The sequence below is a fragment of the Sarcophilus harrisii genome, chromosome 2, assembly GCF_902635505.1.
Source record: "Sarcophilus harrisii chromosome 2, mSarHar1.11, whole genome shotgun sequence".
Classification (NCBI taxonomy): Eukaryota; Metazoa; Chordata; class Mammalia; order Dasyuromorphia; family Dasyuridae; genus Sarcophilus; species Sarcophilus harrisii.
Genome location: NC_045427.1, coordinates 618,511,413 through 618,655,591, shown reverse-complemented (window position 1 = coordinate 618,655,591; position 144,179 = coordinate 618,511,413). Strand labels below are relative to the sequence as shown.

General features: G+C 40.0%; 1 protein-coding gene and 1 long non-coding RNA gene across 2 annotated transcripts; one reads left to right on the top strand and one right to left on the bottom strand.

The window, feature by feature from the left end:
• Positions 1-39,944: 39,944 nt before the first annotated feature.
• Positions 39,945-77,450, bottom strand: LOC116421957. The gene is made up of 3 exons (XR_004232551.1): positions 77,346-77,450; positions 68,157-68,256; positions 39,945-40,193 (listed from the first exon to the last, which is right to left on the bottom strand). It is a non-coding gene; the product is annotated as an uncharacterized LOC116421957 (long non-coding RNA).
• An 89-nt stretch (positions 77,451-77,539) lies between these two features.
• TBC1D21 (TBC1 domain family member 21) lies at positions 77,540-97,086 on the top strand. Its single transcript, XM_003754970.3, has 11 exons — positions 77,540-77,828; positions 80,348-80,455; positions 80,731-80,834; positions 81,907-82,001; positions 83,080-83,190; positions 83,374-83,474; positions 92,278-92,374; positions 92,814-92,914; positions 94,607-94,723; positions 95,887-95,970; positions 96,948-97,086. The coding sequence occupies exons 1-11, from the start codon at positions 77,769-77,771 to the stop codon at positions 96,978-96,980; spliced, it is 1,011 nt and encodes a 336-aa protein (XP_003755018.1). The 5' UTR covers positions 77,540-77,768; the 3' UTR covers positions 96,981-97,086.
• Positions 97,087-144,179: the final 47,093 nt, after the last annotated feature.

The following is a 144,179-nucleotide window of genomic DNA, read 5'->3' as shown; positions in this document are numbered from 1 at the left end:
AACTGGTAATCACGAAGAGTGATCATGGGTTTAGCAAGTACAAGTCATGGAAGAGGGACTTAAATTCCTTTTCCGACAAGGACACTACTAGGCTGACCAGGAAAATGCTATGGCTGTTACAGCCTGAATTTTTATATCATCTTTCAGATGAAATGGAGAGATCTGGGACTGGATGATAGCACAGTTAGGTGGTTTTGGAACTATCGAGTCAACAGAGCCGGAGAATTGTAATTAATATCAACCTGGGCAGGTGTCTGGTGGAGTGCAACAAGCACTGTCCTTGGTCCTGCTTTTTTTTATTAGAGACTTAGATGAAGGCATAAAAGGCATGCTTATCACAATTACAGATGACATGAAACTGGGAAGAAAAATTAATGCAAGAAATAGTGGAATTAAGTTGCAAAAAAGGTCTTAGACTAGGATGATGGTTTGAAATTAAGAAGATGAAATGTATTCGTTTTATCCCTCTCTTTCTTTCTTCTGCCTATTCTACTCCTTTCCCCATCATTGTTGTTATTTGTGAGGCCAGGAGAGAAGGTAAAATATTCAAGCTGTGGAAAACTGAGATTCAGAAAAGTTATTCAGAGTCAGTTAGCTGAGGGTCAGAATCCATATTCCCCTGCTCATGACTTCCTTGGCAGAAAGGATTTTTTTAAAAAGTGGATGGTTCATCGTCTGCAGGATATTCTTGTATCTCCAGACCAATGATACCAGGGGAAATTCACTTTATATCTCTGGGTCTTTTTCACCTCTCAAATGAGAGGCTTGGATTAGATATCTCTGAAATACTTCATAGCAAAACAGTCTATAGATTTATGTACCCTACTCAGTCAGAAGTTGAGTTGTACATGTGGAGGACTTTGCTAACTCTTGCCTTCAGGCACACCCAAAATCTTATGTGAGATAAATTTATGAGGGATTTACAGTTGGTTCTCATGCTTTTCCCCTACTTTTTCCCATCCTTCATAGCATAGATAACAACAGCCCATTTGATTTGTTCCTCCTCTGAGCTCATTATCACCTCTGTCACTCATTCAATAATGGTTCTTAACTGGAGGTCCCCAAATCCCCAGAGGATCCATAGACAGATTCTAGAAGGTTTGTAAACCCTAGATGGGAAAACTATGTATTTTATTTTTTAATAACCTTTAACAAATATTGACCATTATATGAATATTATGGAATATTACTGTTCTGTAAGAAATGACCAACAGGATGATTTCAGAAAGGCCTGGAGAGACTTACACGAACTGATGCTGAATGAAATGAGCAGGACCAGGAGATCATTATATACTTCAACAATACTATATGATGATCAATTCTGATAGCCCTGGCCATCCTCAGCAATGAGATCAACCAAATCATTTCCAATGGAGCAGTAATGAACTGAACCAGCTATGCCCAGAAAAAGAACTCTGGGAGATGACTAAAAACCATTACATTGAATTCCCAATCCCTATGTTTTATGCCCACCTGCATTTTTGATTTCCTTCACAAGCTAATTGTACAATATTTCAGAGTCTGATTCTTTTTGTACAGCAAAATAACGTTTTGGTCATGTATACTTATTGTGTATCTAATTTATATTTTAATATATTTAACATCTACTGGTCATCCTGCCATCTAGGGGAGGGGGTGGGGGGTGGGGGTAAGAGGTGAAAAATTGGAACAAGAGGTTTGGCAATTGTTAATGCTGTAAAGTTACCCATGCATATATCCTGTAAATAAAAGGCTATTAAATTTTAAAAAAAAGACAGGGAATCCTAACAAACCTATTTCAGAGTCTGAAATATACTCTTAAAATCTGAGGTACATTTCAATCAGATATTAAATAAAATCTTGCCTTATAAAAAAAAACAAATATTGACCATTTCCTTCAAGTATTTAATAGCCTGATTCTGGGAAGGTGTCTTTGGGTTTCCTTCACCAGGCTAATGGTTCAAGGAGCCCAAGACTCAAATAAAAGTTAAGAACCCCTGGTTTAACAGCTTATAGACTACCTTGCCTTACTTTTAGAAACAAGCATTTATTAAGCATTCACAATGTGCCAGACATGATGAGAGGTGCTTTACAAACATTATCTCATTTGATCCTCGCAACAACTTGTAAGGGTGGAGAAAAGGAGTTATCTGGGGGAGATGGGAAAAAGGTAAAAACTATGAGTTAAATATTCAGCTGAATGGGGAAAGAAAAGGTTTCTCTCAAAGTTTCTTTTGCAACATGGCTGAGGTTTAGAATGATAAGGCCTTCAATCTTCAGCTTCCTTTCAGGATCACCCAAAAGTATCCATCAAAGCAGAATACAAGATCTCCACTTCTAAGCAGAATCCCCACTAAATAAAAGGAAAGAGAAGAGAGCAAACTGTGTGCTAGACACTTGCTAAGTGCTTTGTAAAAATCTCATTTCCTTGCAACAGTCCTGTTAGGTAGGTGCTCTGATTATCTCCCATCTTACGGTTGAAGAAGTCATGGCAAAGAGAAGTCAAATGGCTTGTTCACAGTCACACAGTTAGGAAATATCTAAGACTAGATGTAAATTCAGGTCTCATATGACTCCATTGTTATTGATTTTATTCATTCAGGTTGGTGCTATATTCATTATACTCCCCAAAATTATGTCTGAGATTTAAACCTAGATTTTATTCTGGTTTTTTTTTTTATTTAATAGCCTTTTATTTACAGGATATATACATGGGTAACTTTACAGCATTAACAATTGCCAAACCTCTTGTTCCAATTTTTCACCTCTTACCCCCCCCCCCCCTCCCCTAGATGGCAGGATGACCAGTAGATGTTAAATATATTAAAATATAAATTAGATACACAATAAGTATACATGACCAAAACGTTATTTTGCTGTACAAAAAGAATCAGACTCTGAAATATTGTACAATTAGCTTGTGAAGGAAATCAAAAATGCAGGTGTGCATAAATATAGGGATTGGGAATTCAATGTAATGGTTTTTAGTCATCTCCCAGAGTTCTTTTTCTGGGCATAGCTAGTTCAGTTCATTACTGCTCCATTAGAAATGATTTGGTTGATCTCGTTGCTGAGGATGGCCTGATCCATCAGAACTGGTCATCATCTAGTATTGTTGTTGAAGTATATAATGATCTCCTGGTCCTGCTCATTTCACTCAGCATCAGTTCGTGTAAGTCTCTCCAGGCCTTTCTGAAATCATCCTGTTGGTCATTTCTTACAGAACAGTAATATTCCATAATATTCATATACCACAATTTATTCAGCCATTCTCCAACTGATGGACATCCATTCAGTTTCCAGTTTTTAGCCACTACAAAAAGGGCTGCCACAAACATTCGTGCACATACAGGTCCCTTTCCCTTCTTTATAATCTCTTTGGGATATAATCCCAGTAGTAACACTGCTGGATCAAAGGGTATGCACAGTTTGATAACTTTTTGAGCATAGTTCCAAACTACTCTCCAAAATGGTTGGATTCGTTCACAACTCCACCAACAATGCATCAATGTCCCAGTTTTCCGCATCCCTCCAACAATCATCATTATTTTTCCTGTCATCTTAGCCAATCTGACAGGTGTGTAGTGGTATCTTAGAGTTGTCTTAATTTGCATTTCTCTGATTAATAATGACTTGGAGCATCTTTTCATATGACTAGAAATAGTTTCAATTCCTTCATCTGAGAATTGTCTGTTCATATCCTTTGACCATTTTTCAATTGGAGAATGGCTTGATTTTTTATAAATTAGAGTTAATTCTCTATATATTTTGGAAATGAGGCCTTTATCAGAACCTTTGACTGTAAAAATATTTTCCCAGTTTATTGCTTCCCTTCTAATCTTGTCTGCATTAGTTTTGTTTGTACAAAAACTTTTCAGTTTGGTATAATCGAAATTTTCTATTTTGTGATCAGTAATGATCTCTAGTTCTGCTTTGGTCATAAAGACCTTCCCCTTCCACAGGTCTGAGAGGTAAACTATCCTGTGTTCCTCTAATTTATTAATAATTTCATTCTTTATGCCTAGGTCATGAACCCATTTTGACCTTATCTTGGTGTACGGCGTTAAGTATGGATCAATGCCTAGTTTCTGCCATATTAGTTTCCAATTTTCCCAGCAATTTTTATCAAACAGTAAGTTCTTATCCCAAAAGCTGGGGTCTTTGGGTTTGTCAAAGACTAGGTTGCTATATTTGTTGACTGTTTTATCCCTTGAACCTAATCTATTCCACTGATCAACTAATCTATTCCTTAGCCAATACCAAATAGTTTTGGTAACTGCTGCTCTATAATATAATTTTAGATCTGGTACAGCTAAGCCACCTTCATTTGATTTTTTTTCATTAATTCCCTTGAAATTCTTGACCTTTTGTTTTTCCATATGAACTTTGTTGTTATTTTTTCTAGGTCATTAAAATAGTTTTTTGGGAGTCTGATTGGTATAGCGCTAAATAAATAGATTAGTTTAGGTAATATTGTCATCTTTATTATATTTGCTCGCCCTATCCAAGAGCATTTAATATTTTTCCAGTTGGTTAGATCAGACTTAATTTGTGTGAAAAGTGGTCTGTAATTTTGCTCATAAAGTTTCTGATTTTCCCTTGGCAGATAGATTCCTAAATATTTTATATTATCAGTAGTTACTTTAAATGGAATTTCTCTTTGTAACTCTGACTGTTGGATTTTGTTAGTGATATATAAGAATGCTGATGACTTATGTGGGTTTATTTTATAACCAGCAACTTTGCTAAAGTTGTGGATTATTTCTAATAATTTTTTAGCAGAATCTCTGGGGTTCTCTAAGTATACCATCATGTCATCAGCAAAGAGTGATAATTTGGTTTCCTCATTGCCTATTCTTATTCCTTTAATCTCTTTCTCAGCTCTTATTGCTATAGCTAGCGTTTCTAATACAATATTAAATAGTAACGGTGATAGTGGGCAACCTTGTTTCACTCCAGATCTTATTGGGAATGGTTGCAGTTTGTCTCCATTACATATGATGCTTACTGATGGTTTTAAATAGATGCTGCTGATTATTTTAAGGAAAAGTCCATTTATTCCTAAACTCTCAAGTGTTTTTAATAGGAATGGATGTTGGATTTTATCAAATGCTTTTTCTGCATCTATTGAGATGATCATATGGTTTTTGTTAATTTGGTTATTAACATGGCCAATTATATTGATAGTTTTCCTAATATTGAACCAGCCCTTCATTCCTGGTATAAACTATTCCTGGTTTTAAACTAGCTTTTGAGTGGCTTATTCATAATCTGTCACCCTTGCCTTTATCTTGTTTCCTTATATCTCTATAGTTTTATCTTCAAGGCATCTAGTTCAGCTCCCTTACTTTACAGATGAGGAAACTGAGGCTCAGGGAGGGAGAAGAAGTGATTTATCCAAAGTTGTAGCTTTGGACCTTACAGTGAGTTAGTGACAGAACTGATATCCAATGTCAAGTTCTTTGATGCTTTATAGTGTTATTTCTGTTACCCCTTGGGGGCAAATATAGGGAAAGGATCTTCTCCCATCTCATCTATTCCATAGCCAACCAAAGGTTTAGGCACATAGAAGAAAATCAATATGTATTTATTGCATGGATTTAATGAACAAAGATGTAGGATGTCGAGAACAAATAAATTATCTTCTCTCTGGTACGTGGTATAGTAGAAATATCTTGAACCAGAAATCAGGAGATCAAGCACTGACTTCCTGATCTTCATTTATTAACTATGAAAGTTGCTTCCTTTTTTGGGGCCTCTATTTCTCCTCAGTGGGAAATTGGTAATGGTAGGGGAAAGTGAATCCAATAACCCCAGAGATTATTGCATGGATTTAATGAGTGAAAATGTACAATATAGAGAACAAATAAATTATCTTTTCTCTGTGGTAGAGTAGAAATATCATTGAATCAGGAGACCAAGAGCTGACTTCCTGATCTTCATTTATTAACTATAAAAGTTGTTTTTTTTCTGGGCCTCTATTTCCCCTAAGTGGGAAACTGGTGTCAAATTTTTAACCAACAACCGCAGAAATGCCGTTTGGGCAGGTCTGACAATGCATGTCCTTCTTTCTCACATTTTGTGGTTCAGGGCGTACTTGGACCAGACATCAAAGCATTCTGTGAGCTGTTCCCACTTGTATTAGTTTTCACTGTCCTACCTCTCCAATTACAAAGGCCAGCAAGAGCGTCCCCTTGGACTCCTTGCAACTGGGGCCACTGTGAAGAGAGAAACAGAGGGAGCAGCTGTGAGGATCCTGCTGACCCCCAGCACTTCTTAAAGTTGCGGGAGAGTTTTTTTTTTCCACGAGACCAGCGGCTACGAGTGTCTGACCCAGGTGGCCATCCAGCAGAGTGCATGACCTTGGAGCAAGCGAAGAGGAGCTATCAAAGGGAGAATAGGAGAGCTGAAGGCCCGAAGGCCCCTGGGAGGGGAGAGGAGAGGAAAGAAGTGCCCTTGCTCTTGTTTGCAGTCTAGCTGACATGGAATGAAGGCAACAAAAGGTTCCTCAGCCACCAGACAAAGAATGGAGTTTCCAGGGCTGGGAGCGAGAGACAGATGCTGTGATTGGGGTCTCCTTTGAAGCACTGTCACAGAGGAAAGTGCTAGTTGGGCCGCTCTGCAGAATGAAAGCTCACACCATGTCTGAAGTCATACTTTGGAGCTGGGGCGGAAGGCTGAAAACCACAGAGAAAAAGTCTGAGGGAATGTGCTTTCATTCTGGCTTTCTTCAAACATCCCTTTTAAGATTCCCCCCAGGCTCCAGGGTTCTTTCTGGTAGGTTTTCATCTCCAATGGGCAAGGTAGAAGTGGCTCCGAGCCAGGAAGGGGAAAGGAAGGGAGAGGGAGGTGGGGAAGCAAGACAAAGAGAGAACACAGGGGCAGACAAGAGCCCGCCAGGCTCTGCCCCTGCCTCCGCTGAATCCCAGGATAAGGGATGTCTGTGTAGGGGGTGCGTGGGTTAGGGGAGCAGTGTGCAGGGCTGGGCTGGGAGTCAGGAAGGGTTTGCTAGTATTTACTTAACCCCAGTGTGACTTTGTTTGTGTAATCGTTGAACCTATAATTTATTGCAAAAAGGGAATCACACAGCCACAGGATTTTAGAATTGAAAAAGACTTCATCATTCACCTGAGTACAATACACATCTAAAAAGGAACCCCCACAACTTACCTGACAGGTGACCTTCCAGCATCTCCTGAAAGCCCCCTGAGGAGGGATAATGACATTTATACTGTGTTGGGATGAGAATCAAATTTTTAAAAGTCTATAAAACATTTTGTAAACCTTTTTGCTTTTGCTGATGGTGTAATAACTGATCCATGACTTCCTTCCTCAGGGCCCACATCTCTCCGAGGAGACGAGTGGGCCAGATGACCTTTCAGGGTCACCCTAGCTCTAAGTCTATGCTCCTATGTCATAGAATCATGTCTAAGGGAGAGAGCTTAGACATCTTCTCTCTAACAAGTTGTATCGCACCTGAAGGTTTGCCAAGTACCTGACAAATATCATCTCATTTGTCCTTCACAACCACCTGGGAGGTAGGGCTTATGCTTATGCTTATTTTATAGATAAGGAAACTGAGGCAGATAGAAGTTAAGTGGCTGGTGTAGAACAACACAGTTGGTAAGAGTCTGAGGTGAATTTGAAATCAGTTTTCCTGTTCTCTATTCATTGTACCACCAGAATTGTACATTCTGCCATCAAATGTAGCCAGTATCATGATTTTGGGAAGGGGGAGGTACATCTAGTGAGAGACTTGCTGCAGGTTTACCACTATCTTCAGAGAACTACTGTCCCGGTCTTGGATTTCCCCTACAGAAAAATGGGGATATTCTTCTTCTTCTTTCCCCCATTCTAGGACTAGACTACCTCTGCTTCATTCTTTGGTTCAAACCTATGTTAAGCCCTCTTTCCCAAATCCTCATCATGTCTCTTCTTATGGAAGGAAAGGGAGACAAGAAAAGGAGAAAACATGGTTCCTGCCTTTCAAGAACTTATAGTTCACTTGTTGAAGACACATATGCATTTGAAACAAAGATGCCTGATAACATGTTGCAAGCTTAAGGAGTAGCAGAGAAAATAATCCAGTGTTTGACATTCAGTCAGCAAGCATGGTATACATTAAGCACTGAATAAATGCTACGTAAATTTGTCAGAGCTAATAAATATGACTCATCCCTCCAAACAGGAACAATCTTCCTCCCCGGGTACTTTGTTCTGTATGTCTCTTATGTATTTATCATTGTTAGAGTTAAATATTTGTGTCTTATCTTACACCTAGACTGTAAGTACCATGAAGGCAAAGACAAATTCTTATTTTAAATTCCTATTTCACCAGCACCTAATACTCACATACATGTGCATGCAGCACTCATACAGGAGTTACCTAAATGAAGGCATCCATAGATTATTAGAGAAGAGGGGGAGAGCAGGCAGAGAAAGCTTGTTTTTTGTAAAAGTTTTCTTGGCAAAGATACTGGAGTGGTTTGCCTTTTCCTTCTCCAGCTTATTTTACAGATGAAGAAACTTAGGTAAACAGGGTTAAATGACTGCTTAGGGTCATTCAGCTAGCAAGTGTCTAGGGCTAGATTTGAACTCATGAAGATGAGACTCCCTGATTCTGGGCTCAGCACTCCATTCACTGTGTCACCAGTGCATTAGGCAATGTCAGGAAAGCGGATGGGGAAGGAATATGAAGTGAGTAAACACAGATCCCTTATGTAAAGAGCTTAAAATAAAGTAGTAGGAAAATCTTGGAGGCACTTGACTAGGATTCAAATCTTGACTCTATCGTTTACTACCTGTGTGATCTTAATTAAATCACAGTTATAAAAAGTTCTGTATTCATAGTGTCATGAAAACATGGCAAATACAGAGATTCAAGGTAAAGAGTGTGATCAAAAGTGTCAAAGGATCGGGCGGAGCCAAGATGGCGGAGAAGACACACGCGACTTTCTAAGCTCTTCTCTTACCCTCTTTATCAATATTATATCGAGCCTCAAAAATAGTCTTGACTGCTACAATTCATAAAGATAAGAAGTAGAACAACTCACCGGCCAAAGAAAATCTGCAGTCTCGCCAAAAGGTTGGCGGGCCGGGAGATCGCAGCGGGAGGAAGAGTAGGTTCCGAGGAGAGTCTCAAACTGAAAGAGAAAGCACAGATCCAGCACAAGCGCACAGCCCCAACCTGCAGTACAGGACGCTTCTCTTGGGCAGATGTGATCCCTGCACGGCAGGAGGACGCAGCCAGGTTAGCCTCCAATCTGCTCAGTGGGAGCTCGGCTAGGGCCATAGAGCTTTTCCAGGGCCGATTTGCATTGGGCAGAGACACTGGGGCAGAGTTTGGGGCGGTCTGCAGTCTGTGGTCTGCGGTCAGCTGTTAATACTCACAGTCCCACAAGAGACTCTGGCCTGGGGCAGTGACACTTTCACCCTTAGTTCTCAGCCGAGGGCAATCGCTAACCCACTCAGCCCTACTACAGTTTGATAGCTGGCCAGTGCTGAATCCACTTCCTGTTGGGGAAGGGAAAACTCTCACTCAGAGCATTCCCATACCTCGGAGCCGGAAATCGGTTTACATCTTTCCCTGCTCTGCAGAGGAAGCTGTAACCCCTTGCCTAGGAGACCTACACTAAAGGCTTTAAAACATGAATAAAAAGATGAAAAGAACGATCGACAGCTTCTATGCAGAAAAAGAGCAGATCAAGCAAACCTGAAGAGACCTCAAACAGCAAAATGCATCAGACTGTCCTCCTTTACATGATGCTCTCATAGAAGAGACCATTAAAAGTCTCAAAGAGAGTTAGAAGATAAATGGGGAAAGGAAAGAGAAGCCTTACAAGAGAGCAACAACTTCCTGAAATACAGAATTGGAAAAAGTAAAAAATCTCAGGAAAGTAAAAATGTGAATTGGAAAAATAAAGAATTCACTAGAAAGTAGGATCTGTGAATTGGAAAAAAAATTCATTAAAAAAAAATTAGTGAAATGGAAAAAATTCCACAGACCAAAACAATACATTTAAAAACTCAATTGGACATATACAGAAAGAAGTAAAAAAAGCTAATGAAGAAAAATAATTCTTTAAAAATTAGAACTGAACAAATAGAAACTAATGATTCATTGAGACAGCAAGAATCAGTCAACAAAACCAAAAATTGACAAACTGGAAAAAACCATGAATTATCTACTTGCAAAAACGACAGACTTGGAAAATAGATCTAGGAGAGATAATCTGAGGATTATTGGACTTTCCGATAACTATGATGAAAAAAAGAGCCTAGATACTATTTTACAAGAAATCATCAAAGAGAACTGCCCAGATGTAATAGAATCAGAAGGTAAAATAGGCATTGAAAGAATTCATCGAACACCTTCTGAAAGAAACCCTAAAATAAAAACCCCAAGGAATATTGTGCAAAATTTCAGAACTATCAGATTAAGGAAAAAATTTTACAAGCAGCAAAAAAAAAAAAAAACATTTAAATACTGAGGTGCCACAATAAGGATCACACAAGATCTGGCTGCCTCTACATTAAAGGAAAGAAGGGCCTGGAATATGATATTCCGAAAGGCACAAGAACTTGGGATGCACTAAGAATAAACTACCCAGCTAAGCTGAGCATTTTCTTCCAGGGAAGAAGATGGACATTTAATGAAACAAATGAATTCCATTTGTTTCTGAAGAAAAAACCAGAACTAAACAAAAAATTTGATCTCCAACCATAGAACTCAAGAGATGCAGAAAAGTAAAAAATAACTCTTGAGAATTGTATTTCTGTTGTGGATATACAAAAAGAATACATGTATAATTTGATTGTACTGATATAACATAAAAAAGGGAAGTAGATATGGAAAAGGGATGATGGCAGAATAAGGTGGGAAGGAGGGATAAAAAGAGGGAAACCACATCCCACAAAGAGGCAAAGGAAACATCATATCTGAGGGAATTTAGAGAGGGGGGAGGACATTGTGTGAATCTTACTCTCATCAGAGTTGGCTCAAAGAAAAAAATAATTGACATTTGTTTTAGAGAAAATTCTCTCTCGCCTCATTAAAAACGGGAGAGGAAAAGGGAAAAGAAAAAGAGTAATAAGGGAAGGAAGGGGAAAAGACTCAAAGGGGGAGGGAGGGATTATAAAGAGGGTAAGCATCGTGTTACAAGAGGGTACATAAGTTTAAAAGGGGAAAGAGGGTTGGGGAGGCAAGAATAAGTAAAGCACAATCTGGGGTTATTAGGATGGTAGGAAATACAGATTTAGTAATTCTAACCTGTAAATGTGAATGGGATGAATTCCACCAAAGAGGAGGCAGATAGCAGACTGGATCAAAAGTCAGAACCTACAATATGTTGTTTACAAGAAACACATTTAAAGCAGGAGATACATATAGAGTAAAGGTAAAAGGCTGGAGCAACAAAAAGTTATCAAACTGTGCATACCCTTTGATCCAGCAGTGTTACTACTGGGATTATATCCCAAAGAGATTATAAAGAAGGGAAAGGGACCTGTATGTGCACGAATGTTTGTGGCAGCCCTTTTTGTAGTGGCTAGAAACTGGAAACTGAATGGATGTCCATCAGTTGGAGAATGGCTGAATAAATTGTGGTATATGAAAATTATGGAATATTACTGTTCTGTAAGAAATGACCAACAGGATGATTTCAGAAAGGCCTGAGAGACTTACACGAACTGATGCTGAGTGAAATGAGCAGGACCAGGAGATCATTATATACTTCAACAACAATACTAGATGATGACCAGTTCTGATGGATCAGGCCATCCTCAGCAACAAGATCAACCAAATCATTTCTAATGGAGCAGTAATGAACTGAACTAGCTATGCCCAGAAAAAGAACTCTGGGAGATGACTAAAAACCATTACATTGAATTCCCAATCCCTATATTTATGCACACCTGCATTTTGATTTCCTTCACAAGCTAATTGTACAATAATTCAGAGTCTGATTCTTTTTGTACAGCAAAATAATGTTTTGGTCATGTATACTTATTGTGTATCTAAGTTATATTTTAATATATTTAACATCTACTGGTCATCCTACCATTTAGGGAGGGGTGGGGGTAAGAGGTGAAAAATTGGAACAAGAGGTTTGGCAATTGTTAATGCTGTAAAGTTACCCATGTATATATCCTGTAAATAAAAGGCTATTAAATAAAAAAAAAAAAAAAAAGGCTGGAGCAAAATCTATTATGCTTCAGGTGAAGTCAAAAAAGCAGGGGTAACCATCCTTATCTCAGATCAAGCAAAAGTAAAAATTGATCTAATTAAAAGAGATAAGGAAGGAAACTGCTAAAGGGTAGCATAAACAACGAAGCAATATCAATATTAAACGTATATGCACCAAGTGGTATGGCATCCAACTTCCTAAAGGAGAAGTTAAGAGAGTTGCAAGAAGAAATAGACAACAAAACTGTAATAGTAGGAGATCTCAACCTTGCACTCTCAGAATTAGACAAATCAAACCACAAAACAAATAAGAAAGAAATTAAAGAAGTAAATAGAATATTAGAAAATTAGGTATGTTGGATCTTTGGAGAAAATTGAATGGAGATAGAAAGGAATATACTTTCTTCTCAGCAGTTCATGGAACCTATTCAAAAATTGACCATATATTAGGACATAAAGACCTCAAAATTAAATGCAAGAAAGCAGAAATAGTAAATGCTTTCTTTTCATATCATGATGCAATAAAACTACATTCAACAAAAATTGGGGAAATAGACCAAAAAGTAATTGGAAACTAAACAATCTCATCTTAAAGAATGATTGGGTGAAGCAGCAAATTATAGATACAATTAATAATTTCACTCAAGATAATGACAATGATGAGACATCATACCAAAATTTGTGGGATGCAGCCAAAGCGGTAATAGGAATTTTATGTCCTTAGAGGCTACTTGAATAAAACAGAGAAAGAAAAGATTAAATGAATTGGGCTTCAATTAAAAAACTAAAAAGACCAAGTAAAACCCCAATCAAATACTAAATTGGAAATTCTAAAATTAAAAGGAAAAATTAAAATATTCAAAGTAAAAAAACTATTGAATTAATTAATAAAACTAAGAGTTGGTTCTATGAAAAAGCCAATAAAATAGATAAGCCTTTGGTAAATCTGATTAGAAAAAGGAGGGAGGAAAATGAAATTAGTACTCTTAAAATGAAAAGGAGAACTTTCCACCAATGAAGAGAATTAGAGAAATAATAAGGAGTTATTTTGCTCAACTTTATGCCAATAAATTTGATAACCTAAGTGAAATGGATGACTACCTCAAAAATATAGACTTCCAGACTAACAGAGGAGGAAGTAAATTGCTTGAATAGTCCCATTTCAGAAAAAGAAATAGAACGAGCAATTAAACAACTCCCTAAGAAAAAAATCACCAGGACCAGATGGATTTACATGTGAATTTTACCAAACATTTAAAGAACAATTGGCTCCAATGATATATAAATTATTTGATAAAATAGGGAATGAAGGAGTCCTCACCAAATTCCTTCTATGACACAGACATGGCACTGATACCTAAACCAGGTAGGCTGAAAACAGAAAGAAAATTATAGACCAATCTCCTAATGAATATTGATGCTAAAATCTTAAATAAGATATTAGCAAAAGACTACGAAAATCATCTCCAAGATAATACACTATGATCAATTAGGATTTATACCAGGAATGCAGGGCTGGTTCAAATTAGGAAAACTATCAATATAATTGGCCATGTTAATAACAAATTAACAAAACCATATGATCATCTCAATAGATGCAGAAAAAGCATTTGATAAAATCAACATCCATTCCTATTAAAACACTTGAAGTATAGGAATAAATGGACTTTTCCTTAAAATAATCAGCAGCATCTATTTAAAACCATCAGTAAGCATCTATATGTAATGGAGACAAACTGCAACCATTCCCAATAAGATCTGGAGTGAAACAAGGTTGCCCACTATCACCGTTACTATTTAATATTGTATTAGAAACGCTAGCTATAGCAATAAGAGCTGAGAAAGAGATTAAAGGAATAAGAATAGCAATGAGAAACCAAATTATCATCTTTGCCAATGACATGATGGTATACTTAGAGAACCCCAGAGATTCTGCTAAAAATTATTAGAAATAATCCACAACTTTAGCAAAGTTGCTGGTTATAAAATAAACCACATAAGTCATCAGCATTCTATATATCACTAACAAAATCCAACAGTCAAGGTTACAAAGAGAAATTCCATTTAAAGTAACTACTGATAATATAAAATATTTAGGAATCTATCTGCCAAGGGAAAATCAGAAACTTTATGAGCAAAATTACAGACCACGTTTCACACAAATTAAGTCTGATCTAACCAACTGGAAAATATTAAATGCTCTTGGATAGGGCGAGAAATATAATAAAGATGACAATATTACCTAAACTAATCTATTTATTTAGTGCTATACCAATCAGACTCCCAAAAACTATTTTAATGACCTAGAAAAAATAACAACAAAGTTCATATGGAAAACAAAAGGTCAAGAATTTCACGGGAATTAATGAAAAAAAAATCAAATGAAGGTGGCTTAGCTGTAACAGATCTAAAATTATATTATAGAGCAGCAGTTACCAAAACTATTTGGTATAGCTAAGGAATAGATTAGTTGATCAGTGGAATAGATTAGAGTTCAAGGGATAAAACAGTCAACAAATATAGCAACCTAGTCTTTGACAAACCAAAGACCCACTTTTGGGATAAGAACTTACTGTTTGATAAAAATTGCTGGAAAATTGGAAACTAAATATGGCAGAAACTGAGGCATTGATCCATACTTAACATGCCAGTACACCAAGATAAGGTCAAAATGGGTTCATGACCTAGGCATAAAGAATGAAATTATTAATAAATTAGAGGAACATAGGATAGTTTACCTCTCAGACCTGTGGAAGGGAAGGTCTTTATGACCAAAGCAGAACTAGAGATCATTACTGATCACAAAATAGAAAATTTCGATTATACCAAACTGAAAAGTTTTGTACAAACAAAACTAATGCAGACAAGATTAGAAGGGAAGCAATAAATTGGGAAAATATTTTTACAGTCAAAGGTTCTGATAAAGAGCTTCATTTCCAAAATATATGAGAATTAACTCTAATTTATAAAAATCAAGCCATTCTCCAATTGAAAAATGGTCAAGGATATGAACTAGACAATTCTCAGATGAAGGAATTGAAACTATTTCTAGTCATATGAAAAGATGTCCAAGTCATTATTAATCAGAAATGCAAATTAAAGACAACTCTAAGATACACTACACACCTGTCAGATTGGCTAAGATGACAGGAAAAATAATGATGATTGTTGGAGGGATGCGGAAAACTGGGACATTGATGCATTGTTGGTGGAGTTGTGAACGAATCAACCATTTTGAGAAGTAGTTTGGAACTATGCTCAAAAGTTATCAAACTGTGCATACCCTTTGATCCAAGAGTGTTACTACTGGGATTATATCCCAAAGATATTATAAAGAGGAAAGGACCTGTATGTGCATGAATGTTTTGTGGCAGCCCTTTTGTAGTGGCTAAAACTGGAAACTGAATGGATGTCCATCAGTTGGAGAATGGCTGAATAAATTGTGTATATGAATATTATGGAATATTACTGTTCTGTAAGAATGACCAACAGGATGATTTCAGAAAGGCCTGGAGAGACTTACACGAACTGATGCTGAGTGAAATGAGCAGGACCAGGAGATCATTATATACTTCAACAACAATACTATATGATGACCAGTTCTGATGGACCAGGCCATTCTCAGCAACGAGATCAACCAAATCATTTCTAATGGAGCAGTAATGAACTGAACTAGCTATGCCCAGAAAAAGAACTCTGGGAGATGACTAAAAACCATTACATTGAATTCCCAATCCCTATATTTATGCACACCTGCATTTATGATTTCCTTCACAAGCTAATTGTACAATATTTCAGAGTCTGATTCTTTTTGTACAGCAAAATAACATTTTGGTCATGTATACTTATTGTGTATCTAATTTATATTTTAATATATTTAACATCTACTGGTCATCATGCCATCTAGGAGGGGTGGGGGTAGAGGTGAAAAATTGGAACAAGAGGTTTGGCAATTGTTAATGCTGTAAAGTTACCCATGTATATACCCTGTAAATAAAAGGCTATTAAATTTTAAAAAAAAGTGTCAAAGGATGCAGAGAGATTAAGAAGGATAAGGAATAAGAAGGGGCCATTTAGAGTTTAAGTAATTAAGGCAATTAAAGACCTTAGAGAGGGCAGTTGTAGTTGAATCGTGATGTTGGGAGCTAAACTACATAAGAGAATGAGAAGAAAAGTGAAGGGTCACATTTTCCAAGAGCTTAGCCAGAAATGAGGAGAGATGTGAGACATAGTTGACAAGGATGGATGGATGGATGGATGGGTGGATGGATGGAAGGATAGGTAGATGGATGGATAACCAGATAGATTGGTGAATAGATGGATAAGTGGATGGAAAGGGAGAAGGAACTATTGAAGAATGGTCTCAATATTTTCAGTTAAATCTGTGGCTGGTTCTTAGCTGTGACGGAGGGAATTGAAAGAATCATGGGAAGTTTGAGGAGTGATGAAAAGGTTTGGAGATGAGTGAAAATGAATTACTTAGGAAGTGTAGAAGGATTACCTAGCAGCAGTAAGAACCCATTTAAGATTGTATAATTCAAATTTATAGTGAATCTTGTCACTATCTTTGTTCAGCAAAGGTTATGGATGGTGAGAATGATCCACAACTAAAGATTGTCCCATGACCAACTAGATTAGTTGATTTCTAAGTGTTTTTTGGATCAGCTCAAATCTAGATCCTATAACATCAGAAAGATGCTCTGGAGAAAATACTCCAGAGGAGGGAGAGCTCAGTTTGGTTAAGGGATATCATGAAGGACTCAGAGATGAAGTGACAGTCCCTAGACCTTAAAGAGGATGGGAACTCAAGAGAAGAGGACAATGTAGAGATGAACCCCAAAGAAGGGTCAATATGGGGAAAGGTGGAGAATGTACTATTGCAAGGGTGATGACCTGGCAGAGAATTTGAGGGATTAGAGGATGAACAGCCTCATAATAGTTTTCATGAACTATTAAAAGAACCAAAGGAAGACCTCCATTGCTTTGAGTATGTCAATACTCATTTGGACAATTTTACAGATGCTATCAATTAAAACTACATAGGATAAGAATGAGATGCTAGAAGGTATTTTACTAGAAGATAAATTATACTTCAATCCCCAATCCCATTCATAGCATATTTTCTATGCGTCCTGGGCCATCACCAGTCAGTTCAACCTTTGCATTGACACTAGACTTTAATGACCTTGGAGTCTGTCCCACTCATATCCAGTTCATGCACAAGTCAAGACATCACCCTCATAATGTCATCTGATCGTCTGAATGAAGGGTAAATAGCAACAACAACAGAAAGAGGGGCAAGGAGATCAGACGAGGTGATTTCTAAGTTGTTCTTTCGATTGAAATCTATAATACTATCATTCTATAATATCAGAAAAAATGTTATTAGGTACTCTGGAGAGTACGCTCCAGAAGAAGGAGAGCTCAATCTATTTGTGGGAGATCTGAAGGACTTCAGAGATGAGATTTTATTTGATCTTGGCTTAAAGAACAAGGCAGTTTTTGATTGATAGGGATGGACTAGAGGAGGGTCCCTTAAGCCAAGAGAGCATCATATGATGAGGGATGAAAGGAGAAATCTGTCCCCCTAAATGACAGGAGCTCATTTCAGTGCTCCATGAAGGTTTCAGAGTCAGGGATTTTTAATTTTATCCTTTTTATTGTTTTCTTTTTTCTGGCTATACATGCACATTAATTTTTAAGAAATACATTTCTTTATGAATCATGTTGGGAGAGAAAAATCAGGATAAAAGGGGAAAATCGCAAGAGAAAAAAAACAGAATAAATTGGAAAAAAGTGAACATAGCATGTGTTGATTAACCTTCAGTCACCATAGTTTTCTCTCTGGATGCAGATGGCACTTTCCATACAAAGTTTTTGGGATTGCCTTGGATCATTGAACTGTTGAGAAGAACCAAGTCTTTCATAGTTGATTATTGCACAATTTTGCTGTTGCTGTGTACAATATATTCCTGATTCTATTTGTTTTACTTAATTGATGTAAATCTTTCCAGGCCTTTCTAAGATCAGTTTTTGATTACTTTTCATAGAACAATAATATTTCATCACTTTCATATACCCAACTTAATCAGCCATTCCCAAATGGACGGTCATTTTCTAATTCTTTGCCATCACAAAAAGAGCCGCTACAAACATTTTTGTACATGTGGGTCCCTTTCTAAGGGATTCTTTAGTCCAGTCTGTACCTAAAGTAGCAGAGAGAGCCTGAGTGAGAATAGGAAATCAGGAGACCTCTAGGCTTGTTTGCTACCTACACGGATGACGTTGGGGAGTCACTGCATCCCTCAATTTTCTTCTCTTTTTAAGCGAGTGATTCGGACTAGGTCATCACTAAGGTCCTTTCCCATACAAACTTTCTAGTGAGTTTTGCCCAGACCTTCCATTCTTTGGCCGACAAGTCTGGCCCCGTCCAGTCCCTCTTCCTCCCTTTCCATGGAGCCACCAAGTTTTGTGCCAATGATTTTTTAGGGTAAAGGGCCGAGCTGTCCCATTAGATAATGGGTACTTAATGAATTGGCCTGTTTTCATTTCTGTGTCGATGTTCTCCACTTCCTGAGATGCCTGGACCTGAACAGCAACCAATGCGATTGATTGGGACATGTATTGAGCAGGGATGCTGTGAATCATCTCTTTGTGAGAACCCTGCGAGGTTGGACACATCCTTGACAGAAACACGGCCAAAGCTCTGGGAGCCTCACTTGTGATTACGAAGAGCCCAAGAAGGAAGCTGCAGATTTGTTCCTATGGCTCAAACCAAGGGCAGGATGAAGACAAATGGGTGGGATTTAGGGAGACAGATTGATGTCTGTTGACTCCTGACTGATTCTTAAATCAAACAAAGGAGGAAAAAAATCTCATAATTAAGTTGGCTTCACCAGATCACAATTCATGAACAAACCAAGACATCACCCTCCTCATGTCATTGAATGAAGGGAGAATAACAACAAAAAGAGGTGCAAGGAGATCAGACTAGTGATTTCCAAGTTATATGTTCTAAGTTGGGCTAACAGAGAAGATGGGGAACGTGTCATCACAAGCATTCTCTCAAGAATGTTATGGAAAGAGCATTTGTCTTGCAAATGGGGGTTTGGTCTAGAATTCAGGGGTCCTCAAACTTTTAAAATAGGGGGTCAGTTCACTGTCCTTCAGACTGTTGGAGGGCCAGGCTATAGTAAAAACAAAAACTTTGTTTTGTGAGCCTTTAAATAAAGAAACTTCATAGCCCTGAGTGAGGGGGATAATCGTCTTCAGCTGCTGCATCTGGCCCGCGGGCCGTAGTTTGAGGACCCCTGGAGATGATAGATATCTTTCCAAGTCTTTTTTAAAGGCCTTTTTTAAAGGTCCTTAAAATCTAAAATCCATGAAAACAATAATTTATGGGATCTCATAACCTGACTGCAAAACCAATGACCTTTTCAATGGACCTATTCCCCGACCTCGTGACAGAAGTTCAGTATTTCAATGTCTTTGTCCCCAATGCCTCAGGCAGCTCACAGTACCATCCAGCACATTAGATTTCTCTGCCATGTATGGAGTGCAAAGGGACATAAACACAGGCAGGAAACCTATCTAGAAACACTAGATCCCCTTCAAGCCGTACCTGTTTGGCTCTTAAAAGGTCTCCTCTGGCTTTCTCACTCTCCTTCTACCAACTTGCACAACTTTGTAGCAAGAGCACATAGAATGAGTCAACCCAAACCCGGTTCCGAAGCTCTGGCTGTCCTTTCTTTTATACGCCACCTTTGGGCAGCCTCACAGTGATCAGAGACACTCGTACTTCTATTAAAACCACTGGCAGCAGCTGATACATTGACATAAAACAACTGCTCTGTCTTTGTGACTGCAATAACATCTGTGAGTTAGATAAAAATTCAATCCATCAACAGACATTAACTGAGCACCAATGAGGTTCAAGTTCATAGGGGCCACATCTCATCTAGAAACAAGAATGATTGAATGAGAGAAAAAGAAACCTTTATTAAGCACTTACTATGGGCCTAGCTCCTTGCTTGCTAGGAATACAGATATGACAAACAAGTTGCCCTCAAGGAACTTACATTCTAATAAATGAAGCAATGTATATATGAGAGGCAGACAGGTGGGAAGAGCAGTGAGCTGCTGCTGTGGATAAAGACCTGATTCCAAATGTGGTTTCAGACACTAACTGTGTGACCCTAAACAAGTCAATTAATCCTGTTGCCTCAGTTTCCTCACCTGTAAAAAATGAGCTGGAAAAGAAAATGATAAATCCCCCCAGCATTTTTACCAATAAAACTCTGAATGGGGTCGTAAAGATTCATACACAACTGAATGACTGACCAACAGTGTATATAGGGGAATGGTGACCAGGAAGGGATATTTTGGCTGGCAATTCACTGGGACAATGAGGGATAGTGAGTTAATTGTTGTGGGACTAGAAATAGTGAATTGATGTCAGTCAAAAGCTCAGGACTCCAGGTTGGAGAAGAGAATGTGTGAATGATACATAGTCCCTCTTGACTTTGACAAGCCACTCTGACATAAAGGAAAGGATGTGGAGCCAGGAGGACCTGGATTTCTAGCCTACTCTCAATAGTTACTAGCTTTGTGTTAATGAACAAGTCACTTCGACTTTTTTTTTGAGGAGACAATTGGGATTAAGTGACTTGCCCAGGGTCACAAAGCCAGGAAGTGTTAAATGTCTGAGGCTGGATTTAAATTCAGGTCCTCCTGACTTCAGGCTCTATCCACTGCACCACCTAGATGCCTCACTTAAACTCTTAAAACATCAATTTCTTTATTCTTAAAAAGGACACTATTACACCTACCTCACAGGACCCCCATGGATATCAAATGAGATTAAAAATGAAGAGCAATGTTTAAAAAAAACTGGAAAAAACTTGTGTGGACTTAAGCGAAGTAAACTGAACTGAACCAAGAGAATAATTTAACAATAACAACAACATTGTAAAGACCAACAACTTGAAAGACCCTCCACGATTCCAGAGGAGCAATGAGGAAGCAGATTATTCATCTTTTTATGGAAGCTTGTTGGAATCAAGATGCAGAACGAGACATAGATTTTTAGACATGGACAAGAAAGGAATTTGTTTTGTTTATTTTTCGAGATTACACATCTTGATTATAACATGTATAATTGTTTTTCTTTTTTCTTTATCATTTGTGGGGAAGTTGGAAAATAAAGACTTACTAATTCAAAAAAAAAATCAAATGACATAATATAGATGAAACTGCATGCAATATATGTATAAATTGTATAATACTATAATTATATGCTATATATGATATAATTATGTGTAATCATACTTATATAACATAATACAATAAAATATTTAATATATAGCATACTTTATATAATTATAAATGTTGGCTCTTATTATCCTAATGTAGTTGGGGAGAAAAGACTCATACGTAGAAAGACAGTCAATGGAAGGCAGTATATAACAAATATATAATAAGAGAAAGGAACAACTATCTGTACCTAAAGCATTGCCTGATGTTAGCATTTGCATCCAAAGTGCTGTAGTCTGCAATGGCCAAGGAAGTCTTGGAGGCTTCCTGGCCATAATGGCCATTCATGAAGGATACCAGATTCCCAGACTTATGTTGCTCAACCATAAAGATGCTTCTCTTGTTCCTGTGAGGGGATGGAAATGGTGCTTGGACTCCAAAGATCCTCCCAAATGACCTGTCAGAGCCAAAGTTTCTGGCTGGGGGACTACGGTATGAGCAAAGGTAAGCAGCTGGGAATGGACACAATACATGCCAGGGACAGAAATGAGACTGGCCAATTTGGAGGAAGGTTTCTGAATTGGACAGCAATAGAAATGTGGTTGGAAAGGTGTCTGGGGTGTCCAGATTGTGAAGGGTCTAGAATGCCAGTTAAGGAGCTTAGATAATATCTTGTAGGCAATGATGAGAACTCTTGATGATTTTGAGTGAGACTACAGTGGCAATGTGGTCACAGGAGGAGGTATGTTTTAGGAAAGTCAGTCTAGTGGCAATGTCCAGCATGCATTGGAATATGAGGCCATAGAATCCATCCCCTGGTTTTGAGCTTTGAAATTCTGAATATTTTGAAATTACCCTTCATTCAATCAATCATCCAGCAAATATTTACTGGGTCTCATTGTAGCTAGCCCTCTGACATATCCTGTGGTGGGGATGGGGAGAAAGAAGACATAATCTCTGCCCTCAAACAATTTATATTCACAACAAAATAATTAAGTTCCACAAACTTTTATTAAATGTCTAATATGTCTAAGGCACTGAGGACACAATGATTAAAAAAAGACAAAATCCTAATTTCAAGAAATTTATATTCTTCTAGGATCCAGGCCATTAGATTGGATTTCACCCTAACTTCTTCTTTATCCCATGTCCTATCCTTTGCACTCCAGTCTGTTTCAATTTAAAATAGGAAGAGCCATTGGTCTCCTCGGGAATCAAAAATAACTGGTAAATGAGCTCCTTTATCAACTTCTAAGCCCTCAGAAATCTCCCGATGGAGTAACCAAAGAAAGCCGGCTGTGGCAAAATCTTAGACACTAACTTATTTAGGAAAAAACCTGATAGGGACAGAAGAGCATCACCAGGAGAAAGCTGTCTTCAGGACTGAAATAAAAGAATCCTAGCCATCTTGGCTCTCTTCAACCTGGTCAGCCTCAGAGCAAAGGAAAAGGAGATTGTCTCTCCTTTGCTGGGACGATGCTTTAGGTGCAAACAAAATGTGAAGCTCTCCTTGTCAGTCATTAGGAATATTGATTCCTGTTGGTCCCTGAGATTCCCAGCAGCAGGCTGGTTTTGGTGTTGAGGCAGAATGATTGAAGAACAAAAATGGTGAGTATTTATTGAGTATCTCCTTTGTTCAGAATCCTATAGTAGGCACCCGGAGGGTGGGAGAAAGAGGAAGGATTAGACATAATCTTTTCCTTAAAAAAAATTTTATTGATGTTCTTAAAAAAAAATCACTGTCAGTTTCCAGTGACTTCCCTTACCCAAGGATAACTCTTGTTATAACAAATAATAGCTAAATAAGTCAACACACTGTTAAGTCTAAAAACACATGAGATAGCAGAGAAATGTCTTCCCCTTATCCTCCTCTGATGGGGAATATGTCCTTATTGTCAAGGAACCCTTCATAATATGAGGGAAGATACAATAACTGTCTTCTGGAAACCCCCAGTGTTTTCCTGAACTGCTAAGGGAGATGTGGTTCTTGCCTGTGTAAAATTTGCACGTAATCACTGATCTTCTCTTTTCTCCCACTTTTCCTCTCCTAACAATTACTGCTGGAGATGTGAGGATTGCTGACAGTTCATTTTATTCCCTAGAAGAGGCACGGGGGATGGGCTGCCACAAAATTAGCTCTACAGACAAATCCCTTTCCCTTCCTTCTCCTTCGCTAGGATGAGCCCCAGGAGTCCATTTTCCTGGTCTGTGTCCCTGAGGGCCAGCCTCTGTAAGCCCGTTGAGGATGGCACTGCTGGTGTTCACATTAAAGCGGGGCATCTCTGCCCAGGGAGGGAGAGGCATTGAAGCTATATTGGAATGTTGTCTATTCCTTTTCCCCATTACTCTTTCTGGCAGGGCTTGGATGCCAATAGAGACGCCATATGTCAAGAAATACCGTTGAACTGATCAGAAGGACAAAGGTGTAGGATCATAGACTCGGAGGCCACTAGATTCAAATGCCTCATTTTACAGATGAGGAAACTGAGTCTGACTGAGGGTAAGATGATGTAAGGAAAGGGAGGTCTCCATCCTTCTGAATGGATATTCACTATTTGATATTCCTTTCTCTGGCTATGTAATTGGGACCAGGGGCACAGAGAGATAGCTTTAAGTCAAAGTCTCTGCCAATTTAGTACAAAATCCAAACCCTTCTATCTCCATGTCCAAGAAAATTGATCCAAAGGGCATTATATGCTTGAGTTTTGAGAGGCCTCTCACTTACACAAGGAAACTGGCTTTGGTTGCTGGCAGGAAATGCTCCAAAAAGCATCAAAAGACAGACTTCAAGATGCTTCTCTCTGTCGTTCTCCCAGTTACAAGGAGAATTGTGTCTCAAAAGAGCTAGCGATGGTCCCTGGGGCGGGGGGGCTAGAGAGCCGTCAGACCCTCCTCTCTCCTATATCAGTTGGGAAATAACAATGGAAGGTGGCAGAGAGAAGTAAAAGCTACACCTGCTTTTCAAGTGCCCAGAAGATCATAGTAAACCAAGGAGAAGAGCAGCAGTAGAAGATCCCAACTTGGGAGAGAGCAACTCACTGGATAACATCACCAGAGAACATCAGTAACTCTGCAGCTTCTAAGGCACCATTTGTGCTGTGTCCCTATGCCTGATCAATAGATACATCAATACCGATTGATCCTTATCAATAATTGGAAATATATGGCTATACATATTCATATATTTGTCTATATATACATATATAGTGCACATATCTGAGTATATCAGATATCTATGTCTACATATACATATCTATATGTTTTATATACATCTGTGCCTCACATGTGTGTATATATATTTAGATACTGACATAAATGTGTGTATACACACTAATACTGTCCATGAGATTTTCTTGGCAAAGATATTGAATGATTTGCCATTTCCTTCTCAGACTGAGGCAAACTGATGTTATGTATGTATAAAATATAAAATTCAAAATGAGAGGTATGTGTATTCATATATTTACATATGATTATATATGTATAATATATATCCAGATATATACATATGCATATATGTGTATATATATGCTTCCCATATCCATACCTTCTTATATGTATCCATACAGATATATGTAGGTAGGTACATATATGCATATATACATATATATACTGTACATGTTCCTTATGTAATATGCAAATATCTATATATCTGGATATGTATACAGAATATATATTAGTAATAATAATAATAGCTAATCTTTATATTGTTCTTATTCTGTGCTAGACATGGTGCCGATTGCTTTATAAATATCATCTCATTTGATCTTCACAACAATTCTTGGATTTAGGTGCAGGGCAGAAATCTTCCTTTTAATTTTTCTTACCATGCTGTTTAATTAAGTGTCTTTCCTTTGAATCAATGTGTCCTCCAGTTAATTGGCAAAAGCATCCTGAACAGACCTCATGGGCTGTGGCTCTGGGCCTCCGCTGCCCCTCTCCACAAGGTGCCCCCATTTGGGATACTACCCAGGGACATCTCGATGGGAGAGAGCAGCCCAACTGCGGGACCTGTCTTTCGTGGCCTGCTGGGAGGCAGCCTGGCTCAGGGGAAAGAACACTGGAGTCTGATAATCCCAGTTCCACATCCTGTCATGTAGCAGCTGTGTGAACTGAACAGATTCTCCAAACCTTGTTTTCTTAGACAGAAAATAAGAATGACAATACTTGCATTACCTCCATCCCAAGGCTCTTATACATCTCCACCAAGTGTAATAATGCTAGTTATTATAGGCTGTGTTTGTGGGAGTTTGAAGCAAAGAACTGTTCATTTGCCACCTGAATTCCCAAACAGTCAATCACTCACTGGCTCCTCCGGTCTATACCTCCCGCCCACCAGAAGCCCAGGCAGGGTCTGGATGGCCCTTGAAACCCCCTCCAATGCTCAGATTCTGTCATTAGCAGCTAGTCCCTGTGGGAGGGAGGCAAAGAAGAAGTCCCTGGTCTTGGGAAACTCAGACTCTGTCAGGGAAATGCCTCACACGTGAGCAAGAGAGAGCAGAAAGGGAGAGGATGTAATCAGAGCTGGATTATATGGTTTAGACTCAGGTCGAAGCTCGGGGAGATCTGTGTGGGCCGGGCTTATCAGAGGAGGCTTCAGGGAGGAAGCTGAGGTGAACCTTGGACGGTCTGTAATTGCTCCTGCTTTGGTCCAAGACTGACATCGGGAAGTGCCTGAATCAGTCTGATTTGCTTGATGGAAATTTCTGAACTCCACCGAGAAATCTAATGGGATGAAGTCGCCTCCCTGGATTTTCATCAGCTCCCTTTTGAGCTGTGCTCTGGGCATGGGGGAGGCCACAGAAAATGCTCAGAGTCTGGAGATGGAGTTCTGTGTGAGGGATATGAAGGGGACCACAGGGTGTCTGGAGGGGAGTCGTCTGAGAAGACTGGCAAGGTCGGAAGGGTGTTCAGAGCCAAGTAGATAATTTTATATTTGGTCCAGGAAGTAATAGAGAAACCCTGGAGTTTATTAGTATAATAGGGTCAGATTTGTGAGTCTGTGAGTATCACCATGATCTGGGGCTACAGGGCTTTCCAAATAGGAGTTATGTACAGTAGTCGGAAGTGGAACCTCAGGGGGAGGGGGAACCTTTTTTCCCCCAATTCTTTTCCATTCTCACCTGAAGTGCCTTTCTGCTCACTATGTGTAAAGTTGGGAGTGTTTTCTAGGCCCTATGATGTCCCCCAGTTGTTGGCTGATCCTCGGACACTCACAGCTGGGCTCTGATCTGAAATGCTATTTTTTGGCAAGTCTGTCAGGGACTTCAGAGCTGCCAACTCTAAATGCTCCAACTTGTCCCCAGGGGTGATGGGAAGGAAAATGCTGATGTCCTTGCCTAAGTCGGCTATCTGAGAAACAGGACATTTAGTCCCAGGCCCCAGGATCTCAAGCAAATGGGAAGGATAGGGAGGGCAGCCTTCTTCTGGGCTGGGAGTTACCAGAAGGAGGGAGGTCATACATCTCAGGTGATCTGGGGATTGGAAAGCGGGTTAATGAAGAAGGAATCAGAACTAGAGATTCAGTAGAAAAGAACTAAAGAACTTGATTTGTGGGGAGAGTAAACCTCTTCTGGCAGCATTTGCTCTCAATTGGGGCAGATCATCTGAACTTTTTGAAGCTCAGTTTTCTCAGCTGCTAAATGGCACAACAATACAGCTCTCATAGGAGTATATATAGCAGGGTTCAAATGATATTTTGTGTATGAAAGATCTTTGGAAGGAGAAATGCATTATGGTTATGATTTAACCCAGAGTTGAAAAAGTTGATTCCAGTTATTCATTCATTTAATAAAAATTATCATCTTGGCTACAGATCAAAGAATCACATCATTTCTCAGAACTTTGGTTTCCTCCTTGTAAAAAGGTAATGATAATTCTAGCACTATTTCAGAGTGTTGTAAGGAGAAAAGGTATTGGGTAAATTTTAAAGGCTGTTATCATGAGGTATTATTAAGTATATAGGCAAGGTGAGAAGAAGCTTTGAGTTTGGGAAGGTTAGCCTTGGTGTCGATAAAATTTGGGATTTACCTTTTTTACATACTAGTTGTGGGACCACAGCCACGCTACTTAATTTTTAATTGCCCCCAGAACCCCCCCCCCCGACTGTCTTACAGGGGAGTTGCCTGATGAAGGCATGACTCTGGGCCAAAAAAGGGTCAAGAGGAGTACCATTGTGTGAGCTATGGGGAGGGAGGATGAGGAGATAAAACGCTCACCCTTAAGACTTAGAAACATTGCCAGAGGAAGAACGGTCATTGAACACCAAGGGAGGAGGGAAGGCGAGGGGCAAACTCACAAAGGAAATAACTGGGATTCGGGTTAACCACAGGAAAGAATTTCCCGTCTGAGACAGGAGATACTGGAATGGTTGACTTGGAGGGGCTATGGCATTCCATTCCCTAAGGAACCTGAAGCGGGATTACCATGTATTTAGGAGTTTATTTCAATCTGCTCTTGCTTAGAATGGAATGATGGTGGTGGGTTTGATTATTTGGGGGGGGGGGGGCGAGGTCTGTTCCAATTCTGTTCTTGATTTCTTTGATTTCTCCAAGGATTCTTATGCAGGAGTCCCATATTCCTAGAATTCTAGGAATTCAGGAACATGGATTACCCATTGCACTAAAGTATAAGCTATTTAGAAGCTCAAAGCTTATAAATTTCCATCCTGGCTCTGCCAAGGAGACAGGAAGTCTCTTTCCTTCGGTTTACCACCCCATCTGGGAAGGGTCCTGGCCAAAGCAGATGGACAAATATCAACCCTCAGAAACCAAAGAAGTTTGACCCTCAGTCAAAAGAGAAAATATGAAGCAGAATCTTAAAGTGTTCAATTGGTTCCATCTGTCTGGTGTCTGAAACTTTTTCTGTATTTAATCTCATCTCATTCTCATTACAGTCCTGTTAGATGGGAAGAAAATGGATGAGGAGTTACAAATGGGTAAATTGAGGCACATAGTCATTAAGGGACTTGCCCAAAGAAGTAAATAGGTGGTATTCCTGTGGCTGGAACATCTCTTGACTTCTAGTCTGACCAATATAGATAAACTACCTAGATAATGTTCCTCCAAATAATTCACTTTGTAATTTCTATTATTTCGAACATTCAGGCCTTGGTTTATGAGGCTGGTTCAGGAAGGGAGTTTAAAGGCACAACCAATTTTAATTTGTCTAATTTGTTAACGATCTGTTAACAAATAACAAATTGTAATAATATACATATTTAATTATGTTAAATATTGTAAGTAAAATAAATTATTAAAATAAAATTTTAAAATTAATTAAATTTAAATTTAATTTAATTAAAATTAATTAAATTTAAATTTAATTTAATTAAAATTAAATTAAATTTAAAAAACATAATTAAATGTAAAATATAGGGCTGGTTCAGGAAGGGAGTTTAAAGGCACAACCAAAATGCCTTTTTAAGACTTAATCTTGGTAAGATAGGTAGGATTCAAGTGAAAGAAGTGCTACCACTCTCATTTCAGTTTGACTTGACTATAGTCCTTTCCAAAGAGCTTGACACCACCTTAGGTCTATTGTTGGTAGAGAAATGTAGGGCATGACCCATAGGCCACCCAAATGACCCCTTTTGATATGGAGGGGCTCATCCAGGCAGCTGGAGGGACTCCTGGGAAAAATGATGAGAGATGTGACATCCAAGTGTCCAGGCCACATTGGGGAGCCCCTAAGCCTTTATTCACAAGGAAATACTTTGGGCTGGCCCCAAGTTTATCTCAATACATTTTTCAGACCATTTCAGTGCATGAAAGATGATCTCATCACTTTGCACATAAATCATAAACTAATGGAATTGTAGATTTGAAACTGGAAGGGTCTTGAGAGGTCATTGAGTCCAACTCTCTCATTTCCCAAACCAGGGTGAGTGATTTGCTTAGGGTTATACAGCTAGTAAATGTCTGAAGTTCAATTTGAACTCAGGTTTTCCTGAATCCAGGTCCAACATTATATTCATTATTTTATGCTACTTTTTCATCCTCCAGTGACTCTATATAGACACATATACTCGTCACATAAACAGAAAAATACACAAACATGCATATACACAGATGCATCCATACTCATATTAAATATATGTAGACATACAGATATACAAATATTACATGCATAACTAAATATATGGATATATATATATAAACAGGGATACATATATATATTTATATCAACGTAGACATATATGCACTCCCACGTGCAGTTGCACACACATATTGGCTGTACCACATTAAAATGTAATTGAGGAATATTTAACAAGATGAAAATACAATAGAATATAGAGAATGCTAATATATGGTTTTCTAAGTCAAAATGAGAGTAGAGACCCTTGTGAATGGTTTAACAACCTTATTTCTATTTAAGCTGGACATTGATAGTGTAGACAACTCAAGCCATTAATCAATCAGCATTGTTCTGTGGACCTAGATGTGCTCTGACCAGGATACGGAGAGGCCTAGAGACCATAGAGTTGTAATCAATTATGACTGGATAGCCTAGGAACCTTCACTCTGATCAGGTCTTTTGGCCACAAAGCCTGGCCAAAAACCAACCAAAACATAACAAACTGACCCTAACCTTGGCTACAGACTATACAATATACAACCTGACCTTTAACTCTATCTATAGCGTGTACTCCAGCTTTCGGCATAGACTGACCCTTAACCCCAGCCCCAGACTGACCCTCCAAGAACATCACCTATATCACCAGAATGTCCAATTGGTACCAAAATGGAGCCCTGATTGATAGAGTTGACTTGGATCAATGTAGGTCATTTCCTCTGCCGGCAATAACTCAGAAATTATGTCTTACTGGTGGAAAGTTCTGAGTGGAAAAAGGCAGATTGTAGAAGGAACACTTTCTCTAAGTATGGTCTTTGAGAGAAAGGGTGATTATTCTGCTCTAGGCCAAGAAATGTGGAAATGTTGTGACTGGTGAAATGAATCCTTCCATCATCAGCTGAAAGGACATGAGGAAATATTAGTATATTTAGCAGTAGCCTATTATATCTATTTCTACATCTATCTATATCTACTCATATCTAAATCTATTTATTTCTATGTCTAACTATCCCTATTATATCTATAGATATTTCTTTATCTTATTTATATATTATTATATTATACATATTTATATATCTTAGAGAAGGGAGAAATCGATATCAATCTATAAATAGTATATATGTGTATGCATATAGTTTCACCATACACATGTATAATTTGTATTCATGTGTATATCTGTATATTTATATGTGCATAGAATGTAAATATATATATAGCAGTACATTTACAAATGTCTCCTCCCCATGTGTATACTACATATGTGTGTGCTGTATATTTTTCTGTTCCTCAATGATCTTTGAAGACAGAGACTTTTTCATTTTGGAGGATGCTTCCCCAATACCCAGGACAGTGCCTAGCACATAGTAGGTGCTCAATACCTGCTTGTGGATTTAATTATTAGGATCACAGGATTGCAGATTTAGAGCTGGAGTGGATCTTGTGATTGCTTTCAGAGGCAGGATTTGGACAAAGGAAAGAGGACACAGCTGAAGCAGCCTTAAAGTACCGTAATGGGGCAATGTTGGTTCCTTGAGGGGTTTTGTAGCTGTACTGAAAACTGTTTTCCAGCATGGTCTTGAGCCAAGTTGATATTAAGGGAAAGCTTGGAAAGGTTTTTTAGTATCCACATGTCTTTATGGCTCCATCCCAAAGCTAAAAGGACCTGGCCCTCATAGATATTCATGGGAAATGAAGAGTGGGGAGAGAGGGAGAGGAAGGGAAAGGAGGGAGAGAGGAGAGAGGGAAAGAGAGAAAGGGAGGGAGAAGGAGAGGAAAAAAGAGAGAAAGAGGGAAGGCGGGAGAGGGAAAGGGAGGGAAAGAGGAAGAGAAAGAATGAGGGAGGGAGGGAGAGAAAAAGGTTGGGAGAGAGAAGGGGAGGGCAGGAGGAAGAGAAAGAATGAGGGAGGGAGGGCGGGAGAGAGAAAGGGAGGGAAGGAAGAAGAGAAAGAATGAGGGAGGGAGGGAGAGAGGAGGGGAAAGGAGGGGGAGAGAAGGAGGTGGAAGACAGACAGACAGAGACAGAGAGAGGAGAGAGACACAGAGACAGAGACACAGAGACAGAAACAGAAAGACAGACCGAGAGCAGGAAGGATGTTTTAAAAACCATCTTGATTTAACACCTTTATTTGTCAGATGAGGAAACTGAGGCTCAGAAAGGGAAAAGGGAATGCCAAGGAAATGGAATCCAGGTCTTCCATCCTATACACTTCCCACTTGAACACCAGCTTTCCCTAATCCCCACTACAGCTTGGGATGCATTACAACAGGGATGACACTGGTCCTCCTAGCATCACAAAAAGAAAAAAAAAAGCCACAAAAAACTGAATTTGATTTCCAACTCTGAAACTTGACTCTGGGACTGGCCAATTGACTCCTTGAGTCGCCCTTTTCACATGTGTAAAATGAAGCCAATAAGCAGAATACTTGGTAAGACCTAGAATCCCAGAGCTGGGGAGTCAGGGGCCTTAGAGGCCATCTAGCCCAGACATCCCTGAACAGAGAAGTCCCTTTTCTTCTTTAACAGGTGATCTATCACCCAGGGTGATTATTCTTTTTATTACTCTGCCCCATGCTTTCTCTGCAGTTCCAGAAACTCAAGACTCATTGCTATTTGTTCCATGTTTCTCAATTCTTAAGGAGGATGAGGAACAAAGGGAAGAGATATCAAAGAGATGGCTTTATCCTTTCAATTGAAAATTTTCCTCATATTCCCAGAATTTTTGCTGGTTAGTAAAGAATAACCAGCAACTTTCCATGTAAATGGAGATAGACAAAAGTTTGTTTTTTAGATGTGGTAGCAGAAGGGGAAAAACAGAAGACGAATTCCCTAGACCCTTCCTAACCAGAGCTGTGTTTATAAAGATTTATTAGCTTTGAAGGAACAAAATAGGGATTAATGATGTTTTTGGCTCTGTGGGTCTCTTACATGTGCCGGAGGAACTTATTAATATGTCAGAGTCATAATCTTATTGCTTGTTTGGCTTTTAGTTTGTGGTTAAGACTTGTAAGATAATCTCTGTAGAGAGTTCCTAGTGTAGTAATTCGCAGTGGCTAAAACACCAATGCAGACTAGCAAGTCATCGATTGGGAGATTATCATTTTGGAGATTTCCTGGAGGCCTGAGAAGTTAGGTGACTTGGACACAAGTCTTCCTGATTCCAAGGCTGCCTGTCTAGACACTTTACCACATTGTCTTAATCCTAATTGACATAGTTATAATATCTAGTTTCTGTCAAGACTTAGTACAAATACTGCCTTTGGCTTGAAGTCTTTCTGGATCTCCCTCTTGACAGGGGCCCCTCTCCCAGTTACCTGGATGGATGGATGCATAAATATATGCAGGCATGAATGCAAGTATCTATTCATGAATGTATTTATCTATTTATTCATTCACTCAATCCTTTTATCTAATTATTTGTTCATTCATTTATCTTTAAATGCATTTATTAATTCTACATATATATATAGTATATACAATACTTATATCTCCCAACAAGCATAATTTCATTTTTGTCTTTTTATTCCCAGCCCCAGTACAGTGCCTGACATATAGTAAGTTCTTAATCAATATAGGTTGATTGATTGATAATATTATCTGGTTAATATAATATAGTATTTTTTCTCTTCTTAAATTTCTCCTAACATAGTATCTTGCATTTATATAGCATATTGCTTTAAAGTATTAAAAAAGCTTTGCATAAGTTATCTCATTTGATCTTTGCAAAAACCCTATGAGATGGATTCTATTATTATCTCCATTTTATAGATAATGAAACTGAGGCTGAAAGCAGGGAAGAGACTTACTTAGACTCATATAGTAAGTATCTGAGACAGGATTCAAACAAAGTCTTAATGGCTTTAAGGCCAATGTTCTATGACACCAGAAAGGTTCTGGGGCATTCTAGCTGCCAAACATGTCGCTATATTTCTCTCTTCTTTACTTTCCTCACTATCTTTTGGGTTATGGATATTGATATACTGTCCTTCTTTCTCATTAGGGTATAAAGTCCTTGAGGACAGTCTACTTTTATAATTCCAAAATCTGGAGTGGGCTTAATATATATTTGGCACATAATAGATATTCAATAAATTGAATAACAATCTGAAAGGAAACCTAGAAAAGGGAGCTTCCATCCTTTGTAAAAATCCTTTCCATATTCACCTTAAGTGAAGTCTACAAAGGTGACCTCCACAGAGAAGAACCAAGAATGAAGACCAGGCTTTTCCCATCAGATGGGGATCTTCATAAATCTTCTTCTTGAGTCTTCTTACTCATCCCCACTCTTCTTCACGGCTAGAGAACTGGGCCAGAAATAATTCTGGTAAATGGGCAACTTTGTGTTTGAGAATTGGGAAATGATGAAGAAAATGGTTCCCCAAAGGCTCCTTGTTCTAGGACCCCCGTTACATTCCCTTCCAGGTCTGCTTCCTGTTTTTCCATGAGTAAGTTGACAACTCTTCTATTAATGGGTAGAGACCTTTAATGGCTACTGGCAGAGGTTTCTTCCCCACTGCTGAAAGGCAAAGTCAATGTGTGGGTATTGTGAGGTGGAAATATATCCACAAATCATCCTGGGATGGGGCTTGGGATGAGATGGGAGGAGCACTCACAAAGCTGGGAGGAAAAGGAGATGCTGGCGTATGGGAGACCAACCAGAAGTTACTGCTATTTAAGACAAGGAAAAAAGAAAATCTCTAAGTAAGGAGTATTTGGCAGAGCCTGAAACATGGGAAAAGTGGGTAAATGGTAGCTCTTGGGGAGAATTGGAGAAATCAGCAGGGCTCAAAGGGTTGCAACCAGGAAAAATTAAGATTCATACCATAATAATAATTATAGGAATAAGAAGAATAAGTATAAGAATTATAATAAGAATTATAAGAAAGGTAAAACCCTCAAGTTTATGTACCACTCTGGGTTTTCAAAGCCATCATCTCATTTGGCTTTAATAAACCCTGATAGAGTCATGGGTCTTGAATTTGGGGGCTGGGATGAGGACCTCACTCTTTTGACTTAGCTCATGTTCTTCTGGCTATGCAGTACCATAGGATCAGGGAGACTCTTGAATTCACACACTTCATATTACAGACCAAAAAGCTGGAGGCTTAGAGGGGCTAAGTGATTTGCCCAGAGCCACATAGCTGGTAAGGGTCTGAGGCAGGATCTTCCCTATTCCTACCAATTATTCTATGATGAGACACTTACATCTGAGCATCCCAATCCCCTCCCACTAGAGCTAGGAGGGGCATTCTGGACATCCCAGTTCAGGGCCCAGTTTCCATGGCTCTAAAAAGAACAAGGCTGCTTTAGGCAAGGTTTGACTTGGCCCTCAAGACAAGGATGGAGAAGGAAGGGGAGAAAAAACAAACATTTATTAAGCACCTACTATATGCCAAATTATCTGCAACATACTTTTCAAATATTGTACTATTAAGTCCTTACAACCCCTCTGGGAGGTAGGTGCCTTTATTATTCATATTTTACAGATGAGAAGAATGAGGCAGGCAGAAGTAGAGTGATTTACTCGGGGTCACATTTTTGAGAAAATATCTGAGTCTGGATTTGAATTCAGGTCTTCTAACATCAGACCCAGTTTTCTATTCAATGCACTAGTTGGACGGAGAATGCTGAAAAGGCAGGTGATGTTTAAAAGAAACCAGTCAATAGCAAGTTACCTAGTAGTTTTAAATCAAATGGGCTCTTGAGAAAGGTGTGCTCAATGAATACATGCACGCGTGCGTAGGCTAGGGAAATGATCAGAGACGTTACGAGGGATCTTTGTACCTGGAGAAAGATGTGAAGAACAGTTCTGGGCAGGGGCGAGCAGAGACTCACCTGGGATGCGGTTGCCAAGGGGAAGAAGTGATTGATGAGACATCATTAGATTTTCTTCCCTGCTAAAGGGCTGGCTGCTGCTGGGGAAACAAGGAGATGGGTAGGGGCCACTTATGGCTTGTTAGAGACAGGGAAGCAAACCTTGAGATGCTATTGCTTATCTCTAAATTTAGAGGTCTGGAGAAAAGCCCTTAGACCAGACCATAATTAAAACTCCAGAAATAATTTTTCATGATTACTTGGGGGGGGGAATATTTCCTTGTCTCAATTCCTGCTTTCTCATAAGTAAGGATGAGGGCAGAGGCATCCAGCAGACCTTTATGTGTGCCATTTGCATTCAACAAAGCTCCCACCTTCCTGCCTCCCACTCTCCCCTCCATGGCCAATTTTTCTTTTGTGGACTATAATCTCACACCACCACTGGGAACATCCAGTTAAATTAATCCATAAAATTGGTAAATAGATATGGAATATTTCCTGTTGACTGGGTAAGACATGAAAAAAAAAATCATGCATTTCTATAGCACCTCAAAATCTGGAACTGCTTTTAATCTTTAAATGTTTTTAAGTCTTTAATTTATTAAATAATTATTATATTCCAGACATTGCATTAAGCATCAGGGGTACAAAGATAATAGCAAAACAGTCCCTGCCCACAAGAAACTTCCATTCTAAAGAAGAAAACACATACAAATGTACGCATGCTCAAAGCACACAAAAAGTTCACTGCCCCTGGAATCAGGAGAACCTGAGTTCAAAGTCACCCTCAGACACTTACTACCATGAGACTCTGGGCAAGTCACTTAATTCTGATTGCCTGCAAAACATATAAAACAGAAATAAGATTACTTTGGAAGGAAAGGAACATGTATCTGGGGGGATGAGGATGAAGAATGGCCTCCTGCAGAAGTTGGCTCTTGAAATGATTCTTGAAAGAAACCAGGAGGTAAAGGGGAAGAGGGAAAAGAGGCCGTAAAAAAGCAGAGAGATGGAAGATGGAGTGCTGTGCATGAAGAATGTCCCAAAGTCACAAGCTTGGCTGTAAGCAACAGGTGGTGCAGTCAAGCTGGGCCTGAAGTCAGGAAGGGCAAATCTAGCCTCAGGTATGTACTCTGGGAAAATCACTTAACCTATCTACCTCAGTTTCCCCAACTGAAAAATGGGGATAATAATATCTCCTATCTCCCTGGATTGTTGTGAGATCAAAAGAGACATTTACAAAGTGCTTAGGCACTATCTAAATGCTAATTATAATTATTATTATTATTGCATATGGTTGAATTATAGAATGGTTAAAGGTAGATCCATGTATAAGAATACTAGAAAGTATAAAGAGAAAGGTTGTAAAGAGTTTTAAATGTGAAGCAGAGAAGATTATACTTGATCCTGTACATATGTTATATATGATCCTACATTTAGTAGAGAACCACTGGAGTTTATTGATTGGGGTTGAGGGAAGGTGTTGTGTTCAGATGTACTTTGGGAAAATCCTTTTGTGGCTAAATGGAGGACATATAGGAGAGAAAGAGGTGACTTGAAGCAAAGAGATCAATTAGAAAGGTGTTGCTATGAGCCAGGTGATTAAGGCTGGACCTGGGCTGGTGGTTATGTGCACAGAAATAAGGAAGAGTACACCAGAGATCACCGTGGTATTGGATTGGAGAGATGGGATACATGAGAGAGGAGTCAAGAAAGACATCAAGATAGCAAACCTAAACAACTGGAAAAAGGTTCTTTCCCTCAACAGGAGAGTGTCTTGAGACCAGCCCTGTGATGGAAGTAAAATATCTATGATAAAATACATATGATAATCCCCATGTCACAGGAAAGGAATCAAAGCCCAGGGCCATAACTAGAAAGAAAAAGAACCAGGGCTCAAACTTGCCACAACTGACAGTTCAAGCTGTCTTACTAATACTACTAGAAGGGAAAACAGGTCCTCCTCTCAGGGAGCTTCCAGTCTAATTCACAACTAAAGAGAGGAAAAAAAATGAGAAAATTATAATTACTTTTTCTGTTTCTTTTTTTATTAGTAATTTTAAATTTTTTGAGCTTTTTTCTTTTTATAAAGCTTTTAATTTCAAAAGCATATGTATAGATTTCAAAATTGCAAATTCTTTTGTTCCAAATTTTCCTTCCTTTCCTCCATCCCCTCCCTTAATAATCCAATGTATGTTAAATATGTGCAATTTTTCTATACATATTTCCACAATGATCATGCTGCACAAGAAAAATCAGATCAAAAAGGAAAAAAAAATTGAAAGAAAAAAAAAGCAAAAAAACAGCAATAAAAAGTTTAAATTCGATGTTGAGATTCACTGTCAGTCCCCACAGCCCTCTCTGGGTTCTCTCCATCACAAGTCTATCGAAACTGGCCTGAATCACCCTGCTGTTGAAAAGAACCACGTCCATCAGAAATGATCATCATATAATCTTGTTGTTGTGTGCAATGTTCTCCTGGTTCTGCTCACTTCACATAGTTAACTATTAACACAAACAATATAGCACCTTTCAAAAAACGTGCCATTGGCGGTGCCCTCAGTGGCCGAGAAGGCTTCCTGAAGGTTGGATAGTTTTCAGAACCGAAGGGCGAAGGAGAGCCACGCTGCACTGAGAATGTGGAGACACAAGATTGTGGTTGTCAAGGAGAGTACAAGGCTTGTTCTGGGAGGAGAGAGAAGTCCGGTCAGAAGGAGAAATTTGTCCATCTCTATTGGGGAGGGTTTTCTGAGGCCTTCTTGTCCATTTTGTACATGGAGAAATGGAAGCCCAGAGAGTTTGAATGGTTTGCCTAATGGTACCTAACCTCAGACTGCTTCCACCATACCACTAATTGGAAGGAACCTAAGGCATCATTGAATCTCACCCCTTTATTTTCCAGGTGAGGAAACCGAACCCCCAAAGAGGCAATATTTGCCCAAGGTGACTCAGGTACAGAGGCAGCCAGGATTCCATGGCAGCCCCTCTGATTCTAAACCCAGCCCTCTCTCCGCAGCAGAGAACTCTGGAAAACAGGGGAGGCTGGGAAGGTAGGTCAGAATGAAACAGCGGCGCCTTGAATCCTGGGCAGAGGCGTGGGGACCTGCAGCGGCTGGCAGTGGGGGGATAACTGCCAGATGTCCACCGTGCCAGAAAGCTCGGAGACAGTAATGGTTCCATGAGGGGGGGACCACGAGGCCTCTGGAGCTCAGTCAAGAGCCAGATTGGCCTTGGCACTCGGTTCCCCAACCCCCAACAAGGGGACAAGATAAATAGAGAGATGGGGCTGGAATTCTGCCCAGCTAGTCTTCCCTGGGAGCCAGCAGGATTTATCTCCAGTGGATAAACAAGCTGCCTCAATAACAGCTTTCCTCCTGAGTCCGCTCTCCTCTCCTTGATCCTCTCTTCTTTGCCTCTGCCTGCCTGGTACCCTTGCTGTCCCTCCCCATCGGTATCTCTGGCTTTCCCCCTCCCTTTCCATCCCTTTCCTGCCTTGTGCCAGGCTCCGGTTGCTAGGTCCCACTCTGCTTCTTTCTGCTTCTTGTTTCCTCATCTGTTTCCTGCTCTCTCCAGCCTCCTTCCCTCTCTCTTGCCCGCTTTGAGTCTATTGTCCACTGCAGTGTCCTGGCCCGGATTTTGCCATCACCTCCCGACACCTCCAATCTCCTTACTTGCCCTTCCCTTTGCCTGCCCCTCCCAATCTCTTTGCCATAAACTTTCCTTCTCCTTCCAGTCTCCTCACTTTCTTGCCTCTTTGCTCATCTCCTTCCCCCAAAACCCTACTTGCCTCCCTGGATCCTTCCCTCAATCTCTTCCTTGTTTGTCTCCTGCTCCCTCCAGTTCTTCACCTGTCTGCTTACCCCCACTTTCATTCCTTATAATCCCCCACCCATAATCCCATTTCTTGCCAATTTCCAGCCCAATCTAGGAGAAATGTGGGAAATAGCCCCAGAAAGGGAGTAAACCTTTGTGGAGTCAGAGCCACGTATCTCGGCTGTGTTTTGCTGCCCATATGTGGGCCTGGAGAGTGAAGAAAGGCTTCGTATTAGAGAATGAAATCACTGTATTTGAGGAGTGGGGGGAGTGGAGAGAGGTGTATGACTGAATCTCGACTTCTAGCCCCTTCCCTGGGGAAGGGAGCAAAAAAGGGATTGGGAAGAAAAAGGAATAAAGTGGTAAAATGCCTCAGGCAAGCCCATCCATGGCTAGACTTGGATTGCATTAGGATAAGAAACTGCCTTTAAAAACTCCATTTCCAGACTTTTAAAAGTCTTTTTAAAAGTTTTGTTTTCCCTTGTTACCCAGAAAAAAATCCTTTGGAAAATATTCGAACTTTGTCTCTACTGAACCAAAGGAAAAAGGGATTTTCTAGACTTTGGTCGGGATTGAGAGACTGGCCATATCATTTTGTAGCCTGCCCATCTATGCATTTTCCTTTCCCCCGCTTAGATCATAGGACTGACAGCCAAAAGGAGAATTAGAGCTTATTTGGTCCAAGTATAAAATGGTGCTAATAATAGCACCTCTGCCCCAGAGCTATTGTGAGAATCAGAGAAGAGAAGATAATGTGCTTAAGGGGTCTCTCGCATGTAATAGGTGCGGTATAATGATGGCTACTATTAACTACTAGAGACACATCTGCTATCTGTTTATATGTTCCCCAGTGCCTTGCACACAGCAGGTGCTTAATAGAAGGAAAGGGCATCAATGGACACAAAAGCAGCTTAATTGTGGAAGTCCTTCATTAGCAGTTTGCTGGCATATTTATAAAGCTGCTTTCCCCTCAAGGCAGGCACAGAAAACACGGGGTGAAGAGTGATGAAAATACCAGATAAAGAGAGTTAAGGGCAGCTGTAGTCCTCTCCCTCGCCTGTTGAGCTGGCAAAATTAAACCTGAAAATTAAAAAAAAAATCCACTGATCACAAGATGACACATCAATAAGGAGCTTCCCCACCTCTAACCCCAACAGCACCTGGTGCTCCCTCATCAATACCCAAGGGACTGTAAGTTCCTTGAGGATAGAGATTGTCTAGTAACTTTTTAGCACAGCACCTGGCGCACAGTCAGCACTTCATAAATGGGACTGATTTTCAGATTAATGATGTAATCTCTCCCTAGGATTCCTTGAAAGAGCCCTCTACATACTTGGAGAGTGATGTCACACCTACTGACTGAGACGTCTGTGAAAGAGAAGCAGACGGTAGCTAAGTGGTCCAGTGGTTAGGGCACCAGACCTGAGTTCAAATCTGACCTCAGACACTTACTTCCTGGCTGTGTGACCCTGGACAAGTCACTTAACCCCAATTGCCTCAGCAAGAGAGAGAGAGACAGAGACAGAGAGATAGAGAGACAGAGAGAGACCAAGAGAGAGAGACAGACAGAGAGAGAGAGACAGACAGAGAGAGAGACAGACGGACAGAGAGAGAGAGACAGAGAGACAGAGAGACAAAGAGACAGAGAGAGAGAGACAGAGAGAGAGACAAAGAGAGAGAGAGACAGAGAGAGAGAGAGAGAGAGAGAGAGAGAGACAGAGAGAGACAGAGAGAGAGACAGAGAGAGACAGAGAGAGAGAGAGAGAGAGAGAGAGAGGAGAGAGAGAGAGAGAGACAGAGAGAGAGAGAGAGAGAGAGAGAGAGAGAGAGAGAGGGTGGATAAAAGGAGCAAGGCGTGGCCTTGGAATGGCAAATGGGAATTGTCTTCCTTCCTGGAGTGACAGGAACATATGGAAAAGTCGATGCCATAACTTGTTCTTTGATCCCTTTGATCTCCAAAGACCGTTAAGAATGAATTTGCTGGGTACTACCATTCTTTCCTGGCTGAGCTGAAATTTCATTTCCTCACTGCATCACGGGATCTGCTCACTCTTGAGTGTTCTATCTTTTAAAGAGATCTCTATGCCTTCTCTGATTGCTTCTTACTTACTTACTCTGATAAATGCTTGTTCACTATCAGTGATTGTCTTTGGTGTAATAATGTATGGGGAAGAGGGGAAGTTGAGTCAGTTGAGATTAGCTGTTACCATTTAAGTGTGAGGAAGAATTACTTCCCTTCAGAGTGACCAGGGAAGATGGATTTTATCCTGAATTCCAAAAAAAATTGTATTCCTAGATTTCAATATAAAATGGTGTGAAATAAATATGTCAACCAATATACTTGTTGAAGATGGGAGAATAAAGGAGTGATTCCCACATGTGTGATTATCCTCCTATTTCCCCCCAAAGGGTAACTCCAGCCTTCCCAGAGATATTGAGTCATTTCCACAGCTAGATATCTCTTGACCTCTTGTTGTTTATTAAATGGTAAAAACCCTAAATTATTTAATTTTAATCTGGTCACTCCTTCGATACATGGCCTTCCCAAAATTACATAATGAATAAATGACAAAACTGGGATTTGAAGCCAGATCATCTGATTCCAGACCCAGTGTTTAGGAGAGGGTTCTTTCCCAATAACTGGGATAAGATACTGGCCAGTGGTGTAAATCATCATCTAATGAATTATCCTAGATTCTTCTTCCACAATAGGCAGGTCCAGAATTCCTGAAAGGAAGGGCAGGTGGCCTCTCGACATTGTCAAAGATTTATCAGAGAACACAATGGATTGTTCCATCCTGTAGGTCAGGGACTGTGTATTCTTTGCTTGCTTCCTATGTAGCAAAATGGAAACTCCTTGAAATCAGGGGCTGTTTCTTTTTCACATTTGAATTCTCAGAATCTACCACAGTGCCTTGAAAGAAAGGTGCTTAATCAATATTTTTTAAAAATAAAGTGAGTCCAGAGTAGGACTGGCCATGTGAGGGGTTGAGGGCATTTGTCTTGGACTAGAATTTTCTCTGCTGCCCCATAGAAGTATGCTTTTCCCTTTTCTGGAGGGAATGAGGACAATAGAGAGCACCAAGGACCGAGTCTTCCAACCCCAATTTTGCCATTTATTAGTTACGTGATCTTGGAGTGCTCATGTTGAGAGTGTGAGATAACAGATGGACAGCCCAAATATTCCCATAGCACCCATGTAGTGGGTGCACATAATAGACAATACAAATAGACTAGAGATTGGGTGGACCCCCTAGGGAGAATTTGTGGAAAGAAATAGACAAAAGGAGACAGCTTTAAAGAGAACCTGAGCTCTCCATTCAGAAGACTTGGATTCAAGTGTCCGTTCTATCACTTCTAATTTGTGGAATTTGGGACAGATCACTTACTATTCAGGGCCTCCGTTAGTCATCTGTAACATGAGGCTACTGGATGATCTCAAAGTTCTTTTCTGGATTTGAATATGGGATCATCCTGACTGCCCAGGATGAGGAGACTTGGGAAGGATGGCATAAAACATTGCACCAATCAGGATTGAAGTGACCCTTGCAAGTAGCTAAAACTCTTTGGGTCTCAATTTCCTCATTTGTAAAATGATGGAAATAATAGTTGTACTGAATGATAAATGTGTAAATATGTTTAAAAGAATTGCACATGCTTAACCTAAAAGAGTTACTGTCTAAGGGAAGAGGGAGGGAGAAAAATTTAGAGCAAGGTTTTGCAAAGGTAAATGTGGAAAACTATCTTTGCATATATTTTGAAAAATGCAAAGCTATTATTATAAAAAAAAGTTGTGCTGAGAGGCAGTTTGGCTTAAAAGTTAGAGAGAACCAGTCTCTGAATAGAGGAGATCTAGGTTCAAACCCTATTTCTACCATGTACTGACTGTGGGTCACTTAATTTCTCTACGCCCCAAGCATTTCTCTAAGACTATACTTTGCAGAGCATATGCCAGTCTGCATGGTTGGAGAGAATTCTCTAATCAAGAATTCCCACAGATATGGTCAAAAATGAAAAAAAAAAAGTTAGCCTCTGCTTTGGAGGGCTATTGTAGGGTTCAAATTTCATTGAAGGAGGGAAAGTGCCCTCCCATAAGTGAAAGACTTTATAAATGTCAGCTCTTATAATCCCCATCTTCCCAAATAAATAACTCAAGTTTCTTGAATCAAACAAGTGGGACCTTGATTAAAACTTCCCATCTTGTCTTCAGGATATACCCTCCACCCCCTTGTTCTGCCCCTCCTGTCTTGCTGCCTCCCTTCTCTTCCTTCCCCTCTCTTTTTTCAAAAAAAGTTGTGTTTTCTTCTCCCTTTTTCCTGCCCAATGAGAGAATTTTGTTGAGGGAGAACTGAAAGAGAAGTTCCATTTTTTTCTTGATCATGATTTTTTTCTCAGGTCTGCCCCTGGTGGTGAATATCACCTTTCACCAACCCTGGTCACAGATCTATCAATCCACAGGTTTCTTTATTCTACCAAACATTTCTCTTCTTCTCCTCCCTTCTCCCTTCTTTGAAATTTTGGTTATTTTATTACAATCACACTCAAATATTTATCCCCAATACATGTAGTTGTGGCTTACTTTTCCCCATGAGTCATCACTACAAACCAACATTATGGTCAATCAATCATGATAATAGCTCTCTCTCTCTCTCTCTCTCTCTCTCTCTCTCTCTCTCTCTCTCTTTCTCTCTTTCTCTCTGTTTCTCTGTCTCTCTCTCTCTTTCGCTATCTCTCTTTCTCTCTCTCTCTTTCTCTGTTTCTCTGTCTCTCTCTCTCTCTTTCTCTCTGTCTCTCTGTCTGTCTCTGTCTTTGTGTCTCTCTGTGTCTCTCTCTCTCTCTCTTTCTCTCTCTGTCTCTGTTTCTTTCTCTCTATTCCTTCCCCTTCTCTCCCCCTCTTCTTCTCCCTCTTCCTCCTTCTCTCCCTCCCTTTCTCCCTCCTTCTCTGTCTCTCTCTCCCTCTTTGTGTCTCTGTTTCTCTCTCCCTTTCTCCTCTCCTCCCTCCCTCCCGCTCCCCCCATCTCTCTCTGTCTCTCGCTCTCTTCCTCCCTTCCATCCTCTTTGTCTCTCTCTATGTATATGTATATATACATATATATATACACAAAGAGATACAGATATACACATGTGTCTATGCATACATATATACACTTACAGATATACAAATAGTATATGCACACATTTACATGCACATATAAATATACACATACACCTACACACTTAGATATATAAATACACACACACATATGGCACTTGTAAGTTTGCAAAGAGCTTCATACAGAGCATCTCATTTTATCTTCACAACAAAGTGGGTACTGCCCAGTTGAGAGGATGCTGGGATTGCTTTACAGAGATGTCCTCATACAAGCCTTGCAGCACCCCTGTGAGGTAGTTATGAATGTAATTATCCCCATTTTATGGATGTAGAAATTGGGGCTCAGAGGTGATTAGGTGATTCATAATCATTTAGGGAGTAAGAACAGAGTCAGGACTAGAACCCAAGTTATCCTGTCTCCGAGGCTGGCCTTCTAGCCATCATACCACAGGTAGGGCACAAAGAATTCTGGGCTGGCAATTGGAGAGCCTGAGTCTCAACTCATTGTGTGACCTCTGGCAAATTATTTTACAGGCCCAAGATCTGGGACATCACCAGGGCTTGGGCTCCTCCCCATTTTAGTCTCACAGTTCCTTGAACTGCTTTGGCCCCAACGTTCCTGCCCTGGTGGCCACCTTCTGGTGAGAAGTACCTCATCACTTAGCCGGGCTGGTGCCTGGAATGGAGACAGGATTCCCCGCCAAGCCTGCATTCAAGGCTTGCCAACCTGGTAGTACTTGCCAGAGTTTCCAATTTACTGGCTTAGTCTTTGAGAACCCCAGGTCCTCTGCATGCCTCAATGGAGCATCAGAGTAATATGTTAGTGGAGGCCATCTGTCAAATGGGGAGAATATTCCAGGCTCCAGCTCCCTGGGCTGTTGTAGGATCTAATGATATAATGGATGGGGAAAGTGTTCTGAAAGGAATGAAGAGCTGGGCAGATGTTCAAGGGTATGATTATTATTGAAAAGGGAACTAGTGCTGGTGTAGAGAAGTCAGGCTGTTTCAGTGACCTTGGCCAAGGATGGAAGGGGAGTACTGGGCCTGGACAGACAATTCACCTCCATCTCAGTGACCACCCCCTCAAAGGAAGAATACATGAATGACTAACTAAAAGAAAAGCATTTATTCAGCACTTACTTTGTACCAGGCACTATGCTGGGCATTGACATATATACAAATATAAAAGTAACACATGATTCCTGACCTCAAGGAGCTTACATTCTAATAGAGGGCAGGTAAAAGAGCTTATATTCCTATAGGGAACTGGTAAACAAGGGAGCAGGTTTTGATCGGGAAAGTCATTAAGTTGGAGAGTGGAAGGCTATACAGGTATGTTGACATATCCTTTTCAGAAGGAATGGTAATATTGACTTGATTTGGATGAGACAGTTTTGGGGCACAGCTGCAGACTTTCCTTCAAGTCCTTCAAATCCCAGCTAAAAATCTCACCTTCTATAGGAAGCCTTTTTAAATTCCTTTAATCTGAACATCTTCCTCTGTTGATTATTTTCAATTTATCCTGTATAAAATTTATCAATGATTGCCTGCGTGTTATCTCCTCATTAGATTATAAGCTCCTTGAGAACAAACACCATCTTTGTCCTTCTTTGTATCTGTAGTGCTTAGTATAATGCTTAGCACACAGTAAGCGCTTAATAAATGTATATTGAGTGTCTGGAATGAATTCAACACGTTGTGAGGAATTTATACTCTCTGACCAGTTCTTCAGTACAAATGGAGATCAGGGGTCACCTGGAGCAGAGTATGGGATACAGGTTTTGCCCTATTCCCTGTGATCTCCACCAAAGTCCGTCCCCCATCCCTAACTAAGGATTCCCAGTGCTAGGATCCTAATGTAAAGTAGAGAATCATTTGAGCTGAGCTGAAATCCCCAGAATTGGCCGTGTTGATCACTATAAGGTCAAGTAAAGAGATAAGTGTCTAAGGACTCAGAGTACTTCTATCTACTCTCTCTCCTGGCAAAGAGTCAATAATACAGATTCTTTCTTAAATTCTTTCCACTTGTAGGATAACGAATTAAGAACTGGAAGGGCCCCCCAGGATCATTTAGTCAAATCCTAATTTTACAGAGAAAGGAAATACGGCCCAGTAAATTAGCAGCTTTTGCCAAGGTCACCCAGGCCCTCGGGGAGATTTCCCTGACCCTGAGGCTCACCAGATACCAGGAGATCTGATCAGGCCTAAATAAAACTTAGAGTGATTCTGAGCCACTAGCCTGGCTCTGTTAAATAGCTGCTGTGCAACTCAGGACACGTCCGATCATTTTTCTGGGTCTCTTTGGTTTGAAGGGAAGGAAAGAGGATGCCCAAGAGCCCCAAGGCAGGCCTCAGATCAATAAGGATTGGTCCTATTTCAACAAGGTGGTGGGGAGAGGAAAGGTTCTCTCAGAAAATTCTCTGGACGCTGCTGTCCCTGGAAACGCCGAGACTATTGATTGACAGGGCTAGCTCTTGTTCTCTTTGAGAGCTGAAAGATCAATCTTCCTACTTATCTAAGCCTTTCCCACACTGGGCTCACTGACAGACACGTTCATTAAAGAGAGACAAAGGCAGAGAGAGAAGGAGGGCTGGTCCTGGAGCTGGAGAAATCTTGCCATGGTGATGGGGATGCGGAGGAATCATACAGGAGGAAGACAGACACCTGCATGGGGAGGAGAGTCACCTGGTCTTATGGCTCCCATTATTACCCTGATCGGGGTAGTCAATCGATTAACATTTATTAAGGACATACTAGACACCGTGATGAATGCTGGGACACAAACAACAACCCCTTCCCTCCTGATGTTTATATTCTAACAGTACAGAAATGTATCAGCGACAGGTGATGGTTATTATAATAATGATGTTAACTATAGGACCTTTTAGTTGTAGCAGGGGTATCATTAAAATTCATTTTACAGATTTGGAAACAGACTCAGGGGATTCATCTAGGATCATGCAGTTAGGGAATCTCTGCTGACTCTTTAGTGCAACATTGTTTCTAGAGTCCTTCTTGTGAGAGTTAGAACTGTTGCAGCTGCAGAGAGGGCTCCAGTCTTGTGCTGAGACCCTCGCCAACTTTGATCACGGGCAAGTGACTTAATCTCTTAGTGATTCCCTAAGACTAGAGGATGCAGAGGGATGCTACAGCGAGCATCGCAGGGACTGGTGACCTCACAAGCCCAGGACAATTATATGTACACAGACACGTATATTTATATAGGGAGGGTGTTCCCAAAGTGTGTATGTGTGTATATATCCCATATATACATCTACACACAAACTAGACATTATGTACAAATACATGCACGGAGGATCTACAGATATACATGTATGATACAGTTGCAAAAGTGTGTATATATTCAAAAGTATACACAAAAGTATATCTAAATACACACATTATAGTATAGTGTTCCAAAAACATATGTATATAGTGATATAAAGCAGCTAAAACTGAAAATTGTTCAAGACTTGGAACACAATATCTCTAGTTTGTATATACATACACTATGTATAAAATATATATTTTACATAATTTTGTAGATAGATAATGTATGTGCATTTTTTGGTATTTTTGCTTCTTCTCTCATTCTACATTCAGAGTTTTTAATCTGGAGTCTGTAAATTAAAAAAAAAATTGGATAATTGTTTGTCAGTTGGCTTCTTTGGTAATCCCATGTATTTTTACTTTATACATTGGGAAACTAAATGTAAATAAAAAATTATTTTTTTGAGAATTCTCCTAAATACTTCACTAGACTGATAAAGAGGTTTGTGATATGAAATAAGCTAAGAGCCTGCCCTAGGGACTGTTGGAGGAAGGGATTGTGTCTCTCCCCATACTTTCGGCACTGCAGAGAGTCAGGATTTTTTCTCTCTCATAATACTCATAATCTGCCCCCAACTCCAGTCAGAGTTTGTCTCTTCACAATCAGACCAGAGGTTTTCTGAGGGCAAAAATCTGTCCCTTCTTCACCAGACTAAGTGCCTCAAGGCCAGGGTCTCCAGAATGTAGATGTTATAGCTCTCTCCCTTTACTTCCCCTAATCTTCCCCTGGCATCAGCACTGGCTGGACACACCAAGTTTCTCAATTCATGCATTATTGGTTTAAATCTTCTAGAGCAGCAGGGTCCACACCTGGGGTCTCAGAAAAGCTCAGGACACTTCCTCCACTTGAATCAAGCCTGGCCAAGGAGATAAGTGAAAGTTATAACCTTAAGAGCTGTGAGAAAACTTTCCTACTATCTGATGTTCCCAAGAGATAGAAATTGGCACCAAGCATATCCCTCTAGATGTCTCACAAGGGTAATGATGAAGGCTCCTATTTTTAAAAAAATAATTTTAAATTCCTTGCACCAAATAAAGTTCTTTGCCTCACTATGTTGTGGAGGTGACCTCTGGGCCTTAGAAATTGAAGCCAGGGAATACAGGCTCCATCATATTATAGTTGGAAAAGGCTTCCAGTATAGTCTAGGGTTAAAGTGAGAATGGGGCATCTGGGTAGGGCATCAGGACTGGAGTCAGGAGGGCATCCAGACTGGAGTCAGGAAGACCTCAGTTCAAACCTTAGACATTTGCTGTGTTCGTCTGGGCAAGTCACTTACTCCTGTTTAACTCAGTTTCCTCATCGGTAAAATGAACTAGAGAAATAACAAACCACTCCAGTGTCTGCCAAGAAAACCCTAAAAGGAATCATGAAAAATTGGACATGGCTGAAATGACTGAACAACAAAGGTTTGAAATTAGAAATGAAAATATGATTAGCATCAGGATTAGAAACAAGGACAAGACTTTTGAGTTGAAGAGGCTATTGTCAGAGAGCAGTGAGATTTCTGGCCATGGCAATCCTCAAAGAGTGTTGCATCAAGGGAGCAACACTCTGCTCACTGAGGGACTGCCTACACTGATGAAGTCATGAATATCTGAAGAATTAAAAAGCAATTTCTGACTTGGATGCAGCTGAGCTCTGCCGGACTTCCTTTCTGTTAGAGGTAGCAGGAGGTGCTGGGCTAAGAGGAATTCTTCCAGCTTGTTATTTATGCCCGCAAACATTTCAAATGTCTCGATTTGATTTTCTCTGTCAATAGTAGCATCACCTGTTCCAGAAGAATCAGTAACTTGCCTATTTCCTCTAGAATAAAATATATGGTATTTAAAGGACTTCAAAGTAGGCTGGAATCAGCAGATTTTTTTCAGACTGATTTACTCATTACAGCTCTTTCATATAATTTGCATTTCAGCCACACTGCCTATTTCCAAATCCCAGGGAAGTGCATCCCTACTTGCCTAGAGTCCTCTTGATCCTTACACATCTTCTGGAATCTCTACCTTGATAAAAGCTCAGTTAAGGTCCTACTCCACAAGACCTTTCCTGATCAAATGAAGTAATATTTGCAAAGGACTTAGTACAACAATCAGGACATAAATAGGTTCTTAATAAATGCTTATTGCCTCCCTTTCCCCCCGATTTTCTCCAGTTATTACCTATCACTCCATAACTTTTTGTTTCTCTTTTTTATATTGTGAATTTAATTATATGTGAAAATGATGAGCTGTCTGAGTGCAGGTCCTGTTTTCTCTTTTGTCTGTAGATTTAGCAGCAAGCATCCTGCCTGGAACATAGTGGATGCTTTAATAAAACTTTGGTGAAATGAAATCTTATTGTGTAACACATGGAGAAAATATATTCCTGGAGTGAAGCCAAATGATTTTCTAGACAAAGACTGGCAGGAATCTTTGCTTTTATCTGACTTCACATTTGACATATAAATTCTATCCCTGAGGGACAAACTAGTGGCCAAGAGACCCCAGCTGAAAATCTTGGAACTCTGTGTTCTTCCACTCTTCTTCACTGATACATTGGCATAGAGACCACATGTACCAAGTTGCTTTTGGAGCCATTGGCAGATCAGCCAATTTCCATTAGGAAATAGGTCCAGGGGATGTGGCCAGTGCATTTCCTCTGGTATAATTGTGTATCCTGGCAGCCAAAGCGTGAGGCCACCTATGTGCTGATTGGCTACTGTGGTTGCTTTCACAGGTTAGGTGCTTAGCCTATTGGATGAGCTTCAAAGACTCAGACTTTGCCCAGCTCAAAATGCTTTGTCTCTGGTTTTAGTCTCTGGGCTTACGTCCTGAGCTTCGCTTATTGTTTCCTCTGACCCAGCTCCTACCTGCTGCTAGTTATTAGGGCATAATCACTTCCTTTGGGGATGAGGAATAGCTCAAGGACCTGGTGGATGCTTGTAGTTGGTCTCCTTTCATCAACATAGCAACTTTATTTAAAAGCACTTATGAAACAACTACTATAAACCAGGCGCTGTTCATGGTACTGAAGATATAAAGATGAAATCCCCATCCTCAAGAAGCAAATATCTATCCTACCTGAACATTTTTTCATTAGCTAATTCTTTCATTTCTAAACTAAGTTTATTTATGTTTATATCCTAGGAATTTTTTTTAACAGAGAGGGCTAAAATGGTTTCTGTGGTCTCCTGGATGGCATAACCCATTTCTCGCTAACACTGGACCTTTTTAGAGGACATCACCAGTAAGTCATGATAAGTAATTTGTTGTGACAACTCCAGCAACAAGTTGACAGATTCTTGGTAACAATATGGCATGGAGACTGGCTCTGGCATTTTACAAGCCAGAGCTAGATTCAACAAGGCCTCAGTTCAAATCCTGCCTCAGACACTAGCTTGTGATTTTACAAAAGATGCATCTTCCCTGGGCTTGCCATTTCTTAATCTGCAAAATGAGAGGCTGTCTTAAGTCTAAGTCTTAGCTCCAGGTCAATGGTTTTATCAATCTCTCCTGGAAACATCCATTCTAGTTCTTAAAGGAACTGGTCATTGAAAGTTGAGATGCCCTGGCTGGCACCTAAATAACAGATGTTTTTCCTGCATTTATGTAGCAGTGCTCTTAGATTGAAGTCCAGCTCATTCCATAACCTGTCCTATTTTCTCTTATAAAAACCTGTGCCCCCACAACAACTCAGCTACCCTGAACACAAGATAACTCACCCAAAGTTGGGAGAGCATAGCCATATCTTACTATAAGTTATTCAGACTTATAAATAGAGCAATGTCTGGTGTGTAAAAATTCTCACTGATTGGTTAATACTGTGCCCTTTTCCAAAAGAAACATATTTCTCTAAGCTAATGAGTCCCATTGTGGCTCCTCCAACCTACCACTCCCTGTCCTTGGAACAGTCTTTACTGTTCTTTACATTCTTAATGTAGCAATAGAAATTTACTGAGACCTCATATCCCCCACTGGGGGAGTGGGGGTGACATTGTACATCCACTGCCTCCTAAGCAGCCCATTCCTCTAAAGATTTCCCTGACATTTTCCCTGACAATCAGCTTAATATCACCTCTTTATAACTTTCACCCATTACTCCAAGTTCTATCCTTAGGGGATCAGAAGAACAAACCCAATTCCTCTTCTATATTTTGTATGCTTGGAAACACCCATCACCTATGCTCCTCCCCCAACTAGTTTTCTTCAGGTTAAACACCCTTCATTTAAATCATGGGGTAGAAAAATCATGGAGTAAAAGAGAAAGGAAAGAAGATGTTCCCATTTTGTTCCAGTTCTTCACAAACCAGATTTTCTGAGGCAGTGGATTTTGCAGTCACCTGGATGACATCTTTTGTTGCCTCCATTTCTTTCATTAACTTTTCAACTCTTTACAAAAGTCTCAAATCCTTACCTCAATTGAAACTACCCTCTGCAAAATCACCGATGATCTCTTAATTGTCAAATCTAATGGTCTTTTCTTAATTTTCTTTCTTCTTGACTTTCCTGGAGCTTTTGATACTACTAAACACTCTCTCCTTTATACACTTTCTTATTCTCTTATGATCTATAAACCTATGATCCCATCTTCATGGGATGAACTGGACTTCAATCTAAGAGCACCATGTCCATGGTTACATGGACAACAGTAGTGAAAATATTGGATCTCAATGTTTCATTGCTTCTTATCACGGGCCATGGGAGCTTCCTCACTTCATAAGCTTATCCCCCATCCCCCTCTCTTAGATAGATAGATAGATAGATAGATAGATAGATAGATATAGATATGGAGGAATCTTTGAGATTCCTTTGAGATTATCTAGCCCAACTTCTTCATTTGATAAATGAGGAAATAAATGAAGAAATATGCCCAAGATTATTACACGTATCTAAAAGGAGGGGTTAGATGATGGCAAAATTCCTTCCTGTTCTAAAACTGTAATCCTATGAACTGAGGACTACAGTCAAAGTGAGATGGAATAATAGATTGCAATGGCTTAATATTGCATGGATGAATGGATAAATGGCCTTATTGGCAGGCTGATAGTCAGTGGAAGAAAAAGGACCATCTCCTTCTTATTCTCCAGTGCCCAGAAGGAAAAAAATCATCTTTTCACCTTATATTTTTCTGTCTACTGAAGTGACTTAGAAGTTACATACTCATCTGTCACCAAGAGTTTTCACCCATAGCAGAGTGTACAAAAACAATTCTCTTCATTTCTTCTTCTATCATACACAAATCATTTGAAGTCTATATTTAAATATTCTTTTTGTAGGCAGTCATTTCCCATGTGACCATCCCATGAGGAACTCCTGTTTTGGGGAACTGAAGATCAGCTAGTAATCCAGCTTCCAGGATTCTTCATATCTATAGTTTAGGGACTTCAAAGAAAAAAAGGAAATCAACTTAATCTGGCATGAATTATCTTGATGAAGATATGATAGGTCTTTGGCTTGCTGTTTCCTTTTCTGGATACTGGTATTCAATCCCTTTGATAATGTTCTCAAATTTTGCCAATAATCAAAGGCAAACTCATAAGAGTTATGTTTGTAAGGTTCGTAAGGTTTATTTTCATTCTTTCTTGGAAAAATCAAAAAGACATATTCCTTTCTCCAATCCTGTAGCCTGTCTCCCATTCTCCTTGTTCTTTCAAAGATCTCTGCTAGAGAGGGGCACAATCATACTGATAGTTTTCTCAATATGGGACTGCTGGGTTGAAGTTCAGCTCAGCAAAATGACTTGAATTAATCAAGAGCAGGTGGTGATATCTTATTATCTTCTTAATTACATTAGGCATCAACTCCTTATAACCTATATTTTTTTTCTCTCCTACTTAGTATTTCTATTTCCTGCAGTAACGTTAAAAATTCATTTTAAATGAATTCTTTTTTCAGTTTGATGAACATAAGATGCTACCTAAGAGTTATTTTAATTTGCATTTCTTTAATTATTAGAGAAACTGAACAAGTTTTCAAGTGATTATTCACAATTTGCACTTCTTCTTTTGTAAATTATCTGTTCATAGCCTTTGGCCATTTATCCACTGGGGGAATTAAGCATCATCCTAGTCAAGTTGTATTACTTCTTTTCAGAGTCTAAGGTCAGAAAATTTTATAGAAATAGTATCCAAATTTTTACTTTTCTTTTCATTCTTCGGTGATATAGAAAATTTTACTTTGTATAATTAACCCATCCAATTTATCCCCATTTATTTCTTCCATTTGATAGAGACAAATATATCCTCTTTTTAGAAGGGAGAGGGATATTCTTCTTATAACATTTTATATTTTGAAAATGTTTAACACATTGATCCAACTGGAAATTAACATTACAGGATATGGTATGAAATATCGATTTAAATTCATTTTTACCATACTGCTGTGCAATTTCCCAACTACTTTTATGGAAGAATGATTTATTTCCCTTGAACTTATCAAACACTAATCTTTTGGATGCGTTTGGTTCTATTTCTGGATTCCCCATTCTGTTCTGTTTATCTATTTTTCTTTTTTTTTCTTTTTTGCCTCATATGAGATCGTTTTTGACAATTACAAATTTATATTATTTTTAAAGTCTCTCAGGGCAAGCTCCTCTTCATCATTTTCCCCACAATTCTCCTTGAGTTTTAATATAAATTTTGTATTGTTTCCTGATGTTCTAGAAAATAACTCACTGGTATTTTAACTGATATGGTGTTAACTAAATTATTTGGGGAAATACTGAGACTTTATTTTGTTGTTGTTTATTTGTTTTTTAATCAAAATAGGGCTATTCACCTACGTGCAAGGAATATCTCTTCAGTTGTTCAGTTTTTGCTTTATTTTTGTCTATGCAGATTTTAAATCTTCTTTGAAATTATATAACACTACAATTTTAGAGATAAATTCAGTAAGCCTTATTTATCTCAAGTGAAGCATGAAATAGGGAACATACGTTTATCCAATATGTTTACCACTATCATGGAAAGTATCCAAGTGAAAGAAATGGTAAAGTGTTCCAGAAGATGCTGCTTGCCAATGAAATTGCATTGAGAGTATAAAGCCCTGGCATATTGAAGACCCTCCTAAAGAAGATCCATAATCATTCAAAAGAGTTTGGCCTAATTATCCACTTGAGAAAATCAAGTGGATGAAAAATACCTATAAAGTAGAATATGATATAAAGTTGTATTGTCAGCTGGTCTATCAGTACATATATGTATATGTTGGAAAACATTGTGTGTGAACAGTAAATACTGTCTAGAACTGAATAGGAGGAAAGGTAGAGGCCAGATTGCATTTGGGAAAAGCACAGAACTTCCAATGATCTTGAGTTTCTGAAACAAAAATGAGTTTGGTTTTTTTGTGGACTTTATTATTTTTTATTTTTATTTTTGGCAACACTTTTTTGATGCTTCTCTATTTTTTCAGTGTGCTAAAGAAGAAATTAGCTGGAACCTAAATTAACTAAGAAATTAGCCAAAATCTAAATTAATTATCTCATAAAAAGTCACTCAGATCAAATGGATTCACCAGTGACTTTTTTCAAAACCTTTGTAAAATTAATAATCGTTATATTATTTTTGTTCAGTAGTATCTGATTCTTCATGATCCCATTTGAGATTTTTTTGGAAAAGATAATGGAGTAATTTACCATTTCCTTTACCAGCTCATTTTAGAGATGAGAAAGTCACTAAGCCCACTTTTTTTTAATAAGGAAATTGAGCCTCAGAGAACCAAAGTCATTTGCCCAAGGTCACACAGGCAGTAAAATGAGTCTTCCTGACTCAAGGCCCAGGCAGTCTATCCATTGAGCCACCTAGCTAGCCTTAATCACTGTTATATGGAGCATATCTAAATGTCAGTAAATTTGACAGGCTACCAATTTATTTTCATGGGACAAATAGGGTTTTAATCCCCAAACTTGGTAAAGACAAAAAAAAAAAGAAAATTCTTGGTAAATTTCATTGTTTGCTAAAAGTAATAAATAAAATATTAGAAAATAGAAAAGAGCCATACATCACAAAATATTCATTCAGATCTATATAAGGCTTTTTATCAGCTACATATGGATATTTCAAAATCAGGAAAATGATATAATAGATATTAATAATAAATTATTGTTTTATTAATAGATGCAGAAAAATGCTTCTAGATTTGAGAATTTGTGAGACTTCTTCCTTTACATGCCAGATACATTTCCTGAAAAAATAGGGGCCTTTTCCATTGTTTATGCATCTTTGTGTATGCTTTTTATAGAAGAGGTCACTCTCCTTTTTTTTTTTTCATCTATCACTTATATTTTGGATTGAAAGAATACTAGTTTCTTCTTACCTTGTGACACGCTCTCATGGTGAGAAATAAACCCATACAGTTGCTAGCATTTTTGAAGGCTAAAACATCCAAATCTTTGGAAGTTGGGAATAAACTTCAAGGATCAAGTCAAGGGTTAAGCTGATGTCGAACTATAGGACCAAGGAAGCCTGAGGGGAAAGATTCAGGTGGAAACAACTTTCCTGATTTCCTAAGACTCCCAGGTCTGCTATTTGTAGGAACAATTTGTTGAATAATACCTGCCTTATCTGCCTCCCTAGCATTATCTTGCTATTATGTTCTAGGTCTTTGCAGGGAGGGCTGATAGGGGGTGCCCCCAATCTGCATAGACACTTCAAGGTCAAGAACAGAGCAAATGGTAGATGTGTGTGGAGAATGCTGATGAACAGTAGTGGTCCAGAGGAAAAGCAGAAGTACAGCTCAGCTGTGTGTTCCCAAGTACATTCTGCCAGACTCTGGAAGGAGAAGGGAGATTTCATTAGCACTCATGGCTCTGAGGCAGCCATTCTAGTAGCTAAAAGAGCTTATCAGAAGGTTCTCTTCTGGGACTTCATGGAGATAATCAGGGTCAGAGGACCTGGGTTTGAATCTCAGTTCAGCTATTTGCTCACTGTGATTTGGGGTGAGGTATTTAGCTTATCTCAGATTCCTCCTTGTCAAGTGATTCAGGAGTGTGCTGGTAATACTTAACAACCAGCTTTCTGAACTGGGCACACTCTTAAACTTTATCTGCATTATTAATATTTTCTTCAATTTAGACAATCCACAAAATGATTCATCAAGCTTGTATTTGTTAAGTTTGCTGATTTCCAAAACATTGGAAATTTAATAATAGGCTATCTTGAGCCTGTTTGAGCTGGCTCTGACATATGCCCATTGATCTCTAGGGTTCCTTTCAGCTACTAATCCTATGAATTTACATGAACTACTTCAATATTGTTTAAAAAGTGTCCATCTATGTGAACAGGCAAGAAACTTACCCTGATCATATGACTTAAAACTAAATGGACTTTAGAGACTGAATAGGACAAGCCCTGAAGAAAAAGGTCAGGTCACACAGATAAAAAACAATAATAGAGCAATAATAATAATAAAAATAATAATAAAAAGAAGGAACTAACATTTACAAAAACACCTACTATGAGTTATATATATGTATATTTATATCTATATCTATCTATATATATATAGATAGATAGATATAGATATACATATATATAAAACCTTATTTGAGCTTCACAACAGTACGGGACGTAGGTCCAGCACTCTAACCACTGCACCACTGAGTTGGCCCTTTTTAGTTAAAGCTCTGGGTGATACAACTGGGATTTGACCTGCATTCTCTGGGTCCAATTCTCATCCTCCAAGCCGTGCTGCTACCCGGGATTTGCCAACAAGAAAGCTTGTGTTGTTTTCTCTGCCCACTCTGCACATTAACCTGGGAGCCTCGCTGCATTTCTTCTTACGGGCAGAGAGCCTGATGCCATCTGCTTCCAGAGCCAATCCTTTGTATCTGACGGGGCTCAGTAGCTTCCCCAGGGAGTGGGCAGTTAATCCCACAGATCCACAAGCCTCCTGCTGGAACTCATGCAGCTCAGCAAAGGGTCCTCCCCACTGCCAGGGCAAAAGGTGAGTGTCCGGGTATTCGGGGAGAAGAGGGAAGGCGGGCAGGTAGCAAAGTCTGCCGTCCAACTGCCAGGCCTGGGGGAGCTTATCAGCAGGTAATCCAGTGATTAAGCAGCTTGTGCCTCAGCTGGGGTGTAAATGAGTCAGCCGGCCTGCAGTGAGGAGGGCAGCTACCACAAAGCCAAAGTCAGGGACCTGGTGACCAAAGGAGAAAATATATAACAAAGCCATAACACTAACAGATGCCCAGGGCTACAGCCTAGGCTGGAAGGCCAAGACCGGAGGAAGAGTCAAGCATCCCTACCCAGGTACCCACCAAAGGGGTCTCCTTGGAGAACTTCCTCCTTTTCTTCTGACAGGCTGAGGATACAGAGATGCTTGTAGGCTGTCCATCCATCCTTCCCAAACTTGCTTCTGTGACAGATCCAGCTTCTCTTCCTGTCACACATCTTTCCTTCCTGCTCTGACGTTCTTCATTGCTTGGATGCTGTAGCCTGTCCTCTCCTACCAAGTGCTCATGCATAGTCCTCCGGTGATGTTCATGGCATTCTGAGTCCCAATCATATAATAATAATAATAGAATAATTGCTTTTTAAAAGATTGGAAGAAGCTTCAGTGTAGGAAGGGGAATTTGCAATTTTCTAAAGAAGTAAAGGCCGTCCTTCTGCTCTGTTGCTTCATTCTTGGCCCATTTTGTTCATCTGCACCATCTATCCCAGATGGACACACTAATCAGAGTCATCAATGGTTGAAGTTAATTAGCTCTCCAAAAAGTAAATGTACACATGACATACATTTGAATGCAATCTGCATCATTGACATTTTCTCCATCACTTTCTTAAATCAAGACAATCAACAAAACAATCCGTCAAGCCCTATTTTGAAGCATTTGCCAATATCTGAGGTATAAATACTCAGACTGAAAATTTAACAATCAGTTGTCTCCTCTACACATCTGATATTAATGGAAAGGGTTATGGGTCATCCAGCCAGCTGCATGTTCATTGAACTAAATTAAAGAATAATCAACTACAACAGGTGGCAGTGAGGATGCCATAGTGCAGAGAGTGCTGGACCTGAAGTCCAGAAGACTCCTCTTCCTGACTTCAAATCCGACTCAAACACTTTACCAGTTGAGTGAGCCTAGTCAGGTCACTTCACCCTGCTTGCCTTAGTTTCCTCATCTGTACAATTGGCTAGAAAAGGAAATGTCAAGCTATTCCAGTATACTTGCCAAAACCAAAAACAAATAAGGTCACAAAGAGTCAGATCCATCTGAAATGACTCAAAAATAACAACTATAACAGATTTTCAAGAGGTGTATAATTTAAGTGGCAGTCTTACCTAGCAGTGACAATTACCTATCTATACAACTTAAAGTGGATCTTTTTAGAGGTGTTAGATGGACCTAGATGTACAATTGCTACATATGAGTTAGATTTTTTTCAATATGTTGGTTGGTTTTCTGAACTTTTGTTGATTCTTTTAAATAAAGAATGTAAAATTCTTTATTATAAGAGATGACCCTTTGAGAGGGAATAGAAGGGACATTTTGAGAATGTAAGTGACGTCAAAACAAAAGGTCCCAAAGACAGTTTCAGAAATTAGCTTGGAACACCCTTTGTCTCCACTCAAACTCCTTTCCATCCATTGCTGTTGAACCAACTCGTAGTAATGTGCTCTGATTATTCGAGAGAGCAATTGGGAGATTTCTGGAAAGTCTCCAGTTAATTTAAATATGATCTGGAAAGTACACTTGCCACTTTGGTGGAGAAATTGGAAGGCATCCTGTTTTCATGGGGCTCTGAATGGTTGCCACCTAGAAATGGCTTCTATATATCAAAATCTGAAGTGTAGACCAGGGTATTCAAAAGTTAATGGAGTGGGGAAATTTAGACAGACACTGTCCAAGAGCCCACTTTACCCCGTTCCTTCATTTGCACTTGCCCTGCCTCCAGAAACAGCCTTGACCTGGGGTGTGCTTCCTCTCCCCAGGGCCTGAGACATACAGTAACATCTCCAGTTCCTTGTTCCGACTTTCTTCCCTCACTACCCCAGTACCAAGAAGGGATATAACTTAAATAGTAGCCATACATTGGTTCGTCCCTCTTTCCCTAGCTATGATCAGTCTTTCAGCAACATAAAAATCTTGCAATTTTTTTCTCCAAGTTCTCCCTTTTCTCCAAGTTCACAAAACAATTCATTCTAATTGGGGAACAGATGATGAAAGTTAGAGGCTGTAGCAGATTACTGAAGCAGTCATAGGATGGGAGGGTTGGGGAGTCTGAATAGTCACTTGGATTTAGAAATGCTTAGAAGGCTGGGCTGAGACTGGGTAATAAATGATATTCCCAGAATAAACAATGGTCAGAACAGCTGCCATCTCTGAGTGTCAAAAGGCAAGAAAAAGAATAGGGAACCAGATCAAGGAAAACAAATATCAATAGATAGTTGCTTCACTCAGTGTCGTGATAATGGCTGTGTCTCTTCCCTCTCCCACCATGGACGTGTCATGCTATCTTGTGTGTTTTATCATCTGAACCCGGCACCCTTAAGTTAGGAGATCCTCTGATATTTTAAGTAGAAAAATCAGCAATTGAAGCAGCTTCCTGGTCTACCACTTGCAGCCCTTGCTGGTCTCTCCATTCTTCCTCCACCTCCCAGCCCCAGCCTCTGTCTATCCCTCCCAGTGTTTGTGTCAGAGATGGAAGAGGTGGAAAGGAACATCATGTTTCATTAAGCTGGGAACATTAAACTTTGATGGAGCCTGTTTGTACTGAGGCCCCAGGGAAGCCCTCTAGTCTGCCTCTTCTTTCCAGCACCCATTAATAAGCTTTCCCGACTCCTCCCTTGGACCCCACCTATAAATGAATGGTTTGTCAACCAAGACTGGAGACTCTCATAGATCTAAGCAATGGAACTGTTTCAGGAAAAGAAAACAAAACAGAGTAAACCAGCCAGCTCCTGAAAAATGACCCAGTTTTCCAATACCAGCTTTAGAGATTGGAATCAATGACCTCTAGGGACAGTCTAACAGCACTGGAAAGCAAGAAAAGCTTGTGTATTGTGCTTTCAGCTCCCATTTTCTGGGACTTTCTTTCCTATTCTTGTAGGAACCAAAGTCCTGCTTTCTGATCCCTTTTCCATTAAATTTACCCCCTAGGACAGACTCGGAGGTTAGCTTCCCATCTCTTAGAGTTAATCCCTGATCTCCCTCCCCCCAAATCATGTCAGTTCTAAATCTGAGAACCCAATTCTCCCTTGGAGACTGAAAGGCTTTTTCCCTAGGAGAGAGAGCTCAGGCCTTAGTCAGACGATGAGGCAGATTTGAGCCAAGTTTAAGAGTGGGAGATGTCTCAGAAGTCCTGGAATCAAATGTAACCTGGAATAAGGCATTGGTATAAGACTTAACTCATTGGTAGAAACCATGATTATTTGACTTTCTCTACCTGCATTAAGGGACTGAGTTGGCAAGAGTTGGAAATATAGACATGTTAAAGGTGTCAGCTCCTTTCTCTCCCTCCTAGGATCTCTCCACGAGAACCTGAAACTGCCTGTCCCCTCTCAAAGCCAGAAGCCTGAAGAATCCCACTCTCCCAAATTCTCAATGATTATGCCCTTCATGCAGGTATAGATGATCATCAAGTAATCATTCTGACCATCAATGGAAAAGAGGGTTGTTCAAAAAACCTAGAATTGAACCCTGGATTATGCACATATTCTAGGGTTGGTAGCCCAGCATTTTAATTATCCTGGCTCAGTGAAAGTCTAATTCTATTTTAAAGGCCTCTATGAGATTAATGACCTGCTTCAAGGAGGTAGTCCAATGTGAGAGCTCCATCATTGCTGAAAAAGGTTTTATTTTCCCCTCACGAAGAAGCTAAAAGCATCCTTTATTTGCCTGGGGATACCCCTAGACAAAGTACTCCAAAACCATAACATTCTGTGGGGCCACATTGTCTCAAAATCACAGATCACAACCCTCCACTAATATGTTTCTTTTTAATAGCAATAGAATAGCTGAAGAATGCAATTAATTCAAAGCAAATCCATTTAATTAAATAGTATATAGTAAAAAAAAATCACAGTAGAACCTAGTCTCTATAAACAAGGGCACATTCCCCCACAAAAACACATGCAGTCTAAAGAAAATGTAGACCCATTTTGAAAATACATATAGTAAATGTGTGGCTAGGAGACATGTGGAGAAAGGTCACATCTTTGATACTGCAAAGTGACTGCTGCTTTCTGGTGCTGTCATTGCAATGGCACTAACTTCTACTGGTCTACTGGTCTTTTGCTGGTCTATAGTCACTACCAGGTGTAAAGCCTCTCCTGAGTTTGTTCTCTGGTCTCACATAGTTGCTGATGAAGAATCCCATGGTTGTTGCCAGGATTAATAGTGTTGGGCAGTTTTTGTTGGTTTCTTCTATTTTTCATTGGAATTCTCAGATAAAAGACAATCTTTTCGAGATAAGAGGAAAATTGGGCTATTAGTAAGTCATATAAGAGAGAGAGAGAAGAAAGACAAGAGGAAAATAGAGAAGGAAAAGAAATAGGGAAGAAGTATAGAAGGAGGAGACCTAATTTTTTTGTCTTTGGTCTCCTCCCCCAGAATCTAGCACATAGTAGGTGTTTATTCAATGTTTGTTAAATTAAATAAAATTGAAAAAAATTTAGAGAAAAATATAAAGGGAAAAGCTAAAGAAGGGAAATTATGGGAAAACAAAACAGTGAAACAAAGAGAGTGAGAAGGAAGACAGGGAAGAGAGAAACAAGAAAGAGTAAGGGTTCTTTCCCTTAGGGGAAAAAAGACAAGAAAGGAGTAGGAGGAGAAATAGGAAAGAAAAAAGATGAGAGCCTGATAAGGAATAGAAACAAAAAAGGAACAGGAAAAGGGTGTGAAGAGATTGAGAGGGAAGAATGGAAAAGAATGAGCAGCTTGGCAATATGTTCATTTCCCTTCCTTCTCTAATGAACAAAGAGTCCAGGGAGTATTCTCTCTTAACAATTTCTCTTTATTCCCCTGCCCAAGGGAAAGACTATGTACCTACTTTTTGAACATGTTATCAGTAAGGTTTTCAATAATTTATGGATTCTGAATAAATAGCAAGGCTGCTTCCTGTCTCCTTCCCTCCAGGATTGACTGCCTGAACCAGTCTGATGCTGGTAGAATTAGGAAAATTAAGAACTGCTCCCTTACAACACAATTTACACATTATTTTTGTTGTTGAATCATTTCACTCAAAGTCTTCATGAGCCCATTTGGGGTTTTCTCAACAAGGAATAGTCTGTCTTTTCCTTCTCCAGTTAATTCTTACAGGTAAGGAAACTGACTGAGTGGATGCCCACCAATTGGAGAATGACTGAATAAGTTATGGTCTATGAATGTTATGGGATATTATTGTTCTGTAAGAAATGACCAACAGGAGGATTTCAGAGAGGCCTGGAGAGACTTACAGGAACTGATGCTGAGTGAAATGAGCAGAACCAGGAGATCATTATACATGGCAACAGCAAGACTATATGATGATCAGTTGTGATGGACGTAGCCCTCTTCATCAATAAGTTGTGTTATGTAAAATATATGTATTATACAAATATACAGAGAGACAGAAAGGGGGGAGAGACTCAGAGACAAACAGAGAGATGGACAGAAAGAGGGTGAGAGAATAAGCTTCAAACTTAGTTCCAACTAAGTTGATTCAAACTAGTTCCAATCCAAACTAGGTGCCATCTACACCCACAGAGAGGAACATGGGAAGAGTGTGGACCACAATTGCATTTTCACTCTTCTTGTTGTTTGCTTCCATTTTATTTTCCTTCTCTTTTTTTTTTTCTTGTGCAGCATGATAATTGTATAAATATGTATACATATATTGGATTTAACATATATTTCTGCCATCTTTAACAAATGTTCACCAGTTGAGGCTCATCCAAAGAATTGCTGTGAATATAAAAGGAGTAGCTGTCTTCTGGGGACCCAATATTCATGAGTACTGAGTTGGAGAGCTCTCAGATTACATGTGTTTTTTTGAAAGAGTACATTTGAACATGTCAGAGTATATCTTTTTGGATGATGGGGACAGAAAATGAATACAGAATAACCCACATTTGAACTGGATTCAACTATCCAGAAGATAGTTGACTACTTAGCCCCTAAGGGTTAGAGGAGGTAACCTTTGAGGGGGTTGAAAGTAATTTTCCAGCACCATTGTTCATGGCTCCAGTCTGATATGCTCCCCAATACTGATTAACTAATTGAAATCTTCTCAATATCAATTAGTCTCCCATAATTATCTTTCAGTTAGGGGTACTTAACAAACAGATATTGAACAATTGGTAGAAAAGCAAACAGCATATATAGCAGAGGAATAACTCCAGGTCCCTATTATTAAACTTTTTCTCCATGGAGTTCTCATGAAATTCCCTTTGATATATGTAGCTCTCTGCTGGTCTCCAAGGGTCAGTACCCTTATGGAATTCAGAAGCCACCTTTCTTCTAGTATTTCTTGTTCATTTTTCAGCTGTTGCTGCTCCTGGGAAACTGTGACTGGCTCCAATGTGAAGTCTATTACCTTTTAAATGCTCACAAGGTCATTCTTTGGGCAAGGACACAGAGCCTCTCCCTCCCCTCACTGCTGCAGCCAAGAGAGTCCTTCTCAGGGGCTGGGCTGGACAGTCTCCACCATTTTTTCTGGCCTGCTGTTAGGATGCTAGATTCCAAACTGACTTGCTGTTTTATCCCAGCCCCACAGAGCATGACTGATTCTCCTCAAACAACCACAAGGCATGTCCTATGTGATATAATCTGTTTTCATTCAATTCATACCTGCTTCACACATTTGATTGATTGATTCAATACAGGTGCCTAGGAATTGTTCACACTTCATTTAGACATTCACACCTTTGACTGATTGATTCTGAAATTCAATCAAAAAGACATTCTCACCTGATAAAAGTATTAGGGCTCCAAGCAAAGCTTATTTTCTCACCCTCTTTCTGTCTGTCTGTCTGTCTCTGAGTCTCTCCTGCCTTTCTTTCTCTCTGTATATTTGTATAATACATATATTTTACATAACACAAATGTTACATGTGTGTTGAATGTGTACACACATATATGTGTGTGTATATGGTTATATATATGTGTGTATGTGTATGTATGTTTGTGTATACAAGCATACACATACACTATTATATTTACTAATCTATATACCTGTTGCTCTCACTAGTAGAATGTTAGCACCTCAAAGGCCTTGGATGTTCATTTTTGTCTGTGAATCTATCTCCAGTGTAGCCTTAAATAGGTGACTTAGTGGAGAGAGCACCAAGTCTGGAGTTCAAATCCAGCCTGAGACTTTTATTAGCGGTGTGACCCTGGAGAAGTCACCTAAGCCTGTTTGCATTAGTTTCCTCAGCTATAAAATGGCAAACTATCCTAGTATCTTTTCCAAGAAAATCCCAAATGAGGTCACAAAGAGTTAAGATACAACTGAAACAACTATATAACAGCAATCTCCAGTGTTAGGCAGAGTTCCTGTCACATAGGATCATAACTTTATAACTGGAAGGGATTTTTAGAGAACATTTAATCTAGCATCAAAATTTTACAGGTAAGGACGTTGAAAGCCAGGAAGTTTATCTGATATGCCTAAAGTCACATGAGTAAAAAAGTCAGGATTTGAACCAGGTCTTCTGGCTCCAAATCCAGAGTTCAATCATAGAAAGCACTTAAAAATTTCTTCTGAATTAAATTGAATTATGGCACATTTATGCTTATAGAGCTAGAATATATGATTGGCACTGGTGGTGCTGGTGGGTGCTATGACCTAAGGCCATAGATACTTCTGTTGGAATCGGGCCCAGGAAGGGAGTTTGGCTCATCTGATGAACAGTTTCATGCAAGGGGCATCAGAGCCAGCTTAAATTTGCCAAATTTAATAGATCTCACCTTAATTTATTACACTGATTGTCTAGATGTAACCAACTACTGGAGAAAATTATACTTATACATCCAACTCTGCATTTGCTGCTCTGCCTGGTTTTAACTCCACAGGACAACATGTCCCCGGTACCCCCTGGTTTCCCCTCTGCCCCTTTTCCTGACTTCTTTTTGTATGTTGTCCCTCCCCTATTAGTTTAGGGCAGTGACTATATTTTATTTTTTAAATTAATTGTATCAATTTCTGGCACATAGTAGGTGTTTAATAAGTGTTGGATTTGAATAGAGATTAAAGTTGCTTTCTTTTCTGAAAACTGGTTATTAAACATTTATCACCATATCCCCAACTATGAACTTGCCACATAAGAATGGGGGAAAAAAAGGCTTCCATGAGTCAGAAAACATCTGGGCCTTCCTTGTCTATTCTCTTGCAGTTCATATGTCAGTGGGTCAAATGCCAGACTGGAAATCAAGACCTTGACTTTCTAAATCTCTGAGTTGAAAACCTGATCAATTAGGCACTGATATTATAAGCATTCTTCAATTCAATGATTCCTTTACATAAAAATTTTACATTGCAGTTCTCCTAGTTTATTAGAATGTATATTTATAGATCTACTACTCTCTGGTAGGATGGAGTCCAAAAACCTGAAGCTAAAGTGTTAAGCACCCTATGAGGCCCCCATGAAGGTCTATTTTAAATGGAGAGAAAGCATCTAATTATTGATAATAGAAAATAATTAAGACATTTTCAATTCAAAATTCAAAATCCACCTATACATTTTTTTAAATCCCACTTTCACTTATGCATCATTTAGAAAGATTTCTAAAATTCAGGAGAGCAGAGTTCTGGCTTTTACCATGGTGTTAATTACATCGGTGGATCTTTTTGACCCTTGGTTTTATCTGTCAAACAAGAGGATTAGGTCCTATGAAATCTGAAGGCTCATTATAGCCTTGATATTCTAGAATTCTAGTCTCCCCAGCCTTTATGGAGTCATGGCCATCGCAAGACCCCCTCTTTTCCATAACATGACTTATTCCAAAGATCTAAATGATTTTGGGGAAAGTGAGAGTGGGTTTCAGGGCTTAGGAACAGAAACTTTAGGTGAGACATGCTGACACATGTCCAGGCAGGTGCAGAGGGATTATTTCAGCAGGCCTCACTGGCTTCCTTCCCTCCTTGATTTAAGTGGCAAGGAAAATGCATTATTTTTTCATTAAAAAATCATTTTGGAACAGATAGCTTTCAGAGATGTAATTAGCCACGTTATGTTTCTCCATTAGCAGTCCCCAGAGTTTTCTGGGATCTCTTTCTCCTTTCCTCCTCATTTCATTCTTTTCAACCTTTTTAAAAAACATTTCATGCTCTCTTCCTGCCTCCCCTCCTCTCCTACTTTTGAACTGAATAATTAATTTGAAATCCGGATACTGGCCAACACAACAAACTTAGCAGTAACTTTTCCTGTAAGTTAATTAGATTCTTTTTCTATTTGATCAAAAAAAGTTATTTAAGGTTATCATGGGAATCTAAAAAGTCATTTTTTGTGATTTAGGAAAAAAGTAATGTATCTAAAATTTGTTCAGTCATATTAATGGGTCCCAATCTTAGTCATAGTCACTGATTCTTTAGTTAAGACTTACACTTACTGCTAAATAACTATTTTGTGGATGATCTCTTGAACCTGTTGAAAGGGGAAGTAGCCTGTGTGGAGAAGCCAGAGACCCCCTTAGTCTTCATCTCATAATCTGGGCAATTTTAACATCATTGTCACTCATATTTGAGGGTGTGTTGGAGCTGACTTAAATTTTCAGTGTGATCCTTTATATTTCAGAATTTGGCAATCACTCCAAATCAGGGTGGCCATTTACCAGTACATGGTTGCTCCATAAACATGGTTTGAGTTTAGCAATGACTAAGTCATCCCCACACTGGAAGCTTGGAAACTATAGATCAGGGGTCCTCAAACTATGGCTGCGGGCCAGGTGCAGCAGCTGAGGACAATTATCCCCCTCACCCAGGGCTATGAAGTTCCTTTATTTAAAGGCCCATAAAACAAACTTTTTGTTTTTACTACAGTCTGGCCCTCCAACAGCGTGAGGGACAGTGAACTGGCCCCCTATTTAAAAAGTTTGAGGACCTCTGCTATAAATGAACAACAATAACAATAATAATGAGCATTTTTATAGCACTTAAGGTTTGCAAAGAGTTTTGCATCCATCATCTTATTGGATAATTACGACCCTAGAGCTCACAAGACTGATCCCAACACCCTCAATTGATGTATCCACTGAATTGTCACCATACGTATCCAATGTACTCTAGCTCATCGAGCCACATGTCTTACAGCAGCTCTCCTGAGTTGAATTCATTTGGTAGGATTAGTTAAGAGACATCAAAGTGGTGTTTGAAGTTCGGTCTCCCCACTAGAGGGGACCTTCATCCCCACTGTGATCACAAGAAACTGAAATACCTGTAATGCATTTGGAAATTAAACAGGAGTCTGATAAATTGGTCAATTTTGAAATTATCTAATTGTTTCATAATACACAGATCTAGATGCCAGATCAGTGAGCTAATGCTTTTGTCCTAGATGCCGAGGTATTACCTGTCCATCACCTAGCTGCCTCTCCAGGTGATACTTTAATTGGAGAAATCCATAGCAACCTAATTCTCCCTAGACCTTATAGCTATGATCTTTCGACAATGTTTGAGGTATATCGCATAGGTGTAGCTGACAGTGATCCAACAAAAGGACCCCACCTGTTAGATGGGCTGCCTCACAGATGGACAAATTGGAGTCCTCCCGCTAGGTCCATTGTCAGCTGGGCTGCCCCATCTCAGATCCAGATTGCGTACCTCTCTGTGGAGAAGTGAGATGAATATGTGATGGGAAAGGGATGGAAATGGGTTAAGGCTTAGTCAAAACATATGGGCTTATCAAAAAATATGCAACTTGTTTAATTGCATAGAAATTTTAGTAGCTGTGTTTGTAGTTGTTGTTCAATCATTTTCAGTAATGTCCAGCTCTCTGTGGTGCCATTTTGGGTTTTCTTGGCAAAGATACTGGAGTGTTTGGCCATTTCCTTCTCTACCTCATTTTTACAGGTGAGAGAACTGAGGCAAACAGGTTTAAGTGACTTGCCCAGGATCACACAAGCTAGTACACATCTGAAGCCTATTTTGAATTCAGGAAGACCAATTGTCCTGTTCTAAGGAGGTCTATCAGTTGGGAAATGCCTGAACAAACTTTGGTATAGTAATATGAGGAAATATTGAGTTGTAAGAAATGACAAGAGAAGGATTTCAGAGCATTTGATATAAAAGCAGAATGAGCAGAAGAGGGAAACAACTTATTATTGGGACAACAACACTATTAAGGCAAATAACTCTGGAAGACTTAAAAACTCTTCTTCTCCCATACTCTAATTATGGAAAATAATAAATTCCTCTCCCTTTTTCATTTCCTCACTAGTGTATTCCTTTTGCTCTCCCTTCTTTTTCTTCCCCCTTTTAAGATCCTCAGAACACAATCAATCCATTCTAAGAAATAAGACTTTGTCTTATTTCACTCCCTTTGTACCCTTTGAAAATAGTAAAGTCATACAGAGCCTCAGTTTTTTTTTAAATTAGAATGTTAGCACTACATCATCATATTGTCAACTGTACAAGTAAATTTGTCTGTTTCTAATAGGTCCTACTCACCTCTAGTCTTTTCATTGGAAATGCTTGAAAGTTTTCTATTCCATTAAAGATCTAATTTTCCCTTTGTAGGATAATAGTCACTTTTTTTTTAGAAAAGCTAACCGTTTATTTTATTTAATATTTATTTGTTTATTTAACACTAAAAACAAAATAGAGAAAGAAAACAAGAAGAGGAAACTAAAACCAAACCAAACCCAACCAAAACACTGTCATATGTTCAGAACATCAGGGAGGATTTAAAATATGTAACAATAAATTTCCATTTCAAGAAAACATATAATAATAGAATAGATTTTATTCATGACTGCCCATATTTTCTTTGCTTCTTTGTAGGTTATTTTTTGTTCTCTGCTGTGCACTTTTTACTTTATTTTCCTCCTTTCATCTCCACACTTCCCCAAAGCAGGCTACAGTTAAGCATGGATATATATATATATATATATATATATATATATATATACATATACACACATGCATATGCGTATATATTCACACCCACATAATACATATATCTATATACACATAAATACACTTACATGCATATATATGCATTTATGCAAATTGTATACATGCATCTAAAACTATTAATATGAGTGCTCAGTTTTTTAAGGATAAAATATCTTTATTTGTAAGCATATGCCTTTTGCCTTTTGAAACATTGTATTCTAGTATCTCTTAGCATTTATGTAGAAGATACTAGGTCTCAAGTAATCCTAATTATATTTCCTTAGTCCTTGAACTGCTTCTTTCTGTATGCTTATTATACATACATACATATATACATACATATCATTACACATTTGATATACATTTTATGGATTTTAACTATTATATTCCTGGGACTTTTTCTTTCCATTTTACTTTACCTTTTGGTTCTAAGAAATCATTTATGTTTATTCAAATACAATGTTCAGACTTTTAAACAAAATTCAAGCTGGACAGTCCTGTGCCAGTGTCTTTCATGTCATACAATCAATTCTAAAGGTCTTGAGATCTTGAGAGTGTTCTTTTTTTGTCTATCTTGGGAGCGCTTGCTTTGTGTGAGTTCTCCATAAAATCATCTTTTTGGCAACCGTGTATTTGGCATTCCGACAATGTGGCCAGCCCATCAGAGTTGTGCTCTCTGCAGTAGGGTCTGAATTCTTGGCATTTAGTTCAAGAAAGGACTTCAGTGTCTGGTATATTTTCCTGCCAGGTGATCTTCAGAATCTTCCTAAGAGAATTCAAAAGGAAACAATTCTGTTTCCTGGCATGGAACATGTATACTATCCATGTTTCACAGGCATACAACAGTGAGGTCAGCCCATTGGCTCTGTGGACTTTCCATTTGATAGTCTAATTCCTCTCCTCTTCCACATTTTCCTTCAGACCTTCCCAAACACTGAGCTAACTCTGGTAATATGTGGGTCAATCTCATTATCAATGTGGACATCCCTGGAAAATATACTGCCAAAGTAAGTGAACTTATCCACAACATTCAAATCTAAGATTCAGAACAAAAGGGGAAAAACCATGAGAAAAAAAGCCAAAAAACATTTTAAAAAGTGAAAATAGTATGCTTCAATCTTGCGTTCAGACTCCATAGTTCTTTGTCTGGATGTGGCCAGCATCTTCCATCACGAGTCCCTTGGAATAGATTTGGATTTTTGGATTGCTAAGAAGATCTAAGTCTATTTTGGTCATCTGTTACTATGTACAATGTTTTTTTTCCAGTTCTGCTCACTTCATTCAGGATCAGTTTATAATGTCTTTCCTTATTATTGGGACAACAACACTATAAAGGCAAATTACTCTGGGAGGCTTTTCTGAAATCTATCTGTTCATTATTTCTTAGAGCACAATAGTATTCCATTTCTTTCATATACCATAACTTGTTTAGCCATCCCTGACTGACGGGTATCCCCTCGATTTCTAATTCTTTGCCATATCAAAAAAATCTGCTATAAAATGTGGGTCCCTTTCCCTTTTTGTGATATCTTTGGGTACAGAGTTAGTAGTGATGTTGCTGGATCACAGGGTATGCAGAGTTTTATAGCCCTTTGGGCAGGTTCCAAACTGCTCTCCAGCATGGTTGACTCATTCACAACTCCATCAACAATACATTAATGTTTCCATTTTCCCTTATCTTCTCTAACATTTATCATATTCCTTTTCTGTCATATTAGTCTGGTAGGTGTAAGAGTTATTTTAATTTGCTCACTAGTGCTTTAGAGCATTTTTCCATATGACTAAGTAGCTTTAATTTTTTCATCTAAAAACTGCCTCTTCATATCCTTTACATTTTTCCATTAACATTCATCTCTTTTGCTTTTGTTTTTTTTATGGTGTAATTCTTTCCTTTTGGAGATATGATCATTCTTATGCTGCATGGAGTTTTTATAAGATTTGTTTATCTTTCCAGCTTTAGTTCCTGAATTGGAATTTTGTGCCAGGACTGGTTTCTGATCCCTGCTGAACTTTGTTTGGGGCAGGAAGCTCTTTTTGGTCATCTTGGGTGTCCTGAGTTTTTGCAGTGATTTCCCAATCTTGGGATTAAACCTGCTGGATTTTTAGGGCCATCTATGATATCTTAAAACAAGAGTTCTAGTGATCTTGTGTCCTCTAAACACCTAAGCTATCTAAGTGCTGCTTGCATAGTCTGCTTCTCCTTGGACATTTCAAGACAGCCACCAGGCTCAAGATTTTCTGATCTCTTTGGGAATTTCTCAGGAGATAAGCACTCACCTGTTATTGCCTCTGGATTCAGAGCCCTGTGGGAGTCACATAAATAGGGCTAATTTCTGGTCCCACTTGAAGACTGTTGGCTTGTCTGCCTGTACTGGTTCTTACTTTGTTGGTGATCCCCTTTTCTATTTTAGGATAGAAATCTCTGTATTTTATCATTGCATTTCTTGATTATTATTTGGTCTGATGTGAATTTAAAGTTTTGGAAAGAAGGAAGGAAAGAAGGAAAGAAAGGAGGAGGCAGTATGGAAATATGGGAGAAGGAGAAATAAAGGAAGGAAAAATACATTCATTAAGCAACTACTCTGATGAGGAAATGGAGGCAAATAGAGATAAGATTCATATCTCACAGGTTCACCTAATGAGGTGAACAGATTTAAAATCAGCTTATTCTGCATCCAAAGTGCTCTCTCCATTGTATTACTTAGCTAGAGTATGTGCTTGGGAGTTATGTGCTCTGGCTACTTTAAGGATTTCATCTTGACAGGAAGAGGAGGCTTTTCAGTGTCTGATGCCATGCAAACTCAGCTGTTTCCACTGTGAGGAATACCAACAATCTCAGAAAGCTACTTAGATTTGGATTTATGAATCATAGCTTAAAATCAGGGACTCTTGACCTGAGATGGAATATCTTGTAACAGCCACTAATAGTCTGTGTGTACCGACACATACACAAAATAGTGAAAGCAAATATAGCATGCTATGTGTTTGTGTTTGCTTACAGCCTTGTCATCTCATCAAAAGCTTTAAAATGAAAAGAGAATTGGAGAAGAACTTCCTATATATTTGATACCTTGGAGAGTAGCAGTTTCAACAAAGGGATAAAAATAGTCTTTGAGATGCCCACTAATTTGTAAGAGACAAAAATTAAAAGGAGCCAGCAATAAAACCAATAGCCTCAGATTTGCACAAAGTATAGGTTATCAGCAAAGTGAATTGGGCAAAAATAGACAAATTTAACCTTGCGTTTATCACTAGCCTGAAGGAATGGCTGAAACATGGATATGGAAGAGTTATACCTTATTTGAAAGAAATAGAATAAATGAGGGGTGATGGAAGAATATATTTGGAGGATAGAGATTCAGATAATAATTAATAGTAATTAATCCCCAATGCATTTTCTTGTGTTTTTATGATTTTTTTTTTTGCTATTCACATTTGAATCTAATATTTAGTAAAGATGCTCATGCAAAGAAATGGAGGAACCAGAGAAATGAAGCATGGTAGAAAGCACTTCATCAAGGATCAACAGAGAAAGAAACAAAGAATACTGTTGCTTGAATTGGCTACAAACCACCTAGACAGAAAGAAAACATAGATTTGGAAAATAGACAAACAGGCTTGGAAGCATCAGAAGTCTAGCAATGAAGTCATGATATAATGGTGATGGAAGATCAGTTAGCTGGAGCTCTCTCTGTCTGCCAAAAGCAGAACATCTAATTCATTCTGAAATGGCCTTAATGATTATTTCATCCTTCAAAATATATAAAAATGATGAAGGGAACTGACTCTCTAGACATTATTCTTATCAATAAAGAAGGCTTGGTTTCTGAAGTGGAAATGATGCTAACCTTAGAGAAAAGTGACTACACCTTGTTAGAATTTGTCATAGAGAGGAGGAAAACTGGGAATAGTTGGTATGCTCCCTAAATTTTGACAAAACAAATTTCAAAGTATTTAAACAAAGGGTAGATAGGATCCCATGATATAAAATTATCTGGGGAAAATAAACCCCAAAATAATGGGAAGTTTTGAGGGATGGCAAACAGAAACAATTCCAGTGAGGAGAAAAATATGGACGCTGTCTGAAGAAACTGATGTGGAAATGCAGAGAACTTATTAACCAATTTAGATAAACAAAAGACGGTGTGCACAGAAGGTGGTAAACAAGAGCAGGTAATGGAGGTTGAATGCAACTGGATGGCTCACTCCTACAAAAGAGTTGAATGTCAAAGCTCAAAATGAGCTGAAGCTGGTGATGGATGTTAATGATTCAAAGGACTTTGTTAATTATGTTGGGAAAAGAGAAGGGTAAAAAGAAAAAAACAGAACTCTTGCTTAGGGTGGATAGAATAAAGATAACGCACAACATTGCTTGTTTTATCTCCCCATGATAGCCACATTCAGATTGGAGAAGAAAAAAATGAAACCTAAGATAAAAGGGTATAGATAGGGAGTGAATAGTTATCTTTGTTGAGTTCAAGTTACCAGGCCCCAGATGAATGATGTTCCAAAATACTGAAAAGACTAGCAGATGTGCTTGGTGAGTCATGATAAATGGTCTTTGAGAGATATGGAAAGTGGGAAAGAAGTGCTTTAAGATTGGAGAAGGGCAAATATCCCGTTTCTAAAAACAAAAGAAAACACAGCAATCTGAAAACTATAAGCCAGTGACTCAATTTCTGGCAAAATTCTTGAACATTTTAAAGGCATTCATAGTGAACATTTAGAAAAAAGGAAGTAGTGATCGCAAAGGGCCAGTATGATGTCATTTAGACAATGGCAGATTAGTCCAATTTTCTTTTCTAATAAGAGTTACTTAGAGGAGTAGTTGTTCAAATCAATGCTGTAGATATAATTTAGAAAAGAATTTGACAGTCTTTCAACACTTTTCTTTGGGCAATATGAAGAAAAGTGGATGAGATCAATGGTGTCAAATAAAAATAGATCCCTGATATCTGCATATTGACTTTAAAAAACCACAAGTTAATATAATCCATGTTGTTTTCATTTTTTTATTAAAGCTTTTTATTTTTCAAAACATATGCATAGATAATTCGACATCAATCCTTGCAAAACCTTGTGTTCCAATTTTTTCCCCTTCCTCCACCCTCTCCCCTAGATGGCAAGTCATCCAATATTTGTTAGTTTTTTATTTATTTTATGAAACATTTCCCAATTACATTTTAATCTGGTTCTGGCAGATATGGTGAGTTTGATATCTTTGAGCTAGCCAATGCTATAAGTAGGGGAATTTAGACTGATAGAATGAATACAGCAAAGAGTAGTTCTAAATGACTAGATGGAAGTGTGAAAAGAATACCTACAAGAAGAGGGTCTCGTGGAATGCTCCAAGTACTACTCGACCCTGTGTTAAGTTAACATTTTTATATTGAGTTGGATGAAGGTTGCACTGGTATCCAAGAAGTATTAGGAGACTCAGAAGAAGTTAGCTTGTTGGCAAATACTCCCTGGAGTATTTGGGGAGTGATGTTCCTTTGGTGGAATGGAAGCTCCCTGAGGACTAGGATGGTTTTATCTTGTCAGGTTAATGCCACCTAGCTCCCTCCCCCCAACTTGTGATTCTATATGTAGAGGGAACCCCTGGTGAGGAGCTTCTTCTCCTGATGCAGATCAGTCCCTACTCTGCAACTTAAGAGACTTTACTGGGGCATTAAGTGATTGATTTGTCATACAGCCAGTTGAGTTGATCAATGACCAGTTGGTCATACAACTGGTGTAGGGCAGAAGCAGAACTCAATTGCAGGTCTTCCAGCCCCAAAGACAGTTTTGTATCTACTCTCCCATGATGCTTTTTATGGCCCCTCATAGATATTTAACAAATGTCTATTTAATTGAGTTGAATTCAACTAGCAAATTCAGGTTGTAAGTTTCTTTTAAGTCTCTTCCATATATCTTTTACTCCATTTACTGCATCCAAGTCTTTGTTGATAAGCTGACGTTAATTTAGACTCATGGATCACTCCATTGTCTTTCCAATAACCTACTTTGAAATCATCTGAGATCTTTATTTTACTTTGTTCCAAGGGCCCCCCCAAATCCTGCAGCAATATCCTGAGAAGGCTGAACAGATGAATATACGGATACCTATAAATGAAAGACTGAGAGGCAAGGTTCTAAAACAGGTATGTCACTGAATCTCAGAGCTGAAAGACATTTCAGAGCTGTCTTGTCTCATCAAGACTCTACCTGATAGCCCCCACTAGAGAGAGGGAACACTGTCTCTAGGATGTTAAAAAGTCTTATGGTATTAAAGCCTGGTTGGGGTAGAAAGTGTTTCGATGTACTCCTTCCTTCTGATTGGCTATAATGGAATGGACACTTCTGTGACTCCATCAGTCTTCTGTCAGCAGATAATTAGAGTAAGGTACTTTCTCATTGGTAAACTCACAGAAGCCATTTGATTTCATGCAATATTTTGTTTCTGATTGGAAACTTGATCCAATAACATCTTAATGTAGATGGGAAATTGTCCCTCCGAGTTGTTTCAAGAGTAAACCTAGAAAATTACATTTTCTTATTGTGAATTTAATTTTCCTCTTATATGGTGGGTGACAGAGTAGAAAGGACCCTGTGTCAGTCAGAAGACCTGACTTTGAATCTGAGCTCTGACACTCACCATTTGCTGACTTTGGTCATCATAATATCTCTGGGTCCAGTGTTCCTTATCTTCAAAATGAATGTGTGACTTTGAAGTGACTCTTAAAGTCCCTTTCATCTCACTATATAGGAAACTCTGATTATATCCCTATGATCCTTAGGCATAAAGAAGAAGGATACAGAGAATAATGGCTTTGGAAGTCTTGTCTCAAATAAAATGCAATTTCCCTGATTTAGGATGGGTTGCCCAGTTCCCTCAGTGACCCTTGACCCAAATTCTCTGCTCCAAGAAGGCTGCCTCTAGACAAAGTTCCTGAAGGTATCATCTCTAAGACTGAGCTGACACACCAGCCTAAGCTGAACTGAATAAGTTCTGCCCAAGGTTGGGACTGCAGGGATGGGGAAGAGGTAACGTGTTTTGATTTAAAGGGGCTCGGCTGCTTGCAGCTGAAGAGATAATGAATAGTGTTATTAGGGACTCTGCTTAATTATGTTAATAAGAAATTGAAAGCAAGAGGCGGGGAGCTGTATTTTATGTTGTTGTTTCATGGTTAAAGAAATCTTGGCTCAGAGAAGAAAGCACCATCCCAATGGAGAGGTTGTTTAAACTTTTGCTTTCAAATCACCTTTTCTTATACTTGTCTAATGGTTAAAGATGCTTGGGAGCCAGATGGCATTTACAATATAAACCCACATTTAGAAACTTGTTTAGGGGTGATGAGCAGGAGGACTGGATGCTAGTCATATTTCCCATGACAGCTACCCTCACTGAAAGGTTTAGAAGTGAGCAGTCTAGTCTCACTTCAGCCTAGCATAGTGAAAAAAGCACCAGACCTAGGTTCAAGCCATTTATTGGCTATGTGATCTTTGGTGAGCCATTTAATCTCTCCGTTTTTCAGTTTTCCTCATCTGCAAAATGGGTATGATTATATGTACACTATTTCTCAAGATTACTGGGAAGGAAAAACTCAGTAAATCGCAAATTGCAATATTTGTGTGAGTTTATTATGGTAGGGAGGAGGATGAACCTTGAACAGTTCCATCTCTTATTAATGGGCAAAGAAGAGAGAAATGCTTTTTTTCCAGGGTTTGGCCAGAAGAGAAACCTTCTGAAGAAGGGAAAAGGTGAGATAAGGACCAGAATGCCTTCTCCTTCATTCTTACTACTCATGAGCATCTTACCTGTTCTTCAAGACTAGACTAATACACCACCTGCTCCAGGAAGCCTTCCTGGGTAAATGCCCCCGCCTCTGCTCTATAGCAGCTCCTACCTGTGCACTAACCACATGCCAGTTATCACTTACCTTTGAGGGTGTTCACATCTTGTATTAGAAGGTCCCGAGGCTTCACAAAATTCTTACGTCATTGTGATGACTCTCCTAGAGTGTTTGTGATGTCATCATATCCTGTTCAGTCTCGTGGAAGAGACCAGGGAGAGGGACATCTCCCCTTCATAGTTTATCTTGTTAGTAAGTAAGCAACCCAGAGTCTTTTCATCAAAGAATCACAGTGGAGGCCCTAGACTTTCTTCACTGATTTGGAAACCTCAAGACTCTGGGAAATTTCTAACTAAAAGGTTGCTTTGAAGATAGCTAACAGGAGACTATGACCACCCTCTCTCCAGAAAACAGCTTCTCTGCCATGAAGTCAGCTTCTTTTATCCTGGTGAGTGGTTGCTAAGGGTCTGGACTGGCTTCTCCAATCTCCATCTCTCCCCTTCCCTCAGAGAAGCCTTCTGCCTCCTGCAAACGTATTTTACTTGGAGATTTTTGCTTCATTCACCATGGTGATCATAAAGTCTTAGTTGGCTCAGAAAGTCACTAATTCTTATTCCTGCAAAAGTCTCTAAGTACTGCACAGGAGGACTCTTCCACCTTCTCACTTACTTGTGATTCTTCCTTGATTGTATTTTCTGATCCTTGAGTCTCAACTATTCTTGGTGTGTGATACCGTTCACTCCATTTCAGACAAGAGTCAAGTCTGTGGTGAGGTGGAGGATGGGAAGGCAAAGGTGCAACATCAGGGCTGAGGGCAGGACAGATCCAGGTGGGAAAGAGAGTTTCTTTCTCATCAGTGAAACCATCTTCCTCTATCCCATCCAGAAGCCATCTCTGAATGGAGATGGAGCAGACAGTTACCAGCTTGATGCAATAGGAGAGCCCCTCCACTGATCTGCCAAGTTGACTGAAGTGAAACCCCATGTTCCCTGGGGTTTTGACATGATCTCTTCTTAAAATACAAGTCTCCTGGAGGGAAGACAATCAAAAGTCATCAACCTCAATGTGAATTAGCTAGATTGTCTGCAAGGAGATACTTGCATGGAAATAATAATAAACATTACTATAGTGTAGTAAAATTTGCAAAGCATTTTACATGCCTTTTACTTGATCCTAACAACAATCTTATGAGGTAAATCTCACAGATATCATCATTAGGCAACTAAGGGGCATGCAGTGGATAAAGTGTTAAATATAACTTAAATAACTTAAACCCATTTCTTGATTTCAAGTCCAAAATGACATCCAATATACTACATGAAATGAGAAAGGAGAAATATGACTTAGAACATAGTATGCTGCTGGGAGCGTAGGTTTGGATGGGATCAGCAGAAGAACACTATACACCTGGAGGTGAGGCTTAGAGAGGGGTACATCAATGAAAGCTTTCAAAGAAAAATATCTGTTCACAAGATGGAGATGATTTAATCCTACAAGAATTGGTTATATTGGTAAGACATTTGGGGTTATGTGACTTGCCCAGGGTCACACAGCTAGGAAGTGTTAAGTGTCTGAGGGCAGATTTGAACTCGGGTTCTCCTAACTTCAGGACTGATGCTCTACCCACTGTGCCACCTAGCTGCCCCCAGGAATTGGTTATTTTTGTTTTCATCATCATCATCATCATTATCAACAGCATTATCATGAGTATTCTCTTCATTATCATCATCACCAGTCCCATCCCCATTCCCAACATCATCATCATCATCACCACCACTATAATTATCATCATTTTTATTACTAGCCTCCAACTTAATTTTAAGCTGGACCCGTTTTTTCCTCTTGAAAATAAGCTAAATGAAGCTGGAGGGTAGGTAGATCCCTCCCCCTTCTTTCTTACCTTCTAAGATCCACCAAGAAGACTTTCCCTTTTCACCCTAGTCTCTTATCTCTCGTGAATCTTTTTTCCTAGAAGTATTTTAGAGATCATTTTCTAGGGTTAGGATTTTAAAGATTCAAACTCTTTTTCCCCTTTAGGGACTGTACTGTATTGAAGTATGTGACAGTGTTATCTCTTATGTTGTACCTGGTCTGAACAAGGGCTATCCTCTGATTAGCAATGCAGAACAATCATAAGAATAAGAAAAAGTTAGATGTCATAAAACTAGCAAAAGAGCACAGGAGCAATAGTCAGGAGACAGTAAGATTCCAATAACAGAAAATTCAATTTTACCTAAAGTTCTTACTCCACATGCTTTAAATAAACCTTTAAGAGTATGGTAAATGCCCATCATTACACTTGTTGGTAAGCCAGGTACATTATCATTCCTTTTCTCCTGAGCTTTAGCCACTGAGGTTTATTCCAATCTTAGGCGTAGCCCAGACTTCACTTATAGAAATTTCTTTCCTTAGCTCATTCTACTGTCAAAGGTTCTTAGTATATTGTGGTTCTGTTGCTTTAGAACTTCAAGTCAACTTCCCATCAAAAGCCCGCTCGGAACACTTTTTATATCTAACAACAGTTCTTGCAATGAACATACTACATCTTCTAATTATAAAAAATTTGCTTTTCTATCATTCCTATTTTTGCTTCCTTTTTTCCTATAGCAGAAAAAGAAGTTACAGAATCATGTAGTACATCCCCAAACAAGTAGTAAGAAAACTTAAGACTCTTTTTCCCCCAATCAAACCAGTCAGATTAGTATTCCCTTCTCAGGTAAGAAGGAACCATTACTTTCTCTAACAGCCTATTTGCTACCTGTGGTGTTCACTAGCAATATTCATCCAACCACCATTTTACAATTTGCCAGTGCTACAGTTTAGATTTACAAAAATATCTCAGCTCTCTCAGAAACTATTTTCTAAAATGACCAGTGTCTGTTCTAGGACACATCATTTTAAGACAATATTTGAACAGAAAATTGAACGAGATTTTAAAACACTGCTAAATTGGTTTGCCCACACCAGGTAAAGAGAAAACCACCAATTGACAAGACAGAATGGGATAGCTACTTTGATGAGAATGGTCACTTAGCCAAATCCCGAGACTTTATTTGCCTCAATATCCTGGAGAGGGTAAGTTCTCTCACTTATTTGGGGAAAGGGAAAAAAGTGGTTACCGCCAGGGTCCCATTAATACCCTTGGAGAGTTGGGGGAAGGAAAAAAATGATTACAACCATGATCTCACCTGTATCCCTAGAGACTTGGGGAACCGGGAGGGCTGAGGAGGAGAGGGCAGGAGAGGGGGAGGAGGGAATGGGGAAGAAAAACTCAGCGAGACTCAGAATTCTCTTGTTGCTCTGCTTTCATGTAACCCTGGGCTTTGGCCCCTTGCCCACTCTTCTCACAGGGTCTGCACCCCTTTGTAAGGACGGAGGCATGGAAGTTCCTCACAGGCTACTACTCATGGAGGAGCTCCAAGGATGAGCGCCTGATGGTGGACAGCACCCGGAAGTATGTTGGGTCAATAGAACAAAGATAATGTTAATATGTGGTTTTCAGAGTCTAAACCCTTCACAACCTTTCCCTTCAATTCCACTATTTTATTTTAATTTTTTATTTTATTTTCTATTCCTTCCTATGTCCTCAACCATACATTCAGTTCAGCTCTAGAGGGAGAGGAATAGAAATGTTTATTGTTTGGGGCAAGTTCCCAGGTGGGAAGACACAACTCCCCTATGTGAGACAATTAGTATAAAATCTGGTTTTAAAAGGAATGATTTTGATTCAAAGGGCTCTGGGGGTGAGAGCAGAGAGTTCAGTGTGGGCTAGAGTGGCCAGGATAGACTTCACTGCATCCTCTCCCTGCTTCTTGCTCCCAGGTATTGGGATAGTAAGACCACAGCCATGTATCTATGGCCTAAGCTGGACTTGCTGGGGGACAAGTCACGCCTTCTCTCAGAATAACTGAATGTCTGGTGTCACTGAGCTGAGAAACCCTTTTTGTATCTTTTATAGAAGATGAAGCAGGAGATAGAGGCAAATGGGGCCAATAGGATCCTGAGATTTTCTCACACATCCAGGGAGCTTTTCCCGCTCAGCCCTGTCTTCTTCCTTCTCCCAGTTGCCTCCCAAGCAATGGTATCATCCAATTGATTCTCACCCAGGCTTCTTAGAAATCCCGTTTTCCTTTCATGGGGGTGGGGGGGCATTTTCCCCCTCACAGGATCTTGTGTCCTGACATAGATGAGACCCTTCTTCATGCCTTGTTATAATTCTAGGGGCATAGGAGAAAGAAGGTTAGAAAGCAAAGAATCCCCAAAGATCTGCTGTGAATCCCTCTCTGCCTCGGGAATATATCTGGAAGAGATCTGAAGTCCATTGTTCTTCCTGTTAAGTTTGTCTAAGGTTGGTGTGAAAATAGACCGGTATTAGCTCTTACCCACCAGCCAGAGACAGTGTGTTTCATTTATGCTTGATAGCCCCAGGCAGATCAGGGATTTCTTGTTTTCACTGGCCCTTAGCTCTGAGTCACAGAAGTTTTCATCGCTGGGCCCTTAAAGACATCCCCTCTGTGTCCTTGCAGGAAAAACTATGAAGCTTTATGTGAAATGTATGAAAAAATCCAACCACTCCTGGAAAATCTGCACCGGAATTTCATCGAGACACGAAACAACATCTGTGAGCAATTCGCCCCTTCCTCAAACGTTTCCAAGGAAGGGAACCCCCTAGGCTTTGTACAATTGGCTTTGGATGCCTTCAGGCTTTTTGTAGCCACTTGCTGGCCAATGAATCAACAATTAAGTTTTTGCTGAGCCTCTCGGGCTAGATGCTGGGAAATACGGTACCTACTCTGTGCACACTGTGATAGGGTTGAAAGTACAAGGTAATTAATCCAGGCCATAGACTGGGACCTGTCGGTGTTGACTGGAACAGACACAGGAAATTTCCTGAAAGAAGTAGGATGGAGATAGGCCTCGAACGGGACAAAGTTGGTTGTGCTGGTGGGAGGGAGAAGGGAGAGAAAATAGGGGTGGACAGAAAGCAGGGGGATGCCTTGATCAAGAAGGGTTGAATAGATCTGTGGGCAAACCTGAGATCAGCTTGATTAGCCTGGAAGGGACCTGTTGAGGATTAGAAAATTCTCAAGTCCCAATCCCGTTTACCCCTGCTGCTCCATCTTGGGGCAGGGATGAACTGTCTTCCTCCCTGATGCTACGAGAGTCTGGACGCTGACCTATGCTAAAAAAAAATTGGGGTGTTAGATCAGAAGGTTCTATCAAGGACACAGCTCTTCCTTCCATATTATGTATTCCCTTTTATGTTCTCCAAGCCCAAATTCTAAAGCAAGTTGTCCCAGACTCTGCAAAAATGTCCCTGAGAAAAAAGCCCAACCCAAGGGAAATGTGCTCCCAGACCCCCAAGGGGCACGACTCAGGGCCCTGAATATCCAGCCATGGGCATTCATGTCTGAAGGGTTCTCTCCATCTTCTCTCCCCTCACTCTGAGGCAACGAGACCTGCAGAAGTCAGCCCCAAACCCTGTCGGCAAAGATGGCTCCTCCTGGCTTTGAGGTGTGAGCTTCAGGCCGCCCCAGAGAGAGAGGATTCCTGGGAAAGGTGCTGCCGGGTTCTGCTCTCCCAGCCACCTTTGCTGGGCAGATAAGGGCCCCCCACAGCTTTGTCTGCCGACTCAGGGGGTTGGGGAGGTTCTCACAGGCCCTGGGGGGTTCTGTGCTTGTCTCCCCAATCTCCTGAAGCCTATGACATCCAGAGGCTCTATGACAAGGACCCAATGGGCAACGTGGTCATAGACAAGAAACGCCTGGAGAAGATCTTGCTGCTGAGTTACGTGTGCAACACAGAGACAGGTGAGCTGCCCAGGGGAATCCACTTAGTGCCCGGCCAAGCTGCCTCCCGAGCCCCGGCTCTCCCCTCCTCCAGCCCCTGGCCTTCGACTCCCCTCAGCCCCTCACCTCCTCCTGCTTTCTCCCCCACCCCAAGGAGGGTGGCCCTCCACCCTCCCCGCCCCAGCTCTGCTATATCTCTGCCAGAATACCAGCAGGGCTTCCATGAGATGGTGATGCTCTTCCAGCTGATGGTGGAAAATGACTATGAGACCTTCTGGCTTTTCCAGTTCTTTCTGCAAAAGATCGTGAGTGGCCCAAACAAACCCACCACCCCGACCCAAAGGGGTCTACCCTCCCCAGCCTCCTACCTCCATGTGCCGGACAGAGGGCCAGGGTCTGCCCCACTCAGCTCCCAGCCCCAGCCTCACCAAAGAATGAGCGTTCTCCTTGTATTGTGTGAGGGAATGAGGGAGAGAGTGCACCCCCATGGATTCAATAGGTCCCAGGAACAGGGGGGCTGGGTCAGAGATGGTACACATTTTAAATGGATTCCATTGTTTGTGGTCAGATCAGAGAGACCAGGAGCAGTTTGCCCCTTTCTTCTCCAGGCAGACAGGGTTAAGTGACACCCAAGGTCATGCAGATATTATGGATCTGAGGTTGGATTCAAACTCAGGTCTTCCTGACTACAGACCCAGCGCTCTACCCACTGAGCCACCAGCTGCCCTGTGTCAGAGAAAGTTACAGTGGGATCTTAAATATTACTATGACTGCTGCCCCTGCTCCTGCTGCTACAACTACTATACCACTAGTACTACCATCACTACTAATATTACTAACACCACTACTACTACTATTATTATTATTATTACTACCATTGTCACTACTATTATTACTATGTAACTATTACTGTTACTACTACAACCATCACCACTACCACTACTACCACTATCATTCTACTATTACCGCTACTACCATGATCACTACTACACCACCATCACTACTAGTACCACTACAACTGCTACTACTACCACCATGATCACTATACCACCACTACTACTAGTACTATTACTACAACAACATTATTACTACCACCACCACTACTAATATTACTACTAGTACAACATTACTACCTCTACTATCATTACAACAATGACAACTACTACCATTACTATTACACCACCATCACTACCACCACCACCACTACTACTACTACATTGTCACCACCATTATTACTACTACTACTACTATTACCATTACTACAACATTATCACTACCTACTACTACTACTACAAAATCACGACCATTACTACTACTACTACTACTACTACTACTACTACTACTATGTTATCATAACCATTACTATTACTACTACTACTATTACTATTACTACAACATTATCACTACTACTACTATTACTTCTACTCCTACTAATACTACAATATCATAACCATTACTACTACTACTACTACATTATCACTACCATTACTACTACTACTACAATATCACTACTATTACTACTGCTACTACTACTACATTATCACTACCATTACTACTACTACTACATTATCACTACCATTACTACTACTACTACTATTACCATTACTACAAAATTATCACTACCTACTACTACTACTACTACTACTACTACAATATCACGACCATTACTACTACTACATTATCATAACCATTACTATTACTACTACTACTATTACTATTACTACAACATTCTCACTACTACTACTATTATTACTACTATAACTACTACAATATCACAACCATTACTACTACTACTACTACTACTACATTATTACTACCATTACTACTCTGCTACTAGTACTACTATTACTATTACTACAACATTATCACTACTACTACACTACTACTACTACTACTACTACTACAACTACTACAATATCACAACCATTACTACTACTACTACCACATTATCACTACCATTACTACTACTACTACAATATCACTACCATTACTACGACTACTACTACATTACTACTATTACTACTACTGCTACTAGTACTACTATTACTTATTACTACATTATTACTACTACTACACTACTACTACTACTACTACTACTACTACTACTACTACTTCAATATCATGACCATTACTACTACTACTACATTATTACTACCATTACTACTACTGCTACTAGTACTACTATTACTATTACTACAACATTATTACTACGACTACACTACTACTACTACTACTACAATATCATGACCATTACTACTACGACGGCTACCATGATCGTTTACTTTTACCATGATCACTTTCTTTATATTTTTATATATATATATTTGTACTTCTTGGTAAATAGTAGCACTTAACATAAATGTTTGTTGACTGTGTGAATAATAATTGGCCCTAGTCTAAATGAAATCTCAAAAAAAAAAAAGACATGAGAATGAGGTATTATACCAATAATAATAATAACAATAACAATAACTGGTTCTTAGAAAATTCTGGAGGGTTTACATATGTATCTCATTTGTCTTAAAATAATTTTAAGGTGAGAATAAGTTTAAGCAAGTGTTGTCTCCATTTTAAAGACATAAACTGAAGTTGGATGCCATGCACAGTCATTTAAATAACAGAACAATGTTTGAACCCATTTTCCCAACTCCAACATTAGTATTTTAACGACTGGGCCATGTTGCCTCTCTTAATGAAGAGTATCAAGATTTGGAGTCAGGAGACATGGGTTCTCATTCTAGCTGAATGATGCTGGTCAAAGAATTCTAGTCCAATTTGTAAAAGGGGAGCCCTACACAACTTTTCCCAAAAAGTTGTTGTGATATTATTTTGTAAGTGGTAATGAACAATATAAATGTGAGTTATTAGAGGTATTATTATTAAATTATGTTCGCCTAGGTTAGATTGGGCTGTCTTTCCATTTGCATTTTTATGCTTATTTGAGAGATATTGACCTTGTATCTTGAAGCAAACTTTCTTCACAATATTGATGTGAAAACTCCCTTCCTTGATGAGATTCAACAGCTGCCTTATAATTTATATAATCCTAGAGAGTTGTCTAGGGTTATCTACTTAGATGTAGATGTCTAGATAGATATCTAGGATATCTGCAATATCATTCTCTGAATGAGAAGCAGAAGTGGAAAACTGAAAAAAATCTCACCCCCTACCCAAAGAACAACTCCCACCTCCAAGCGGCCATGCAGCATGCCCCTAAAAACTTGAGTGACAGGAAAGAAGCCCACTGCACCTTTTAATATCCCCTGTTTTTCTTAAGTTGGGATGACATCTGTCATCTACCCCTTGGATAGTCCACCTCTGGGGTCAAATAGAACTAGCTCCCCATGACAACCTTTTAAGCATATCAAGACCACTTTCATGTTTTCTCTGTCTGTAGGCTAAATGCCCTGAGTTTATCTTGTCTTGCAGAATAGCTTTTAATTCCTTCAGCATCCTGTTTCTTCTTCAGAACACACTCCAACTGGTGAATATTTTTTCTAAAACATGTCTCTCAGAATTGGACCCTATAACCCAGTTGTGATCTAATCAGGACAGAATATAGCAGGATCACTATTCCCTTCTTTCTGGACCACATAGTATCACTAATGATTAAAATCACATTAGAGATCATGAGAGAGAAAGTGTTTTGTCCAAATTGATGGAGAAGTGACTTTAGAGACAGGGAGAGACCTGGTTTCAAATCTTACCTCTGACTGGCACTCCCTGACTGGGCAAATCAATTCAGTCCTCATTCTGACAAATCTTATAGCTATTCTTGCTAGAAAAACAAAGGTCCCATTAACTTTTTTTATGAACTTCATTCTATATCCTATACATGTGCAAGGAATCCAACTATAACACTTGGCTTACATCACCAATGAGTTTATGATGTTAGTTTCAGGTACTTTTTCGCCCTTTAAAGTCTTTTTGAATCCCATTTCTCACTGTGCTGGGTACCCCTCCCAGCTGTCATGTGAAAATTTGACACATTTACTATCTGTGCCTTTATTCATATCATTCATGAAAATTTTGAAGAGAATGAGACAAAAGATGGGGCTCCTACTAGAGATTTCCTGACAGATTGACATCTAACTCTTACTGGATTTGGTTTGAGTTAGTCACCCCATTCATATCTCTTGGTTTTTTCACAAGAGACATTGTCAAATACCTTGCCAGAATCCAATTATCTTATGTTCTAATATTCACTTGACTTACTATTCAAATACCCTCAACAAGGAAATGAAGTTAGTCTGATGTGTCCTTTATGAATCAATGTTGGTTCTCAGTGCTTACAGATCTCCCCATTAATATTCCTCCTCAAATTGATAGTAACTCACTCTTAGATAGTTCAAAGACTCTATCCTTCCTTTTGAAAAATTAGGAAAACATCTACCTATTGCCACTCCTGACCCTTTTTATAATTCTTATAATCAACAATAAAAGCTTAACAGTGACATCCAAAAGCTATTTCCATTCTCTGGGGCAGATTCATCTAGAAACACCTCTCAAGGGCAGCTAAAGGCTCTTTCATCTTCTCATTTCTCTTGAGTTCCAATTCCCTCTTAATCATTTTTATTCTATCCTTCTCAAGCCAAAAGTCCTTCTCCATGGCAGAAAACATAAGAGCAAAATGGCAGTTGAGTTGGTCCACCTTGCCATCCACCCACAGCAGGGTGAACTTCCTCCTCCCATATAGCTAAAAGTGTTTTGTTTTGTTTTTCTTTTTTTTTATTATCCTTAGTTTTTGAGCTTTCACTCTTCTGACACTGGATATGCAGGAATGTGTAATTCTTTTGTATTCATCCTTAGTTATCTGTGATCTATTCCATCTCTTATCTGAACCCTTTAAAAAGCTTTTTGTGTTCCTTGTGGACTCTTTAGATACTCCTGCCCTTCCTACTTCATTTTCACAGTTGTGAATGCCTTGAACAAGAATATATACATAATTACCCATCCTTTCCTTGAAGGCCTGTAGCAAAGGCTGCTATGGTCTAAACCGCCTATTCCACTTTAGGATAGCTCTGATTGTTAGAAAGATTTCTCTTTTTATACTTCACTCCATTTGCTTCCACGGTGGCAAGTTGGAGTTTCCCCAGAAGAAAGATGACTTCCACCATTTACTACTCTTGTGGCTCTAGGGGTGATGCTTGTGAATGACTCTTTCTACTAACACTGGAGCTCATGAGTACTCACCTATCCTAGAAAAGTCTATTTGGAAGTCAGTCACTCAATTAACCTTGGCCAAAAGCATTTAATGAAAATGTAAATCAAATACGTAACATTTTCAGAATATGAGACCTGTAAATTTGAATTGCACTCTCCCACTAATTCACATAGCGTCTATACAAAGAAGGGATTTACAGGATAGTCCAGGATACTAAGGCATAGTTGGCGAATATATATGGCTGGAGCAACTCATAACACTAGAACTGCAGACTTGGGTGTCTACTCTATCTCAGGAATTGCCCATAAATATTCCTCGATGACTCTAGTTTCTGTGTTGAACAAATACTTCCACTGCTAAGCTGTGCTGATCCACACTGGTGGATGACACTTCATTGGGCATGGTGTCTCAGCTGGATGACTTAGTTTATTTGTACTCCTTCTCTTGTGGTGTGTTCCTAAGCTGCTTTTCTCCTCAAGTGAGCTTGCTCCCTGACAGCAACTGTAGTATCTGTCACTTCCAGTTTCAGGCTTAGCTGATGCTTTCAACTGAATTAATGTTGTGTTCTCTTAGGAAAAGGCAGTAACCCTTAGCCTAAATTTGGCAAAAGTCTCTACAATTCAGGATCTTTGAAGGATTCTTCTTCTCCACCTCCCAACAAAAAACAGATGATGATACAAATAAATTTCTTATTCTTTTTCTCCTTGTCCTTAATTCTCCTCTTTTTTTCCTCCTCCTTCTTTTCCTCTTCCTCCGTGGCAGTGGATAATATCAAAGAACAAAAATAGCTTCTCTATTTCAGCCACAGGTAGCAGTAGTAGAAAGAAAACCTAAATCTTTCTTTAGTTAAATAAATTTTCCTGGCAAAATAAGTGACAGTTCAGAGGGGCAGTCATGGCTTCTCTGACCAACTCTGAAATCTATTATTTTGCCTCAATATTTTCTTACCTCTACCTATATACAATTATCAACTGAATCCTCTCTGAGAGATAGCTTACTTAGTTTTATGATTAGTAATCAAATTTTCATCATCTATCACTAAATTATTACCAAATAAAGCATGTTTATTCCATAATCATAAAATAATTCTAGCCCAGAAAACTTAAGTGACTTGCTCAAGATCATGGAAGTAGTAAGTAATTATATTAACTTTCAAAATTCAGGTCCTCTGGAGATCCAATGTATTGGCTGAAGAATTTTCTGGGATGTTTTGGTCTCCTTGTTACAGTGATTGTTTTACATTAGTAAAATAGTAGAAGTTGGTGATCAAAGAGTAGTTGTCTTTTCTCTTATTCATATTTATTTTTCCAACATCAACAATTTATTTTAAAAGTTTAGATTACAATGGTTAGAGTTTCACAAAATATCTTCTCTTCTTTTTCTTCTCTTCTAATTTGCTTTTAACTGTGACCATTATTCTAACTAATTAATTTTCTTACTGAACATAGATAACTAATTCTGAATTGATTCACACAATCTGAACCTACTCACTTCCTAAGTGTTAGGATATAATTGATTTCATTTTGGAGAATGATATTTGGTTTTTACCTTGTCCAGACACTCTTCTGAAAGGAGATATTTATGTTTTACAAACATGGATCTTCTGAGTAGTACAACAGCCATTGACTTCTTTCTTAATCCTTAAGCATATTTTGCCAACATATTTTTATACTCACCTGTGACAACCTTTGCAACAATCAAAAGATTAAGATCTATGTTGATTTTGGAGGATCTTGTCAAGTTCTTTGTAGAATTGCTCTAACATTACAAAGAGGTGTAGATACATAAGATGTAATTCAAATCACAGTGTCCTTGGGTTTTTGTTTGGTTTTTTTTGTTTAGAGCTTTCTTTTCGTTTTGCCCATTGAGCACTGAAAAGTGAAAAAATTTTTTATTGCCTTCGGACATGTAATGAAATCATCTTCACAAGTTCCTTGATTTGTTCCTACAAAAAGTGTCCAAGAGCCATCTTTTCAAAAGCTACAACTTTTTATGTCTCCTGGCTTTCTCAAAATATTATCAGTTTTGATGTGATTCCAATGTTCAAAAAAATGGCAATCCATCGGTTATTAGACAAAAATCACATGAAGATCACCAACAGTTTAAATTAATGTTAGATCTCAAGGATGGACAGAAGCAGCTACACCCAAAGAAAGAACACTAGGAAATGAATGTAAACTGCTTGCATTTTTGTTCTTCTTCCCGGGTTATTTATACCTTCTAAATCCAATTCTCCCTGAGCAACAAGAGAACTGTTCGGTTCTGCACACATATATTGCATCTAGGATATACTGTGACATATTTAACATGTATAGGACTGCTTGCCATCTGGGGGAGGGAGTGGAGGGTGGGAGGGGAAAAATCGGAACAGAAGTGAGTGCAAGGGATAATGTTGTTAAAAATTACCCTGGCATGGGTTCTGTCAATAAAAAGTTATTTTTAAAAATTTAATTAATTGTTAGATCATCAAAAAGTCACAGGCAATAGCACTTTGCCACTGCATTTTGAAAGTGAAAGGTTTGTATGTGGCTAAAGCAGAGAGAAGAAGAAACACTTCCTTGAGAGATTATCAGTATGGAATATTGAATATAATATCAGACTCTCAAAAATGTTGCTTAGTTTCATTGAGCTACTTTTTATTCTATTTATTTTTTGCTATAAGAAATGATCCTCTCATGAAGAAAAAAGGAGAGGTTAGGAAATGAAACTGATATAAAAAGACATTAATTTAAAATTTTAAATCTAAGTGCAAGGGGCTCACACAGTGCCATTTTGCATTTTTTTTAGAACCATAGGCTGTTGTAGCTGAAGGAGTAATTGCTAGTGGTACCTATTTAAAGAGGAGTTTCTTAGCTTTTAGGTCAGCTAGTCTTCAGGTAGTAAATTAGGCTGTTGCTAGAAAATTATTCTAAAATTAATTTATGGATTTGGACATTATGGTCATAGTTACTGCCACTTTAAATATTTCATCTCTCTAGGACTCAGCTTCCTCTGACTACTTTTTATTCTATTTAATTTTTGCTGTAAAAATGATTCTCTCATGAAGAAAAGAGATGTTTGGAAATGAAAGTGATATAAAAAGATATTAATTTAAAATTTTAAATCTCACACAGTGCCATTTTGTGTTTTTCTTAGAACCATAGGCTGCTATAGCTGAAGGAGTAATTGCTAGTGGTCAACCTATTTAAACATGAGTTTCTTAGTTTCTAGGCCAGCTATTATTCAGATAGCAAATTGGGCTGTTGCCAGAAAATTATTCTAATGTTAATTTATAGATCTGGACATCGTGGTCATAGTCGCTGCCACTTTAAATACTTTATCTCTCTAGGACTAGGCTTCCTCATCTATAAAATGAGAGATTTTGACCATGCGACCAATAAGGTCCTTTCTAGGTCTAAATTTATGTTCTTGTGGTCCTTGAGCCCATCTCTAAGTCCAGCAAAGCAGGACTAGGGTAGCAGTTTCCTTCCCCCAGCCACAATAACACTAGCAGTCAATCCTCCAACTATTCAGCTTCCTAGCAACTCACTTCTTCCCTGATCCCTGGATCCACATTTGAGATGTCTGTCCTCAGACCAAGCTGGCCATTCTTTGAGCTGATACAACTTGCAGAGCCAAATAAGAAAGGGCTCTGTTCCCAGTGGTTTTCTGCTCTTAGCTCTCCCAAGAGTCTGATGAGAGGTGTCCTGCCTGGGTCATGGGATTCATCAAACTTCTTAGAACCCTTAAAACCCTGAGACCTGCCCCTAAATGATGTCAGCTGCTATGTGTGACCACATGAGGAGGACCCTAGCCCCAGAAGTCTCCCTGGGGTTGGAAGGGCATTCTTGAGAACCACAAGTGACCTGCTCTCCAGTTGTTCCACTTCTTTCCTGATCCCCCTTTCCTTTCTCTCTCCTCCTCTTCTCTTTTTTTCTCCCACTTGTCATCCTCCATCTCCCCAGGAACATAGTTGTGTGATTAATATCGGGGTGGCGAAGAACCTGGAAATTCTCAGCTCTCTGATTTCTTTCCTGGATCCCACCTTTGCTGAGCATTTGAGTGAGTTGACCTTTATCTATCTCCCTCCTTCAGCTGCTCCATCCCTGCCAGGGACCCTGGTCAGCAAAGAATTCAATTTATGGTCCAAGGGCAAGAACTCGAGCTCTAATTCCATTCTGCCACCCAGCCCTTCTGTGATTTTGGACAAGTCCCTTAGCCACTCCAGTCTCAGTTTCCTCTTCTGCACATTGTGGAAGCTGGGTGGGATGACTTCTAATGGGATCCTGGGTTTTAGGCACCTAATCAAAGATGCTCCCTGACTGCCGAGACAGCCCTGGCTTTTAAGACTCACCTGTCATTTCACGACCTGTCGTTCTGCCCCTAGGAGGAGAGCCCATTCTGGAGACTGGGTGGGAGAGTCTGTGGGGATGGTTAGAGAGCTGGAGACATAGAAGGATGACGACTGGGCCACTGGTTGGGTTTTTTTCTTCCCCCACAGAAGGGAAAGGCGCAGGAGCTATACAAGCCCTCTTCCCCTGGTTCTGCCTCCTCTTCCAAAGGGCATTCAAGTCATTCGATGATGTCTGGAGACTCTGGGAGGTGAGGAACTTGGGGGGTTGGAAGATGAATCTGGACAAGTTCACACCCTTCACCCCATAGAATTTCCTTCCTCATCCACTTATTTATTTTATGATGCTTGAAACATCCAGGTTCACTTTCCCAAAGGACTCAGGATAGGAATCAAATCCATCTGAGTCATCTCCTTTGTTGGCTTCTGACTTACCTAAATCTGTCTACATCAGTGTACCTGAAAACCAGGTAATCTAGCCCTTAGGCACAGGGCAGGAATTTCCCTTTCCTCTGCTTGGTTGGATCTCAAGAGATCTTGTTCTAAGATCTTGGTTATTCAAGTTGTCCCTTGAGGAGATAGGGTGCTCTCCTCTGCAGTGGGAGTCCACAGGAAAATCCAGATTTTTTTTTCATTGCAGCATCAGTGACACATCAAATCACTCTGGAAATCTTTCTTTTAGATGGCAGGAAGAGATCTGGATTTTCCCCTTAGTTTGCAACTTACACATTGATGGCAGCCAATGACCTGGATATTTGACAAATGATTAAGATTCTACAGGATGTCTAGCTATGTCCCAAGTGACCTGGGAACCCCAGATAAGCCAGTTGCAATAACCATCTAGTTTCTGACCTCTTCTGGTCAGAATTTGCTCTTCTCCCCCAAAGCAGTCCTCATATAGTCTTTTTCCTGGGAAAGAAAACCTAGAAAAAAAGGAATCTGGGTACAATCTCAGAATTAAAGCAGAGAGATTCGATTTATTTTAACATTCTTAAAGCACCTACTATGTGCATGGTGCTGAATTAACTGCTAGGATTACAAAGATGGAAATATACACAGTCTCTGGTCTCAAGAAGCCTTCAGTTCAACAGGGTAGAACATGGCATGTACCTGAAGGAGCATGATCCCAGATAGAACATGACGAGACATAGCAGACCTGGAGAAAAGATGCTCTAAGGAAATCTAAGCGAAAGATGGTGTTGATCTGGGGAGGTCAGGACGTGGTGACACTTAAGCTGGACTTTGAAAGGAAAGGAGAATTTCAACAAGTAGAAAATTGAGGATATAAATGCATGAAGGGAAGAGAGGGGAGGACAAAACCAGATTAAGTAATTCAGTCTGGCAAGAATATGGGATGCTTAGAGTAGAGCTGTAAGAAATGATTGGAAAAATAAATTAAGGCAAGATTAGATGGGCCAGAGGATCTCTTGAGGCCGCTTGCAAGACAGAGTTCCTCAAGAATCAGCCCTGAAGTCCAGAGAGTCTGCCCATCCAACCACGTGATACCCACCCCTTCTCTGGGCTAGCTTATCATGAACCACCCTGTATCACCAAGGACAGTCTATGGCCCTCTCTTTTCTTCTTAGTCTTCTTTCTCTCATAGTTCCTATAGACATGAAAACCATAACCCTCTCTGAGGACAGGAACCATGGCTCCCCTTCCTCTTATCTCCCCTAATCCATCAAATAAGCATTAATTAAACCACTATTTGCTAGAGAAATATTATACAAACTGGAAATACAAAAATGAGGTAATCCCTGTCTTTAAAGAACAGAGGGAGAAGGCAGGGATACAGCAATAATCACAGGTAAACACAAGACATATTCAAAACAAATACAAATGCAGTTTAGCACAGGACCAGATGGGCAATTGTGAAGGTCATCCTGAATGCTCAAGTTATCCCACCCTCAGTACAAACCGGCTCTGGTCTGTCTCTTCCACAGGTCTTGCTAACGGGGAAACCCTGCAGGAATTTCCAGGTGATGGTGGCCTACAGCATGCTGCAGATGGTGAAAGAGCAAATCCTTCTGGAGAGTATGAATGGTGAAAATATCGTCATGGTGAGGGACCCACTGGCTGCTCTGGCTTAGAATCTGAGAGAAGTGGGCACATTTCTTTCCTTTTCCCCTCCCTCCTTCAACCTGCTCCCTCCTTCACCCCCAAGTCAAATATACATATATATGCATGTATATATATATACATTATATGTGTATGTATGTGTGTGTATGTATGTATATATATATATATAACTGAGAGAGGAAGACCTCAAGGATTCTGAACAAAACAGAAACAGTTGCTATATGCATTCACTCTGAGCTATTCAGGGCCCAAAAATAATGATCAATGATGCTTAGCCTGAGCAAAACAAGTCCCCTCTCAAGTACTTTTGATTTATTTTTATTTTCTAAAATATTGCTCTTTTATTTTTTTTACATCACAGTTATTCCCAATATTTCTTTCTTCCTCCCAATACAAAATACAAATGGTATTTTTTAAAAACAAAAAAAAAAGATAGAGAAAAAAGTCAAAAAATCAACACAGATAATCAAAACATTGGGAAAAGACCAGAATCATGTGCGATGTATATTTCCCAGGTACTTTTTAAGGGAGGGACCAATGATGAAAGAGGCAGACAGAGACAGAGACACAGAGAGAAACAGTGACAGAAACAGAGAGACACAGAATCAATGTCAACACAACCAATTACTACAGTGGGAAAAGACCAGAATCTTGTGCAATGTATAACACCTCCCAGGTATTTTTTAAGGGAGGGACCAATGATAGGATAAAATAATAAGAAATCATATTTCTATGATGCTTTTATGCTAAAGCATCTTTTATGATGAGTGTAAAAGCATTAAAGAGGCATCAACTCTTAATATGTTTATCCCATCATTGGTCTCTCCTGAATTTATTTTTCCCCTTCATTTCCCCTTAACAAAACTTGCTCTCAGGAAACTATCCCCAAAGAAAAGATCTGATGGATTTATCCATTCTTAAGTGTTAATAACTAATATTGGCTTTTACCTGGGGAAAAAGCCTTAAGTGGGTAGAATTTGAGGGACTGAGGTAAGAGGAGGGGACATCCAAGGCACCGAGCCTTCCCAGAGCTGCTCACATCACATTCCCTAGGTGCTCGCCTCCCTCTGGTCGAGCCTGGTTCTCAGGGGATACATCCCCCCCCAGGTCCAGATCAATCACGATTCCTCCTTCTCCTCCACAGGCCTGCAATAATCTTATTGACCTTGATGCTGACGAGCTTATCTCTTCTGCCTGTTTGGTCTATGCTGAACTAATGCAAAGGGATGTGAGTACTCAGAACTTCCAGGTCCTTTAGAATAGCCTTCCTTCACTGGCATTTCTGTGCATTCTCTCTGTGCTTGAGAGAACACTTGGTGCCAAATTATTACACTGATTCTCAACCAGAATGTGAGCCCAAAGGATGAACTTTTTCCTCTGCCTTTCCCCACAACATAACCCACATGGGACTGAGTGCATAGATAAATGTCGGCTCTAAATGAATGAAAGCACAAACAAATGCAAATAAATGAATGAATGACAGAATGGAGTGGATGAATGAAGAAGTAAATGATTGAATAACTCATGAGCAAGTTCAGGAATAAGTGAATGAATGAGTGAAGAAGTAAATGAGTAAATAATAATCAAATTCAGAAATAAGTGATTGAATGACTAAGTATGTTGAATGAGTGAAGAAATGAATGAATAACTAAAGTAATGAGTGAGAAAATAAATGAGTGAATGAATCAGTGGGTGAAGGAATATGCATGAAAGAACAAAAAAAGTGAAGAAATGAAGGCATGCCAGTGAATAAATAAAATCTCAAGGAAAGAATGATTAAAGAATGAGTGAATAATAACTGAATAATGAAAGAACAAATGAATGAGTGAATTAAAAAGAATGAATGAATGGATGGATGTGAATAAATGAATGAATCCAAAAATACATTAGTGAATGAGCAAATGAATCAATAAGTGAATGAATTAACTATGGAATGAGTGAGTGAAAAATAAATGAATGCATGTGTAAAATAATAAGTCAGTGAAGGGATGGGTAAAGGAAGGAAGGAATGAAAGAGCCAAAGGATGAATCAGTGAATGAGTCAAGAAATGAGTAAATTAAATGAATAAATAAATAGGGGAACAAATGAGTGAATGAGTAAATCAATGAATGAATGAGTGAAGGAATGAATTCAGTAACTGAAGGAATAAGTGAATGGTTTTGGACCCCTACTAACCTTAGGGCTCTCTCCTTTTATCTCCTTAGCCTCCAGAACCTTTAAAACAATTTTTCCAGTAAGGAGACAACCGCACCATGCTCAAGTTGGACAGACATAGTTACCTGGGCAGTAATGTCAAGAACAAGGCATTAGGATGAGGGAATAATACAGCACCACTGGAAATAATCATTGCTTTGGGAGAGTGACCATTTCTGAGGGCCAGGAGAATAGAGCAGCAGCGCCAACCATTACTGGGCTGCCTCTTAGCGTTGGGTGGGCTAGGAGAGAATGGCCACCTGGGAAGAGATGGGTGAGGCTTCAATAAATACCGTGAGTGATGGGAAAGCTGGGAAAAGGGCCTCAGGGTCAAGAAGAGATGTGCACTGGGAATAATAATAATGATGATATGATGACTTGAATTTATATAGCATGTTACCATTTCTAAAGCACTTTCCTCACAATATCCCAGTGAGGCCAGTGGTGAAAATAGCATCATTCCATTTCATCAATAAGGAAAATGGAAACTCTGTGATTTTCCTGGGGCAACACAGTTAATAGTGTCAGAGGTCAAGTCTTCTCATTCCAAGTCAAATATTCTTTCTACTGCCTTGGGCTGGGAAGAGTATTTGCAAGCAGGAAAGGGGCTGGAAGGGCTGAGAAAAGACATGAGGGATGGAAGGAGATTGTGTGGGTTGAAGAGAGATTGCACAGTTCTGGGAAGAAATTATGCAGGTTAGTAACTATTTAAAAGGCAGCTGTGTATTCTGTGTTAAAAAAAAAAAATCACTGCTAAAAGTAGGTTCAACTAAGTTTCCACAAAGGTTTTTATCAAGCTGCCAGAATAAGTCCCACTCTGAATGGGCTGGGCACAGGACCAGTGTCTGGGTATCCAGTCTCAGCCCTTCCTCCATCCTTAGGGGTAGCCCCAAGTGACAGGAACCCCAAACTGAGGCCACCGCCTGTTCCAACCAGTGCAGAATTCCTCCCTGGACTGGAATTAGAATCTCGGAGCTCTATTTCCTCTGGCTGTCAGAGACATGGGGACGGAATGCCATGGTCTGGATCATGGGTCATGTCTGCCACTATTTCCCCAACAGTGATCTCGCCTCAGAGGGAGCCTGGACTCTACTCTAATCTCTCCTAAGGCTGCAAAACCTCTCCCAGACCTAACCTGAGGCTGCCTAGAATTTCATAATGCAAAGATCTGGGCTGTTTCCTGCCCAGGATTTCATACAGCTGCAGAGAGCACTGATCACAACCTCATCAGAGGAGATTCATATCCCTTAGCTTTTTTAGATAATCTCCATGCTCATAATGTCCCTGGGAGGCAGCCGAGGGATTCCACACTGGGCCCACTGTGAGGCAGGCTGCAGGGATCGATTGGCCAGAGCTTTCGAGGGGCACCTTATCCTCTGGGCCACTTCTGTCCCCCTCTGGGACTCCCTTCCAGCCCAGGTCATTGACCATTTCCCACCTCAGTGCCTGGGGCCACGCTGAACCCCTACCTCTGTTTATATGCAGAATGAGAGAGGGAAATGGGGTCCTGAGTCTTAGCCCCAGTCTCTCCATGTGACAGCCTGGGGGGATATAAGCTGCTCCATGTAGGGGCCAACCTAGGGTCCATATATGATCTATAAGTCACCCCCAGCTCCTTCCAACTGACCCATAGCTCTCCCTTGTCTTTGGAAATTCAGTCTTTTAAAATGAACTACTCCCATCCACAAGGAAGAGGGATGGATAGAAATGGGTTTGGAGGATGCAAGTGGCTCAGGATGAACAGTTTGTCCCAATAACAATCTAAGGTGCTTTGGGAACATTGCTTCTAAAGAGACCAAGGCTAAATGTGGAAGTAAATTAAAAATCATTATCTGATAGCCAATGAAGAAAGAACTCTTGGCAAACATACTGTGCCTCTGTTTAACCATTTATTCCTAAGGCAAATTGTTTACTTGAATAAGGACATAAAAATTAAATATGGAATTAATTTAAAGATCTTACTTCCCCTGGTAGCCACAGTGAAGGAAGAACTCTCAGCAAACACATACTATGCTTTTGTTTAACCTTTTATTGCCAAAGCAAATTGTTTCCTTGAAGAAAGGCTCTGGTTATGACCATCATCCCTTCCCGGTTATGTTGGTTTGACTGGGTGAGTTTATAACTTATTATTCCCCTATTGTCTTGGAAAATTCCCTCCTGGTTTTTGATCCTTGTAAGGGGCTGGATTAGGTCAGTAAGTTATATCTGACTTTGATAAGTCTTAGTCTCATCCATATCAGAGGATTATCTTTAACAGGGAAATAGGGCTGTGAACTAAGGGGACAGGAAGGCAGAAGGTGCTGCCAGCAGCAGATGCTGCAATAGGACCTCTTCTCCTTGGAGGCTTCCTGAAGACAGCAGATGAAAGAGCTGGAGTCTCTGGGTAAACAGTTTCATCAGTGATGGACTGATCTAGGAGAAGGGAGGAAGTGGACTCACTTATTGGATGTGTTTATGATGATCAGAATGGAATCATTAAAGAAGTCTTTGGCTTTTCAGCTGGATACCCCAGGAGGAATTTCTTTGGGAAAACTCAAGCTTTCTTCTTGGAGTTGTGAAATGATCCAACCATTCTGGAAAGCAATCGGTACTATTCCCACAGAGATACAAAACACTGCACACCATTTGATCTAGCAGTGTGTCTATTGTATCCCAAAGAGATCCTAAAAAGGGAGAAAGGACCCACATGTACAAAGGTAGCAGCCCTTTTTGTAGTGGCAGGGAACTGGAAATTGAGTGGATGCTAATATGTTGGGGAATGGCTGAATAAGTTCTGGTATATGAATGTTATGGAATATTATTCTATAAGAAATGACCAGCAGGCTGATATTAGAAAAGCCTGACTGATCAGAAAGACTGACATGAACTGGATGCTAAGTGAAGGGAGCAGAACCAAGAGAACAGTGTACACACAAGATTATGTGATGATCAACTATGATGGACATGGCTCTTTTCAACAATGAAGTGATTCAAGTCAATTCCAATACACTTAGGATGGAAAGAGCCATCTGCATCTAGAGAAAACTATAGATACTGAATATGGATCAAAGCATAATATTTTTATTTTTTTTTATATTTTCTCCTCCTTTGGTTCTGATTTTTCTTGCACAGCGTAATGAATATGGAAATATGTTTAGAAGAATTGCGTGTGTTTAACCTATACCAGATTGGGTGGGGAAGGGAGGGGAAAATTGGAACACAAGGTTTTGCAAAGGTGAATGTTGAAAACTATCTTTGAAGTATTTGGAAAAATAAATACTATTAAAGGAGGAGGAAAGAAAGAAAACTCAAGCCTTGAAGAACAATTAGTTGGTGCAATGGGTCTTGAGTTCCTCCTGCTAAGGAAGTTGAGACTGATGAGTCACTTAAGCTGGCTAGACCCAAATGAGTGTCCATACTTGTCTATTTCCAATATGATAAAGCCTGTGGATCAGGAAGAGGCCATCAGGCTGCTTCATGATGGGTGAACTGGCCTGGTTCACAAATAAAACAGGTTAAAGCTTCCAGAAGTTATAACTGACAATAGCACTTCCAGTCTGGGTGAAATAGGGAAGCCCAGTCTCCAGAAAATATTGTAAGTCTAGATTGTCACAAGTAATTGTGATGAAGAATGGTTCTGACATTAGAACCTTAATTCTTTGAATGGTTTAAAAACAAAGCCTGAGCCTCTGAGGGGGTAGAAGCTCAGACATTTTTAGGGGCTATTCAGACATATTTAGGGGCTATTCCATAGAGAGACTCAGGGCACAGAAGTCTAAATGTGGGCAGATCACAGGAGCATAGCTTTAGAATAGGGCAGGGCCTTTCGAGGTCAAGCCCATTTTACAGATCAGGAAGCTGAGGCCCCACAATGATTGAATGACTTGCTCTGCTAGCTAGGAAGTGGCAGAGGAGAGATTCCCAATCAAGCTCTGTAATTAGGCACTCGGCACATACTCCATTTGGCTGCACATAAGGGGAGAAGGGGGACTATAAACTGGAATGAGCATGTATTCGGTGTGTGGGCAATAGATCTGCCTCCCAGGTGTTTAAATTGTCTCAAAATAATCATATGGGGATGTTAAGTCTCCTTTAGATTTGAGTGGGAGTTGGCAGCTCAAGTTGTTTTCCTGCTTTGGGTCCCAACGATATTGTTGACAGGGTAAAGAGTGAAACAATCCTTCCTCCTAAAATGTGTGGAATTATAAAATGTCAAGCAGTCACAAGCATTTATTAAACTTTTATTACATGTCATTTATTGTGCTAAGTGGCCGGGATAGGAAGAGAGGCAAAACCCAATTAAGTCACTCCCAGATCGTTACTCTAAAGAGGTTAAAAATAACTACTTTTGCAATTATCTCATTTGATCCTCACACATTTCTTATGAAGTAGGTGCCGTTATTGCTCCCATTTTACAGATGAGGAAACTGAGGCTGGTTTTTTTAACAGTCCGGGAAAGAGATAAAAAGAGTGAATTAGCTCCTTTGTGAGGACAGAAACCAGTTTCCAAGCTCCAAGAACAATGGCGACAGGGCCAATGAGGGCTTTAACATCAGCGATCTTTGCTCAGGCTAAACCAAAGCTGATAACCAGATGACGTCCTAGTCCAAAGCTCTGATCTCTGTGAGAAGAGGGAGCTATCCCACGGATATTAATGTGGAGACTGACCTTCCCCAGCCTGCCAGCCATTGCCTCCCCGCGGCAACTCACAGCCCTTCTGCTTACACATGGTGAATTGTGGACAGAGAATCAGATCCCCACATGGTACCAAGGGCAGAATGGATGTGCTTGAAACCCTATGAGGACACACTAAAGGAGGGAGGGAAAGAGGAAAGGAGGGTTGTGGGTAAAGGGATAGGACTCAGGTGGGAAGAAAAGGAGGAATGAAAAGGAAGGAGAGAGACCAGTTGTAATGAGAGGATCAGGACTGGGTATGTCAAATTCAAATTTAAAAAAAAAAGGTCACTAAACCATAAGGATCCCTGTGGATTTTGAAATCCACATGTTTATTTTTTTTTAACACATGAACATAAAAATCAGGTAGGAATTACATCAAAATCTGGTTTGGGAGCACTTGGGAATGTCATGGACAGCATGTGGGTTTGGGAAGTCTCTCAGAAGAAAACTACTGCTACCTGGGCACATTAACGCCACCTTGGCACTTAGAGAACTGCCCCAGCATTGAGATTAAGGGATTTTCCCAAGATTACACAGCCATTTCAAATCAGAAGCCAGCTGGGCCTCTGTCCATTACACCACAGTCTAACTTAAAAAGCCTCGTTCCCCAAATTCCTCTTTTATTATTGTTCGGTTGTTTTCACTTTGGGATTTTCTTGACAAAGATCCCGGAATGATTTGACATTTTACAGATAGAGAAACTGAGGCAAGCAATGTTATGTGACTTACCCAGGCTAGCACAGCTGGAAAGTGTATGAAGCCAGATTTGAACTCATAAAGATAAGTCTTTCTGACTTCAGACCCAGTGCTCTATTCTCCCTATTATTCCTAGGTGCACCACGTTCCCCCACCTAATCACAAAGACCCATGAGGTCTTGGTTGAAAATCTTTCCTCTTTTAGAGAATATAGAGGCAAAATCCCCCTCCTGGAGTAAACTGGAACTCTGCCCAATGGGCTATCAAAGTGTGCATCCCCTTTGACCCAGCAGTGTGTTTCCTGGGTCTGTATCCCAAAGGGATCATTAAAAAGGGGAAAGGATCCACATGTGTAAAAATGTAGCAGTCCTTTTTGTAGTGGCAAGAAACTGGAATCTGAGTGGATGCCCATCAGTTGGGGAAGGGCTGAATAAGTTATGATATATGTATGTTATGGAATATTATTGTTCAGTAAGAAACAACCAGCAGGATGATTTCAAAAAGGCCTGGAAAGACCTACATGAACTGATCCTGAGTGAAATGAGCAGAACCAGGTAGACATTGTACATAGCAACAACAAGATTGTATGGTGATCATCTATAATAGATTTGGCTCATCTCAGCAATTCAGTGATCCAAGGGAAATCCAATAAATTTTGGATGTAAAATGTTATCTGCTTCTAGAGAAAGAACTATGAAATCTTAATGTGGATTAAAGCATATTTTGATCTTTATTTTTTTGCTTGTTTTTTATGTTTTTCCTCTAAAATCTGATTTTTCTTGTGTAGCATGATGAATATGAAAAAAACATTTAGAAAAATCATACACATTTAGCCTGCTGTCTTTAGGGAGGGAGAAAAGAAGGAGAGAGGGAGAAAAAATTGGAACACAAGGTTTTGCAAAGGTTAAATGTTAAAAACTATCTTTGCATATATTTGGGGGAAAAAAACTATTTTAAAACATCCAATTCCTGGAACCTGGAACCAAATGAACAAGCTCTGCAGAAGTAACACAAACAGAATGATACTAATAGAGAAACACAGATATCCCTGCTTCATACAGTCCCTTAAACATTCAAGAAGTATGTTACAATATAATACTTATCCTAAAATGGAGATAAATAGCTGGATCAGTGAACCAGCATTGAGTTTGGCTACATAAACTCTTAATAGACTGTCAGATCAAGGCTGAGGAGGAGTCCTCCCCTGATTAGAATCCACTTCAGCTACTTGATTTTGCCTTGCCCTTCCTTGTCATTTCCAATTCTCCTCTCCCTTGACCACTTCCTTCCCAACATTTGTATTTTCTTCCTGGCTCCATATTTCCCTCAAGCTCTCATGGGCTTATTTAGATAGATCAGCTTGTAGACTGAAGTGTGAAGGAGGTTTTCCCAGATAGCCATAGTCTCTCTTTCCTCATCACAAAATCTTGGGAGAGCATCAGGAAATGAGTCAGAAGTTTATTACTGAGAGGAGGGAAGAAGTTATATCTCTTATCTTAACCTCTGTCCCAAACTCTCAACTCAAACTCCCAAAATGTATAGTCCCAAGTGCTTACAGAACAATCTACCCAGATACCCTATTATCACCTAAACTTGACATGAATTAAGTCTATTCCTCTTATGTCCAGGAAAAAGTAGGTGATTAATATTGTTCATTAATTGATTTACAGATTTTTCTATTTCTTTCAATGACATCCCAGTTCAGCCATTATACCATTTCCATAGCCTCAGTGTAACCTTTGACTCTTTCCTTCTTCATCCAGTGATTAATGTTCTTTAGATTCTCACGCTAGTTGTGTGGTACAGCAGGTGGAACATTATCCTTGGATTTCACTTACTAGCTGTGTAACCTCTGCCTTAGTTTCCTTATCTGTAAAATCACAATAATAGAATGCCCCTCCTTCAGGGTTGCTAAAAGCATCCAATGAGATTATATTTATTTGCAGATCTTAAAACATTTTATAAAGGTTTGTTAAGTACTATATAAAGACTATTAATAGATAACCTTTATATAATACTTAATTGATTAATCATAATTAATAATTCTTTCCATCATATCAATATTCTCTTCTTGTACCACCAATAATGCGCTTAGGAGATCTTCCTAAATTAAGACATGGGGCTTTTGACCAATTCTTCCCCGCTCTACCCTCTGCCCTCTCCAATTTACCTTCTACACAATTGCCAGTCAGATTAAACTTCCATGTGAATAGATCTGGCCCTGACTAAAACACTTCAGGGCCTTCTTAATACCTTCCAGAAAAAGCTCAAATTTCTCTACCTGGCATTTAAGACCTTACATAATTGGATTCTATTCAGAGTAGACTGGAACCAGCTCAAGCTGGCTTAAGATAGACAAAATTGTTAAGTTTTCAGTCTGAACATTTATATAAGTAGATGTTACAAATCCTGCAGGGCTTGATTTATTGTTTTGCTGATTATTTAAACATAAGAAGGTGATAGATAAAATGTGAATAAGGTGGTTTAAATTTAAAAGTATGTCATGAACTTTTTTTTGGAGAGCCAGTTATTCAGTGTGTATCAGTATCGTCCTGATGCCATCCTTACTTTTCCTGCTTTTTCTCATACTACTTTCCTTCATTATTCTTTTATAGCTCTTTAATATATAATTAATATATAATTTTATTTTTATTATATTATATATAATTAATATAATAATATAATATAAATAATATATAATTAATAATATAGCTCTGTGTGAGGCAGGTTGATATGATGCTTACAGGGTTGGTTTCAAGTCCCTCTTGTGACACTGTGTAGGGAAGTTATATGATGTCCCAGTGCCTCAGAAACATTTTAGAAGAAATCAGGATTAAGTGAATTATCCAGGTCACAAACCACAGAAGTGACTGAGGCTGGATCTGAACTTGGGTCCTCCTAGCTCTAGAGTCAGTGTTCTGTCCACTAACTGCCACAAAACGTCAGCCGAGAAAGTGCTGACTTATCTTGGCAGAAAGGTTCTTTGGGAGAATTATAGGTCTAGACTTCCACCTCCCCAAAATGGTCCTGCATCCTATCTCATAGTTACGCTGTTTGGTCTAAGCTTGAAATGTCTTCCTCCTTACCCTTCCCTGCCTGTCCTTTGCAACCCACCCTCTTCTCTCTGCATCTGTTCTGCTGGTAATGACCTTCCCTCTCGCACCTCATATATCCCTTCGATTCTCCATTATGTGCTTGTCGTGTGTTATTAGATATTATAGCTATCTGTGTATGTGTCCATAAAATCTAGATTGTAAAATCTCCCAGATCAGACGCTGGAATTCATTTAAACTGAGTGTCTCTCCCAGTCACCAGCACAGTGTGATACTCATAGGAGGTACTTGCTATTGGTTTTCACTGAACTGAATTGAGGAATTAAGGAGGGGGGAGAGAGAAATGAAGCTAGGGGAAGGAAGAATTTTTTTCCTTTTAATTGAAGGCTGTTGTCCCAATTAAAGACCATTATTATGTCAAAATTGCTGCTTGATATTTGGCAGAAATTAATCACGCAGTCTTCAAGGCATGTACACACATATGAACACACATGTATACATGTGTTTATATGGGGTCACACCCCATGTATTTATACATGTGTGCTCATATACATACATGTGTACATGTATGTATGAGCGCATGGGTTTGTACATATATTATTTCATATATAATGCATGTATATGCACATGTCTGCATTGTGAGTGCATGCATGTATTAAAACATGTGTGTATAAATGTGTGGATTCACAGTATATATCATGCACATTTACATGTATATGAAAGTGTATATACACATATACACATTTATTCATATATATGTATGCATATAACACTATCTATCCATCTGTCTATTGATCTATCTAGCATAAAAACATGAGCTCCCCTCTTCTCATCTGATTGGCTTGTTTATCCTTCAAAGAAAATCAAAATACCTTATTCTTCCCTTGCTTTACTCATCATTCCCATCCCCACCCAAACCCCTTTTGCTCCTAGTTATGGCTTAACTATGTTGGTGGATTCTGCCCTGTTTTCTTCAACGTAGGAATAGGAAAAGTCCATCTCTGTGGTTTGAAGGGAATTTGGCACGGATTAGCAATTGTGAGATACAAAATTGCCGACCTTCGTGCCATTATGGCCTATGGGTTACCACTGAGCTGATGGAAGCTGGCAGAGAGACACGTTGGGACCTCAGCTAATAACTGCGTCTCGTTAAAATCAGATTCACTCATAGGCTGTTGTTTAAAAAGTCTGACAACAAAACAGGCTCCCTTGGAGGTAGTGAGTGTCCTGTCACTGGAAGTGTTCAAAAGAAAACCCATTATCTCTGGAGGAAATGCTGTCCAAAGGGCTCCGACCACCCTGGGTAAAATGTGTTAGTGATTTGTGCTTCCTAAAGAAGGGGCTGAGCTTGCACTCAGTGCAAGACCAGGTGGATTCCTGTCTCTGTCACTTAGACAAGGCCTTCATCTCTCTAGCCCTCAGTTTCCTTGTCGGGAAAATGAGAGGGTTGGATGAGATTGGGGCTTCTTAAACTTTTTCCATTTGAGCCTCCTTTTCAACAAGGAACTTTTATGCAGCCCCAGGTAGATGGTCACATAAAGTAGTTACACAAATTGAGCATTTACTCGTAATAAATCATAATTCACCCATGAGGTCCCACATGGGATCGTGACCCAAAGAAGCTTTGAATAGGGGCCTCCGAGGGCCCTTCTAGCAACCAGTCTACTTATGATGCAGTGACCACGTTGGGCTGAAGGATTCTCAAACCTGTTCCAGGAACCGAGTCTCCTAGAAGTTGGACTAGACAGTTTGGAAGTTGACCAGGGGAGCCACGGATGGAGGAACAGGAAGTGACGGGAAAGGGCTGTCTGAGAGAGGTGAGATCCAGGACCTGGGACTCCTCTCTGGGAGCACTTGGGGAAGCTTCTGAATCTTTCTCCAGACAATCCCCATTTCCACCCCGCAGAATCAGCACTCTTCTTCCTCTCATACACGCTCCCCTTCCCTTTTCTCACTGCCCCCCTCCCCACACAGACATCTGCCACAGCAGAAACCTTTATAGACTTAGACCCACTGAGTAAAAGCCATGGTATAAGTTTCTCCTCCCAAGAAGGATTTATATTTTAGAATTACAGAAACCCAAAGGGAGAGAGAGAGCACTAAAGGGGGAATTTCAGGCATATGGCAGGACTGGAGAAGACACCTTGGGGTTAGAAGGGCTTTCTTGGTACCATCCCACCATGATTTCCCTGAGCATGAATAGAACCACCCATGGCAGGGGTGGCGGGAGCACGGCAGATCTCAATGGATGGTCTCAGTCTTCATCACCCCCCAAAAAGAGGAAGGGACGGAGGATAGCAAGCAAATGTCTGCAGCAATCTGGAGCAGCCCCTGCAAGGGCAGAGGAGTGGAAAGGCCAGGGAGCTCTGTGGGCAGCCTTTTACCTTCTTGAATAATTCAGGTCCAAGCCTTCTAGCCCCTTCTCACCTCAGGTCAGCCCACACAGCTCATTAACAGCTCACCGGAGCTGCTGTCCTGTCCTCCGTCTGGTTAAAGAAGCTCATTACAGCAGAGGTGATGTCTGGAGCAGCTGCCCCTCCACCGGCTCTGTATGTCCTGCCCGCTCAGGATGCTGGCAAGCAGAGCCCTGTAAAGAGTGGCAGGAGCCAGGGGCCGTTAGGCTTCCCAGAATGAAAAAACAGCTTTGGAAACTCTGGACCTCAGCAGTCGTAAGGCACTTCCTTGGGCCTTCCCAAGATTCTGTTTGTTGTTTAATTCCACTCATCCAGTTACTTTCCTCCATCAGTTTTATCTGTCCTTGCCTCTTGTTCAATCCCACTGTGGGGCAAAAGAAGTGACATGGGGGTCTGTGGAGACCCCATCCCTATCCCTGAGGCTCTGAAGCCAGACCAGTCCTCTTAGCCACCTGCCACCCATATTATAAGGAGGATTCACAGCAGAAACAAGTTGGGAATGAAGGCTGCTGGGACATCTCTGGGTGAACATCATGGTAGCTCCAGATTCTGTTCCTGCTTTAAAAAGGGTCAGGGATCTCTGCAGGCTCCTGTATCTGGGACCTAGAGCTGGGAGCCATGAGTCATACCGGCAGAGTGGGACAGGATATGGACTGAAGGAGGCTGAGGAGTGAGAGAAGCCCAAGCCCGGGATTCTCTAGGAGGGGTTTGGGAAGGAGCTGTAACTTAATTTGAGATTTAAAGGCTGGCTCTGGAGGGGGAATGCTGAAGATGGGATTCATGAGGAACTGCATGAGCAAAGAATCAGGCATTCTGGAGGTGTCGGGGGAGGGGGCTGAAGGAAGGCCGGGAGAGGGCACATGTGGAGAAGAGTGGGAGAGAAGGGTAGAGGGGAGGGGGCAGTTACAGAAAGCATAAGTGTCCAGGTGGAAAATTTGAACTTTATTTGATGGTCAGTGAAGAATTGGGGGGGGGGGGAAATGAGAGAGACAGAGAGAGACAGAAAGAGAAACAGAGAAAAGAGAGAAAAAGAAAAACAGAGATCGAGACAGAGGGACAGGAGACAGAGACGAGAGAGAGAGAGAGAGAGAGAGAGAGAGAGAAAGAGAGAGAGAGAGAGAGAGAGAGAGAGAGAGAGAGAGAGAGAGAGATACAATAGGAAAAAGTGCTGCATTTGAAGTCTGAGAATTAATTTTCCATCCTTTTCCAGTTTACTAAATGTGTGATTTGAGACAAAACCTCAAATTTTTCCCCTCAAAATAAGGACTTGGCAGAAGCAGAAGAAAGCAAATAGAGAGGAAGAAGGAAGAAAGGAAGACAAAGGGAGGGAAATAAGAAGGAGCAAGAAGAAGAAACAAAAGAAGCCAAATATAGAGGAGGAAGAAAAAGAAAAGAAGGAAAAGCAGAAGCGGAGAAGCATGGGAGTGAAATTCAATGGCAGAAGGGCCCCCACGGGCCCCAGTGATGGCCTCTGGTCTCCCACGGTCACCTGTTTGGACCATAAGGAGAGAGATCCTCAGGCACCTTCACTGTAGCTAAATCTTCCCTTTCAAGACCTTGACAATAGTCCTTTTCAGTTGGTGCTCTTCAGGACAGATCTCAGCCAATAAATCTTTTCATTCTTTCCAGGGATTGTTTTTCTTCTTCTTTTTGAAAGTTTGACAAAAATCCCATCATCTCTTTTTGAGTGATGATAAAGGAGAAGAAGTGTCTTTTCCTTCCCTGCTTCCCCCTCCCCCTCTCCACCCAATTTGTATTATATTCATCTCTTGGCAGGACAGCCAATACGTGAAACTTGGGATCCATCAAGCAATATAATCAAAGCAAGGGAAAGATGAATTCATTCCCTGTGCCTGGAACAAAAACATGGATCCTAGTGCTGCCCCCACCCCAGCCAGGGGCTCTGAAGACGGATGGCAGGTTTTGCAAATTAAAATAACAGGGGAGCTACTCAATCATACATCTTCCTTTTGACAGGTGCTCAGATATAATGAAATGATAAGAAAGAATGAAGGGAGAGAGCTCCAAGCTGCAGAATGAACAGCAAGACCCAGAAATTGCTGGAACTCAGGCAGGGGTGTGCCGGAGTCGGCTCTTCCAGTCCTGGGAGAGTCCATTGTTAAATTTCCAGTATGAGCCTTTTACACCTTGGAATTTTTTAAATGCTACAAATCAAGATTTGATGAATTGTTTTATTGATTGTTTAAATAAGAAAGGGATCCAGAAAATGTTGCTAATACAGATTAGACTTAAAAGTATGTCATGCACCCGTTTGTTTCCTGGAAAGCTGGTTATTAAATATTTACTGGAACATCTCTAGACCTAGAACAGTAGGGAGGCAAAAACATAAGGGGCAATCAGGTCGATTCAATAGCCTTTCATTTATCTTTTCTTGTCCTTTCCCTACCCTGTGGCCTTTGGTATTTTCACATTTTCTTTCCCAATTCCATTCCTTTGAAATCTGCTCTCAACTTAGCATCCCTCTAGGAAGGAGCTAACAAACTCACGTAGAGGTGGGAACAACTCATTCATTCATCCAACCAGCATTTCTTACATGCTGACTATGTTCCAAGAACTGTTCTGGGAATACAAAGATGATAAAGCAGCTTAATTCAACAAATTCAATAACTCTCCACCCCACGGTCATCTTCTTGTCAACAGAGATCTTCCAAAGCTTAACCTCGTGAAATGAAAGTTCCCTCTGCATGGAGGCAGGAGAATGTTCTCAGTGATACCTGATGTCTTTTGCCCCCTCCTACCCCAGAACGCTTCAGTTCTATGATACGGTGATAAAACAATATTTTTTTCTGGGCTAGCATGAAGATAAACCGTTCAGAAGGTTAATCTTAAAGCTGCTCTGAGACGTACGATATAAAGGGATCAGAGTGAAAATCATCTGCCTAAAACCATTTTCTTCACAGGCCTATGATGATGCTTGAAATTCTACAGTTAAATCCATATTATTTTGTTTTAAGAACTTGTCCTCACAAAAATACCCAAAATGCTGGGGAGTGATATGGAGAGACCACCTTGAATTGCCTATTGGATTTAGGGCTATAAGGGAAGCTAAAGATTATTCAATGGCCTCCCTCTTTATACTAATGAGGAAATTGAGCCTTAGCAAGAATAAGTGACACACCCATAATAGAACTGGGAGTGAACCTAGGGTTCCACCATTCTGTCCAGTATACCACCCTAGCCATTATCATCACAGCTCAGTGAGAATAAGGAACAGGGCAACTGCAAGTAAAGGGGGGAGAGAGTGATGGAGAGGGCAAACCCAGCATAGAAACAATACCAGAAATGAATTTAAGACTTTTAAAAGTTTTACTAGTGCTTTTTTAAAAAAAAATTGTATGTATGTGTATATATATATATATATGCTTATTCTTTCTATCATTTATCAATTATCTATCACCTACCTATCATATCTCATTTATCTATTACTTATCAGTAACTTCTTAATCTTCCTCTTAAAAGAACAAAAAAAATATATAGTACAACAAAGCACTTCATGAATTGACCATGTCTGACAAAATATGATCCATGTACTCTCTAGATGTGAGGTGGTGGAGTGAGGAGGATCTTTCCTTTAATCACAGTGGATCAGTGTATTGAAGTGAATTCTTAAGTCTTACAATGTTACTTTCCTTAAGATTATTTTGGCTAATATGTAAGTCATTCTCCAAAGACTTTCCATTCTTTGGAAAATGTCTTAGTCATTCCTTGACTTCATTGTTCATGGTTGGATAGAGTCTCCTTCCCTTATCTTTGTTCCTTTCACTATATCTGCATCCCTGTGAGAAGTGATAGATGAATGAAAGTCAAAAATTAAGGAAAGATTTCAGCATCTAGACCAGTGGTTCTCAAAGTATGGTCTAGAGAATTCTGAGGATCTCTGAAACCCTTTTAGAGGGTCTACAAATTCAAAAATAGTTTTTATTTCCAATATGGTAAATGTCTATAAATATAACCCAGATAAACAAAAACACTTTGGAGAGATCCTCAATAATTTTTAATAGGATAAAGATACTGAAAACAAAAGTTTGAGAACCACTGATCTAGACTAAAAAAAAGTGGATAGGGCAAGACCTGGTGATACAGAAGAAGGAAACTGATGTCTCAGGAACCATGATTAGGTCAAAATATGTTATAATTTAAAATATGAAAGGAAACGTGTGGAGGATGTCAAAAGCTGATGGAGTAACCAAGAACAGAATATTGAGAAGACCAATCCCAGCCAGAGGGCAAAGAAGGGAAGCCAAAAATAATGTTATTGATGAAACAAGCCAAAGAATCAATGACCAAAACAAAACCTGGGACCAGAAGAAGAGATCAGCTACGCCCAAGGTTTGAGAGAGCTTGGGGTAATAAGATCGATAATATTGTATACAGTGATAGCAATAGTGTATGGTGGTCAACAGCAAATGACCTAGCTATTTTCAGCAATACAATGATCCAAGGACAATTTCAAAGGACTCATGATGAAACATGCTATCCACCTCTAGAGAAAGAACTGATGGGATATAGGTGAATGCAGACTGAAGCATATTTAAAAAAAAAAAAACTTTCTTTTTATTTAGAGTATTGTTTGGTCTCTTTTCTTTTGCAACACGGCTAATATGGAAATTGTTTTGTATGGCTGCACATTTATAATCAATATCTAGGAGGGAGAAAAATTTGGACTCCAAAATTTTTTAAAGTCCAAGTTAGATATTGTTTTTATAGTAATTTGAAAAAGTAAGTTTAAAATTTCACATAAAACCAAAATATGCCATGATCATAGACTCTCTTGCCTTTTAAAGAGCCAGTAAGCTGTGAATCAGGAATAATAATGATACTAGCTAATATCTATAGAGAGCTTCAAAATATTAATATGCTCTTATATAAAGTTCACAACAACACTCTGAAGTAAGTAGTATCACCATTTTACAGATAAGGAAACTGAGGCTGGGGGTGACTTACCCAAGCTCACAAAATTCTTCTATGCTTGTCTCTACCATACTACCTAGTTAAATGGGCCAGCCTGAGGGGGAAAGCTCTTCTAAACTCATTCAAAGATGGAAAAGTCTCTCAGAGCCGCGTAGGCACTAATTCTAGCTTTCTGAGGTGTCTGTTAAAACTCAACCCATTCGTCTCACAACTCCGGCTCCCAGCACCCCATAGTCTGCTGGCCACCAGCACCAACTTGCCATTTCCTCCAGGCAGCCTAGCACATTAGTAGCTGGAGGCTGAGGGACCAATAGCACATTCCATTATGCTTAGCCGACTTCGACAATTATGCATTGTACATGGTAAATATGACGGGAGACATAATTGAGCATCATTTTTCCTTCGCTGTCTCCTTTTCAGGGAATTCAGGCCTGTGATGATGGAATGAGATGTGTGACAGCTGCTGGAGCACGCAGAGGTGATGGAGGGATCGCTCAGAGAAGACGCGTTAGTATTAATTACCTACATCCCTGCTGAGATTCTTAACAAGATGACTTCTTCCGTGTGTTGCTGGTTGCGGGCCACACTTCAATTTCCAGACACGTTATCTTGGGTGTGTTTTTTTAAATACTAAATCAGTGGGAGGAGGGAATTGGGTTTTTCTGTTGATGCCAACCTGGATTGGAATCAGCAAGTGTTATGGCAAGAGGCAGATGTAAGTGGGTAGGCTGGAGGAAGTATTAGCCACCTCAGGTCACTTATCTCTGTCTGTCTCTGTGTCTCTGTCTCTGTCTCTGTCTCTGTCTCTCTCTCACACACACATATGTCTATAATCAACTTGATGATCATGCTCCAAAACAAAGAAAAGTGCACAATAAGCAAGCATTTATTAAGCACCAACTATGTGCCTATAACAGTCCTTGATGCCTGTGATACAAATTCAGAAGTGGGACAGTTCCTGACCTCAAGGAGTTTACATTCTCCTTGACATGGGTAACACATATCTACATAAGTCACCTTTGATGGAAGGAGCTCCCCCTCCCATAATGGGCTTTGGATTCACACAGATAAAGCTCAGTCCCAGAGGGAACAGGACTCTAGATGGCGAGGGAGAGGGGCAGGTTTTTCTCATTTTTCTGACTTGTGTCTCAATCCCCATAGAGTTCCTGGTAAAATCTCTGAAACAAAATTTATGTCTCACATGTAGAACCTCTAGAGCAGGGGTCCTCAAACTTTTTAAAATGGGGGCCAGTTCACTGTCCCTCAAACTGTTGGAGGGCCGGACTATAGTAAAAACAAAAACTTTGTTTTGTGGGCCTTTAAATAAAGAAACTTCTTAGCCCTGGGTGAGGGGGATAATCATCCTCAGCTACCGCATCTAGCCCTTCGGCTGTGTTTGAGGACCCCTGCTCTAGAGCTTCCTTTATAGAAAAGACAATACTCCAAAACAGGTATCAGGTACAATATGGGAATTAATTGGCACTGTGGGTAGAGCTCTGGATCTACAGTCAGAAAGACCTCTGTTTTTCTCAGGCATAGCTAGTATTATGTGGCTCCGGAGAGACCACTTCATCCCTGACTGCCTCAGTTTCCTCATGCATAAAATGGGAAAAAAGAATAGCATCTATTTCCCAGGGTTGTTGTGAGAATAAAATTATCATTTCTTTCATTACAAAAAATACTTAAAACACAAAAGACTAATAAATTCAAAGAAGTAAATAATATAAAACTATAATTTTTATCATTCTCATATTCTTCCCCAAAGTAAAGGCACTTGGTAGGACCATTGAATAGACATTTCATTCTCCCAGAATGAAACTCCTGCCTGAACACAGAGGATCTAGTTAAATCTCTTTGGTCTTATCCTTCCTGAGGATTAGCTCACTGCTTGCGCACTAGTATCATGGATGGAAAATTTAAATGGAAAAACTATTCTTCACCTACCTCTTCTCCTAATGCAGATATAGACACTCAAAGGCAGAAGAATATTCTCTTTCTCAATCATTTGGCTCCATACCCAAGAGGACAGGCAATGGGCCCTAGTGTAGAAGCCCTTCTATTCCCTTCCTCTGGGAAAGGGTCCCCAGATCAGATCCCCAAAACCATCTTTAGCACTTCACTTATTTAAGGGACGAGTCAAGTTAACAAACATTAATTAAGTATTTCTATGTGCCAGGCACAGTGCAAAGAGAACTCAAATGCACCCAAAATAACAACAGCTGATGCTGATCTGGAGTTTGAAGACTGGCCCAAGGGCTTTCCAAGGATCATTCCATTTGGTCTTCACAAGAACCCTACAAAGATACTACAAAGAAATTTAGAAAAATTCAGAGACTTGCCTATGGTCACACAGCAAGTAATTGCTAGACAGGATTTAAACCCAGGAGTTTCCTGGAATCAAATCCCACTACGTTGAACCAACTGCTTCTTAGAATGATAATATATGATCAAAAATCAGGAAAACTGAGTTAGGACTCACCTTGTGAACTTCTCCCATGGGGTAGCTAAGAAGTATATTAGTGCTCTGGATTGGGAATCAGAAAGACTAGAGTTCAAATTTTCTTTCAAATAGTAACTACTGTGTGTTCCTGAATGAGTCATTTAATATCTTTCATCCTTAATTTCCCTTCATCTGTAAAATGGGGATAATCGTAGCTTCAACCTCCCACAATTATTGTGAAGATCAAATGAAATAATCACACATTAAGGGTTTTTCAAACTCTAAAGTACTCTATGTAAATCTTAGGAAGAAGCCTAGGCCTAGAAGTTGGATCCAAAGCCTGATCCAGTCCATAATCTGATGAGCTTTTAAGATGAGAGGCATTAAACAGAGAGATATGTAACTTCAGTCCTGAAGCTCATTAGCATGATCCTCTCTCCTTATTGATGGATATTAATGTTTCATGTTTATGTGAAGGCCTGGAAAAAAAATAACTCAGAGTTGAGTGTGTGTGTGTGTGTGTGTGTGTGTGTGAGAGAGAGAGAGAGAGAGAGAGAGAGAGAGAGAGAGAGAGAGAGAGAAAGAGAGACAGAGACAGAGACAGAGACAGATTATTATTCCAGAGACTTTGAGTAGTTTCTCCTTAGGGAAGATCTAGGTTCTTCTCTCTTGGTTACCTCATTCCCACTGGGAGGACACCTTCAGTCTGTATAGTCTGGTATATATTCTCCTATGTACATCTTCTCAAATTTCTGTTTCTCCAATTTTGGTAAATATTCTTTGCTATTCACTATGTGTATTTATTGTGGAACTGGTATTCGGTGAGAAAGCCTTGACTATAAAGCTTGGAATCGTTCTTCCCCTCCAATAATACACATCAATACACACACCCCCATAAGAAAAAACTACTCCAGAAGTGGGAGGGTTTTCCATAGAACATTATAATATATTACCTATTATTTTAAAACATTGACTCCTAGGCTGAGAGGTTTGGACTTCATCTTGTAGCCAGTGGGGAACCATTATGGATTCCTGAGCAAAGGAGTGATCTGATGAAAGTGGCTTTAAAAACTCACATTTATAGAGTACTGTGAGGTTGATCTGACACTTTTCTTTTAAGATTAATCTGGTCACACAGAAGCAGAGAGAATTGTAATAATCCCAACAGGAGATAATAAAAACCTGGCCCAAAGTGGTGGCCAAGCACTCAGAGGAAGAGAATCTCAAATATTTGTTGAATGATTGAAATTCTGACCCGGTTTGGACTTGGCATCCTTGTTCTGAATCCCTGCAAAGCGCACTCTCCTCCAACCAGAACTGTGCTGCCCATGCTTAGTAGCCATATGGAATAGAGACTAAATATAGCATTGCACCTGCAGCTGGAGGACCCAGGTTTGAAATTTGCTTCTGATACTTACTAATGTGTAACTGTGGACACGTCCCTGAACTTGTATGAACCTCAGTTTCTTCATCTATATAAAATGGGGATAACAAATACAGGATTATCATGAGGCTCGAAAAAGTGTAACAAAGGAACACTGCTTTGAAAACCTTAAAACCAACCACCTTAGAAACTACAGTTCTCATGATTTAGTGAGATTTTCTAGACTCCCATTGTTCTGTGCTGAATAGTATCAGCGTCTTCCTCTGAGACAAATGATTTGGCAATCAATTAAGCAAGCACTTGATTGATTGAGCAATTGATCAAACATCAATCAAGCAACGAATAATAAACATTATAGAAAACCTACAATGAGGAACAGCTAGGTGGCACAGTGGATAGAGCACCAGCCCCCAAGTCAGGAAAGAAAGGAAGAAAAGAAAGAAAGAAAGAAAGAAAGAAAGAAAGAAAGAAAGAAAGAAAGAAAGAAAGAAAGAAAGAAAGAAAGAAAGAAAGAAAGAAAGAAAGAAAGAAAGGAAGGAAGGAAGGAAGGAAGGAAGGAAGGAAGGAAGGAAGGAAGGAAGGAAGAAATGTAATTCTTTGCAGAGAAAGAAAAAAGAAAGAAAGAAAGAAAGAATTGTAATTCTTTACAAAGAAAGAAAGAAAGAAAGAAAAAAAGAAAGAAAGAAAGAAAGAAAGAAAGAAAGAACTGTAATTCTTTGCAGAGAAAGAAAGAAAGAAAAGAAAAGAAAACCTACAATGTGCCAGGTACAACTGTGCCAGGCATTGTAGAGCCAAACAATGAAACAATTGCTACATGTAATGAGTTTACATTCTAAGAGAGAGAGAGAAAATAATCACATATATAAGAAACATACACAGAGTAAGCAGCAGGAAAATAAATACAAAGTATCTCCCCTGAGCTTCAGTCTCACATGACAGGATACCACCAAAAATGGACTTCCTAGAGAGATCTTAAATGCAATTCATCTAAAACGGAACTCATTATCTTTTCTACAAACTCATTCCTCTTCCTAACTCCTATTTCTTTTAAAAGCACCACTATTCTGCCACTTCCCAGATTTGTAACCATAGATTTGCCACTTGTCTAATAATGCTGTTTCTACCACTGGGACATCTCTTGATGACAATTAATGGTTGTCAAATAAGCCAAAGCTTAGAAGCTGCAGATACAAATCTCTGCATAGAGATGATCATTAAATCCATGAAAGTTGATGAGGTCACCAAAAGTGAAAGTGGAGGGGACCTGAGACAAAGCTGGGAAGAACTGCCATAGTTAGAGAACATGATCTTGATGAAGATCAGCAAGGGGGAATTAAAAAAAGCAGTAAGACAGGTGAGGGGGAACTAGGAGGAAGCAATGTCAGGAAAATCCAGAGAGGAGAGAACATCCCAAGCTTGAGAAGCTGGACAAGCAGAAATATCGAGAAAGATGAAGACTGAGAAAAGACCACTTGATTGGGCTTAAGATATTTCTAATGATTAAAGGAGGGACAATTTCCACCTACTGCTGAGGTCAGAGAGACAGCCTTCTCTGGTGTTGGAGAGACAGTCCAACACAGCGTCCAGCTGTGCGACGGATTCTCGAACCCACACCTTCCTGACTCCTGGCATTATTTGCCGCCCTGCTATTTTCCAAGAACGAGTCCCAGCTCTGTGCTCAGCTGGTTGGCTTTCTCTGACAGGAATTGTTTGAAACCTTTTTGCAGGGAAAGAATGGCACCTCAGCCCCTCATGATCACAGCCCTCAGAACAGCCCAGCCCCGTATCACTCCCCACCCCCGTCCCCCTCAGTCCTATTTTCACATCAGATCCATTGATCACTTTCTTAGTGTCTGTCACCCATGTGTCTGTATCCTAGTCATTTGTCTGCATCTCCTTGCAGGGCTCTATCCATCACAAGAGCCTCTCTTTCTTTTCTCACACAGCACACATACACACACACACACACACACACACACACACACACACACACACCCTCTATCTCCCCCATCACTGCTTCCCTTTATTTCTGTCTCAATTTCTCTACATTACTTCAGCTCTCTCTCTCTCCATCTTTGTATCTCTCTTTCCTTTTGTCTTTCTGCTTCTGTGGAAAGATATTACTTGGTTTCTGCCTCTCAGTGGCTCTGTCTGCCTTTCTCCTGCTTTCCCTTCTCCCTCCCTTACCAAACTGGGGGAGGATATGTTATAGAGATAGTCACGTTTGACTGGGTCAGGGGAAAGGCTCCTTTTTGGTAAAGGTATTGATGCTTTCAGACCACAGAATTCGAAGACAAATCCAGATCAATAATAGATCCCTTGGGGCTCTTAGTTATCCCACACTTGAAAGAGTTAAAACCCCATTGTATAACATAGAGTCTCCTCTTTGGAAACAAAACAGTTTCCTATCATTGTCAACTACTTCTGATAAAACATATACCACTTCTGACCCAGCAGCAGCAGTGGGGAGGGGCTGCTCTGAACCAGGCTCATTTTCACTGATGTTCCCTCTATGATCAATAGTGTTTGTGTAATAGCTTCTTGAGTCAAAAGTCAATCTGTGACCTGAATTAGGAATAAGTCTGGGGTAGAGCTAGAAACCAGTTTGCACTGATGGCTTAGGGGCTGTCTGAGGCACCCTTGGGTTATGTGTCAGCCTTAGTATAATAACATGAGCAAGAGTCTGCACAGCTAAAACCGACATGACTACATGATTATGTACACCCTAGGCAAGCGAGGCAGGTGTCAGGGTGAGGAGGGAACCATTAGCGGTATTTTCTTCCCTATGGCTCTCCAAGTCGCAATTTAATTCCATATTTGTTATTAAGTGACCACCATTTGTTAGCCACTGTGCTACAACCACAAAATACAAACTATTCATGGTCCAAACATAAAAATGAAAAACAGTTCTTGGCCTCAGGGACCTTACATTTGACTGGTTAGAAATGAAATGTCAATAGATAAGTAAATACAAAGTAATTTAAAGAGAGAGAGTGCTAATAAAGAAAATCAAGAGACACTAGGGAGGGAGGTGTTGACTGAGCTATAATTTGAAGGAAATGAGGGATTCTGGGAGAGGAGGGGAAAAGGAGTCCAGTCCCTGCATGGGGAACAGCTTGTGCAAAATCACAGAGGCAGGGGATGGATGCAGAACCATGTTTGGAGGAGAGGGGGCAGACCACTGAGACTAGAAAAGCAACTGTAAGAATGGGAGGAATGCACAAATCATCCTGGAAAAAGAGTTGAATCATATTATGCAACACAACATAGCAGAGAAACAGTCTTAAAACCAGGAAAATCTGGGTTCAAATCAGGTTATCCTGGCTAAGTACTCCAGAGCAAGTCACTTAACCCTGAAGTGCTGTAGGTGATTCTCTAAGACAAAGTTGCAGAAAAGTCCCCAATATGCATTGGTAGCAGATTCCTTATTGCTAAGGAAATCACAGATCCTTCTCTGTTCCTATCTCTGAAAGGATAAAAGCAGAGCAGAAGAAGTATCCCACAGGATACTTCCAGAGGTAGGGACAGTCTTAAAGGATGCATAATCATGTCCTTTAAGGAGAGGAAGAGACATGTCTTGAGTTTCTTGAGTTTCCTCCACTTACCCAAATCTACCAGTCTTTTAAAACCCGTTCCTAGCCTTGTCTTTGCTAACTATTCTGATTAGCACTGATATCCTTCCTCAGAGCTCCCATCCCCCTTTCACAGCTGCATTACACAGTCCAGAATTTCATCATCAGTTTTCATTTTGTTCTTATCTGTCCATTATGTGAGTGATGGCTCGCCAGGGAGTCGAGACAACTGTCTGAGAGCACTAACCAGGCCTTCTCCTTCCCTGGCCTTCCCCACAAGGAGGATCATCAATGGATTGATTAATGAGTTGATGGATCTACTTAGCAATCAATCCATTAGCACTCAATGGCAGATGGCACATGCCTGTAATCCTTGCTGCTGGAGACCCTGAAGTAGGCACATCTCTTGAGCTCAGGAGTTTTGAACTGTAATAGAACTAGAGCATACATGGGTCTATAATAAGTCTGGCCACCAGAATGCCTAAGAAGGGGCAAACCAGTCCATGTCAGGAAAACAGAACAGGTTAAATTTTCCTGACTGATCAATATTGGAATAAGGACAATGGGTGGTGATTGCATTTCCAGCTTGGGTGAGATGGGGAGACCCAGTCTCAATCAAACAAACAAATGAAAATTAGCAAACTGATGACTGGCTATATAGGTGAGGAGCTTAGAGTTGATTCTGGGCAGGTCTTCAGAATAGAGCATCAAAGAGTGAAAGAAATAAAGTATTTAGTAAGCTCTTACTGTGAACCACTGAATAATACAAACACAAATAACAAAATTAGGTAGTCCCAGCTTTCAAAAAACTCACATTCTAATGGGGTTTCAGCTGCCAAGTCAGATGGAAAAGTTCCCATAGTCCTGGGGGGGGGGGGGCATGGCAAAGGAAACGATAATACGTCTTCTTTAGTGTCATTTTCACTCATAAGATCATCTTCGCTTCTATGTTGAACCATTGACTGTTCCAAGGACTTTAGTGGTGACAATGTTCTTTTCTTCAGCAGCTGCAGTTGCTGAGGAAATGGGGACCACACAGTGGTCTGGTTGTACCCCCAATCTCCACAGAGGTTGCTTCTTCCAGGATAATGACTGTGGAAACTGAGAGGTCTGGGAGGGGGGTGCTGTCGTTTCTAGGGCTCTTGAAGTCAGTTTCCTTGGTTACTCCCATAAGGGTCAGAGGAGAGGTGTGGTTAATAGTGGCAGTAATGGTGGTTTGAGCCTATTGGTCTAAACTTGGTGGGAATGGCTGGCCAGTGAGAGTTATTCCTCTTCTCCACAGGAGTTGCTTCCCTATATGATGGCTATAGAGGCTGTCTGAAAGTCTATCCAGTTAATATTTCCTAAGACCCTAAAGGGTTGAAGTCTTTAAAGGTATAATTTCATCTACTCAGGACAGATAATTGGGGAAGGTCTTTCTGGTTGTCTGGGTACTCCAAGAACCAGACTGCCTCCAGAAAAGACTGATGTTCCTCAAAGCTAGGTCCACATCACTTCCTTCCTTGACACTCAGAATCCCACATTTGCCTTGAGGGTTCCCCATATCAGGTAAACCTTCTCCTTCCCTTTCTTGATTTTTGAGAGAAACAAGCAAACTGATAGCCTGCTCCCAATTCCGTCAGTCTCCATCCCAAGGATATCATGTCCAGGGATGAGGTTCAGGTCTAAGTGTCCCGTTTCAGGACAGTCATGGGCAAGCTGAACCAGATCCAGAAAAGGGCAGTGTGAGGATGCTGAAAGGACTAAAGCTGGTCCCACACAAAGATCGGTCACAAAATGGCAATGCTGAGCCCAGAGAAGAAAGGACTCTGAGAATACCTCTGAGCTCCTTTGCCACTAGGAGTCATTGATCCTATGTCATTACAGCTGTCTTTTGGCACCTGGCAATGTGCTTGTCTTGCACTGACAAATGGAAGATAATGAGCTGTGCTCAGCTCCATCCTGGAGTATAGAGCAAAGAGCAGTGAATGAATGAAAGCGCAAGAGAGGCAGATTTTTGCTGGATATGAGGAAAAACTCTAACAATTAGTGAGGAATGGGCTGCCTCAAGAATTAGGGGGCTCCAGAGCATTAGTGACTGACAACAGCAGCAGAATGTTCCCGCCTCGTTAGGTCTACTAGGAATGGTTTTGGAAGAGATGACTTGGATGGCCGTGGAGGATCCTCTTGACTTTCAAAATATGGTGATTCTGTGCTACTTTTGTACTCTCTCCCCTACTTGTTAGGGATTCTCAGTCAGGTATTTGTTGTTTAATGACTGTTGTATTCAATTGTTATCACTCATGTCCAAGTCTTCATGACCCCATTTGGGGTTTTTCTTGGCAAAGATACCAGAGGGACTCGCCATTTCCTTCTCCAACTCATTTTACAGATGAGGAAATTGAAGTAAATATTGACTTGTCCAGAGTCATGCAGCTACTAAGTGAGAGAGGCTGGATTTGAACTTGGAAAGACAAGCTCTAGCCAGAGCTCTGTTAACTGTACCACCGAGCAGCCCAGTCAGGTATAGCCTTCTCTCTCCAGTCTCTTCAAGCTCTCAGATTCTACTAAACTACAGCATGACAGGCTCCTTCTCACACACCTGAATGGATGAATGGAGAATAACTCGGAGCCAACTCCAGAAAATTAGGCTTTTGCCAACCTTTCACTGATTCATCAGTTAAGCAACAAGGTGGCCTAAAGGCTAGCACGTTGGACTTGGAGTCAGGAAATTGTGAGTTCTAAAATTGTGACAGTGTAAAATCCAGGGAAAAACACCTAGCATTTTTCTAATTTGTAAAATGGGGATGATAATAGCCCCTAGTTCACAGAATTGTTAGAATATAAAAATACACATTCCTACAGACACACATAGCTATGTGTGTATATATACATATATAGTCTAAAATATGTATACATATATGTGTACATATATAAAATAATTTGCAAATCTTAAAGCACAATATGTGCTAGTTATTATTATTATTATTACTACCACCCAGTTCAATTCTTTTTGAGTGCTCTCCATGTTCCAGATATTGAAATGCTTAGTGACAGATGACTCAAACATGTAAGATATACCTGGGGGAATCCCTGTACTTTCAATTCCATCCTTAGGAGCAAAGCAGAACACAGCCAATCCCCCTTCCTCATGTTAATCCTTAAAATATGGGATGACAGCAATGATATAACAGGATCATCGTTTGAGATAAGGGACTTCAGAGGTTGTCTAAGTTTTCTCTTCCTCAGGTTCCCTGCTTCTTTTCTGTCCTTACCCTTAAACTGAAGCCTTTTCTAGAGGACAGGGAGAGTCCTTCTCAAGCTTGACACACAAAAATATAAAAAAGAAAGAAAGAAACTGAAAATTTTCTTGACCATGGCCACCACCTAGTCTTGCAACTCCAGGAATCTGACCCCATCTTTTTTTCTTCCAAGAAAATGCTGACTCTGTGATAGAGGAAGACTCAATGGGGCTCATCTTAATCTTGAAGTTATTCCTTTGGGACCCATGCTCGGTAGAGGAATCATCAGACCTGTTATAAATGAACCCTTAGATTAATGAATTCTACAAGTTTCTCCACTGAGTGACTCTGGTTTCTCAGTACTCTTTCTATCCCTCCTGCTCGCCACTCAGCCTGTATCTTTCATTTCTGTCGTTCATAACCACTGCCCTCGGGAGAAACGACCTTCATGCTGCACTGGAAATTATACTGGTCTCCAGAGAACTTGAGATCAAACTCCAGCTCTGCTAATTGCTGTCTATGTGACCATGGCAAGGCCCTCAACCTCCTTTGACCTTAGTTTCTTCAGCTTACTGATGAAGGTCTTTCCCAATGCTAAATCCATGATTTTATAATTGATCCCATTCTCAACCATATCTCACTGTATCTGTCTCTAGGCTTGATCTACTGTGCCCTTTGGAGCATCATTCTATTGTTTAAAAAGTGCCCCTTTATATTCAGTTTCTTGATTCTACATAAGTTCTATCTCTAGTTATAAAATGTGACTTCCCCTGGGGGATGCCCCATCCCTTTAATCCTTCCCAATGATAGTCCCTCCTCTCTTGTTCTCCTAGGGATGGGAGGAGGGCTGGCAGTTTTCTTGATCCCCATAACTTTATAGGATGATAAGAACATAGCATCTAGAATGGAATGATCCTTAGATCTCAGCAAGTCTCACCCTATTTCATTTTATAGATGAGGAAGCTGGACCCCAAGCAAATTAAAAACTTTCTCATGATCCAAATTTCTTAGTTTATAGATGAGCAAATGAAGCTAATACAGACCCAGTAGAGACACTTCTGGATCATCAAAGGACATTCAGAGTTTTATAGGAGAGTTCCAAATTACCCTTCAGAATGGCTGAGTCAGTTCATAATTTTACCAACAATGCATTAGTGACCCCCTTCAACATTTATCATTAACTCTTCCTGTCATCTTAGTCAATCTGATAGGTGTGAGTTGATACCTCAGAGTTATTCTAATTTGCATTTCTCTAATTAATAGTGATTTAGAATATTTTTCTTATGACTATAGATGACTTTCTGAAAATTCTGTTTACATTCTTTGACCACTTATTAATTGGGGAATGACCAAGTCTTCTAGTCTTGATGTAGCAGCCATTGTGGAGGTTCTGATGAATATATTCATTCAGCTGAATAATAATCTAGAAATTTAGAAGAGAAAAAGCACTTGGACCCAAAAGTATAGGTGGAAGACTAAAAAACCCAAATCCTGGGCTCTTGTAGCTGGAGGGTCATTGAGAGAACAAAAAAGCTCTTTTTGGAAGGCAAGAGGGAAGGAGCTGGATCAACAGAGGTCAAGCATAGAACTAAGGGCTCAGGGATCCATCCTTCTATGACCCTTATTTTCAAAATGGAATGGGGGGGGCGGATTGCTTAGTCCAATAAATAGTACAGGCCAACAGGATTCTCACCCAGGCTAAAGTTTCAGCCAGTACGCCACCCTTGGAGGTCTCCAGCTTCTTGTTGATGTGTATAATAAAGCTCACCAAATATTTCCTGCCCTGTAGCTCATTTATCCTTACAATAATCCTATGAGAGAGATACTAAGAAGACTTTTAAGAAGTCCTCGGATCTCTTCCTCTCAATGATCCGAGGAAAGTGAAGGGAGTGACCTTTAACACAGCCCAGCCATTTGGGGGAAAAGGGAGAGCTGCCAAGAGCAGGTTCAGAATGCAACACAGGGAAGTCTTGAGAGGTAACGGAAAGATTTTCACTTATATGGATTTTCTGTCTCCTGATCCAGGAGAAGACAGCTGAGCATTGACAGCCTAGGGTGAAAAGCATCTCCTGCCCTCCATCCCCTCCACATCAGGGCAATGCAAAAAATCAGGGTCTCTCCTCCCAACCTCTTTCCAAAATAGGAATGCTTTAGAAGGGAGATTCTACAATCATATTTGTGTGCCAGGGCAAGTGAGTTGTGAAATCAGCAAGCAGCAGTTCCTGGAAATAATCCTGAAGACTGGAGCAATCTCTTTCCTTTTCTGAGACAGTGTACAAACAGAAAGAGGCAGAACATTTGAGCTGGTGTTCTAGACCAACTCACTGTATTGAGTCTTGAAGAAATTTTCTGTCCATTAGAAAGAGAAAGAGAAAGGGAGGGAGGGAGGGAGAGACAAAGAGATACAAAGAAACAGAGAGAGAGAGATACATAGATGAATATACCGAAACAGAGACAGAAAAAGATAGAGACAAAGAGATGGAGAGACAGAGAAAGACAGAGAGACACAAAGACAAAAAGAGACAGAGATAGAGACAAAGTTAAAAAGAGATAGAGAAACAGCGACAGACAGATAGACAGAGACACAGAGACAAAAAAACAAAGACCAAGAGAGACCCAGAGGGGGAAAAGAGGGAGAGAGAAGAGGGAAGAGAGACAGAGAGCCTGAGGGAGGAAAGGAGGGATGGAGGGAGAGGGATATGAGGGCGAAAGAGGGGGAGGAATGGAGGGAAAAAGGGAGGGAGGCAAGAAACAAAGGAGGGAGGGAGGGAGGAAGAGAGCTATAGAAAACTTTTCATAGTGCTGCTGCTTAGAGGTTGACACAAGGAAGTATCTAAAGTGAGAATTTTCCTATGTGTCTTGTGTTTAAAATTCCTGGTTGTATATCAAGCTGTTCTGGAAAGCACCCCAAGACTTGGGCACAGAGAACTTATCGATCCTTTCCTTATTCTCTTGGCCATAACTGTTGAGGGCACAGAAGTACAGAGATCACACACCAGACATGCTCAGGGGGAGTAGTAGGCCCACCCACTCTGAAACCGCTAATTAAGGGTCCCAAGGCTTTGGCAGTCAAAAATCATGGGTCCCTGACCCTTCCGGACCATAGATAATTACACTAATGGCAACATCTAGACACCATTCAGAACATTCCCCCACACACTGTTTCACTTCCCATTTTTCACACAGGCTATTTCTCAGGCCTGGCATGCAATTTCTTCTTGTAACGACTTCTTCATATCTCATATTTGCCTCTTTAATACTACTCCTAACCGGGCTTATCTTCCTCATTCCCATGTGCAATAATTGCTGACCAATTGTCGCCAACAGGGAGATGGGCCCAGGAGCTCTGGGAGTTTCGCCACTACCCCCATTTCTACCTCCAGCCCAGTTCTCCCTCATGTCCATTCACTGTGAAACAACTCTTGTGGAGAAAACGGCAGCCGTTCCCAGCAAATGGTAGCCAACTGGCACCCACATGAGAGACAAGCCAGTCTAGCTGAAGCAGAAAGGCATTCCTGCAACAGAAACAGAAAGCAAGTTCAAGTTCAAGCTTAAGAAGTGTCAGCCATGTCTAACCACCATCTTGACAGTCATCTTCCTTAAGACCCTATTGGAGACACTGTGAACCCAAGAACCTCAGGAATAGCCGTACTTGCAGCCTGGTACCCTGAGTTAGCATCCTAGGAAACAAGCCCCAGGGAGATGCACCTGACTGTTGCTCCTATAGGCATTATACCCACAACCACTAAAGGCCCAGAGAAGAAAGTTCTTTCTACCAAAGTCTTTGATGCTCTCCAATGGTTTGACATCAGAAGCTGATTGGATTTTATCAGTGGAAATGGCACTAGAGAAAAGGCATCGCCATCTGCTTCATTTCTGCACCCAAATGACCATGGGACCCCTCCATCTGAATTGCAACTGCAGCCTTCTCTATGTGTTGTCTCCCCCGTGACACTGTGAGCTCCTTGGCAGCAGGGACTGTCTTGTATTTCTACCTTTGTTCCCAGCACTTAACACAGTGCCTCGTACATAGTAAACTTTCAACAAATGCTTTGCTCATTTATTCAAAGAAAAGCTCATGCATCACTGTTTATGTAAGAACTGCCCGCTACTGCCAACTGCCAGTTTCCCAAATTACCCTATATTTATTTTGCATAGCTCGGTATCTCCTTATATTTTTTATAATTCGGTATCTACTTATGTTTATATGTGCTGCTTCCCCCAGGAGACTATAAGCATTGTGAGGGCAAGGAATGTTTCATTTTTGTCTATAATTCCTCAGCAGGAAGCCCAGGGCTCGGCACATGGTAGGTGCTTAATACAGGTTAATTAATTAATCTGTTCCCAAAAAAGAACTCTGGGAGATGACTATGAACTACTACATACAATTCCCCATCCCTCTATTTTTGTCTGCATATCCCTGCATATTTGATTTCCTTCACAGGTTAATTGTACACTATTTCAAAATCCAATTCTTTTTGTGCAGCAAAATAACTGTTTGGACATGTATACATATATTGTATTTAACTTATACTTTAATGTAATGGGCTAAGGCTTGAGTTGATGCACTGAGGTCCCAAGCATGTGAGACTAAATAGTAATTGGACTATACTCTATTAATATACATGCTTGGACAAAGAATGGCCCCCGCCCACTCTCTATGCAAGTCCTGATGTGTTGTATAGGAAATGATGATTTTGGTGAGTGGAGGCACAGGGGCAGGAAGAGAGGTGGGGAGAGACTGATGGCTGGGTTCGGTTCTGGTGGCTGCTGGTCTCGTGGCTTCTGGTCTGGCTAGCTTCTTGACTCAGTTGCTGAGATTGCTATTGCCAATTCCCTTCCACCTCCAATCTTTCTTCATCTCTGCTAAGAATAAAGATTGACGATTTTCCCCTAACCTGAATTCCTGTCTCCAGCTGATTTTAAAATACGTGGTCATCACACTTTAACATATTTAACATGTATTGGTCAACCTGCCATCGGGTGGAAGGGGTGGGGGAAAGGAGGGAAAAAGGTAGAACAAAAAGATTTGCAACTGTTAATGCTGAAAAATTACCTATGAATATATTTGTAAATAAAAAGCTATATATAAACAAATCTATTCCCAAGAATCCATCTTCTATGTCCACCTTATTTGCACCAACATGAGTGAGAAACGCCAGTTTCCGAGGACTGGGGTGGAGCTCCAAGGAACGTTATGGACTGGCAGGCAGTAAGAGTCATACTATGGATTCACATATCATTGTCAAAAATATCACAAAATTTGAGTCCCAGGGACCTTGGGAGCCATAGTTCTCACAGATAGATTGGTGAGAGGAATCTCAGCTATGACATGCTCGGCTGCTGGCCTTCCAGTCTCTATCTGAAGACCTCATTGTGGGATCCGTCACCACCTCCCCAGGGAGCCCACCCACCCTGAGCTCACTTGACTTCTTATTAGGGTTTTCCTGACCACAAGCCCTAAATTGAATCTGTACCTTTCACCTGTGGCTCCTGATTTTGGCTTCTAGCTCCAAATAGAACAAGACTGACAGCCCTGCAGACCTTGGAAGACCTTCTTCTGTGAGTCTTCTCTTCTCAAGACTAAACAACCCCAGTTCCTTCAAATGATGCTCATAAGGCACGGGCTCTAGGGCCATCTTCATCCTTTCTTCCTCTGAATGCTCTCTGGTCCATCAGGGTCCTTCCTAAACTACATTATCCAAGGCTGAACACCTTCCCTTGGATTTGGCCAGAGGAGAGCAAAGTACACAAGGATTAACACCTCCTTTGTTGGGAGCTGGGGCCTCTTAATGCAGCCCAAGATGGCATTAGCTTTCATCATTGCCATTATCGTCATGGTTATCATGGTCACCGCTGACACCAACATCCCCATTATCAATAAAAAGCTTCTCTAAGTGCTCGGCTGGGGCTGCCTTCTCTAAAGAATAACCCAGACGTGGTCCCTGCCTGCTGAGAGCTCCTGGTGGTAGATGATACTGATAGGGCTGGAAACATAATGAATATGCAGACAATTGGACAACATATGATGAATGGTGCCCAAATAAGTAAAATGATTCACTCTGCATTACATGGCAATGGTGACTTCAATTGAGGAGGAGGGAGTGGCTGGGATAGGGATCAGAATTTTCAGCCTAGACATGCTGGGATTGAGGAAATTTGTCATAGTCATCCCTCCCCTTTGTCATTGGGGTTATGTTTGGTCCTAATTCTAGCCTACTTAACATCACTCTCTCACTCTATGAAATTGAGTTGGTCCCTCATCTGTCTATTTGTAGTAAGGGGAAAATCCAGTCCGCCATCCCCTCCATGACCAGAGAACAAGGATTATAAATTGTGATTATGCTGTGATTTGTGTGGGCTGTTCCCCACCCTCCTCACTTCCTCCTCATAGACACACTTCAAGTAGCAACTTGTACATGAAGGCTTTGTTCTTCTCCTCAGTTGCTATCGTTTTATCTCCCCCTGACACACACAGAGACCTGTCCCTGCCCAACTACCTTGGATTTAACTTCCTTGGATTTATTCTGGATTTATTTTTATTGTGCTTGTATCTCTGGATAGGATTTAAGCTCGCTGAGGGGAGAGATTGTTTCTTTCCTTGTATTTGCACCTCCAGGGCTGAATGCAGTATCTGGCACATCACAGGCACTCAAATGCTTTGTGATTGATTGATTGATGAGAAAATCAGGTATTTATATTTCTACCATGTTTAATATATTACAAGCCATTTAGGGAAGAGGATGGGGGAAGGAGGAAATTGGAACACAAGGTTTTACAAGGGTTAATGTTGAAAAATTATCCATGCCTGTATTTCAAAAATAAAAAGCTTTCATTTAAAAAAAAAATCATGTCTTGAAAAAATGCCCTATCACTTTTCTAAGGAGCCATTTCTGTGAATCTAACCTGGAGGGAGAAGCTAAGGCTTGGGAAAGCTACTTCTTCAGCCCAAGGATCTGATGTCTGGTGAATCCGTGGAAACTCAGAAGACCTAGGATGGAATCTGAGGTCAGTCAATAAATAAGTATTTATTAAGTGCTTACTAGGTACCAGGTGCTGTGCTAATTACTGAAGACATTAAGTGAGACCCTGCCCTGAAAGAACCTCCATTCTAACAGCCTACAAACATCTCTTTATAGTCAACTTCCCTGGCCTCTCCGGGCACAAGAAAAGAGACTAAGTATCTTGGTAGCAAAAAACATCAGTGCTTGATTCAGAAAGAGGTAGGATCTGAGGCCTCAGGAAAATGGCCCTGGAGAGGAAGTAGTTACAATAGGGAGATAGTTTAGCCTTGTAAATACCTTCACCAAATCCATTCCAATTTAAGACAGCGTATCCCACCTTGCATGTGTATCTAAAGATGGCTTGGGAAGACATTTTCCTTGGCTCAAGTGTCCATCTAGAAACCTGAGAAAATCTCTTTCCAGCCAACCCAAAAAAGGCTGATCAATTGCCACCTTCAAGCATGCTGCCTTAAATATTTCAAAAAATAGATTTATTAACAAGACAGAAGGATCTGAACAGTCTCTTTTCCATAACCGAATTAAAGAGATCTTCTCTCTCCCAAGTCACTCTAGATCTTGGGCTGAGCCTTTGCAAAGCCACATTTGTAGGTGAAGGATCTTCTCAAACTGAATCTTTAATGGATCTTTGCCTAAGTGCAGTCTTGCTTTATTGAAGTCACCATTGGGGTTTGAAGACTCGTAGTGCAGGTGGAGAATGACTAAGTTGTGGGTTATGAATGTTAGGGAATATTATTGTTCAGTAAGAAATGACCAGCAGGATAACTTCAGAGAGGCCTGGAGAGACTGACAGGAACTGATGCTGAGTGAAATGAGCAGGATCAGGAGATCATTATACACGGTAACAAGAAGATTATATGATGATCAATTCAATGAATGTGACTCTTAGCAACATTGAGATGATTGAGACCAGTTCCAATGATCTTGTGATGAGAGAGGCATCTACACCCAGAGAGAGGATTGTGGGAACTGATTGTGGACCACAACATAGCATTTTCACTTCTTTTGTTGTTGTTTGCTTGGATTTTGTTTTCTTTCTCATTTTTTTCTTTTTGATCTGATTTTTCTTGTGCAGCAACTGTATAAATATGTATGCCTAAAAAAGAGTTTAGGAGCTTAAGTTTAAGAGCTGAATTAAAGTGTAAAAAAATGAAAATCATCGTGGCCGTTGAACTATGAAAAAAGACTGGTAGTGGTCTGGGTTCCTTTTGTCTCTATTTTCCCTGGCACCTGCCTGTTGTTTTCCTGTGTCCCAGGCCCTCCTTGTGCTTGTTTAGATGGATGCACTTAATCTCTTTGGATATCCCTGATATTAGTACCAGAACCTTAGTGTTTCTCTTCTCAGCTGGCCAGGAGCGATCCTGTTTCTTTGTTCCCACATCTCTGTGGTACTCTATGGCAAAGCTCATAGCCCTGGAAATAAGGTACCAGGTAAAGTAATTGCACAGTTTTGCCAAGTGAAAAAAGCACTATACCTGGAGCTACTAGAAGATGACTTCTTCAGAGAGCTTTCTTTGTATAACTTGGCACCCAGTACTCTGTCCAGCACATACTAAGAGCTATATAAATGGTGTTTGTGATGATGATGATGATGACCCTGTCATTAGTGGTTTTAAAAACCAATCGAGAAGCATTTATTCAGTACCTATTGTGTATCAGGTGCTGGATACATTAAAAAAAAAATGAAACAGTCTCTGCCATTAAATAACTTATGCTTTTTATGAGAGATTATACACACACACATATATACATATATGTATATATAAATATATGCAAAATATATATACATACATAAAATAATTGCATAATATACTAAATATATGTATGTGAGTTTTTGTGTTTATATAGGTCACCTCAAATGTCTTAGTGCAATTTTAATATTTAGAAACTAAGAAAACGTAAAACTGGACTAAGACTTTTAAAACAGCTTATATCTGTATAATTTGTGTGTGTGTATGTGTGTGTATTTATATATATATATATACATACATATATATATATTACCTTTTCTAAAAGATCATGTGAAACAAATACAAGGTAATTTTGGGGTGGGAAGACACTGGTAGCTGGGAAGAATCAGGAAAGGTCTATTTATAGGAGGTAGAGTTTGATTTAAGTTTAGAAGGATACTAAGAATTCTAAGAGGCAGTGGATAGAATGTTGGATTTGGAGTCCAGAAGAATTCAAATTAGTCCCTCAACACTATGTGCTCCTGAAGTCCCTTAACCTATGTCTGCCTTAATTTCTTTATCTGTAAGATGCGGATAATAATAACACTTATCTCTCAGGGTTGTTGTAAAGATAAATTATAAAATTTATAAAAATTTTGTTGACTTTAAAGCACTATTTAAATTCTAGTTATGGACATCATCGTCATCATCATATTTAGGAGATAATAAAACTCTTGGTTTGTTTAGGGGTTTTCCAATTTTATCTTGTCACCAAGTGTGATCAAGCATATAGTCGAGAATGGTTAAAATAGTCTGGATAAAGCATTTGTAATCCTTATTCTGAGAGATATGTAGCCTTACCGATGTGAGCACTCAGGCCAATTCCATGTCTGTAACACCTTCTTACTCCATGTAACTCTAGTCCATATCCTCCCATTGAGCTTTCCCAGAAGATCTACTTCTCATGGTGATCTACTTCTCATTTGGGGTCAGGAGACTTGGGTATGGCTGAACAGCCCATGAATGAGCTCAATAGCCAGTCCATCCAACTGCTTATCAGAGTTGGGACAATAGAATTTTTTGTCTATTTTTCCTCCAGTGGGGATACTGAAGCTAAACTCTTTGGAGTGATTATAAATCTCATATAGGAGACTTTTCAGTGATATGTTCTATTATCTTAGAGATTCAATGTTATCCACAAACAGGAGCATTCATAGATTGTCACCATCTATAGAGATTGTTGTTGCCCAGTCATTTCAGTCTCGTCCAACTACTCATGACCCTATTTGGGGTTTTCTTGGCAGAGATACTGGAATCATTGACCATTTCCTTCTCCAGCTGATTTTACAGATGAGGAAACTGAGACAAACGGGGTTAAGTGACTTGCCCAGGGTCACACAGCTAGTGAGTGTCTGAGGCTGAATTTGAACTCAGAAAGTTAAGTTTCCTGACTTTGAGCCCAATACTTTATCCATTGTGCCATCAAACTGCCCATTCAAGACCCCAGAAAGGGACTTTCCTGAGTCCTAGATCTCTAAGCTGCTGGTGGCTGGGTTGGACTCAGAGACTGATTACACAATAACAAATGGAGGAACAACTCAGGTAACTCGCCTGGATGCAGCTGCTGGGAGCAAAGCCAGCACAGGAGATACACAAATTACTTCTAGCCAGCAGGAAAAGCAGCCCCACAAAGATGGCTGCTGCCAAGATGGCTTGGCTCTGAGCAACAGCATCCTGCTACTGGACACATGAGTAGATCCATAAGAGCCCAAGTCCTTAGCCTGAAGTCCTGAAGCCTCAGACAGGTAGAGCAAGATATTCCCAGGGGTCATTTCCTCATCTGGAAGGTAAACTGGAGGAGAGAAGGAAAGCTAGGGATAGGGAGAAGAGCTGTAGCCTCTGTCAGATCGAGTGGAAAAGAAGGAGAATAACTCTCTGGAGTAGTGGCCAGACTGATGGACCTCTAAGACTTGGATACAAATCCTGACACAGATGTTTCCTAACTTGCTGACCGTGAGCAAGGTTTCATCTCTTGCCTCTGTTTCATCATCTGTAAAATGGGAATTCTAAGATTATAATATCTGCTTCTCAGAGAGGTGCTGATGGAAATGAGTGGTGGCCAATGGCCAATGGAGTCAGGAAAAGCCGAGTTCAAATCCTCCCTCAGACACATACTAGCTATATGACCTTGGGCAAATTTTTAACTATTTTTTAAACAATCTCTGTTTCCTCATCTGTAAAATGGAGGTAATAATAGCATCTTCTTCATTGGATTATTGAAAGGATGAGATGACATAATGCGTGTAAAGTACTATATAAATGTTAGCTATAGCTCCCAGGATTGTTATGAAGCCCAAATGAGATAATGGAGATAAGACATTTTGCAAACCTAAAAGCTCTATTTATGTAAATGTCTGTTATTATTTAAGCCATTGTGAGAGGAGCTGAGGATGTGAGTGAGGTTTTCTTCCCCTCTACCAGGCTGATAGAAATCTAAGAAATAAGAAAGCCGGGCTTTCGAGAATTTGTCCAAGCATGGAACCCTCCCTCCTTTACCTGCTAAGACTCTGGCACTTCTTGGAGTTATTAGTTCTGGGCAATTAAATTCTTAAAGGCAAAATTCTCCCTGTCTCCTGTCCCTCCAGCTCTGATCAGTCACAGCTCAGTGTCTGGGCGGGGAAGGAGTTCTAGGCTGGGAGACAAAGAGATGTGGCTTCCCTGGGACCCCATCAGGGGGAAATGCACAGGATGGTCTCCTGGGTTGGGCAGGTGGGGGGGAGCTCTACCCTCATGGGCAGTCTCTTTCAGCCTGGAACCATCAGATGATCCAAGAAGTCTGGCCCTCAGTGTGATACCTGTGACAAAGTGGGTATTTCATAATGTTTATCGACTGACTGAGTGATCAATGCTCTCTAGGTCCAGAGGGAAGGCGATACAGCTAAATGATGAGAAGGTATACCCAGGAGCCTACCACCACAAAGAAATGCTGTCTCTGGTATGGACCTTGCATGGGAAAAATGGACATTTCTCTAATATCATTCCCATCTTACACTCACCCTCAAACAGTTCTCATTAGAGAGTACTTTGGGATCTCATTTCCACATTTCTGCACACACTTCATTAAAGCCTATTATGTGCAAGCTGCCATCATGGCGTATAAGGCAATATCAAGTCAGCCCTTACCCTCAGGGGTTTCCATTCTGCGGGGGGCATAAATGATAAATATATCCCCACCAACATAAATATAAATATGCACTAAAATATGCACATCTTCTATGGAATAATAGATAGGAGGACCAAATTTGATCTAAGACACTTACTACACCCTGAACAAGTCACTTCATCCTGTTTGCCTTAGTTCCCTCATCTGTAAAATAAGCAAGAGAAGGTAATGGCAAATCTCTGGCAAGAAAATCTCAAATAGGGTCATGGGGAGTCATGTACAATTGAATATCAAAGACAGAAATAAAAGAGTTTGAAAGAGGGATGGATTAAGTAGGATTTATACCAGGAATGCAAGGCTAGTTCAATATTAGGAAAACTATTAGCATAATTGGCTATATCAATAACCAAATTAACAAAATCCATATGATCATCTCAATAGATGCAGAAAAAGCATTTGATAAAATCCAACATCCATTCCTAATAAAAACACTTGAGAGGATAGGAATAAATGGACTTTTCCTTAAAATAGTCAGGAGCATATATTTAAAATCGTCAGTAAGCATCATATGCAATGGGGAAAAACTGGAACCTTCCCATTAAGATCAGGAGTGAAACAAAGTTGCCCACTATCACCATTATTATTCAATATTGTATTAGAAACACTAGCCTCCGCAATAAGAGTCGAGAAAGAGATTAAAGGAATTAGAGTAGGTAATGAGGAAACCAAATTATCACTCTTTGCAGATGATATGATGGTATACTTAGAGAACCCCAGAGAGTCTACTAAAAAGCTATTAGAAATAATTCATAACTTTAGCAAAGTTGCAGGATACAAAATAAATCCACATAAATCCTAAGCATTTTTATACATCACCAACAAAATCCAACAGCAAGAGATACAAAGAGAAATTCCATTCAAAATAACTGTCGACAGCAAAAAATATTTGGGAATCTATCTACCAAAGGAAAGTCAGGAAGTGGATGAGCAAAATTACAAAAAACTTTCCACACAAATAAAGTCAGATTTAAATAATTGGAAAAATATTAAGTGTTCTTGGATAGACCGAGCGAATATAATAAAGATGACAATACTCCTTAAACTAATCTATTTAGTGCTATACCAAGAAAAATATTTTAATAATCTAGAAAAAAAACAACAAAATTCATAGGGAAGAACAAAAGGTCGAGAATCTCAAGGGAATTAATGAAAAAAAAATCAAATGAAGGTGGCCTACCTGTACCTGATCTAAAACTATATTACAAAGCAGCGGTCACCAAAACTATTTGAATTGTCTAAGAAATAGATTAGTTGATCAGTGGAATAGGTTAGGTTCACAAGACAAAACAGTCAACTATAGCAATCTAGTGTTTGACAAACCCAAAGATCCTAACTTTTGGCATAAGAATTCATTATTTGTCAAAAACTGCTGGGAAAACTGGAAATTAGTATGGCAGAAATTAGGCATGGACCCACACTTAACACTGTATACCAAGATAAGATCAAAATGTATCCATGATTTAGGCATAAAGAACAAGATTATAAATAAATTAGAGGAACATAGGATAGTTTATCTCTCAGACTTGGGGAGGAGAAAGAAATTTGTGACCAAAGATGAACTAGAGATCATTATTGATTACAAAATAGAAAAATTTGATTATATCAAATTGGAAAGTTTTTGTACAAACAAAACTAATGCAGACAAGATTAGAAGGGAAGCAATAAACTGGGAAAACATTTTTACAGTCAAAGGTTCTGATAAAGGCCTCATTTCCAAAATATATAGAGAATATATAGAAATCAAACCATTCTCCAATTGATAAATGGTCAAAGGATATGAAGAGATAATTCTCAGACGAAGAAATTGAAACTGTTTCTAGCCATATGAAAAGATGCTTCAAGTCATTATTAATTAGAGAAATGCAAATTAAGACAACTCTGAGATACCACTACACACCTGTCAGATTGGCTAGAAGGACAGGGAAAGATAATGCTGAGTGTTGAGGGGATGCGGGAAAACTGGGACACTGATGCATTGTTGGTGGAGTTGTGAACAAATCCAACCATTCTGGAGAGCAATCTGGAATTATGCCCAAAACGTTATCAAACTGTGCATACCCTTTGATCCAGCAGTGCTACTACTGGGCTTACACCCCAAAGAGATACTAAAGAAAGGAAAGGGACCTGTATGTGCCAAAATGTTTGTGGCAGCCCTGTTTGTAGTGGCTAGAAACTGGAAAATGAATGGATACCCATCAATTGGAGAATAGTTGGGTAAATTGTGGTATATGAATGTTATGGAATATTATTGTTCTGTAAGAAATGACCAGCAGGATGATTTCAGAAAGGCCTGGAGAGACTTACATGAACTGATGCTGAGTGAAATGAGCAGAACCAGGAGATCATTATATACTTCAACAACGATACTGTATGAGGATGTATTCTGATGGAAGTGGATTTCTTTGACAAAGAGAAGATCTAACTCAGTTTCAATTGATCAATGATGGACAGAAGCAGCTACACCCAAAAAAAGAACACTGGGAAATGAATGTAAATTGTTTGCATTTTTGTTTTTATTCCCAGGTTATTTTTACCTTCCGAATCCAACTCTTCCTGTGCAACAAGAGAACTGTACAAATATGTACACATATATTGTATCTAGGATATAACTGTGATATATTTAACATGTATAGGACTGTAACAGAAGTGAGTGCAAAAGATAATGTTGTAAAAAATTACCCAGGCATGGGCTCTGTCAATAAAAAAAAATATAAACAAATAAATAAAAAAGAAAGAGGGATGGATTTGGGGGGAAACTGAATGAATTTAATCTTAATCTCCTAACTGCACCACTTCCATGACCCCCTCCATCTACCTTTATTATTATCTGTGACTCTGGCTTAGCCTAGACTTCATTCTATTTTCCTGCTCACATCCCAATTTTTTTCTCCAAAAGAGTCCTTTGTTTTGGGGTCATGTTAATCATCAATGCTAGCACCTCTGGGTCCCACTCTGGCCTGAGCATCAGACACTGAATCTCAGAGCCTGGTGATCATGTATTACAACCTTCTCTACCTTTATGTTCCCACCCCCAATCTTCATTATACTCATGAAAAAAGCAAAACCAAAACCAAAGTGCAGAAAGTAATACAGCTACTAAGTGTCAGAGAAAAGACTCTAACCCAGATCACATAGCCTCACATCTTGTATTCTAGTCACTACACAGTAGTTTTCCTGACTCCCTAGTTTTTCTGCCGGTCCAACCTTTATCCAACCAGGACATATAAGACAAACATCATCCATCCCCCAAATCGAAGATTTCGGTGATGAGATACTCACTCCCTTCCGAGACTGCCCATTCCCCCCCCTTTTTTTTTTTGACAGCTCTAATTATTGATATTTTCCATTCTATTGAGCCCAAATTCTCTCTGTAACTTTGCCTGTTGTTCCAAGTTCTGCCCTCTGGGGCCAAGCAAAATAAAGCTAAATCCTCTTTCTTGTGACAGCCCTGCAAATTCTGGGAGACAGTTATCTTCACACTCCCTTCCACCCACCCTTTGCCTTGTCAAGCATCCCCATTTCCTCCAACCAATCCTTTTGTTACTTTGCTTTGAGCTCCTTTTCATTGTGGTCATCTGCTTCTAGACACAATCGGGTCTATGAGTGTCTCTCCAAATGAGCTACCAAAAGCAGGACACGGCACTCCAAATGCTGTCCAGCCAGTCCAGGGTGTGACCTTCTGGTCATTGGCTTTCAAGAATCATTCATTCTTAGGCTGTTTGGGTCTCTCTGGGTTTCTCTCTAAACTTCCAAGCTCATCTAAAACTGGCCTTTCAAAAACAGTGATTGTTGGGGGGGGGGGGTGATTCTTGATGGAGATCCTCTTCTTTCTGGTTCTAAGTAGGACATGAGACAAGAGAAACACTGATGTCCTGTTTTACACTCCTAGGGGACTGGTCTGAAACAGGGGAACCAGGGATCGAGATTTGTAAACATAAGGTTACCTTGAAGCAGAATCGGCAACTTTGGTTCCACCTTAACATACTCAAAGCTGGCTAATCTGCCCATTTTGCAGGTGAAGAAGTTGAGATCTAGAGAGGACAAGTGACTTGTCCACTATATACAATTAATATGGGGCAGAGCCCAGAAACCTAGAGCCCAAGGATTAGATGGAAATAACTTTGTCTATCAATCCCAAACACCATGTCTGAATCACAGAGGGCCACTAGGTCGGCACAGAGTGGAGTCAGGAGGACTCATCTTCTCAAGTTCAAATCCCACCTCAGGCACCTATTCACCGTGTGATTCTGGGCAAGTCATTTAACCCTGTCTGCCTCAGTTTCCTCATCTGTAAATGAGTTATAGAAAGAAATGATAAACCATTCAGGATCTTTGCCAAGAAAACCCTAAATGGAGTCCCAAAGAGTCAACATGACTGAAACAACTAAACAACATCATTATATATTTTATTTGATTCTCACAACAACTCTATGAGGTAAAGTGCCATTATTATTCCCATTTTACAGTTGAGGAAACTGAGGCAGACAGGGTTAAGTGACTGCCCAGGAGTAGTTAATGACTGAATTAAGCTGAGAGTAGTTAATGGCTGAATCAGGATCACACAGCTAATGAATGTCCAAGGCTGTATTTGAACTCAGGTCCTCCTGACTTGACCATAACACAAAAGGGCATTTTTTCTATTTCTCCTCACTAGAGGGCTCGTGTAGGCTTCCTTAGAGTCTCCCAATGAGAAGATCACTAGGTTGACCTTACCCTGAACTGTGGTCTGGCCTCCAGGCTTCTTGTGTCTTGTTAACCACTTCCAGAGCCTCCCTCTCCAAAGCTCCCGGGTTCTGAGTCTCATCCCCAGAGCCTCAATTTTTGTTCTTATGTCAAACTCCCAGTTAAATGGAGTCATCTGTGCTCATGAGTCATTGCCTTACTCTAGGACTCAACAAGTTGACTTTGGAGCAAGGGTCCAATTCCCAAATGAACACTCTTGACATTTTTCATCTTTAAAAAAAGAAGAAACAAAAGAAATTGAAATTAAGAAAGAAGAGAGGAAAGAAGGGGAGAAGGAGAGCGGAGGGAATAAAGGAGGAGACAAGAAGTAATAATACAGAAATTTCTTCCCATCTCTCTTAATCTCCAGTGCACTCAGGAGTCAGCTGGGAGCTTTGGGTAAAGCCCTCCTTCAAGCTATCCCCCACTGCCACCCAGGGCTACCTGTTTTCAGGTTATTCAACCATTCCACCATACAAAAGTGAATTAAGTGTCTCTACCTAGAAGTCAACTGGGAATAGACACAAAGATGGATGGGATGAAGTCCCTATAGTCTCCTTCCTTCCTTCCTTTGGTTACTAAGACAAATATAAAAATAGAGTATAAGGAGGGAGAGGGCATTGGAAGGTGGTGGAAGGTCTTTGTTAGAGAAGGCTTCAGAGGGAGGGGTAGTGTTTGAGGCAGGATTCAAACATAGCTCTCCCTAATGTTCTATAAGTTACAAGCAATTATTAAGTGCCTACTATATTCCGGATTCTATTCTAGACATGGGAGATACAAATACAAAGATTGAAATATTCTCTACTCACACATTATAGTGTGTGAGAACTTATAAAACCATATGCCCCATGAAAATAAAATAAATGTCTATGTGCACACACATACACATACACACAGGCTGAGTCGTTAGTCTGAGATGTGGCTGAAAGGTCTTGAATATAAGAATTATGGGTTTAAATTTTATCTGATAGACTGAGGGGGGTGATTGAAGCTCTCCAGACCTCCCTCACTTCCTTGCCTTATAGAGTCACTGCAAGAATGGAGATTATCCAGCTCATTTTCCAGAAGCGGAGGGAGATGCCCCCTGTAGTTAGAGATAACAACCCTTGTGACTGTTGAATCAGGCTAACTTTACACACAGCTTGTCCTCCTCTAAGAAAGGCGCCCAGACCCTGATCCCCAAAGACCTGTGCCCAAATCTCCCCACACCTCATGCCATTGGGGTTCATTCACGTCCTCCATAGGCTCCTCTCCCCCAGCACAAATCCCTCCCTTCTCCCTGTCCAGGGTTTGTCAGATTCGTCCATCCCGGAGACAAAGGGGCAGAGTCACTGAGGTCCGAGAGAGGGAGGAAGCTGGGAACGGGGAGGAAGCCTGTGGATGTCCCAGACAAAAATCTCACCAGCTTTGGTGCCAGGTCTGCATTGGAGAGGTGGGAAGGGCTCTGACACTGCCCGAGTTCTCAGCTAAGTTTGGTTCCCATTAATCATAAATAGGATGTTCCCGGTCACCTGGAACAAACCCCTCATTTTCCAGATGCGGGAACAGCAGCTTAGAGAGCTCTTGCTGCAGCTGCCAAAAGTCAGATGAGTAACAAGTAGCTGGTCCTGGCCATCTGCCTCCAGCTCTGGGGCTCTTTCCAGAATGCCACAGAGCTGGGGGCCGCTGGATATGTCCTCCCTCTTTCTGATCAGGATGGATACTTGGCTGAAGAAATCATCAAACCTTTCTAAGGCCAGTGCTTGTTGGGAGAAGTCAGCCAGCTCTATCAAAGGTCACCTGCTTCCCAAGACCATCTCTTCCAGTGTCAGGGAGAAGGGCCATCTGCAGTCGTCTTGCTCTATCTCTTGCTATTGGACCCAGGTGGCTCTGGAGGGGAAAGTGAGGCATGTGACCTTGCCCAGCCCTCCCTCCCTTAAATCCAATTAATTCTCTTGTGTGTCACGACATCCCCTCCCTGATGTCATGGTCCCCTTCAAGAATGGAGAACAAGCAACAACAACAGAATTAAGGAATTTCAGAACTGCAAAGGACCCCAAACCATCTAGTCCAGCCCATTTCTGATTCTGAATCCCTTTTGTAACATTCCCAACCAGTGGCCATCCAGCCTTCACGAGAAGTGACTGTGAATCATTACATCCTGGGTAACTGTACTAATTAAGACTCTCTCAATGAGCTCCAATGCTTCCCTATTGTTTTCAGGAATAAATATATTTTTCTCCACTTGGCATTCAAAGCTCTTGATAACCTGGTCCACTCCTTTTTTTCCAGTGTCCTTATACCTCAGCTCCCCTCCCATCCAGTGCTTGCAGTCTCTTGAATGAGACTTACCATTTTCCATCTTGATGGCTTTGCAATGACTCTTCCTCCACACATGCAATGCTCTCATTCTCACCTCTAATTTTCCCTTGTCCTAGCTTCTTCCAAGACTCAGCTCACTCCCTACCGTTTCTGGACCACTTACCTACCAATTCCTTCCCTTCTCACTCCCTGCCTTTTCTGGATCACTCACCTGCCAGTACCTTCTCTTCTCATTCACTATCTTTTCTGGACCGCTCACTTACCAGTACCTTCCCCTCTCACTACCAACCTTTTCTGGATCATTCACCTGCCAGTTCCTTCCCCCTCTCACTCCCAACCTTTTCTGGACCACTCACCTGCCAGTTCCTTCCCTTCTCAGATTGACATATATTGGGGATATATTTCATTTTGAAGTGATGTCTTCTCCACTATAATGTAAGATTATTGAGGACATGGGCCACATTTTTGCCCTTCTTGCATCCTCAGTTCTTAGCCCAGTGCCCAACATTTGGTAAGCTCTTATTAAATGTTTTTGACTGACTGACAAGCTAGAATTTCCAGACATTGTTCTTAATTCTGTCCTCTGGGGTTGAGTCAAATATGACTGTTCCATTTCCCACATCAAAACTTGAAGATAATAATCTTATCCTTTTGGAGTTATTGATGTTGTTGTGTGCAACTCTTTGTGACCTCTTTGGACCATAGGGTGCCATTCTGATGTCACATCTCTAGGCTCTAGCAAAGAGTAAATTCAAAAGTAACTTATTCAACCTATCCATGCATCTCCTCTGACACTTTCTCCACTCCTCCAATCACCTCCACAATGTTCTTGAGCTAGTCTATGACTTTCCCCAAATGCAGTCAGTCATTGGAACTGAACATAGCACTCCAACCATGACTGAAATATGATGGATGATGGTGGAAAAGAGATGGCCTCCAACCAATTTGGAGGCTTGAGGGGGTCTAGCTTTTTGCATGAGAACTTCAGTTGCTCGAGATCAACCAAATCATTTCCAATGGAGCAGTAATGAACTGAACCAGCTACGCCCAGAGAAAGAACTCTGGGAGATGACTAAAAACCATTACATTGAATTCCCAATCCCTATATTTATGCCCACCTGCATTTTTGATTTCCTTCACAAGCTAATTGTACAATATTTCAGAATCTGATTCTTTTTGTACAGCAAAATAACGTTTTGGTCATGTATACTTATTGTGTATCTAATTTATATTTCAATGTATTTAACATCTACTAGTCATCCTGCCATCTAGGAGAGGGGGTGGGGGGTAAGAGGTGAAAAATTGGAACAAGAGGTTTGGCAATTGTTAATGCTGTAAAGTTACCCATGCATATAACCTGTAAATAAAAGGCTATTAAATAAAAAAAAAGAAAGAAAGAAAAGAAAAAAAAAGAAGAAAAAAAAATAAAGTGAATGAATTGGAAAAAAAAAAAGAACTTCAGTTGCTGGTTCTGAGGGTTTAATGTACCTTCTTCTCTCTTTGTAAAACAGGTTTCCTTTTCAAAATGGCAGACTGAGAGTGTTATGATGGAATGATTAACTGCAGCGGATGAATATGGGGAAAATGCAAAGGGGTCATGCCATTGTCCCAAGGAGACAATCTTCTTAAGTAAAGGAAATGGAGGGGAGGGAGCCCTGACCTGCTTTTCTGTTACCTCTTTTTTAGGCTCCAAGGACCAAAAGAGACTTACATAATCACCTTCTCTTTCCAACACATTTTTCCAAACTATATTTTAATTTCTTTAAAGTTGGGCAGCTAACTACCACAGTGGATAGATTGCTGAGCCTGCAGGCAGGAAGACCTGAGTTCCATCCAGTTTTAGACAATTAATATTAATTGTGTAATGCTGGGCAAATTATTTAATAAATATTTAGTAGATGACTATTGAATCCTCTACTAATACCCTACTTGGATGC

Coding starts and splice junctions, on each gene's coding strand:
- TBC1D21 (XM_003754970.3), top strand. CDS start 77,769: ATGACCACCCTCTCTCCAGAAAACAGCTTCTCTGCCATGAAGTCAGCT. Junction 80,835..81,906: donor ATGGTGGACAGCACCCGGAA/GTATGTTGGGTC, acceptor GTGTCCTTGCAG/GAAAAACTATGAAGCTTTAT. Junction 92,375..92,813: donor CACCTTTGCTGAGCATTTGA/GTGAGTTGACCT, acceptor CTTCCCCCACAG/AAGGGAAAGGCGCAGGAGCT.